General features: G+C 37.1%; 12 protein-coding genes and 4 long non-coding RNA genes across 32 annotated transcripts in view; 7 read left to right on the top strand and 9 right to left on the bottom strand.

The window, feature by feature from the left end:
* Window positions 1-17291: 17291 nt before the first annotated feature.
* Window positions 17292-20919, bottom strand: LOC112292015 (peptidyl-prolyl cis-trans isomerase CYP38, chloroplastic). The gene is made up of 7 exons (XM_024540088.3): window positions 20458-20919; window positions 19327-19632; window positions 18913-19112; window positions 18330-18565; window positions 17985-18127; window positions 17805-17876; window positions 17292-17664 (listed from the first exon to the last, which is right to left on the bottom strand). Exons 1-7 carry the CDS (start codon window positions 20641-20643, stop codon window positions 17434-17436), a joined length of 1374 nt encoding a protein of 457 aa, XP_024395856.1. The 5' UTR covers window positions 20644-20919; the 3' UTR covers window positions 17292-17433.
* Window positions 20920-20986: 67 nt separating this feature from the next.
* Window positions 20987-22253, bottom strand: LOC149987688 (uncharacterized). The gene is made up of 3 exons (XR_016506506.1): window positions 22117-22253; window positions 21785-21847; window positions 20987-21227 (listed from the first exon to the last, which is right to left on the bottom strand). It is a non-coding gene; the product is annotated as an uncharacterized LOC149987688 (long non-coding RNA).
* On the top strand, window positions 21301-30860 carry LOC112292014 (uncharacterized). The gene is made up of 12 exons (XM_024540087.3): window positions 21301-23046; window positions 23864-24077; window positions 24352-24543; window positions 24846-25360; window positions 26001-26267; window positions 26424-26581; window positions 26780-26915; window positions 27461-27970; window positions 28230-29104; window positions 29273-29432; window positions 29613-29798; window positions 29939-30860. Exons 1-12 carry the CDS (start codon window positions 22657-22659, stop codon window positions 30221-30223), a joined length of 3888 nt encoding a protein of 1295 aa, XP_024395855.1. The 5' UTR covers window positions 21301-22656; the 3' UTR covers window positions 30224-30860.
* LOC149987689 (uncharacterized) lies at window positions 30661-31774 on the top strand. The gene is made up of 2 exons (XR_016506505.1): window positions 30661-30802; window positions 31157-31774. It is a non-coding gene; the product is annotated as an uncharacterized LOC149987689 (long non-coding RNA).
* Window positions 31775-39983: 8209 nt separating this feature from the next.
* LOC112292295 (auxin transporter-like protein 4) lies at window positions 39984-45493 on the top strand. The gene is made up of 8 exons (XM_024540624.3): window positions 39984-40926; window positions 41563-41748; window positions 41876-41988; window positions 43009-43192; window positions 43308-43405; window positions 43589-43796; window positions 43936-44193; window positions 44302-45493. The coding sequence occupies exons 1-8, from the start codon at window positions 40750-40752 to the stop codon at window positions 44524-44526; spliced, it is 1449 nt and encodes a 482-aa protein (XP_024396392.1). The 5' UTR covers window positions 39984-40749; the 3' UTR covers window positions 44527-45493.
* Window positions 45494-46934: 1441 nt separating this feature from the next.
* On the bottom strand, window positions 46935-55446 carry LOC112292294 (AP-1 complex subunit gamma-2). Of its 2 annotated transcripts, XM_024540622.3 has the most exons (19): window positions 54747-55354; window positions 54281-54391; window positions 53591-53893; window positions 53204-53345; window positions 52724-52897; window positions 52363-52539; window positions 52097-52251; window positions 51701-51791; window positions 51095-51258; window positions 50860-50914; window positions 50349-50471; window positions 49767-49862; window positions 49348-49475; window positions 49048-49152; window positions 48526-48827; window positions 48072-48299; window positions 47805-47965; window positions 47496-47600; window positions 46935-47377 (listed from the first exon to the last, which is right to left on the bottom strand). In XM_024540622.3, the coding sequence occupies exons 2-19, from the start codon at window positions 54328-54330 to the stop codon at window positions 47282-47284; spliced, it is 2655 nt and encodes an 884-aa protein (XP_024396390.1). In that variant the 5' UTR covers window positions 54331-54391; window positions 54747-55354; the 3' UTR covers window positions 46935-47281. The 2 variants fall into 2 exon arrangements, with proteins under 2 accessions (XP_024396390.1, XP_024396391.1); XM_024540623.3 differs by lacking the exon at window positions 54281-54391 and having other exon boundaries at window positions 54747-55446.
* A 4683-nt stretch (window positions 55447-60129) lies between these two features.
* Window positions 60130-64743, bottom strand: LOC112292831 (protein CNGC15b). Of its 6 annotated transcripts, none has more exons than XM_024541686.2 (6): window positions 64354-64743; window positions 63333-63489; window positions 62646-63219; window positions 62347-62562; window positions 61788-62213; window positions 60130-61681 (listed from the first exon to the last, which is right to left on the bottom strand). In XM_024541686.2, exons 2-6 carry the CDS (start codon window positions 63386-63388, stop codon window positions 60815-60817), a joined length of 2139 nt encoding a protein of 712 aa, XP_024397454.1. In that variant the 5' UTR covers window positions 63389-63489; window positions 64354-64743; the 3' UTR covers window positions 60130-60814. The 6 variants fall into 6 exon arrangements, with proteins under 6 accessions (XP_024397454.1, XP_024397457.1, XP_024397456.1 ...); XM_024541689.2 differs by having other exon boundaries at window positions 63333-63510; window positions 64354-64685; XM_024541688.2 differs by having other exon boundaries at window positions 63333-63562; window positions 64354-64685.
* Window positions 64744-79599: 14856 nt separating this feature from the next.
* LOC112292445 (monodehydroascorbate reductase, seedling isozyme) lies at window positions 79600-84734 on the bottom strand. Of its 3 annotated transcripts, none has more exons than XM_024540945.3 (11): window positions 84645-84734; window positions 83456-83525; window positions 83145-83216; window positions 82766-82817; window positions 82250-82330; window positions 82009-82127; window positions 81601-81820; window positions 81299-81417; window positions 80935-81060; window positions 80340-80480; window positions 79600-80202 (listed from the first exon to the last, which is right to left on the bottom strand). In XM_024540945.3, exons 2-11 carry the CDS (start codon window positions 83504-83506, stop codon window positions 79882-79884), a joined length of 1302 nt encoding a protein of 433 aa, XP_024396713.1. In that variant the 5' UTR covers window positions 83507-83525; window positions 84645-84734; the 3' UTR covers window positions 79600-79881. The 3 variants fall into 3 exon arrangements, with proteins under 3 accessions (XP_024396713.1, XP_024396714.1, XP_024396712.1); XM_024540946.3 differs by having other exon boundaries at window positions 84563-84734; XM_024540944.3 differs by having other exon boundaries at window positions 84559-84734.
* Window positions 84735-85547: 813 nt separating this feature from the next.
* LOC112292444 (uncharacterized) lies at window positions 85548-90584 on the bottom strand. 6 transcript variants are annotated; one of them, XM_090256138.1, is made up of 11 exons: window positions 90282-90584; window positions 89888-89965; window positions 89222-89593; window positions 88895-89024; window positions 88626-88756; window positions 88210-88318; window positions 88017-88086; window positions 87678-87785; window positions 86652-87472; window positions 86232-86355; window positions 85548-86044 (listed from the first exon to the last, which is right to left on the bottom strand). In XM_090256138.1, the coding sequence occupies exons 1-11, from the start codon at window positions 90493-90495 to the stop codon at window positions 85922-85924; spliced, it is 2280 nt and encodes a 759-aa protein (XP_090112264.1). In that variant the 5' UTR covers window positions 90496-90584; the 3' UTR covers window positions 85548-85921. The 6 variants fall into 6 exon arrangements, with proteins under 6 accessions (XP_090112264.1, XP_090112263.1, XP_024396708.1 ...); XM_090256137.1 differs by having other exon boundaries at window positions 86652-87475; XM_024540940.3 differs by having other exon boundaries at window positions 86652-87475; window positions 87669-87785.
* Window positions 90585-91520: 936 nt separating this feature from the next.
* LOC149987690 (uncharacterized) lies at window positions 91521-92739 on the top strand. The gene is made up of 3 exons (XR_016506507.1): window positions 91521-91663; window positions 91911-92129; window positions 92308-92739. It is a non-coding gene; the product is annotated as an uncharacterized LOC149987690 (long non-coding RNA).
* A 3897-nt stretch (window positions 92740-96636) lies between these two features.
* LOC112292448 (uncharacterized) lies at window positions 96637-98095 on the top strand. Its single transcript, XM_073539328.2, has 2 exons — window positions 96637-97584; window positions 97853-98095. The coding sequence occupies exons 1-2, from the start codon at window positions 97311-97313 to the stop codon at window positions 97903-97905; spliced, it is 327 nt and encodes a 108-aa protein (XP_073395429.1). The 5' UTR covers window positions 96637-97310; the 3' UTR covers window positions 97906-98095.
* Window positions 98096-98255: 160 nt separating this feature from the next.
* Window positions 98256-100101, bottom strand: LOC112292446 (uncharacterized). Of its 2 annotated transcripts, none has more exons than XM_024540948.3 (4): window positions 99515-100101; window positions 99052-99279; window positions 98808-98932; window positions 98256-98570 (listed from the first exon to the last, which is right to left on the bottom strand). In XM_024540948.3, the coding sequence occupies exons 1-4, from the start codon at window positions 99878-99880 to the stop codon at window positions 98465-98467; spliced, it is 825 nt and encodes a 274-aa protein (XP_024396716.2). In that variant the 5' UTR covers window positions 99881-100101; the 3' UTR covers window positions 98256-98464. The 2 variants fall into 2 exon arrangements, with proteins under 2 accessions (XP_024396716.2, XP_024396715.1); XM_024540947.3 differs by having other exon boundaries at window positions 99033-99279.
* Window positions 100102-120423: 20322 nt separating this feature from the next.
* LOC112292752 (uncharacterized) lies at window positions 120424-122805 on the bottom strand. Of its 3 annotated transcripts, none has more exons than XM_024541551.3 (3): window positions 122747-122805; window positions 121286-122345; window positions 120424-121135 (listed from the first exon to the last, which is right to left on the bottom strand). In XM_024541551.3, exons 2-3 carry the CDS (start codon window positions 122236-122238, stop codon window positions 120673-120675), a joined length of 1416 nt encoding a protein of 471 aa, XP_024397319.1. In that variant the 5' UTR covers window positions 122239-122345; window positions 122747-122805; the 3' UTR covers window positions 120424-120672. The 3 variants fall into 3 exon arrangements, with proteins under 3 accessions (XP_024397319.1, XP_024397318.1, XP_024397320.1); XM_024541550.3 differs by having other exon boundaries at window positions 122743-122805; XM_024541552.3 differs by having other exon boundaries at window positions 122715-122805.
* Window positions 122806-134038: 11233 nt separating this feature from the next.
* On the top strand, window positions 134039-135406 carry LOC141046292 (uncharacterized). Its single transcript, XR_012219104.2, has 2 exons — window positions 134039-134742; window positions 134890-135406. It is a non-coding gene; the product is annotated as an uncharacterized LOC141046292 (long non-coding RNA).
* On the bottom strand, window positions 135026-137693 carry LOC112292551 (amino acid transporter ANT1). The gene is made up of 3 exons (XM_024541145.3): window positions 137322-137693; window positions 136684-137201; window positions 135026-136522 (listed from the first exon to the last, which is right to left on the bottom strand). The coding sequence occupies exons 2-3, from the start codon at window positions 136906-136908 to the stop codon at window positions 135485-135487; spliced, it is 1263 nt and encodes a 420-aa protein (XP_024396913.1). The 5' UTR covers window positions 136909-137201; window positions 137322-137693; the 3' UTR covers window positions 135026-135484.
* Window positions 137694-141940: 4247 nt separating this feature from the next.
* LOC112292083 (uncharacterized) overlaps window positions 141941-142499 on the top strand; it is a 2798-nt gene continuing 2239 nt past the window's right edge. Inside the window, exon 1 of the mRNA XM_024540225.3 lies at window positions 141941-142033. The gene's annotated coding sequence lies outside the window, so the exon portion shown is untranslated. The remainder of the gene's footprint in view (window positions 142034-142499) is intronic.

Below are 142499 nucleotides of genomic sequence, written 5' to 3' on the forward strand. Positions count from 1 at the left end.
AACAACCAGCGGATTCGACTTAAGAACCTTCATTTGCTAACTAGCCTAACGAGATATTACGATTGTCACAACCTTCAAGACGATGCAATCGAGATGAAGATCTTCAAGAATGATATGTTCTTCCTCGAATAGATGGTAAAATACAACGCATTTGGTATCACGACTTGGGAAGGGACTCCCGATGTTTGGTGATTTTACTAGAGGTAGGAACAACTCCTGATGGTGTTTCAAATGTTCTATTCGAAGGAAGTTATGAAGGCTTCAACAATGATCAAATAATTGGGTGGTCTTCTTGCCCTAATATGAGACACTACCGATGGTTGAGAGGTCCTATCAATCATCTTCGAAGAGAACAAAGATCAGAGTATGTGGCGAATACAGTTTGTGTCATCATAGATTTTTTCAACATATGATGACCGCTCCTTATGGAACTCGTTCCTAAAAGGGGAGGTAATGTCACGAACATACTCATGTAAGCCAATAATTATATTTATAAATAGTTAGAAATAAGTAAAAGTATATAAAAGAAAGTTAATTCTTTAGTGTTTGGTATAAAAGCTTCTTAGAACCTTCATAGATGTTGCTTTGACTTTATATGTGTCTTTAATTGACTTTTTGGATTAAAAACATCGTCAACAAGTTGGCCATGTGCCACACATATTGTTAGCTTAAAAATAAAGCTAATTATATAGCCCACACGTAGAAAAACTTGCCTTGTAAGTCAAGATAAGTGTCCTACAAAGTCAATACATATTGGAGGTCCTATAGAACGTCGCCACATAGCCCTTAAGTGGATAGTATATATAGAGACAAGAGTGAAGCCTTCTTCACTCTTATCAACTTCTTTCTTGCTTCCAATCTAGTTTCAAGGGTCTTTAGTTTTCTTATCTTTTGGCAATAGTCATTCTAGTTTCTCTTTCAATATATATACTTATTTATTTATATTTTATTATATTTCTTTGAATGAAGGCTTACTTGTCTGAATTACTTTTTCATCGAGTTCTTGTCCTTAACACTTAGATGACAGATGTATCTAAGCCTAAGAAGATGGAAATTGTCATGAGTAGCTTGGCAAAAATTTAACCTAAAAAGATTATTCATTGTTGAAAGTATGGTGAATTTATTACATCAAGAGTAATCACAACTATCTCAAAAAAAAAGTCTTACTCATAGAGAAGTCTAAGCCCAAAGTTAAGATGGCTAAAATAGGAGATAAGTCTAAAAAGAAGCAATTGAAGTGTGTTTATTGTGGTAAGCTTCAATACAATGAAGATAATTTCTTTATATTATATCTACACAAATAGCTTACTTTACATAAAGAAAAGGCCTTAGAAGTTAAAATTATTGAGCTAGAAAAGAGATTTAAGATTATAGTCTAATTAAGTTAAGTTATTAGATCTCATGTAGCTTCTAAAAGTAGATCAAGTTCTTCTTCTCTTAAAAATTATATGTTTGGTGAATTAGGACAAGTGGTGGTTGCAATTGCCATATGTGCCTAAAATAATAGCTAAAAATATGGCACCTATAATAACTAAGGTACTAAAACCTCTATCTAGTCATCCAACTAATTATGAAGATCCTAATACTCATGTGTAATTGCTTTTATTTTTTGGCCTTACAGATGTTAATTCTATATCAAAACCTTCTATTTTAACTTCAATATTAGATGAAAATACTAGTGTTAAAAATATGGTATATACTTTAGGTTACAAAGTATTGAATATGCCTATATTTTTTAGTGTTGATTTAGTGGCTTCATAATTTAAATCAGCAAGGATCTTTCAATTGATTGGTAAAATATTAAAAGGCAAAGTATCCATGCTATTGTTATAGAAACTCAAATTATAATAAAGCCTTCAACACAAGAGGATTTTATTAAATTATAAGCCAAAATTATAACTGAAGCTATTGCCATATTTGATGAAGGTCACCTCAATATTACAAACATAAATCTTTTAAAAAAGGTACCATTGACCGCATAGATAGAATTTTTATCTAATGTTGCAACTAGACTTACTCAAAAATATCAAAATTTGCATATAAGAGTTATACAATTAATAAATGACAATAACATGTTGGTTATTAGTTGTACTAGTGGCAATACCATTCATACCATAGCTTTGTAAGTTATATTGGATTTTGAATTCAACTAGTTATGATTAATAAGAGGCTCACTCAAAAATTAGGATTCACTACTATAAACTTGAAACCTTATCTTTTCACCATTATCACTTTAATAGGAGGCAAGGAGCGAGCTACTAGCTATATCATACAAACTTTATAATTAATATTTTACATTGGATTTGATCCACTTTATTCACACTTGTCTCTAAAGTGTGTAATGACTAGTGCAACCAACTATGATATTTTAGCAGATCAACAAGCCTTTTATCCAATTGATTTTGGCCTAAGTAATTGGACTAAAGAAGCATGGATTTAAGTGGAATGGTCTATTAGTAATAGAAGAAAAGAATTCATTCTATTCATATTTGCAATAACTGTTATAATTATATCAATAGAAATCTTATTTGATTATAGTACATTGGCATTTAATTTATCTCATAGAGTAATACTATTAAAAAAATATTAGTATTTTTTTCCTATTTTAAAGTACCAATTAATCCACTATCTTTAGAAGTTCATAAAAAGCATGAGAAGAATCCATCTCTTCTTTCGAAAACATGTGCAAAACTTTTTGGCCAATGTGAAAAGATTGTGTCTTCATTAAATATATTAAAGATATCAAAATCTTCTTTCTTATCTACCTTTGCTTAACATATTCATTAATATCTATTAAATAAAATTATTACTGTCAAAGACATAAATCTCAAAGAAAGAAAACTTTAATATACTCTTGTGTCACTCAAAAGAACTAGAAAGTTGCTTAAAGATGATATGGTATTCAATTAAAATGGCTATTGTTCAAGACAAGAAGACTAAAAAGTATTGAAACCAAACTAAAGACTAAAAAGGCATTGACAAGAGTGAAGAAGGCTTCATTCTTGCTTTCATATATATTCTTAACTAGGAGCTATGTAGCCATGTCCTATAGTACCTCCAAAACATATTGACTTTACAAGACATGTATTTTAACTTGCAAGGCAAGTTTTCTATATGTATGATATATAGTAGGCTTGTTCTACAAGCAACCACTACTTGGATAACTTGTTGACCAAGTTTCTAACCTATTAATTAATTACAAATATATATAAATTCAAAGCAATATCTATATAGCTTTTGAGAAGCTTTTCTAAAAAATATTATAAAATAAATCTACTTATACTTATTTCTATTTGATCATATAAATACATATTAGAGTAAATATGTATGTTCATAACAATTATCCTTCTGGAGCTCTTTGCATGCATAGGTATAAGTTTGATAGTAGTATTGGAAGTTAGTCTTATTGTTTGATAGTAGTATTAGAAGTTAGTCTTATTATTTGATAATACATTTGCATGGATATTAAAACTACACCTAATCAAACAGCCCAACATCATCTCTAAAGATTGTTGATTATGTATCTTAAACAACTATAATTTCTTGTTATTCTTGGTTATTTTAGTCAACTCTCTTAAAATATCATCCTCATTAGTGATGAGGATTTGATGACATTAGGCCACATAGACTTATTGATTTTTGAATAGTTTTATCAAAGTCATTTATGTATTAAAGCATGTCAAGGATTACATAATCCTCGATCCAATCTATTTACAGATTTGATGTAGCTTATACAATGGTGATTTACACATCAAACTACATCACTTGGATATATTTTTGAAAATGTACCATCATTAAATGACATTCCAATACAAGTATTGGTGTTTCATAAATATATTAATTATTTCCTTGAACTTCCAATCTTTGTGGTTGTTGTGATTTTGGACTCTTATGTCTATCAACCTTGTTTGATTTAGACCCATCTATCATTATCTCATATAACAAAATATAGATAAGATAATTGTATAGATAGTTAGAACCATGGAAGTTCCTAGAATTAAACTTAGATTAATAGACCAAGTAAGACCCATTATGGAACATTCTAGAAAGAGTTTATGGTAGTTATTTAGATAGGACCTACCATAGAACCTTTTAGAAAAGGCTTAGGGTGGTTATCTACAAGGAATCTACCACCTAAGAACATTCTAAAAAGTCCAAGGTGCTAAGACAAGGTATAAATAAGACTCAGTAGGGCCTTTTAGGACATCTGGTTAGATATGGCTTTAGACCCTTTTCCTATTAAAGTTTGGTTTTGCATCCTTTTATTCAGTTTTTTTTTATTTTATTTTTGTTTGCTTAGGTTTGTCTTTCATGTCTTATTCTATTTTGTTTCATTCAGCTTTTTTCAGGTTTGTCTTCTTTGATTTTGTGATGAGGCTTTATATTATTATAGATTAAAAGGATCTTAGATTTTTGAGATAGTTTGGTCATATTTCATTGATATCAGAGTGAATATTAGATTATTCTTTAGTAGTGTGTCAATAGTCATCATCTAGTCCAAGATCAATTATTGTGGTCACACTAGATACTATGTTGATGCTACTACAAGCTACTCTTAAAAAGTCAATTGAGAGGTGAAAAGACATTAGAATAGTGGAATCCAGGAGAGGAATTAGAATATAGAAGATATCGCAGAGCAATCCCACATAGAGGCTCAAATACAGCACCTCTTAGACTAGATAGCTACTTTACAAGGGCAAATAGAAGCCTAAAAGACAAGGGAGTCGACATTTGCTAGGTTGAAATTAAGTAAGCTTAGTACATACTCTCGAACTTCAAGACAAGAAGCTTTATATCAATTACTCTTCAACATACAACAATACATCCAACTATTTGGAACAAATACCAATAAAAGAATTATATATGCAGCCAGTTATTTGAGAGATGCAACAACCATTTGGTGGTAGCATCAAGTTCAAAGCTATGGAGCTCACGGTAGATTTTGTGACTGGGAGGAGTTTGAGACCAATTTTAGGAATCAATTTCAGTCCATCAATGCAAAGAAGATAGCATGTAATTAGTTAGCAAATCTTATACAAGTTAGGTCAGTGTAAGATTATGTCTCTTGATTCAAGTTCCTGTATCTCCAAATTGACAATGTTTTGGATACAAAGATGATAGATCAATTTCTACAAGGTTTGAAACTTGAGGTCCAGCGAGAGGTAGAGCTAAAGAATCCACAAATATTTAAAGAAGCAATTTGGAATACAGAGAGGATTAATACTATAGATTTTAGAAATCGTGAAGTACGACCTATAATACAAAGTCTTATACTACTATCTAATACTATGGCATAACAATCAATGCCAATGGAGATTGATGCCTTATAAGGATCATTGATACAACAAAGACGATAAATATTAGTATAAAAGGGATTATATTTTTATTATTGAGAGTCAGGCTATCAGATCGGAGGTTGTTTAAAACGTCAAAATTCAAGCACCATCAAGACAAGGCAGATTCACAACTTCAAAACTCACTAAGTCGATAATGAGTCAAAGCAAGAAAATAGAATTCTCCAGTAAAGGTGCTCAGGGCCAGTACTAGGGATAGCTATTGTCTCTTAAAGATAAATGGCATGGCCTCAGACAGCTATAAAAAAAAATGATTGGTGCATCTAATCGGACTATTCAAAAGACAACCATATCAAGTGCTTGTAGATTACGACATCTCAATTGAAATTATCGACTAAGTTAGAATTAAAACTAAAGAAATCAAAGAAAGAAGTATATAGCTTATAAATGATAAGACAACGTATTGAATGAGACATGTAAAGAAAAAACCTTGAGATTGACATATGCCTATGTCTTAAGAGAGAGATTCAAAGTGACAAGGCTAAGGTATGATATTATCTTTTGTATGCCATGGCTGGAGATGGAAAATAAATAAGTTGATTGGATAGCAAGTACAATCTTCTTTAAAGATGGACAACATAAGGTAACTCTTTGCACCTCTACATCAAAAAAAGATGAAAGACAATGTGCAATCAAAAACTTACTTATAGAGATGACTTTTATAAAGAAGCAATCACAACATCAATAACCGATATATATGGTAGTTCCAAATCTTGCGTCAATTATGGGAAAGATTACCAAAAGAGTAGAATGGCCAGAACAACTCATATAAGAATATCAAGATGTCTTTCCAATCAATCAATCTAATGGTGTACATATTGATCGAGGTGCCCCCTTTCAAATAGAATTATTACTTAGAGCCAAATCAGCAAGTTGATCAATTTATTGCCTAACATCAAAAGAACTTCTAGAGCTATGCAAGATATTGGATGAAGTCTTGGAAAAAGGCCTCATTTCAGAAAGTACATGTACTCTTTGCACCCAAGAAAGATAGTAGACTTTGCCTTTGCATTGACTATTGAGGCCTCAACAAATAGACTGTTAAAAATGCATATCCACTTCCACACATGGATGATCTTCTTGATCAACTTTGAGGTATAACTATTTTTAGTAAATTAGATCTTTAGAGTGGCTATTGGCAAATACCTATTGTAAGAGAAGATGTAAAAAAGATAGTATTTTGTATGTGCTATAGATATGTCAAATAGTTGGTTTTATCCTTTGGCCTCATCAATATTCCAGCCTCTTTCATATGTGACATAAACACATTGATTTGAAATCTTTTGGACAAATATATAATTGTCTTCATTGATGATAATCTTATATATGATAAATCCTTGAAGATTTTGAATAACACCTACCATAAAAGTTGTGTTAGCTACAAGATAATTGCTTCTATTGCAAGCAATCAAAATGTGAACTTTAGAAGTCGAAAGTTGTCTTTTTGGGACATGTCGTGTCTTCCAAAGGCATGTATATGGAACAAGATAAGGTAAAAGCAATAGAGTATTGGCCAACCCTTAAGGATGCTTCTAAAGTTTGCTCATTTTTAGGCCTTGCTGGATACTATTGCCATTTTGTTTGGCGATTTGCTCACATTGCTATCTCATTGACAAACCTATTGGAAAAACGTGTTCTATTTGAATGAAAATTGGAGTAGCAAAATGCCTTTGATAAGTTAATGTAGGCACTCATTACTGCTCCAACATTACAACCATATGATCTTAATCTTCTTTGTATGCTTGACATTGATACTTCTGACTTTGCTATTGGAGTGGTCCTTCAACAAGACTTTAGTATGGACCTTCAACCTATGGTGTATGAATCACACAAGCTCAAAAGGTGGGCAATATATAATATCAAGATTACATTCTTAGTGATGGCTTACTCTATTTTAAGAAATAAATTTATATATCTAATAATGCTAAACTCTAGATATGCATACTTCAAGATGGACATGACATCCCAATATGTGGACATCTGAGACAAGAAAAGACTCTAGAACAAATCTCGAGGACATGGTTTTGCACAGGTATGAATCATGATATTCAAGCTTTTGTATACTCCTACGAGTCATGTCAACATAATAAAGCATGCAATGCAACATTTCTTAGATTATTATAGCCAATTTTGCTACCTATAGCATGTTGGGAGCAAGTGACTATGGATTTCATTACGTGTTTGTAGCAAACATCTGATAATTACATTGCGGTTACCATCTTTGTAGATCGACTCTTGAAGCAATTTTATTTAGCTGCAATGTGCTTGGATATTGATGCTCCAATGCTTATACAAGTCTTTTTTAATATCATCTTTTGTCACTATGGATTACTTTATGTTATTATTTCAAATTGAGATCCATGCTTCACAAAAAGCTTTTGACAAGCTTTGTTCAATTTACTAAGTACATGACTTACCATATCTATAACTTTTTATCTCTAAATAGATAAGCAAAGAGAGTATGTAAATTAGACATTGGAGGATATGCCATGGGTATTTGTGGTGGTTCATCATAATAATTGGGATGAATATTTAATATCCTTGGAGTTTGTTTATAATAATAGTATTCAAGCAAGTACCAATCATTCACTATTTTTTCTTAATATCAATTAACATTTAATTACACTAGTAACTCTCTATCGTTCCATTGACACCAACAATTCAATAATAGAGGAATTTATATAACGACTTATAATGGTCTTACAAGAGGCATAGTATTGCCTCTTTACTGCACAAAATTGACAAAAGAAGTATGTGAATAACCATTGACAATACAAGACCTTCCAAGAGAGTAAATATGTATTACTCTCTAACACCAATTTGCCACTTGCTATATCAACCCAAATCTGTAAACTAACACCTTGGTGGCTTGAACCTTTTTGCATTTTTAGAGTGATTTTTGATGTCGCATACCACTTTGAGCTTCGGCCACATATTCAGGTCAATCCAATGTTCTATATTTTGTAACTGAAGAAATTTCACACCAAGCCAAAGTGCTTTCTAGATTGACATCAATCACCACCACCACCAGTTGTAGTTAATGACCAACAAGAATATGAAATAGACAGTATTTTGGAACATTGCTACCTTTATTGTGGCAAAAGACATCTACAAATTTAATACAAAGTTCTTTGGAAAGGTTATTCCATTCACGATGCAACATAGAAACCTGCACAAAAGCTCATCTATTATCAAGAAATAATTTTGTAATACCATCAGGAGTGAAATAAGGATGTTTTGCATTATTGGAGGAGGATTAACTGTAACAGGGTATAGATAAGATAATTGTATAGATAGTTAGAACCATGGAAGTTTTTAGAATTGGAGTTAGATTAATGGACTAGATAAGATCTATTGTGGAACATTCTAGAAAAAATTTAGGATTGTTATTTACGTAGGACCTACGATAGAATCTTCTAGAAAAGTCTTAAGGTAGTTATCTAGGTAAAGTCCACCACCTAAAAACATTCTAAAAAATCCAAGGTCATAGAATAAGGTATAAATAAGACTGGCCACAGCCTTTTGGAACATCTGGTTAGATATGGCTTTAGATCCTTTCTCCTAATAAAGTTTGGTTTTACATCTTTTTGTTCAGTTTTGATTTAATCTATTTTTGTTTATTCAAGTTTATCTTTCAAGTTTTATTCTGTTTCATTCCATTCAATTCTGTTCTAGTATGTCTTGTCTTATTTTGTGATGAGGCTTTATATTATTGTTGATTAGAAGGATCTTAGGTTTTTGAGATAGTCTAGTCTTGTTTCATCTCATATACTTACAAAAATACTTTTTAGAGTTAAACGACCTATTGGATGTCATGTTAATGCTATCTTGGATGATAATCAAATTTCTTTGGATGTCACTAAGGCTGATGAACCTTCTCTTACCTTGGTTAATAAGATGGAAGCACCTTGTAGTGTATTTTCTACATTTATTATATTTCCAATTTTATTTATATTTTGAGTATGTGGATCTAATATGATTTGGGATGTCAATTCAAAAACCTATGAAGAACCTAATGCCAATGGAAGAAAGCATGCCATAGGCTTTTTTATTAGCTCTACAGTTGCTTATGATCTAATTGAAGAATAATGTCATTTTTTCTTAAGCTAGGCTATAAACCTTAACATTTTAATAAGGATTTTTGACATATGCCTTATTATTCAGAAGCATTTTTATGACCTTAATAGTACTTTGAGATTAGAGAATAATAGTCAGGGAGCAATAGATCCAAAATTTACTAAGGTTGAAGAATCCAAATCATTTCTTTGCTTATAAAGGCATACACTTGATGAACTATAAGCTCAATGTGTCCTTGCGGTTTTAGCTAAAGACTTAAAAAAACAAATACTCAAGAGACTCTCTTGTAGGATTTATTTTTGAAAGACACTCTATGATCTATCAAAATTTATAATTTATACAAATATTGTGGTGATGGAGCTTTTCATTTTTTAAGAAGTGAAGATGTTGATGACATAGGAATTGTCTCTTCAACAAATTAATAATTAAAGGCCATGCAGGCATGTAGCTATATTGTATTGGTGAAGAAAGAGATAATAGAATTTAATGATTGGCCATTGGAATTAGGGCCACATCTTACTAATATCAAAGCATGAAAAGTATGAGCTTTTATTTGCTTTTATTGCAATTATTTTGTCTTTAGATTTAAAGATCTTTAAGTTTATAAAGGTAAACCTATTCACATTCGATTAAAAGATGATCATCCAATCTTTTAACAACCTTACAAGCTTAGTGCCTCATAAAAATTTGGTATCGAAGCTTGATCCTAAAAATTATTAGCTGTAGACTTGATTAAGATTTCTAATGATAAATACACTTATGTTACAATCATGCTTTTGAAAAAGGATGTTTTTGGCCATTCAAGAGAGAAGTGGATATGTCAAAATTACCATCCAAATAATTATAAAACTCAATCTAATCAATATCCAATGCCAATGCCAAAAGAATTATTTGATGCAATAGGATTCTTCTAAGTATTTAGTACTTTGGATTTAAAATCTAGTTATCACCAATTACTATTATTAGTTAAAGATTGAGTTAAGATAACATTTTAGAGAGTTAATAAAGATGACAAAGGTTAGCTCTATCACTGAAAGTTTCTTCTATTTGGTATTAAAAATACACTGGCTGAGTTTTAATAGGTTATAGACCAAGTTTTATCTGAATTGTCATTTGCTTGATGCCACATTGATGATATATTATTTTTAGTAGCATTCCACAAGATCATGTGAAGCATTTTTAAGCAATTATGGCGATAGAAATTACACTTACATCATAGAAAGTATAAATTCTTTAATAAATAATTATCATACTTTGATTACATGATTATCTTAGGAAGTCTTTGTGTACAATAAGCAAAGATAGATACCTTGCAAAAAATCCTAACATCAAGTAATGTTTCATAATTTTGAGCTTTTTTAGAATTAACAAACCTTTAATTATTCTTACAAGTAAAGATCAACCATGGACTTGGGGTCATGAGCAACAACATTCATTTGATATATTGAAGCAAAAGTTGGTTTCAACTTTAGTGCTTTGACATCTAGATACCAATAGACTTTTCTAATTACAAATAGATCGGAATACAATAGAATTGGAAGCAGTCTTGACACAAAAAGATGATATAAAATAAAAATATATCATTGCATTTTTTTCTAGAAATAATAATAATGTGGAGTCAAATTACTCATCTTATAAAGGAGAAGTTTTAGCAGCAGCTTTGGCCACTGCTTACTTTTGACCTTACTTGTATGATCAACATTTTATATTAGTAATTAACCATCAACCTTTAAAGTGGCTTATAGAATCAAATAAGCTTATTGGCAAGCTTGTAAGATGGGCTTTGTTACTTCAAGTATATGACTTTGAAGTTGTACATTGGGCATGTATTACCAATTTGGATGCTAATGGATTTTCTCATAATCTATGTTCTTCAAAAAAAGACTTAATCTAAGCTTGATAGCATGGAAATTGTCATTATGAAGCAATTCTTGGATGGTATGCAACCACATATTTGACTTTCATGTTAGGTTTTGTAACCATTATTCTTGACTAGAATTTAGATAAAGAATTATATAAGAATTAAGTAATTAGCAATGTGTCAAAAGATCTTGTAATCTTATATAAGCTTCAACAAAGAACATTTTCTTCAACTATCTCTAACATGAAAAGAAATAGGATTAATTATCAAATAATAAGATTTTATTAAAAGAAAAATTTGTTATTTTGTTTAAGGCCTAATAGAGCTAAGCCCATAGTTCCAAGGTCAAATCAAAGAGTCTCCTTAATTCAATAAGTAAATGAAGAACTTTAATATTTTCAGATATATAAGACATATTCTGTATTGCGTAATCAATATAGTAGAATGATATATATATCAATAAGTGGCCACATATGTTTTCTAAGATGAAATGTTTGATCAAGCTTAAACCAACTTTAACACTTTATCACTTGAGTTGAAGCAATTATCTATTATGGGCTTATGTTATCATTGGTCTTTGGACTTTTTTGAACTACTTGTTATTACTTCACATGGAACTAAATACGTTGTCGTATTACATGCTTTCCTGCTCGAGAACGCGTCGGGCGTCTGGCTATAGAAGGTAGTATGGAGATTCACCAATATTCAAGCAGTTTATCGGTTATTGACTGCTGGAATACAAACAACTGTAAGAATACACCGTAAATCTATACGGATGCCCTTCGACTGCTCGCCGAAGTCCCTTTTACCCCAGCCGATAGGTCTCTAGACGTTACAGAGAACCCCAAACAACCCAACTTGCTAACCTCCGATACCGCTTTGTACTTACGATCTTGTATCCACTGACTGTCTTGTTAGATTAACCCAATAATTTTCATTCACTCTGCATACTCAATCCTATAGACACCCTTTTAATCCTTCTATCACAGACGTAACTCGATTTCACAAAACAGTCAAGAGTAATCAAACCCACTTCATTAAAAATCCCGATTCATCATTACAACACTGACTTCAACAACGATTGCCTCAGTCTTCCCAAAACTCTATGAAGAAGAAAAACCCAATTCTCTGTCTTTTCTTCCCCGACCCCGAAGCATGAAGCTAGCTCTCTGATCCCTCAAAAAAAACTCCCCCCAAAACTATTCTCTCCCCTAACCTTATCTTCTGAATTTCTTCAATCTTCCGTCTTAGATCCGGAATTGGCTCCCACCGTCAAGCTTAGATCCGAAATTGACTCTCGCCATCAAGGCTTAGATCCAAAATTGGCTCTCGTCATCAGAGCTTTCTCCTCCGTTTTTACCTTTAAGAAATCCATTTACTGAAAACAAAGTTCCCTGAAATGGCACAAAGAACAAGACAGCCTGAAACAGAATCGAAACCCCGTAATCGGGACCACATTGAGTCGCTCGACCAATTCAGGTCTCATATTGGATAAGAGTCCAGTAGTAAGACCCAGATTTTCCCATAATTGGATCAAATTGGTCCTTCGTGTAAGATTGGCTGAGGCCCGTAGTAAGACCTGGATTTTCCCGTAATTATACTGCATTGGGTTGCCCGGCCAATTTAGGTCTCATATTAGATAAGAGGACCCGGATTGGATTCTCGAAATTGGATCCAATTGGCTCTTCGAACCAGGCTCACCCGTCGTGTGAATTGGTCCTTTCTCTTCCTGCTGACTCCCGTTATTGGAATCGAACGGAGCATTTCAGTATGCCCCGGCTGACTGTAACGAGGTGACTGTACATGGCCACTCAGTATTTGTACTGAAGTTGGTCGTTGCTCCCAATATTCGAGGTAACTGAACATTAATAAAAGTCCCCTTTCTTTATATTTTCACTGTATACTCGTGTTACAACACGACAACGTGTTAATGATAGTAGAGTATTTTAGCAAGTAGATTGAAATTTGTGGCTTTACCACAAAACTCTTTACAATTGGTAGCTATGGCTTTTCTTGATCAAATATTAGCATGTTTTGGAGCACCTAATAAATTCTTAATAGATCAAGGAAGAGATTTTTTTGAAACTTTTGAAGCTTTATGTACTAAAGCTTTGATATATCATTATACTCTATCTAGAAAGTTTCTTGAGACAAATGGCATAGCTGAGTAGTGTCATGTTATAACATAAGTATATGATGAAAGAAGATAATATGGATCTTATTATAGAAGAGCCAAGTTAAAATATAAAGTAGAAAAAAATATGGATTAAAGATAGGAAGGTAGTAAAACTTTTAGAAGTAATGTAGCTTTTTAAAAAAAGTAACTTCTACTTATTTTGTTGGACCATAAATGAGGCAAAATAAAGTAGATTAGGAAAATAAAAGATATGAGCATTTATAAGATGAAGTTAGGAATTGATTTTAACAAAAATTAACTTAAAAAGATAAAATTTGATACTCGAAGAGGGCCAGTTAACAATCTAGGTCGAAATCAGACCCTAAGGCACAAAACCAAGCACCTACGGCAACTGGAAGGCTCTTTTGCACATCAAAGAGCGGAATTTCATAGCAGACTAGATCAGATTTTTATGAGTATTGGTTTTGAGCAATTTCAATTCGTAATGACTTTGTAAGAGCTTTACAAAGTCAAGTTTGTTTTTGGATGACTTGGGTTTTGTGAAATAAAATAGAATTGATATTTTGGATAATTTCAAGAGTTTTGTAATAGATCTATAAGTGAAATTTTGTGGATTATTGGTCATAGTTGTGTTTAATATGTTTTGTGAATCTTAGCTTGATCTAACAATTAAATTGAGGATTATTGAGGTTTAAGTGGGTCAAGGTCTTAGAAAGTAGAATTTTAAGTCTAATGAGGATTTTAAGATTTCTTGCAATCTATTAGTTGGATTGGAGTGAAATTTGTATGTAAGGATATTATACTTGTTTTTTTTTGTATATAAAAATTTTAAGATCAATCGAACGGTGAAAAGAAGAGATATTGGCTCTAGGAGATCAACATCAAGGTTGGAGAAGGAGGCCAATCAATACCCAAGCACGTTTTTGAGGCTATTGCCTATTTGGTAATTCCAATCCTTTTCAAATTTTTTGTACTTATTGTCAATTTAATTATTAAGAAGTCTGAAAATTTTGAATAGATCAATAGTTCATTCAGTAGTAATTGAGGTTTAAATCTATTATAGGAATTATTAGGATTTGGTTTAGGATTTAGGATTTGGTGTAGGATTTAGGGTTTGGTTAGGATTTGGTTAGGTTTTGGTTTAGGATTTAAGATTTGATTAGGATTTGATTAGGGTTTGATTTAGGATTCAAGATTTGATTAGGATTTGATTTGGAATTTAGGATTTGATTAAGGTTTGATTTAGGGTTATGATTTACGATTTGTTGAGGGTTTGATTTAGGGTTTAAGATTTTATTATAGTTTGTTTAGGATGTGTTTAGGATTTAAGATTTAGTTAGTTTTTGGCTTAAAGTTTGAATGAAGTCCAATAGGATTTTAACTAGGATTAAATTAAGATTGAATTGAGATGTATTTGAGATATATTTGTGATCATTCTAATATTTCTTTAAGCTTTTTTATTGTTTCTTTGTAATTCCTTTGAGGTTTCTTTGAATTTGATTAAAATTTGTTTAGTATTTTTATGATTTAATTAGACTTTAGTTACTATTCTATTAGAATTAGAATTTTGTTGTTATAATTTCTATTCTACCTTCCAAAGCCAAGTGCCTGGAGCATTCTCAAGCAAGACTTCATGTATTACGATAGTGGGTTGTGTAGACTGTCAAAAGTGGATTACAAAGATATGAATTATTTTATGGCAACCATCTTGATTAGGACTTAATCTTGTTATGGATTGCAATGGATTATTTTTTTAGTAGACAAGCATCTTTAGTATCTTATAGTCCTTACTAATTATTATATAGAAGAGACTCAATTCTATCACGCTTAGTACATGAGAAGCTAGTTCTAATTATAAACCTAAATGAACTTGATGTTTGGATTCAATGTCTATATGACCGAGCAAAGTTCTTTAAATAAGCCATGTCTATGGATATAGAAAACTTAGCTATTACTCAACATTGAGATACTTAGCGATATGCTTGCATTTGTAGTCGAGCTTATCAATCCCAATTGCAAAGATTTTCTAATAGAAATTGTGTATTTGTAACATGAAGTAGCTACAACACTTGATGTTAAGGTAAGGTGCACAATTCTATATATAAAGAATATGTTGCCTAGTAGTATTTTGTTGTTAAAAGGCAAGGATGGATAAGAATGTCAAGAACATTCAAAGAATTGTGCTCTTTATCATCTTCCTATTGATGACTCTATACATCCTAAATTGATAGTTGTGCCAATTGGTCTTCTTTATTTTATATGTGGTTAAAAAAAAAAAAAATGCTACTATGCTTTTATATAATCAATGCCAACATGGGTGGCATATGGCATGTTTGATACCACTTCTTTTGACTCTCCCATCACAAGATTGGATTTGTCTTTATTGTAAGAAGTCTTCTAGTTATGCCTCATCTCTTGATAAGGATTGAAGATTTCTTCTATTGAATGTATCATACCCTTTGGTGGCCTAACTGTTACAATACTAGTTTGGAGGAGTACAGTTTGGCATTCATATCATAGTGGTGTTCATCTTCAATGATGTGTGTTTTATAGTCTTAGTTGATTGGAGGGGCTTCTAATCAACTAGGAGGGAGGGTACTAGAGAGTGTATTGTGTATGCATTTGTATTTGGTTTAAATTACATACTTTATCATTGCTTGGTAGCAATCAATATGTTGTGTGTAACAACCTTTGTTTACACAACAGCTATTACATGATATGGCATTGGGTGCCAAACCCCGTTGGATATATGTAGTTTAATTTGGTTAATATTTTTTCATTCATTGATAGTTTTTCCATTAGTTGACTTATTCATATCAATTAGGATTTGAGTAATCACAAAAATATATTAGGTAGAATCTGTTAGGACAAGTTATGAACATCAAAAAGACAAACATAAACAAAGAAAGGAAAATCCATCAGAATAACAAAGATCCTAATAGAAAACAATGAGCAGACATGCATGTCACAAGGAACATTGTATTATAAATTCTACTCCTGGTATGGCTTTGGCATGAGGTGCTAGACATGCTAGTTCTTTAGCTTCTTTTTTTCAATTAATTGAATGGCTATACTCCTATTCAAGGCCAGTTCTCTATTTTACAACCCTTTCCTGCTGTAGCAAAGCAACAGCTAACCCTGTTGCCACTTTTTGTACCTCATTTTAAAACCATAATCAGTGCATCTCATGGACCGAGGAGCCAAGGATCCCAACCAATGAGTTCAGTTCAAGCTCACGGCAGGGGAATAAACGTTCAGTTCTGCATAGAATTCACAGTAATTACATGGGTTAGTGAATGATGAATGCTCACAGGAGAGGAAAACATTAGAAGGAACTGCAACTCTGTCAAACAACCCATGTGAAGAGAGAGGAAGGGTTCCATAAACTAGTTGTACACGAGGGGTTCAGTTTCGCCCTAAGTGTAGTAGAATGTTCACAAAATATCAACAGGAATCAAACGAGTTGAAACAAAGTTTCCCCACAGATGACACCAATGCAACAAAACTCCAGTATCAGTCCTATTCACAGCATTCTTCTCCACATGCTGAGAAAGGCTCTATTGAATTGAACTAATTCGCTAATGAACACTTATGAGAGAATTAGTACCAGAAGTCAGGGTTTTCACCGAAGGGGCTGCACATGTTTGTTTGTAATGCAGGTGGCCTGTGGATGCAGATACTTGTCGCTGAGTACATTCAGTATTATTACTCGTTTGGTGTAATTGCATTAGTCTTTCACAGGCATGGAATTAAACTCTGGTTGCTTGAAGGATGCAGTTTCGTCCTAAATCTGTAAATCGGACAAAAACAATATTGCCTGGTCACTTTGTAGCGGCACCGGAAGTGTACCATGCAAGAGCACTGACTTCAAACAATCATTCTACATGAAATGTAGAAGATTCGACATCGTTTTATTAAACAAAAGTGTACACCAGTAAACGTGGAAGATAAATAGAAGATTTACTCTTTCATCTTGACAAAAATGGGTTTACAATTACAGGAGTCTAGGCTGCACCCACTTTGTAACTTGGATTTACCAGGTTATCCAAGCCATTGACTACACGTATGCTCTCGATGACGTCACCGACCTTAAGGTCGGCTAGCAACTCTTCGTTCTCAGTCACGTAACCGAAGACTGTGTAACGGCCGTCAAGGATGTTAGCGCTGCTAGGTGTCAATTCACTTTCCTTCAGCAGCCAAAACACTTGACTGGATCCCGAATCATTATCAAATTCCTGCAAAAAATAATCCAAGTCAGAGGATGTCATCGCAAGAACTCCCATATGGTGCCAAGCTCAGCTACTGTTACTCTCTCTTCCCAATAGTTCATAAATCCCTTCACAAGAAATGGTTGGCCATGATCAATGATTTGTACCTCCCGTGCCATTGCCATGGTGCCGAATGCGTTGAATGGCAGTGTCGTAGTTGCCTTGTACTTGCCAAGTTCCTGCAATAAGTTGAGCAAACGACATAAGTAAACCAATTAAGGTTAGCAACTATCTTCTCACCCAGTAAAACATTTTTCAAGGTAAACACGGAGTTGCAAGTCCCATACCTCAAGAGTGGCACCGTAGATGGGCTCCTTCTCACCGTCCACCATAATCTCCAATGGAACCGTGCGGACTTTGCCCGTAGCTGGGTCTACAAAACCTTCAGCGGGTCCCTCAGGGTCTCCAGTTTGTACCACAAATCCATCCGCTGAAACAGAGCAAAACAGCTGATCAATAACACAAGCCACACACCGCGCCAAAGGTGGTCATATGTTCTCTACATAGACGAGACACCTTGATTAAAAAATAATTGGATTACTAATAGAAGAGAGTACTCGAACATACAAGCTGCAATGCTGCCTATTAGAAAGACATGATTCTTGAGCATTAACTTGGTGTGCATCACCCACATCGTTGGATTTCCATGCCATCGTAAAATTTGCGCTCAACAAGGTCAATAAAATTGCCAGCAGTGACAGGGGCGTTGTATCCATCGAGTACGATTTGGAGAATTGCGTCTTTCACGTTCGGGTTATCTTTGACGTTGATTTTCATCTCCAGAGTAGCTCGTCCCTTGAGAAGTGGTTTGTTGGCAAACTCCTCAGGAATTTCATAGGGAAATTTGTCTACCATAGCCTCTTCAACGCTGCGCACATAGCATCGCTGACACCAATGAAAACGCATCACATGTAAAAACTCAATCACGAAGAAGCTAGAATAAACATCATCTATTCATCAATTCCATGATAATCCAACATGATCGTACTCTTTCAAAGGGTTCCTGAAGGGGCTCTCCAAAGGAGACAAGCAAACATAGTTAGTAAAGGGGCGGTTACACGGAGAAACACAGTTGATATGGAGCGAGTAGTTGAAATAAAAAGAGAATTGAAGAAAGCAGTGATAGAAAGAATTTAGACTTTGTTGTTTGGTTCACGAGTGCAATTCTGAATAGCCAAGTTTTCAGAACAGTGAGATGCCAGGAAAGACACTTACTCGCCAACTATGCGAAGAAGTTCCTTCTGCTTTGGGAAAACAATACTCCGATCCTTCGACTCCAACTGTTTTTGGTAGTCTTGAAGCCCGTCACTAAGAAGATTCAGAACCTGCTCACCCTCCTGCTTTTTCGCGGGCGCTAAATCTGCAAGGATTTGCGCCTTATTCTGAGTGAATAACCGTGCCGCCTGTCGCACACTCTGCACAATCCCTCACCGCTGTTTATTTGTCAGAATGTATCCATCACAGTTTCACAGCCACAACGATGTGAGAGTCGATGCATTGTTCATGACAAAATGCAACCATTAGAAATGGAAACCTCCTATAAGCTGACACCCATTTCTTACGGAACCAGAAAGAAGCTTAGAAGATGAAATTATACTTGAAAGATTCAGTAATGACAAGAAACTATACCCTTTCCACTGGACCAAGCGCTTTCTCGCCTGGCACCTTCATCTCGTCAGTAATCTCTTCAAGAGACTTTTGGACCTCTTTAATGGCTTTATTGTTGATAGGGAGGGCGTAGCGTAGCAGTGCATTAGCGTCCTTAATGGGAGGGCCTGAAATCAAAACACTCAATTCAGGGATGACTGGACCCCTTTCGAAGGCGACATCAGCAGCTGTTGCAGACAGGGGCATGAGCAGTGCGGCTGCTACAGCCACGCACGTAGCGCATTTTTGGAGCGCTTTAGTGACAGCGTTTGGCAGGACTTGGTCATCCTGAGAAAGTGGTATCATCATTAAAGCTCTGTGAGTATGAAGTTGCCTGAATCCAACTTGAACCCACACATTGAGGTCCGCAGCGTCAATCCACGCCTCAATCCATCACAGCAGCACAGGAATTCGCATGCTGTTAAAAATAGTTCTAATACATTTATTTTTAAGTTATATATGATAACGACTAAGGGACAGATATTGACAGTATGATTTCCATAGTATGGCATACCAAAGTTAAGTCACTCTACGACGTTAGCAAAACCTTAAAGCAGTGGCTTCAAGCGGACTTTAATCATCAACCTGAAGTGTTGTCCCTTAACTCTGTCACGGATGAGGAACATCGAAAATTTGTTCCCGTGGAGCAATGCTGATTAGGACCGACCAACATACACTGAAATCTTTCCAGTGAGCATACTCGGGAACGGCGATGCCCATACATATCCCGAATAACACGAAGATGGTCACATACAGAATTGCCCAACTTAACATGAATGGACAGAAAAGGACGCTTCATTCAGCTATGTTTCAAAAACCCTCCAATCTTATCTACATTTTCAGCATCCTAACTGCCGCTCGAACGAAGAATTGCATTGACTACGGTGCACGGAGCTTGTCGCTGAAGAGACTTAAACAATAGAGCTCAGAGTTGTAGTGTACATGGCATCCACCTCCTCGAGGGCCCAAGATAGAATTAGACGGTTCACTGGAGGCGCGTGTGCGCACATCGCAGTCTATGGTGAAAGGTGAGCATGGAGCCGTCGCAATTGAAACTGGGGTTTGAGATTGTTTCTCTCGAGAGCATTGCATTAAGAGGAATTGGAACCGTACCTTGGAGCACGTCCCCGCAGCAGCGCGAATGGAGCAAGGTCGATGCCCACCGACCACACCGATGCTTCGGTGCCTGCATTGCGCTCCAAGTGATCCCTCCTTGCGAAACCCAGCTGCCCCAAGCCGGCTCGTCGAAGCGGCCGCCAACGACGCCTGAGCCGATTGCAGAACTGTAGCAACCACCATCTCTGCTCACGACCCAAGTTCTAACAAACTCACTCTACGGGGAATCCTCAATTACACTACCAACACTAATTCCCGCGATGAATCTCCAACCAAACTGCCAGACTTCTCGAATCCCAAAAGACCGTATCCAAACGTAAGATTGCCGAGAACTTGCAAAACTAAAACTGGGTCTACTCTGCGTGATCACGTAACTAACGGGAGCCAGCAGAGAAATTCAAGCTGGTGAGGAAATTCGACAAATTTTGCACAAATTGGGGCGAATACCTGCGATTCCCAATCTGATTACACGAGCGACACGATTGTATGGTGAGGGGCATGGCGACGAGCGAGGAGGGAAGCCTGGTCGCGGGCTTGGCCGGTCTTCCGGTCACCTTTCGAATTCTCCAAGTGAGCAGATAAGGGAGTTGTCATCTAAGCCGCTTGGACAACGCCACGTGGCAGCATGGAGTGATTCCTCCCCCCCCCTAAACCCAGCCCAGCCCAAATTGTTGTTCAATGGCCTTCAAATTCCTGACCCTGTACAAATTTTTGAAGGATGGGACATTGCTAAATAAGAATTGTGTCACATTCTTCATGTGGGGTTCCTGCAAATGCGAAATGAGCACTGAGTAAGAGTTTCGGTGAAGGCATGGCTTTTTCTTCGTTCGTGGCACTCGGTTTGTTAGTTTGTTTGAATCTGGATCACAGTTTCAGTGTATGAACTCATGGCACAGTTCCAGTGTGAGGCGTGTCGCACACTGAGACAATCTGGAGAGGTGAGTCCATTTCTTGTGTAAGCATCTGTAGAGACTAAGAGACATGTCAGTGCCGGCTCCAGAATAAATGTCGAGCCATTTCTTTCTGAATCCTTTCGTTCTCAATCAGGAGCTCCTCCTCAATCCGTATACACACCCTTTGCTTTCCACGGCTGCCCCTGCTAATCCGTTGGACAATCCACCTGCTGCACCTACCTTTCCACGTTTTGTCTTCTTTTGAGATACTGCAACACGTAGCATTATGGTACGCCAGGTACTTTTTAATGAAATAATATGAACCCGTGCTAATTTCTATGACAGAATGGTAAGTTCTACAAAACATTCCTTTGCTACTATGTTCTCAGGACTATCAAGGCATTTCGGGTTGATGAGAGCAGAACTGTTACCTCATCCAATATGACTCTCAATCCCACATTGACCAGCCGGTTACAGGTTAAACCTATATTTTCCTGCATGTCATTTAGGTCAAGCTCAGGGATCCTGGTTACTTTGTCATTCCTCACTTTCTGCACCTCCGCAAACATACATCGAGGTTGAGGTTTCCAAGTGATGGCAATAGAGAACATCATTAGAAGCGGGAGTCTCGACTATGATGCTGCCGACGAAGTGATTACATAAACCTTAAACCACTGACAACCGAGATGATGCAAAGCAATCGAGCCTCGAGAACATGCAAATAGTGAGGTTTTCGAACTTCAACAAGTAACGGCCAACATACCTCCATACGATCACCCATCTTCTCCTGCCAGTGTCCTAGAATATACACACCATTTCAAGCGCCGACAGAGTACAGTGGAGCAAGCTTGAATCCAGTCATAACACCTATGGCAGCCCTAATTTGATGTTCCACAGATTAGCATCTCGATGTCTGGTTAAAAGAGCTGGATTACTTAGCAATGCATCTGTGATGACTTCATTGTCTCGGTGTACACTACTAGGAAATTCTTGAAATTCTCGCCGAACACAATACGAGGGGCTCGGAGGTGACTTGTGTAGATTTCTGGAATCTTAGGGAAGTGTACATTGATTTCGGCGATGTACTAATTGCTGTCAGCTCTAGTTGCCACTTCATCGTCTTCATATGCAAAAGGAACAATGGTTCCCTACAGCTTGATCTTTTTTTAGTTGGCTCGTTTGATCGTGTGATGCTCGCTCATGAATTGATCCGCATGTGAGCAAGCATAGGTCCTTGCGGCGTTGGAACCATGTGGAGATTTTTCGATCGCAGCTTTGCATATAATTTTTTGTTTTTCTAGCCATGGGTGATTGTGGGGCGGAAGACGTCCTCAATTTTCTGCGTTACGGAGCTCCGCTGCCGAAGTGTTTTGGAGAAGACGCTGCCACAACGGCTACGGTAATTGCGCCTTTCCTGCCATCGCTGTCGCTGGCCGCGCATGACTCCGCTGCGGTCGACCCTCGCTTGCTGTCCGCACTCGCCTGCCACCCCGACACGCAGCTCGCCTTTGCCTATGCGGGACTCGATTATGACGAGCCTTTTCTCTCGCGCATTAGGGAAACCCTAGTTCCTGTTGAAGGGGCCTCCGGGAGCCGCGCGGGCGGTAGGGAAGAGGACGATGCGTGGCTGTGGTATGTCGACGGCGATGACGCTGCTATGGACGAGTGCGATGTGTTCCAACAGGGGGATGAGGTAATGTGCATGAAGTCGGAAAGATTTACGAGGAAATGTTGTATTGCGCAGATCGCCAGGAATTAATATCGAAATAACCTTGAAAGTTGGAGTTCAATTTTGCTAGTTACGGTTATTTAGTAGTAACCAGCAGATTCAAATTCGCTCATGGAGTGCGCAATGTACAATGTTCTCCTCCAAACATGTTACGAAGCTGGAGAGTTTCGGTTCTAGGGTAACAGCAGCAAAATTTGAACGCTGGGGACTTTTGTGAATGGATATCTTTTGCGATCATAACAGTGTTGTGAAGTTCGCTGCATAATTATACTACTTATCTTTGCTATTTGCCAATAATTAATTCTGACGTAGTAGGAGCATGGCGACCTGCGGAGCCAAGGAATCTTGATGTGTTAGTGGTTAGAAACAAATTTCTTTCGAGAAGTACGTTAAGCAGGAAAGTACGGGTAATAACTCTCATGGACTGGATGATTTAACCGGTCCTTGTATAGTTGTTAATTGGACGTCAACCAGTGAGCATTTCATTTTAGGGTTGAGGGTTTAAGCATACGCCGGAGGAGTAGGGACTGCAAAAAAGTGGCCACGTTAATTAACACTCCAATCTCAGCTGCTAGCTGTTCTTCCCTTGGGTTGATCTTTGCTTATCCCTTTCTTGATGCATTTGAGCATGTTGTGGAGTCAAGGCACATATGTCAAGTAGTTCGTAAGGGCGAAGTATTGTAAGAGTTAATGGATATCAAGACTGAAAGACTAAGTGGAAGATGTTTTTTCTCCAACGGAGACGCTGTTCTGAAAGAGTTTGCTTGTGGTCCATGTACAGATGGAGCGCGTCATTGTGGCGGTGGCTTCTTTACATCGGCGTGCTGGTTTGTTCGATGCCAGATGGGCACATGAAGGATCAGTGCAGGAGAAAAGACTCGCACACCAAGAAGAGGACACAGAAGGCAGCATGTGGAGCAATGAGGCTTGTTTGTTGGAGTTGTTGTATCTCTTACCCATCGTGGTATCTCGATGCCCCACTCTTTTGACTCCAGGTATCAGAACCTGTCACTACAATTTTTACTCCATTCATTGTATTTGACTCTAGATTACTTTTTGAACTGCTGAGAATCCTATTTGCATGATAATACCCTGATGACATTTGTACGATTAGACTACGCAACAGCAGAGTGAAGATTCTCGAGTTTCTGATTGAGCGTTCTCTCTAAATTGTCCCTTTATACAGTCGGATGAATACAAGATGCACACTTGCGTGGTTCATGTGAAAAGACTTGTAATTTATTTTTTTAAATGATCTTTTCGATGCAGAGCTTCTGGTCAAGGGTCTGGTGACAGCCCGAAATGGTTGCCTTTTGCTTGTCACGACGTTGGCAAACAATCCTAGTCTCGTAGACCGTGGCGCCCACTTTCTTTGCCACATTTTCAAAATGCATGCAGATCTTTCTGAAACTCAACCTAATAGTCCTCAACACCAAGATAGTACCGTCAAAAGTATATCAGGTTTGTGGTGAGAAAAAAATGGCTGGCTCAAATGTTCAAAACTGCTGATGTTTCACCTTGTAAGCTTTGCCAGTTGAAGAGGTAGATCGAATTACACGCTTTGGATGTCAAGTATAGTGCCAATAGTGAACTGACAATTTCTTTATTAGTTATTTGTTTATGACAGTTACTAGCCTGTCCGAGTTATGATTATTTGATTTCACGGTTGTGTATTGTTGGAGGGTTGTCACTTGACTTCAGGGTTCTGTTCCACCGTGTTCCGTCAAGCACTTAATTGAGCTCTCTTATGTTGATGCTTACAGGTCTTCCCCGGCAACATAGTGGATCGATACCTTTTCAGACAGCACTTCCACACACTCAGCATGCTGATGCTGATGCAGCAGCTTTCATTCTTATTAAGTTGTGTCAAATCGCACCATCTCTAGCATCAGTTTGTCGTGAGGCATTAGTTGACACTAGATCTCTGGTTGAATTGGCTGTACAGATTACAGTAGAGATCCTTCACGACGAATTAGAATTTTTTTCTAGGTTAATATTTTCTAGAGAGACAATTTCCCAATGGATCTTGCATCACATTGGAGCCAAACAGAAATTTGGGGAGCCCCAGACCAGTGAGCCCAAGACAGCTCGCTGGGGTGTCAGTGATTCTAGTCGGCATAAAGAGAAGGAAGGATCTATAGCTCGAGTTCGGGATGCTTTGCTTGCTGATGCGCGACGCGTTTGGCAAGAAGATGGATGGGGAGGTCGTCTCCACTCCCATATAAGGCTATATTGTGTCCTTGTTCGTGCAGGGGAATTATCGCCTACACACGAAGAGGTGAGTTTATACTGGCTATCGTCTGTTCGCGTGCAATATTAAATACTGAGGTAGACAGTTAAGCTTTCACCTGCAGCATTTTTGTATCGAGTAAGTAATGCACTTGGCAATCCTCTGCAACATGTGTGTATCAAAGTGTTGATAATAGTAATACGAAAGTATCTTTTCATGTTGTTGTTTCGAACTTGTACTTTGTCTCATCGCAACAATGCTTAGCAGTTGCTTGCGCTGTACGTAGTGCTACACACTTTGGTGACTTTATAGATATGGGAGTTTATAAAAGTTTCTTCTCCTTTAGTTGATATAGCATACACAGTTGCTTCACAGCATGCAAGGAATGATCTTGTACCATCGAGCTTTAGAGATACAGATCCTCCTGAGGAGTAGTTCCTTGTAAGCTCTTTTACTGTTATATCAACAGGCTTTGGGAACTTGTAGCTTCGAAGATCAAGACTAGGTACAAGCTTGTTGATTAGTTTGAATATTTGTGGAACTGTAGAAGGTCTGATACGTTCTAGTGCAAGCTCTAAAAGCTTAATCTCACAATCATCATCTAGCAGTTCAAGTTCGATTTCTTAAGATTTGGGGTGGAATGTCATGTCTTGGTCTTTGTATTGATTGTTTCGCTTGCCCAATGCAGGTTGACTTTTGGCTCAAGGCCTTGGGAAATAGCTCTAAAGACACGGGATTCGTAAGTATTCGTACGCTTCAACTTGGAATGGCTTTTGTTTGCTTAGTATCTGGATTGGCAGGACCATCAACCAAAAATCTCTTTCATTTAGCGATGGGTTGCTTGTTGAAAGCGGCTACTGTTCCAAGTACATCTGCCTGCACTCCTGCCAATGTTGAGCTCGCTGCTTGGCTGGCTGTCCAACTTCTGCTCCGAAGATTTGTAGATATTGCAACGGTACTACAAGCCGCCTCTTGTAACTTCCTACTCTTAGAAAATCTCTAAATAAATTTCTGCAAAAATTGATCTCAATTTCGGCTTTTGCCTAGTTGCGATATTGGAATAATCGTAAATACAGTTCTGTACAGCTACTGATTGTAATCTCACCTGCAGCTTGTCCGAGAAGCAGTGGGAATGCATGTAACCGTCCAATATTCTCTTATGCGTGATGTAGCTGAGGCAGCCTCAGGTGCTGGAATCATTACTGATGCCTCTCTCGTTGCAACTGTTGTTGCTAGTCTCCGGCCATGCTCACCAATAGCAGCCAACAAGTAAGTGGTCATATTCTCCTACCGTCAGCATGTTTTTCCACTTTTTAACCATGGTCAATGGTAAGCAAGTAGGCATAATGTTTTCCTGAAAATAGTAAACGATATCCGAGTATACTGTTCACGATGACAAATTTTCATTATGATACTAGTGTTGAGTTCATCTTCCATTTTCTTACTTGTAAGGGATGATTGGAACAGGAAGCAACCAGACTTGGCTCTGAAATGCATTGACCAGCTTATGAATACAAATACCTTCAACTTCTCACGTTATGGTGTGGACGTTTCAAATGCTCTTATGCACTGCCTTAGCTTGGCACAGACACCCATTCATCCTGTACGCTCTATGGCCTATGTGTTGACTGCTCATTCTGTGTTTCCTGTCTGATGTTCGTTTTGTGACCACTTACGATCAGTTTGGGACGAAGTTAGGAGCACATTGTGTGGACATGTTCCTTGCATTGACCTCGTTTTGCTCTTTAGTTGTATTAATATTCTAGCGTCCCTTCTTCGCCTCTTCGCAACCTCCCTTTGAGTGTACTTGAAGAACTTGAGGGTACTATGATGGCAATCAGATCCGAAAATCTGGTGATCTTGTCTAGTAGCCCCGCCCATGCTTTCTTTTTTCCCTTATTGTCTCTCTTGTGATTGCCTCCTTCATCAACATGCTTAGCAGGAATTTCGCCAACTTATTGTCCCTTACACAATGAGTTGTTTGATAGATTTCATTTAGGAGATTTAGGGGTTGACATTGCCCGCTGGCTTCCGTTTCGGTGCTAGAAGATTACGCAATTTTCTATGTTACTTATCACCCGGGCCTCTATAAATCATACTACCTACTCTCATATTGATGTCGTGCTTTTCCAATTCGATTTCATGCAGGTGCTACCTCAGCTGGTCCAATCTTTTGCAGATATATCTGCAACAGCTCCCCGAACAAGAGGAGTAGTACAAGCGTTCAAAATGCGACCTTTTCCAAGAGATTGGTTGGTTGCAGCCATTGCTCCTACTGGCCTTCTGTTGAGTGGCATGAATAAGTCAGCCAAGGTTAAATCACCTCGAGGTCGTCTCTCCAGACACTCAGCAAAGGTGGCCAGAATTCTTGGAAATCGGTCATCAGAAGAATCAGATATTTCTTCCAGGGATGGGGTGACTGTGGAAGCAGATGGAGGCCCATTAGCTACCGCAGCATTGGCAGTGTACTACATACTTTGTCGGGAGCAGATGTTTAGAAATGCAGGGATCGATGGTAGTGTGCATGGTTGGGATGCCGCACAAGGCGATACTGGAGAGGAAGGCAATTGGACAGAATTACTTGCTTGCCTGCCGTTGAGGCCTCTCATAAGGCATATGGAAGAGCAATGGCTATCCTTTGAGAACCTTCTACCTCAGGTATAACAGCTGTGTTGGAACTCTGCAAGCTAGCATGCCTTAATATCAAATGTTTTACCAGTTGATGTCTAATTAAAACTCTCGTGCATATTTTAAAGCACAGCTGATATGACTTCTCTCTTTCCTGACATGGACGTGAGAGAATATGCTGCTGTATGACTGATAATTCCAATTTCAGCGATTTGTGACAGTTCCAGCTTTGCTTTTCTAGGATCCTCGTGCAGATTTCAATTAACTTTGATGAGCATTGACTTTGCAGATGCTTGCTCTTGTCTCTGTTATTCTCCCTGAGAGGTTTTTGATACCGGCGCTTCTTGAAGATGATGAGGCTCCAGGAGCTGCCTTGACTCCAATTGTTGAGGGCGCAGCACCTACTTCTGATCTGACATGGGTTGGACCTTCAACTGCTAGCATAAATCTCTTGAAAACTTCTGTAGATGAACTGTTATCTGGAGATATCAACTTGGAAGACCAACGGGTGCCACTTGCGGATACAATGGACAGCGTGAAAGAAGAGAGCAGCATGAGTATTGAGTCGGTCGATGTTGTTGTCAAAGCCATGAAAAATGCTTTGAGCGCGCCATTGCCTGCCCTTGGAGTGTTACACGCTCTGAGGAGAACCTTAATGAGATGGGGAGGAATCAGCTCTAGCGAGAATGGTGTAATACAACTGGAACTAGGGTCAAAAGTGTGGGACAAAGAAGCAGCTGTGGTCAAAGAGCTTGTTCCCCAACTTATGGATGCTAACTGTTGGCGCCTCTTACAAGAGACTTTCTGTTCATGGTGGCGATTGCTACCATCAGCAGCTAAGGAGTACCTCACACCGCTGTTTGTAATTAGTCTTCGGGAACCTGCGGACATGTCTAACCATGGAAGTAAAAAGAGTGTATCACAGAAAGCCAAAGATCCTCAACTTGTGTCTCTCTCTTCTAGTGGCCTGCAACTAGAGCCTCTAAGCCTATTGGCTTGTAGTCCTAAGGTCTTCCGAACTCCACCTTTGCTTGGAGTTGTGTTGGACTTGTTGATGGAGCTCCTGACAACAAGCAGAAGGATTTGTTGGGCAGCTATCGAGGGAGGAAGGGATGGCGGAACCAAAAAAGAGGAAGTTGCTTTAGCACTCGCAGCACAGGACAGGTAATGTAGCTCTACGGCTTTGGCGTAGAAACCAGAAATTGTAATTGTTGTCATATTTCGATCATCCGTACACCTGTTTTGTATTGAAAGCATTTATGTTATCTTGATTTCCTAGGTTGATTGTCCTCTACTATTGTTCTGACACTGGTGCGCACGCCATCTTTGCAGTGCTGCATGCCAGATCTTATTGGAGGCTTGTCTACCAGTTACCGAATTGGAGGATGATATTGAACCAAGGCCTCTTGCCGAAGCACGAAGCCTAATATGTGCAACAATTTCCTCTCTTATACACACCACCCCTTTGCTTCTGAAGCTCTTACACTTCCAGGTATGTGTCCTTTTGCAGTCCACTGAATCCTACTGGATGTTGATGGGTGTTACATGAGCCTGGACGCGGATCTCATTCGTGTCCTTAATTGGCAAAATGAATTGCCTCTTTTGAATTGAGACGGCGCTGCTGAATTCCGTTTCTAAAATTCTAGGGGCATCTGTTGGAATGAACTGACAGGGTTATGACCCCTCTTTAGTCCCAATGATGGTGGAAGGATTGCCCAGTATGGTTCAGTGTCTAGAATTCGTGGGAGAGCTTATGCAGCAGTCATCACAGCAGTGCCAGGTGTTTGCAGTAATTCTGACTGCACACATTGTCTGTTTGCACTCTTCACTTCCTCAGAGTCTTAGCGCAGCCCAGCAGGTAAGCAACGTACCTAATTTGTGGTCAAAGTTATTATGGTCATTTATCCCGCTACAACCCACATTCCTTGCTTATTTATTATTCCAGTGACGATAATTACGAGTTGTTCATTGTTTTTGTTTTCAATGTCTCCCGTGCAGGCTGTGGCGCATGTATCTCATGTACTTAACAAAGTAGCAGGGTGCGCCAGGTATTTGCAAGAGGTTTTGACTCCATTGGCTCTCTGTGCGGTAGCTTTTCCACAACTGATCCCTCAAGTTGTGACTATTCTCCAAAACTGTGCCCAGGCTGGAGGTCCTTTAATCAAATCAGGACCAGCTAGGGACCCCGATCTTCAAGCATCAGCAATTGCTGCTTTCAAGCAACTTATTCGCCGCAAGCTTCTGCATGGACGACTACCTCCCCTGTCAACTTCTTGCTCGTGAACCAGCATGTTTACGATCCAACAGGTTGAATGTACCACTGGGTATTTCATCCAGTATTGGTCTTTGTTAGGTTCATGTCGTGGTCAGGATTCGGCTTTACGGACTGAAATTAGTCTGGTTTTGCATGATCCAACTACGAAATAGTTGAAAGGAACCTCAACTTCAGATAGTCTTAGGTCTAGCTTTGGGTTACAGATCTTTCTTTCTGAAGTCAAACCAGGAGCTTGCGACGCTGCTGGAAGCATCTCCAAGGAGACGAACTCGAAGGTGGTGAGCCATTGCATCTTTGCTGACGTGTCACTTTCCTGGGCGATATTCAACGTTGGAAGGCTCATGTTACAATGCAGCTTAGGATGTAGCAGCAGTGCTTCTTATGGAGCTACAGTTCGGTAAGATTAGCAAGTTATTGAAGGTGTCTAAACCTGTGTACAGCATAGTAGGGGAGTTTTTTAAAGGGAGTAATATATGTGCTTCTCCGATCCTAGACAGATGTATTCATTGATTCTTACGCTCACGCCATTTGAAAGGGCTGCCGACTGGTTATTTGCAATGGCCTTATACAATGCGTCTAATTTCAAGGTATCCTTCGATACTCATTGAAGTAAAATTTGAGAACAACATTGAGCTGATAAAAGAATACAGCAACAGTTTCCGCTACAGCAAATGTTCATGTAGCGTCATTTGAGTGTGGATTGTTTTGGACACATTACTGTTGCGAAGCTTATACTTTGTAGGGCACAGATGTGTCCACTCACTTCAGATGAGGTGCCCAATTTCTTCACTAGACAAGATTTAATTGCAATTATAAGCTTCAAACTCTCTTGTAAATTCTTTGGCGCGATGGTCTGCAAGCATTGTCAGAGTTCTTTCGAGTCTTTCGAGTCTTTGGCACTTCCTTTTTGAGAACATTTCTTTCCTTTGGCTCCTCTTTAGGGACCTCACAGATGATCCAGCATTCTCGAAAGTTGACGCTGCGAGGAATTGTACGAAGCGTTACCTTCGACGTGCTGTGGAAATCCCTTCGATCCTTTGTCAGGTTGTTGCTACTTTACATGGCTCAAGCTCTCCAGTTTCCAGACGAGGTGGAGTCGTAGCTGCACCAGTTGACCTTCAAGTGCCGTGAGTTACAGTGGCTTCCAAGAGGATAAGGACAGCCACCCCTGGTTCTCGAGGCTCATCTTCACGGAGCATCTAGGTACCCAACTCCTGTTTTGCTTGCTTTGAATCTCCTTGGAAGGCCAAGCCAAGTGCAAGCAACCATGGTCATCATACTACTCCAGGCATAATGCACAAGAGAGACTCGATGATGGTGCTGGACATGGAGACAAAACATACACCATTCAGCTCCAATGGTGTGTGGATCCTCTTGCATCCTCTACAATCTCATCTTTTTGTCTCAATGCTTCAAATGATATTTATAGAACAGTCTATACATATATATATATATATATATATATATCAACAAAATATATTGCATCAAATATGAAGTTATGAGTACTACTCCACCCGTTCAAAAATCAATAAATACATTAATATTGGTTCAGTATTTTACAAAAAATGAGTCACAACATATACATATATATATATTTATTTATTTATTTATATCTATATATATTTATTTATTTATATCTATATATATATATATCTATATATATATATATATATATATATATCTATATTGTATGGAACAAATGTCCAAAATAAGTGTATGCTTACTTCTCACATGAAGAAAGTAAATTTCCGAATATTTAATGCAATGCTGAATGTCGGGCATTAAATATTGTTGACTTTTGAGTTATATATATATATATGTTTATGATCTTATATGCCATTATTCATTCATTCAATACTGTTTTATCTTGTAATGCTTTTTCTGCATCTTTTTTCCTCCCATTGCTGTCTGATGTAAGAAAGCATTTTGTAATCATCTTGTTCAAAATCACACCCAAATCTTGGAACAGAGAATATGAACATTGGCAACATTCTGATTTCATGACCCTTTTCAGTGCCCTTCATCAGAGAAAATTGTGCGAGGTGGGCGGCACACCCTCCATCCACACATCCATCCATCTGTTCATTTATGCATCCATCCATCGAAGTTTGTGCCAATGAATGACGTCCAAGCTGTGCATGAGCTGGAGATTGCACAGAGCGAAGGCCCACCTCCGCCACTACCAACCCTAATTGTAGGTGTAGGTGAGGAAAGTATTGCCCACACAAGGGGAGCTCATCCATGTATTCATCCTCCGCATTCATCGTCCATTTTAGAGCATTCATTCACCCATTTATTTATTATTAAGAATAACGGAAATATTTTTCTGGTGATTCATAATGATCATTTCCCCAAAGAAAAAAAAAAATGAACAATTTAATGTTGATATAGTATGAAGGGGAGGGGGGGGGAGAATGAGGGTGGGTGATGATCTCTATTAACCTAATTGTTTCTTCAAGGTCAACTTTGTTTTTTTCAGTTTGTTGCTGACAAACATGACTAGAGTATGTATGCTTCTACTTCCTCTTCTTCGTTTATTTATTTTATCCAAGGCTTGAAATCTGTCCAGCATATTGGTGACTGACACCATGAAACCATCTCATCACCCACGCTTTGACCATTCCACAAGCAGAGGAAGGGGTAGGGAAAGGAAAATATTAATGGGAATGGGGAATGCTGGTGAACAGAACACTGAAAGAGATGGATCCAAGCAATCAGCAAGGACGAGGGCTCTTCCCCTCCACATTCATTCATCCTTTCCCGTCCTTGCCAGGTAGGCAGTAGCTCTGCCAACCCCGCCCCGTACTGTCCACCTCAGTCAGTTTCCAGCCTACGTCCACAGCGCTGACTTGGCAAACCCCAGACAAGAGGGAGGAACTACCAAAGGGTGGACTTGGTGGGGCCGGAAGACCCCCTTTTGGAAGTCCCACCAATAACACCCCTTTGCAATATCTCTCTATCCCGCCCTTGCCATTCTCATTCCTCTGTTCCTATTCTCGAGGCAAATGGGGAATGAGACGACGCTCCTTAAACGGAAAGTAAGAGGATCCACATGAGTCCAAACAGTTCCCTCCATATAATTATTCATCATCCACATTCATCCTCATCACCCCCCACCTTTGCCTTCTCCCTTGTCCCCACCTAACTTTGAACCTGTCATTTGTCTTGTGAGGAATTGATTTTTTCGGTGCCTCCAAAAGAGCCCCTCCATAGCCCACCCCGGCCTGCAAACACACACCTCTTTTTTTGTTTTTTTATTTATTTATTTTTTGCATTGTTTGCTTCCTGGAGGGCATCTTTTTTCGAAGGGGTGTGCTTGCACACAAAAAAGCATGATTTCACTTCATGTGATAGGGATGGCAATTTTTCATGGCAAGCCCTAATGGACTTTCCCACACATACATGACTTTAATGTGGGACCAAAGCTCTTTGATAGAGAGTTTGTTTAGGGTTTAGTACTACCATGGTTGTAGATATGCACAACTTTTATAATATATATATATATATATATATTTATGGAGCTTGTGTTTTGGATCTCCTATTCAATGGCTGTGCTCAACTCCACACATTAAGTTACTTTGCAGATACGCTACAAATTGATGATAATAATAATTCTTTAGACTGATGAAGAGCACTGTTAGGTCCTTTTATCCTCATCACCTTTTGGGTTGAAGAAGAAGTGTGGGTATGAGATTATCTAAACTACTACTTCCAAGTGGGCATTGAATAATTTTCAAACTTGCAAAGTAGCCCAAAATTGACATTCATTTTTTTATTCTGTTGGTTTTTTATTTTATTTTTAACAGAAGCAATTCATTTAATCATGTGCTTGGATATTCATTTGCATATTATGGAATCAAATGATTGGTGCAACATCTTGCTGAATGATAAGTTTCATACAAGTTCTATAAGTGAGGTATCTCTCCACTTATCAAATCAAAGACAACACGCATATCGTGTGGTCTATTCCTCAATCCTTCACTCTGGTACTCCTCTGCTACCACAACAACAAAGCTGGTCTCAGAGGAAGAAGAAGAAAAAGAAGCTGCTACCAGTGCAACACATTGATGTTGGGTGAGATATGGTTCCTCTTCTCTTCCTTTGCTTTACTGGGACTCCTACAGTGAATGAATGGAATTGAACCCTCAAGATGCATGGATGGATGGATCATCCTCAAGCCCTAATCCCACAATCAGGGGTGCAGCCCATAGTCAAATTCTGCTGCATGTGTGTGGGTACTGGAACTCTCTCTCTCTCTCTCTCACTCTCACTCCTCCTGGGTGGAGTCCATCCCATGTGTCACATTGATTAACCCCCTCAAAGTTGATGAAAAAAAAGAAAGAAAGAATGGGGGGGAACTCAGATCCAAGCCAACTTTCTTCCAATTCCATATCTCTCACAGGCTGGCAGGGGGGGGGAAGGAGGTGGTGGGCAAATGCAGGAGGGAGGATGAGGCGGTTGGTGACATTGTTGTTGGTTTGTTGGAGTCTCACTCCTCCCATGGCTAAACATCTTTGGCAGCAATCAATTATTCATTCCCTTCAGCCAGCCAGTCCAGCATATCTTTCAGTTTCAAGAGGAGGTCCCCACCTTCCTCCTCCTCCTCCTCCTCAAGGAATGGAAGGGATGGGGTGTGCTGGTGGTGGTGGGAATGCTCAGGGCATCAGTTAGTTGTTGGGATGTGGCTTGAACAGAAAGCAATGAGGGAGGGACCCCATTCCTTCTCTTCTGCTTGGAAGTGAGAGTGTCTTCTCCCACCACACCATGGATTCTCTCTCTCTCTCTCTCTCTCTCTCTGTGTGTGTGTCCTTGCAAGGAAAGCCCAGCCCACTTCTAAATTGTATGTGCTGGTTGTGCCTCCTTTCTGCCCTGCCTTGCCTGCCTGCCTGTCTGCCTGTCTGTCTGCTGCCACCATCACTCAGTGACACGGATGAAAGTATATAAATGATTGTATGGATGACAAAGTCACAGAAAATAACATGCATCCAGCCATCCATTCTCTGAACCCAGAGTGAAGTGAAGTGAACCTGCTTCTATGTGGATGCACAATCCAAAATGCAGGCTCATTCACATTATCTATATATATATATATAAGAGTTGAATTTTGTGTCAAATATAGAGATATTTTACTGTCTGTGAGGATGAATTAAATATTACAAAAAGATGGAGGATGAGGAGAGTATGATGGTGAGGGCATGAGAAAGGTGTGTGTGTGTGTATATAGAGGGGATGTAGAAATCTCTAAAGAAGATGGTTTTGAAGAGATGTTAATTTTACCTCAAACACCAAGCATTAGGTGGAGTTATATTTTAAAATATTTAATATGCTCAATATGTTTCAGAATAACTAAGTAGAACAAATGTTTAGTGCAACTGCTGCAATTTGGACCACTTAGATCTGAATAGTGGACTTTTCTTAAGAATAAAGAAACAATGAAATGACAAAATGTTAATGAAGGACATGTCTAGTGTTTATAAATCCATCTTCTTTTACTTTTATATTTAAAAACACCTACTGTAGCTTTAAAGTCAAACTTTTTTGCTCCCATTTCCAATTTATATTCCTAAACCTAAAATCCCCAACTTAAAAAATCCTAACCTTGCAAATATAGCGTGTGAAAATAAATATACCTTAGTTCGACCTTGGGCCACGCAGGCACATGGATGGGCGTCGTCCTGGATGGATGCGAGGAGAGGGGTTCCATCTTGACCTGGTCTCTTCTCTCTCTCTATCTTGGCCCACCGGGACATTCGTTCGTACGTGCTCTCCAGCAGCAGGATTATTCATCCGACTTGCTTAATGGGATGGAAATCATCCGTCTCGAAGGCTCTCACGTGCGGTGGACGATAGGCTGGTGCACTCCCATAATGAGTGGTGAGGGTAGAGAGAGGGAGAAGCAAGGCATTCGTGGGTCCACGTCACGGTCACCTATTCATCACTCTTTCATCCATCCATAAAACTTTCCAAACACTGCTCCTTCGGGTGGGATATATATATATCAATTAATAGGATATATGGAGCAGGGAACGGGGAACCAGTGTTGGCTGGATGGCAGGCTGGCACTTGCCTCAAGTGTGGGAGAAGCCCATCATTACCTCCTCAGCCTTGCCGGGCCAGCCCGGATTCGGCCCTTCTAGGCTCGGCTTGGCTAGGCTCGGCGGCCCTATGCTGTGGCCCCGCCTTCTCGAGCCAATTGGTTCATCCAGGACGATACATCCCTGTTCATCTATTGTTTCAATGGCAACCTGGACAGTCCGGCTGCGAAAGGGGGACCCCCCGCGCTGTCGTAGTCGGCCCCAGTGTGAAACGGAGAATTTTCGTTCCAAGTGCTGGTTTCTAATAACGTATCTTTGGATTCTAAATCAGAAACTGCGAACTGTACGTGTGAAACAAATGTCTGATTAACTTGCAGTTAACAAAACTCTCAGTGTGGCGTGAGAAGTAGGGTGGAATCAACTTGGTTTGCATGATCAATGCTCTCACACATGAATCCTAAACATCCAGGTAACTGTCTTAATTTAAATCTCACAAGGAGACTTTTTCTTTTCTTTTCTTTTCTTTTCCCCATGTGCACCTATTGTTCATTAACAAAATGGTCATAATTCAATTCCTTCAAGTTAGAAACATACTACATCATATAAAAAATAAACTTAAAATTCTTGAGTACATTATTACAAGAGTTTCATGAATGTATATACCTTGTTTCATTAACTTTAGACCCATGTGAGTACAAATTATATGTACATATTCTTGCAGTTTTACATAATTTAAAATTGAAAAGACTCTATGGATTTCAAGGACATACAAAATTGTAGGGAATATATAGCTCTTTCACAATGTGTGTGAAGAAAGAAAAAATAAAACTAATTTTCTGATGATTAACTAAAACAAAAATCCAACATGCATCTTAAGGTAGTTACTCACCAAGGACCAAAGCTATATTCAACTACATGACTCTATTGGATGCTTTTTTGCCTTTTTGGTTCACAATTGACATTCTTGCATGCATTGAGAATAACACATGCTTCATAAATTAAGTAAATTTGATCGGTAGCTTGAGGAAGTGTTTTGTATTTATAAATTATATTCTTATTTTCAAGCTTTATTCCAATATTCCCCCTCCTCTTAACAAATGGAAGCACAAGAAGAAAAAAAACATGGAAAATCAAAGACAAAAAGGTAGACAGAAATAAAGAGACACAATAAATAAAGAGGGACGGGAATTATTTCAAGGAAACATTCACATACTAAAGACTCAAAGACATGATCTGAAAATTCAATATAGTAACTCATGTAGATATTTGTTGCACTTGGATATATGTATATAAATATACACACATACTTACTATAGTGGAGACTGATTTTGCCAGCAAATTAATTATTGAATAATATTCATTGAAAATCTTAATTTAAATACACTATAATATCACACTATTGTTGTATATATTGTGAAAATTTGATATTTGATTGGTTAATTCAATATATATATATATATATATATATATACGATTTTTGCCAAATATCTGAAAAGATTCTAGAAATGAGTTGGCAAACCTTTCAAATAATCAGGATTAAAAATATTTTGAAAAATCCAATCAATCAAATATGAGTTAAGAAGGGTTAGATATTTTATTGGTTTTCAGAATAAATAGATTATATCCAGAGCCTATTTCAAAGTTTTGAGATAGATTTAGAGACCATAGTTGGTGGGGATTTATTTCAGGTATGTATGTATGTATGTATGTATGTATGTATGAATATATGTGTATATAAATATATAGTTGATTTTTAACTTTTTATTCTAAATATTCTAAATTTTGATTTATCGTTTACACATGAGTTATTTCCTTTAGATATAACTTGGTATAGTTGTAGAGCAAGCTAAGGCTTTAAGATATGGCCAGTCATTATTTGATTAGTATTATAGACTAGTATCCTATTCCCATGCTTTCTGAAGGGGTCTTTAAGCTTAACAAGGAAGACGACAAGAGGACACCATTTTTAAAGTTTGTGATTGGTTAAAATCAAGAAGCATTTGTTTGTTAGCTTTATAGCTTTACACTTAGAAAAATCGACCAAAAGGCTAAGAGAGAAAAAGAATGAGGAAGAATGCATTTTTTCCCAACTAGGTACAATAGTGTTGTCTCCCAATTTTTTTTCTCAAGTCTACATCAAAAATTGGTTTTTTACAAAAATCCAAAAAGTCGTGTGGGAAATTGTTAGAAGTTTCCACATTAATTATTTATACATAAGTTTTTGAATTAAAAAACTAAAAGAAAAAAAATGAACGTTTCTTTACAAATTTAGAGTAAATAAAAATAAAGATAGTTGGTCTATTTCATACCCTCTTTTTCCTTTGTAATATCCCAAAGGTCAAAGCTTCCAAAGGACAAATTTCTTCACTAAGCAAAGGACATTCGTAAGAATTTTGGACACTTGTCTTTTCAAATTGGGCTCATATGTATAAAGACCTTCAGTATTTCCAAAAGTAGTGAATAACTATTTATACGAAGCATACTTATTATGGACCCATTTCCCCATTTCATGTCCCTATACAACATGAACAATTATCCTCCAAGTCCAAATTGAGCCAAATTAGAGCAAACTCAATTTTGACTCTCACATTTTGTTCCAAAGTGTTTTTTTTTTTTTTTTTTTTTTTTTTTTTTCTATTCCATCTAGAATGGGAAGAGATACTTCTTTTGGCATTAGATTCACCCTAAACTACCAAATTTACAATGTGCAATTGTTTGAAAGCACACAAAAAAGGAGAGAATGTAGTAGTAGTAGTAGATCCTTCATGTTGGGAATAGTGTCCGGAAAGCTCCACAATATTGCAGCGAGTGCCACCTCAGATAAAACCAGGTCCACCTAATCATTTTTCCAATAGGTGCTGCAGGGTGCCAGGTGGACGTAGAAGATCCGAGGTGGACAGGCAAGAATTTACCGGACCGAAGAGGAAAACCGTTTCCCGCCAATGTAAATCCCACGAGTGGGGAAAAGGTTGTTGTTAGGCAAAACGTAAAGGAAGAACGAGAAAAGTTACGGGGGAGGGGAATGACGGGCGGACGGTAAACACCCGTCGGGAAAGGGGGCCACCCCGGCTTCACAACTGTAGTGAAGCACGAGGCCGCCGCCGCCAGAGAGAAGGGAAGGCAGTGAGTGAGTGAGAGTAAGTGCACTGGAGAAAGAGGAGCTGGAGCTGGAGCTGCACCACCACGACAACAATTACAACTACCATTCACGAACAGTATTATGAAACCAATTATACTCACAGCTGAATCATAAATGGGGTACTCTTAACGATGCCAATCCCTCAGGTACCACCGCCCTGTCGCATCATAAATCAAAGCCATATTAACTAAAGCACTAAAAGAGAGTAAGCTCCCCTCCATCCGTAGCTGCTGGTACCACCTATAAGCTCATGCTGCAGATACTGCAGGCCATCGACGACGTGACGAAGTGGATCGCTCAACCCGTCCTACGGATGGCTCACTGTTCATGTCAGAGCAGCTGGATCCGTGATCGATATTGGTACTGTACAGGAATTCGTGTAGCTACTGCTGCCTGGGTTTTCGTGTATAGGTCGAGGTTGCTGGAGGAGTATGGTTACCGCAGATTGTGTATAGTCTACGCCTGGATGTGGGTGGGTCGCTTCTAGGCGCGCTTTGTAAACGAGAGAACGAAAGGAGGGTGGAGTATATGAAGTTAGATTCTGGCAATAGGTGGCAAGGACAACAGCCGCTTGAGCTCATATCGTATATGAGCAGCAGCAATGCTCATCATCGAGCAAGCCAAGAGTTATGTGACGGGCATAATCGAGCCGGACTATCATGATGATCATCCTCATCATCATGTCAGTGATGGTTGAAGCAAAGCGCCGCGTGAGCAGCATTTGTGGGCCAATGCGCTAGAGGCTGGACTCCGTGGTGGCCCTGGAGAGTGTCTAACTTGGTGACAATGACAGCTAGAGTTGGGCAGCCGGGAAGGGATTTGTATCAGCCTGCAGACCCTTAATGTGCCACTCATGCGCATCATTGGGAGCCGCGACTCGGCTGTGGAGTGTAGTGGGAGAGGCACAGGCACAGGCTCTCGGTCTGTAGAGGTTGACAAGACTGAAGGTGGAGGGACTTGGTGGTTTCTTCACACAGCTCGGAATCGGTTCCCGATGTTTTGAGACTGGCCTGTGAGGTTCGTATTGCTGATCGTCACATTGAGAGTGGAACAGTACTCTAGACTCTAACCTTTAAAACGTGAGTTGGGTCGAAGTCCTGCTTTTGCTGCTAGCGTAACTGAGTCGCGAAATCGGAATTGCAACAAGCATGTTGTGGCTCTAGTGACCAGGGAATCGTGCTTTAGACATGGTCTTGTTTTCAAGTGCGTAGCGCCAATCTGATTGGCAGTAAACGAGAGTTTTCCTGTGTTGTTAGAGCAGCGGATTGCAGTGGACAGCTTCGCTGCAGCCTTGTGGCTTTCGCTAGTTGAAACGCATTCTGAGTGGCACGAGTGAGAGACCTACAGCGGTATTTTCGGGATGGGGACGACGGAGGGAGGATTGGTGGGGATGTATGGGGAAATGGAGGAGCAGAACCAGCGGTTGGAATCGCTGCAAGAGGGCCCTCACGATGTCTCGATGAGTGGAAAGATGAAGCGGCTCCTGTGGCATGGCGGCTCCGTCTGGGATGCCTGGTTCAGCGCCGCGTCCAACCAGGTGATCATTCTTCCGGCCAGCAGCAGATCGAAAAATGGATTATAGCTCTACTCTCACCTTTAAACCAATGCCTTATGATGGGCGGCTGATGGGAATTCTCGTCGGGATGCACGTGTCCAATTTTGAGTACACCTGAAGATCACGGAATTTGCTATTCTCTGGAATTTGTGTATTTTCTAGAAAACATTTGAGGCTTCATAGAGGTTTGCGCGAGAGAATCACTAGACAGGTGTTCTTTTTTCTTTATTCCAGCAATGAGAATACAGTCACAGCTGGAATGATTTTGTGTCCATTAATGTTGGGTCTTGTTTCTGCATTCTTATTGACACCGAAGCTCCACTAGTTAAGACACGGCTTTTAGACTAATCCTCATCGCCACGTCCTGCGCTGTGTGATTCCTGATCTAGAGCTATGGTTGCAATCGTGACTCCATTTAATCGTATCGGAATCTTGGGATCAAGTTTTAATCTCGGTGGTTGGCAAGGGGCTGGCCCTGTTACGTCCAGCCGTGGGTGTCTTTCTCCCTGATTCCTGCAACGTTGTGATGAGGTGGGAAACAGTTCTAGCGGTGTTGTGTAGTATTTACTATGATTGTTTCTAATTTCTATTGTCTACTTGCCAATTCGACTGACGCAGGTCGCGCAAGTACTTCTGACGCTACCATATTCTTTCGCCCAGCTCGGATACGCCTCTGGGGTAGCGTTCCAACTTTTCTACGGCGTCGTCGGCTGCTGGTCGTGTTACATGATCACTTGGCTCTATGTTGAGTATCGGACTCGGAAGGAGAGGGAGGGGGTCATCTTCAAGAATCATGTCATTCAGGTGAGTTGAAGCTAATCCCAATGAAACTTGAAGTTGTCTGATCACGACAATCGTGTTTTTAGGTGTAAAGGCTCCCTCCTGTTGCTTAGTAACCCTGCTGCGATGTGCTGGCGACGGTTGTGAACAGTGGTTCGAGGTTTTGGACGGCTTGTTGGGTCGTAACTGGAAGATTCTTGGGCTTGTCTTCAATTGCACCTTCCTTCTCTTCGGGGCGGTGATCCAGCTCATTGCTTGCGCAAGGTAAGCTTCACCTCTTAGATATAAACCCCAGATAAAACGAATGAATGGTATATCACGATAAGACGTTCTGCCCAGTTGATTCCTCTAGAAGATGGGTTTGAATCGATAACATACACGTGCGTCCACGTCTAGCGAAGTTAGATGCAGTCATTGATGTTATGAATAAACACGCTCTCACAGCCATGGAATCTACTTCAAGGTCTGCGTACAGCACACCCATGAGTACTTAGACGTTAGACATTCCATCTCTGTGTATATCACCATTTTAACTTAACTTCTCCGTCAAAACAGCATTTTCTTAGCCACCTGTGAATGGATGTTAGCAGAGTTATTTTGATGTATTACGCCGTTTCAAGAATACTTTTGCAAAACTCAGATTAATTTAAAATGTTATAATTAAATGGCAATGTGCATTAGATTTGAAATATTCCAGTTCGAATTATTTATCCTATATAAGTCGTGTGCCCACAGCTATCTAGATAAATGTAGAAAGAATTGGTTGAGGTTTCCCATTTATTGATTTCAGTAAATCACAAAGTAAATTTCTATCATAGGTATGGATCTGATATATAAAAAGATACAAATCAAACGAAGAATTTAGAAAACAATTTCGTGAACAGTTTAGATTTCAATAATTTTTTTGGACATTCCATGTAGTGGATTTGGTGACTAGACTAGGGTTAGTCCTTGATGGTAAAGACTGTCACTGTAGTTGTTTCAAGGTTGGTACCTCTCAGTTGTAATATATTCACTTCAGTTATGATCTAGGTCTGAACTTGGGTACCTTTCAGGATGCAACTTTCTACAACTACTTTCTCTCCTCGCTATTTAAGTGACTGCAAGCTTATTCATTCTGCGGAAAAATTGTGCTCAGTGCAGAGTTGCACCCTCGTTTTTTATCCATGCTGCCGTCTTCTGTGTTTAGGTTTATTCGTGGGGGATTTATCGATGGCTAATCTGTGCAGTTTGAAAGCTTATCCTGTGGTTGGCAGTAACATTTGTAATTCCTGGACATTGCAGCAACATCTTTCTGATCAACGATCATTTGAACAAGAGGGAGTGGACTTACATCTTTGGGGCCTGTTGCATGCTCACTGTGCTGGTGCCATCGTTCCGAAACTACCGGCTCTGGTCGTTCTTCGGCCTCATTATGATCTCCTACACAGCTTGGTACATGACAATTGCTGCACTTGCCCATGGCCAGGTGACGAACTGTTCCTCTTCAATGGTATAAATTGCAACTGGTTTTCAGTCACAGAATCCTTCCATCAATTTTGCTCTCATACTCCTAACAAGGTTCTGAACTGTGATGGAGCTAGGTTGCCAATGTCGTCCATACGGCGCCGACAACGAAGGTCTTGTACTTCACAGGAGCAACCAACATTCTGTATACTTTCGGTGGCCACGCTGTTACTGTGTAAGTAATTGACCCAGGGACTAGGATTCTCCTATTGATGTTCAAGTTTTCAGTTCTCTTGTTTAATCATGATAGGACCAGTTTTTATCGGTGCACTTTTCGAATATTTTTTTTGTGTACCTGCATATTTAGACCATCTAATTCTGTGAAAGGAACTTTCTTGGATGTGTATGTCATTCGCAGAGAGATCATGCACGCAATGTATAAACCGGTGAAGTTCAAGTACGTATATGTGTTAGCGACACTCTACGTGTTCACCTTGACCATCCCTTCTGCCGTGGCCGTGTACTGGGCTTTCGGTGACGACCTTCTTAGGCACTCCAACGCACTGTCCTTGCTTCCGAGGACCATGGCTCGTGACGTAGCTGTTGTTCTGATGCTCATTCACCAGGTACTCAAGGCACCCATCATTCTAAAAAACTATTCGTCGATGTGCCATATTAATCCTCTGAACGTCAGGACTGAAGCTACTTACTGTGGACGAAGCATCTTCTCTGAAGGGTCTAACGACATTGAAAATCTTGCTGCAGTTCATCACTGTTGGCTTTGCCGTCACTCCATTGTACTTCGTGTGGGAGAAGGTGATCGGGATTCACAACACGAAGAGTCTTCCCTTGAGAGCGGTATGCCGAATGCCGGTGATACTACCAGTGTGGTTCTTCGCCATTGCATTCCCATTCTTCGGACCCATTAACTCCACCGTTGGAGCCCTTCTGGTTACTTTCACCGTCTACATCATCCCCTGTGTCGCTCACATGGTCGTGTACCGCGGTGCAACAGCCCGCCAGGTAATCAACGAACTCTACCTCTCTTCGCGAGTCAAGTTGTGTTTACTCGGTTATTCATTAAACAAATGACAGAAATCTGACAAACTTTGGGCCATTGTAAATCTCCAGAATGCGGTTGAGAAGCCGCCCTTCTTTCTGCCCAGTTGGACTGGAGTCTACCTCATCAACATATTCATTGTGGTATGGATTATTGTGATCGGCATTGGCTGGGGTGGATGGGCTAGCGTCACCAACTTCATTCAGCAGATTGACACCTTCGGTATCTTCGCACCTTGTTATCAGTGCCCACCTCGAGCACCGGTTGCTGCAACTCCTCCCAAACTGCATGATTAAAGAAGCCCCTACTTGCGAGAATCTAGATCATAACGTTTTCATTGCCAACGGCTTCTGATTCGATGAAAGGCGAGAAATATAGAGAGAGCGAAGGAGCCTGCACTGTGGTAATTGACCAACCAAGTTAAGCGACGGGCATTAACTGTGGCAATAAATGCCGACTGTACAGGGCGCCAGGAAGACAACCGGGTTGTATCCAATTGCGCCACACTGCCAGGTCATGTTATGCGTGATTGGAAGCAGAAGGGACGGGTTTTCTCCTTTCTCTCTCATAAGAGACCGATTCTACTAGTTTGTATCTTGCAGCAACCAGGCAGCAGCAGCAGCTGATAAGAGGGGCGAGGCACCCATCAATGCCATTTTTTGTTCATACGTGTGTTGGTTTGAATTTGATTACCCGACGAGGATGGCAAACTACGCCGAGACCTCGTTCAAAGACAGATTTCAACTGTAGCAGGTTTCGACACTGCACATGTCTGGAAGCGGCAACGCCGATGCCCTTGCTTGCAGACTCATGACGTCGAAGTAATGTGACGATGCGGATTCTCCGATCGTAGCTAAACGAAACTGGATTCGGCATGAATCTCAGGTCACCGAGGCCCCATTGTTCATGTATACACATCGTCTGCTTCGATTGTGGATACACCAAACGCAAGCCGAGGTTGTATGTAGCACCCAATGGTTTCATGTCGACCTGTTTCAATATTCTCTATGAGTATATATGAATACATGACCGAGAGAGAAATAAGATGCTGGACTCATTTTGTGGGTTCACAACTTCGTATTTATTTAGCGACTTGCACAAGGGCCTTTTTCTCAGTTATACAAGATTCGAGACCTTTTAGAGTTTATATGATGATGCGTTTGTGTACATTTTAAAAGAAGCATTTTAGATATAGCTTTTTCTTCAAACTGTGATAAAATTATTTTCTTGGTATAACTCATTTCACATTGTTTCGAAACCCAATTACTTCCTCACAATATTTCTTAAAATAAAATATACATCGATAGATATCAGTGCAAATAATAAGATACTCAAAGCAATAAATAGACAATTCTTTTCTGGATGGTTTGTACACAATTTTCCTTGGGGATGTACTCTTTTATAATGCATTGTAGAGCCCATTATACATTTGTTATTACAATATCATTTTTGAAATATCACATGCATTAATAAAATAAAACTGAAAAGCTAAAATAGTTAGAAGTGTCATGCGTTTCACAGCATAGTAACTTCTAAGCTACTAGTCGTTTAAACCACAACATGACAGTATATGTTTTTTTTAATGGATTTTCTGTTGAAATTATGGAAATGAAAACAAATAAAAAGCTTAATCTAACTTGAAATTTTATGTTCAGTATCTTGATGTATTGGATGCAACGTATATGCATATGTTCTACACAACACGCAAAAAATTTACTTCAAGGGCAAAACAATGCATTTCTTTGATACATGTTGAGGGTAATAAAAGCTGTTATTTATTTGATGTTGAATATGACCTGAGTACCAATTCACCTTCATTTTTACATTCATCCATGTTTATGAATTCATCAACACATTATGCAAAACAAATAAACAAATTAATATCTCTTACAGAGTTTTATTCCAAAAACATTATTTCAGCATCTTATTAGTTAATATCAAGGTCTAATACTTCTTATCAATCAAAAATTAAATTTGATATTCGACATTTCACTTCCATTCATATTTTGGCACGATTGATACATGGCGGAAGATTTGGCACCAAAGAAGTTACACATGAAAACATCCTGTTACTATTTTGTATGCCTGCTGTCTTTTTTGGCACAACAAATTCAGATGAATTTAGCTCATGGTAACTTGTGAATTGAGAAGTGCTAAAAGTTATTGCGTCTCGTCAAAAGCGATACCGGCCCTCGAAGTAAAATATAGAGTACTCCCTTTCCTGCGCATTTTTTGAGGCAGGTGGAGCATAGCTTGAATTGGGGATAGTAGTAATCTACATTTTTCTCACATTTCAAGGGGCTTCGCCAATTGAGCCAATCCTTAAATCCTTCATAACTCCCTGTGACAAAAGTCCTCCATACCAAATCATACGATGCGGGACCATTAATGTTATAAAAACAAGGATTCGCTGAACATAAAGACAACTACCAGAATCAGAAGCAGGATCATCAGTTGAAGCAGCTTTCAACAATGGACCTGACCTTTGAGTGAACAAAGAGCTTTACATGATAAAAACAGAAATAATGCTCAGTTCTCAGCTCCAACAGTAAAAACTAGCATCTTCGATAAACAGACAATTCTACAAGCCCACATTGGATTGGAGACCAAACCCAGCATGATAAGTTAGACCTAACAATCGCTCCTACGATTGTGCATATTGGTACTGTCTCAATTACGTCTCTGGCACTGTGCTTGGTTGGTGTTAGCATGTGAATAAATTAAAGTTCTTCCTAATGATTTAACCAAAACTGCTGACTGATAGCAGTCTACAGAATCCCTAGTGTTTGTAAACAATACAAGAAACTGCTTCTACCTTATCATGGGTCTAGGAAGGACATCTACAAACTTCCAATGATACTCTGAAACACCTATCTACACTGCCCCCAACTACCCTTCTCTAGAGATAAAATAAATTGGTGATTGCTCAGCCTTCACTACTGTAGATCACAATATATCCAGCTGAGAACAGAAGAAAAAATAAAAAGAGAAAGAAAACCCTGCCAGCAGACATATGACCTACCACGGACTGGTAACAGTAGTAAGAACCTCCTACAAACCTGCTGGGAAATTATTAACTTGCCCTTGGTCCAACACATTTTGTCCATTTACCTTGTAGCTTACTCTCAACTTCATCACCAAAGCTTTCTGCAAAACCAGTAAGTATCAGAATGCAGAAGCAAACTTCAGAGATAAGTGAGACTGCATCTCGTACGATTCTCAAGTGGTGAAACATTTGTAAATGAGCACAGAAAACGACTGGCACCTGTCCATGCATGTTATTGGTGAGTCTGATCACTTGTGTGACCGAGTTGTTCGAGTAAGCAGGAAGACTACCACCAGTAGCGGGATCCAATTGCAGTTGAATGAACTGCGCAAAGAACAGAGTGTAATAATATAAGAAAAATAAGCTTTGCAAAAATTCACACAAGAATAGCTACAATCCTGTGCACATACTGCAGAGGTAAGCAAATTATAATAATCAGATTTAGAAAATTGACGTTGTAAACAAAAGTAAAGAAGTGAAAACAATAAAAACAAGAATCAACTTATAGCAAAAGATTCAAATTAAGACCTTTGGAACTGCTGCTTGAAAGACAAAATCTGTGAGAAGATTTGATGACAAGTTACTGTAGCAGGCTTTAATCACAGTCATTTGAGGAGACCCAGGTGGTTTAGTGAAGTCGAATGTAATCTTTAACCTACTTGTTTGCAAAGCAACAATCGATGGAATCCCTGCAAAAGGAGCGAATAGAGAATAAACACAAGGTAAGCATCAAGGTCTCTTATGCAGTGCGCTGAAGACGTGATGTGATTCCAGTTTAATATATGTTGAGCTTACCAGGAGCAGGAGAGGGAGCAGCCATTGCTGAAGCTGCGAGATCTGAAAAGGGATCTACTGCTGCAGAGGGACCTTTGGTAGCACCTCCATTACGAGGGAGATCACCTGATGAATTAATCACAACTGGATCAACATCTAGTAGGCCTGCCAGTGAGGTGGTGGCAGTAGATGCAGGGGGCGATGGGCCGTCATCCAAGGACAGAAGGTCCAATAACATATCTGTCCCTCCTGTGTAACAAGATTTACAAAATGGGCATTTGGTTTAGAAAAAAGGTTACTTGAGAAGACTCCCAAAAGACAAGTTAGACGGGTATGCCAAACGAGACAAGCTCAACTTTCCTCGAGGTGCTAATTTCTGTTACTGATGTACCTGAAGTCGGAATGAGAGAAACTTAAACTATATTAGGAGAGCATGCAATCTAAGACCGAGCGACCACTGGGTAACAGACAGTACCCGAAGAAGGAAGAGAACTGGGAGCATCCATAGGCCCACCACCACCAAGGAGATCCAACAAAGCATCTCCTGAAGATTTTAACGGAGAGGGTGGCTGTGTATCAGTAAAGCTGAGCAGATCCATTAGGTTACTAGTAGCATCAGGTTGTTTTCCGATTCCATTAGTTTGTTTGACATGCCCATTAGCATGGGGCTCCGAAGTCACAGTAGTAGTCGTAGTATGTTGACTATCAACGCCCATTTCATACTTGGCGGTATATGTCGCTTCATCTAAGACCGGCATTCTCTCCACAAGTGCTGACCTGAGACATGACATAGACAGAAGCTGTGAACAGGAGTGCTGAGGGCAAATCATTCGGTAAAGGAAAAAATCCGTAAAAAGACATGACTACTTATCATAACAATTAGGAGTCATCTTTTTTATGCCAACACAATCTAATACCATATGTGGAAAAGTAAATGATTTTCCTAAAAACGCAGCGTATGAAAGCACTTGAGGGCACAACAGAAAAATTGACTAACTTGATGTCATTGTGCTTGGTAAGAATCGATCCAAACTCAATGGCACGCTGTTGCAGCTCCAGTACCAGACTCCTTTTGTGCTCCAAGATCAAGACCTTGATGCGCCTGATAGGAGACATACAAAGAAACATGAAAAACAATGAAACCTACAAAAGATGGCAAGATATGTGCTTGAACAGTAAAGTCATGATGTATCCAAAACGGTCACATCAAGTAAGGGCGTAAACGTCATGAATACACAATAACCATATCCTAGTAGTTCAGAAGCGTGTAACTAGCACGAACTTGTTTCAAACTTACTCTGAACATTCAGGAAAACGAGATGAGAGTTTAAGGAGCGCCGTAAGTGCAAATGCAACTGTAGTAGATGTAACCCTTGGATCTTTCAAAACAATCTCAACAACATCCACCGCATCTGATTCTGTGACCTGTCAAAACATGAAAACATTACTAAACCCAACAATCATTTGAACAATAGATTCCATCATTCAAGATCTGGCAGAAAAGCATGACATGTATTAAACCAGAACTATGAATTTCTTTGGATAGAAAGATAGGCTACATTAGTCCCTGACAGATACAAACTTAATCCTCTTTCATGGCTTCGGCCAATAAAAGCAAGAAAGAACACTAATACACGGACTCCGACTAAACGAAGCCGAGATACATGCAGGTGCGCTGCAATAGTCACTCAGAATGATATCAGCAACCAAACTTACAGTGATAGGGTCTTCGCCTTCCACCTCATTTGTATTGTTGACCAGCATCTCTCCATACTCACCAATACACCAAACAGTGACTTGTCCAAGACTTTCCTGAGCTCATACAACAAAGAGCTAAGTAGCCATGCTTCTACACAACTGTGGTCAGCAAATTAGCATTCCCAGCGTGTTTAATGGATACTAACACTTTGTTTTCTGAGTCCATTACTATTCAGTCTCTGAGAGCACATTTTGATAGGCAGTTAAGTCATCGTATTCCTCCATGCCCACGAACTGTCAATTTGAAGTCCCTTTTGTCTACCATAGAATGTCCCTAGATATTCTTCCTCCTCATTTGATAGCCATATTTCAGCCAATTGTTAACAATAGAACACAACCTCAAACAAGAGTAATGCGACTGGATCAAGAGAAATTCTGTTGGATAACAGCTCAAAGGGCAGAATTTCGTTTCCCTCCACAATGCACCAACCCTAGCACTATGGATGTCGCATACAGTCCAGAGCTCCCTAACTTGTAAACACACGATACTAAACCATCACAGGGTACTCATTCTCAAGACATAAAAAGCTCAGAAAGTACCTGTCCTCCCCACGCTTGAAAAACTCGATAAAGAGTTCGCACCGTATAACCGTGGAGATCGTTTGCATTACTTATAACAACCACTAAAGATCTTGTCACGTCACTTGTAACATATTTCCCAGCCTGTGCACCACATCCGAGGCCATTGTTGGCACATTCAGAAAGAAAATCAGCTTTAATTCATGTGAAATAAGTGAAACTCGAAATACCACAAGAATTGTAATCACTTTTGAACAGTTCATAATCAAGCTGTCAGATCCCGACCCAAACCCAAGAACTGGAAGGACACGTAAACAGCTCAGAAACTTGAACTCAACTCAGTCTGACACATGAATTCCTCAATAAAACCGAGAACAAGGCAAACATGTTTTAACCATGAAATGATCGCAATGCACGATACATAAACAAAAGGTAACTCGATAGACAGCAGTGAGCATTGGCTGGATGGATATAGCAAATACTGACACTGATGTTAAGGATGAAAATTGAATGCAAAAATGAATAACTCTACCTCAACCATAAGTAAAATCATCTGGTCGATATACCACTGCTTGTTCGGTGAAAATCTGCAAGGAATTAATAAGTTAGTGTTCGCCAATGAATTACAGAGACTGTCCAAGCGCGACCACTTCGAAAATCTAAATAAAATGCAAAAACAAACTTCACAAGCCTAACCCATTACAATGCTGAAATAAAAAAGCAACGCATGACGTAAGAGTATTGAAAGGGATAAAGAACTTAATTACCTTTGAACAAGTCCGGAAATCTTTGCAGTAAGATCTCCCTTAAACTCAGGATCGCTGACTTTGAGATACTCAACTAATTCCTTCGTCAAGACCTTGACGTTGGTCTCGTTAACCAATGCACAGACAAGCTCCAGAGCTCGCCTCCGAATAGAGACATCCGAGTCCTGTGCAAGATATGGGGTGGCTTCTTAGCATTATGAGCAAAAGAAGATGCTACAAAGGTTTGAAGCAATGTCATGCGAGAACCAGGCATATTGTTACATATTTATAGACATGAATAACCATGACCCAAGGTAAGGCTTGGCACTTGCTTACAAAATACGTATTACTCTTCGAAAAAAACATATTTTAAGATATTACAATACAACTCAACATTACTAGCATTCGATTTTCGAAAATCAATTCAAGATATCGACAAACGAGGAATTATTATCTGGTAAACCTGGTCTAGAGACATGCCCCACTTTTAACAATAAAGGATGTCTTTAAAAAAAATTAGATCATCAAATATTTGATGAGGCGAAAAAGTAGGCACTTGTTGGCTAAAAAACGGTCAGGAATGTTGAAATAACCAGTTCATACAGCTAGGAAGAGTACACTTAATACCTTAACACATTCAACAATCGTAGCACGATGCCGCTGAACTGCTAGCGTATCGACTGATACCACTTTGACAAGTGTATTAAGTGCAACGTATCTGCAGTAGACGGTCACACACAAGCTACTCTATTAATTGCATAGTCAAGTTACAAGAGAAAAGAAAAAGAAAAAGATAACAGTAATGCAACACGGCGTTGCCTAGAGACATGAAGGAGAATCTGCAATAGAAATAAGACGTCTTTACGGGACGGTCTTCTAACCTAAAGGAGTGGGCATTGACTTCCAAAACAAGATGTTTAATGCCAATTCTTGGATCACAGTACACCAAAAATAGGTAATAACATAGCAAAGCATAAATCCTTCAAAGCTTAAACAAACAAAAATGATGCATTGTTAGAGTACCTTATATTATTATCACGGTTTGCCAAGAAGCGTCCCAAAATATTAACAGCAAGCACACGAAGGCCCCCAATAGACTCTATAGCCATGATTGTCTGCACACACTCGTACAAAATTGCGTTCCCTGCATTTTTGTTGCCCTCTGTATTTGTTGCAACCTACACACAAAATTTCCAAGCCATTCTTGGGCTCAATCACAAGGATATTTTTAAACGATATGCTACAGGAGTGAGGCACATTGAAGATGCAAGGCTATGGCGATTGCTTACCTGAGCAAGTATATCACTCATAACATCACTGGAATCAGCATCACCTTTCCCGAGCAAACGCAGCAATCTAAGAAGCCTGATTTGTAGAAAGGGGTCCGTAATCCCGTGAACATCATACTCGGGAGCGTAACTACTGACCACCACGGTTTTTAACACCCGAACCATTGAGCTTACGTGCTGTACGGACAGTATCACACACATGTAAATGAACAATAATCAAAATCACTGGTGAAATTAATGAAGCAGGCACATAGGATATTAAACAGATTTTTCTTTCAAAAAACAATGCCCTCGTCAGCAAATAATCAAGATACACATACTTAAGAAGTTTGCAAGCTTATCGAGTTTTGTTCGCACATACTTTCCTAAAATGTTGAAGAGCTAGCTCGTTGGCTTGACAAAGCTCTGTGCAAAGCTTCACTCCTGCTACCAGAACACCATGATGTTTGTCTGTTAGAAGTCCTGTAGCTGGAACCGTCATGTACTCAACAAGGTCCGGTACCTTGCGAATAATCCTCACAGAGCACAAGGCTGCCTACAAGACCAGAAAATGCACAACTTTTCAGATGAGGAGATTCAAGCTCCCGGATACCACACGTGTTGAGAGAATATGAGTTCGAATGCACGTTCTGATAAGTAGATGTCGTAAAATGATATCTGCAGAAAACTTTCGAGCGTTGCAGAACAGAGTAAGGCCAATTAAATAAAGGTAATAGAATTTTCCTGATCTATGTGGGATAAGCAACATTGATTCAATATGTGAATTAAGCACATTCTTCAGGAGTACAACACAAATCAAACTCGTGCCATAGCTATAAAGAAAGAAGTTAGCCTGCCTAACCTTCTTACGAATGTAAGAATTGCTGCTGTGTAGAAGTTTTTCCACTTCAGGAGCAAGATCCCTTGCCATTTCAGCAGTACAAATGTTGCCAAGTGCACAAAGAGCCAATCCCACAATGAACTGGTTTGTGTGACTCAAGTCACTGCAGAAAAAACAACAAATACACGTGTACTGGTAAAGACGCGTCTGATATGCCAATCTAATGAACAATGAATTGAATTGAGATGTAACCCCAGAGCACTGTACCCTCAGAATAGAATTTTTTTAAAAAAACGTGGAGAACCCCAGTGCTTCTTCGTACGAGAACACATCGTCACGCCACACGCTAGTAAAGAAAGATGGCCGTCACATTAACTCAACTACAGATGGAAAGAAAAGGTGACATACTTTTTCAAAGAATTCGTCACTAACATCAGCACCTCCTGACGCTCGTCAAGAAGCAACATAAGACCTAAGTAACCAATTCTTTTCTCCGGGAAGCTTCCTGCAGCAATCAACTTGATGCATTCCATCTGACCAAAGTGAGTGGGATAGCCCAACATGTGAATGAACATTAACTTCGCAACATTGCGATGCCGATAATCCTGATCATTATCTTTAAAAGCATTTCGGAGTACTGCACACTCTTTTGCCACAACACTTCTCTCCTCAGCTGCTGTTTTACAAGCCCGAATGGACCGAATCATGTCCCTGCACAAAAACATGCCAGCTTCCACAAAGCTTACGAATCAAACTGAAATGTACTGCCATTCTTATCAGCTTTCGAATTACCAATGCTAAAGAATTGACACATCGCGAAAAGCCCAATCAAGCTAAAAGTCCGCACAGATATACCGCCACTGTGGTAAAACTATTACTTCATCTGTATAAACTTAGTTTTTACGTCTATACAATAACAAGAAATCAATACAAACTTAGGTCCAACATTAAAGATCTGATGTCGATGTGAGTGCCGAATCACTTCACTGTTGTCAGGTTTTAGGGTTATCACTCTCAAATTGCACCCAAAGTCATGCAATCAATCCCATTCCAAGTCAATATTCCAGAAGGAAACACAAGGTAACGAGCTGATGCTACCACTTCTCGCATGAATCTGTACGCCCAAAATAATTCAAAGATGAAAGCATCGCGCGTCCCGAAACATGCTGATTGCTACAACAGCCTAGCTATGTAGGCGTCCCTTGATTGCTTTCATGTAAAAAAAAAAAAAAAAAAAAAAAAAAATAAGACTAAATTCAAGTAGTAGAGCACGTGAGCTCGGAGGTGATTGTGAGAACACTACCATCTCGTTGATTTTCCAGCCCAGAAAGTGGAGCACAGAATCCAGGCCAGGAATGGCATTCTCCACTACAAAAAGAAAAATATGCCAAGAAAGTTCCATCTCAAGATAGAAAGTACTTGGAAGTCATCTACTGCCGAAGAATCTAAACTGCTAGCGAGATGAAGCGATCAAGGTGCACACTACAAAATTTGCAGGGAACAACTAGACAAGTGATTTGATCCAATCCTTTGTCAGGACCACAAATGTGCGCAAGGAACATACCTCAATCTGGTCCCCATTGTGAAACTGATCGCTCCTTCCGAAGATCGAACAGATGAAGATCCCAACCTCTTTTTTTTTTTTTTTTTTTTTTTTTTTTTTTTTTTTTTTTTTTTTCTAGAGTACAACTTTTTGCTTGCGGCAAAAACAAGACACCGTAGACCAACTGGTTTCGATCTTCCACTGCATGTCCTCTAGCCTAAGCCTCCGTCCATCATCATCGCTCATCCATCACGTCCCTTTGCAAACTGATTAACCTCCTCCGTCCTCGCACAGCTCCGATCCTTCCAGCTCCAAATTCTAGAATGAAATAAGAAGAAGAACGAACGAGCGAACTCTACCCCCTCATTTCACCTCAACACGCTCCCTGGGCGGACTGTGTGCAGCAAAATCACAGTGGCATTCAAGACTCAAACCCTAATGGACATATTATCAATATACCTACAGCGATTCGAAAGGTCAAAACAAGCGCCCGCGACACATCCAGCTCATTTGAAAATGGTAAGAATCGGGGAGCAGGAAGAGGCGATGAAGCTACTGGGAGAGAGAGGGGGAAAACTACAAAAAATATATATAAAAAAACACAAAACAACAAAAGGCAAGCAGCAAGAGTGAGCGCAACGGAGCGCCGGGTAGGGCGACAGATGGCTATGGCTATGGCGACAGATGGCTATGGCTATGGCGATGGCTATAGCCGAGCTTATTCGAAACCAGCGGCTATGGCGCACCTGGGCCTCCGAATTTCCCACACTAACTGGTAGACCAGTCTGTGCCCCCCCGTAGACTTCACAGCTAGGTTCGTAGATTGAGATGTGAAATCTTCACTTATGGACATCTTGTGGGACCATTATTGGTGGGGACCGGGTTGATAGGTCGGGCCGGGCGCATTCACCCGTTCCTTCCATTGTTCACATCACTCTCCATGAAGTTTTGCGTTGTGTACCCCCTTTCAAAAGTTTTTCAGTGCTTTGATAAAAAGTGCATTATTAATGCATTACACTTCACCTTTAGTGAACTGACAATGTATTGAGATGTAGTGTACCTAAGAGGGGGTTTACCTGGAGGAATTGATATGTAGACATTCTCTTTTATTTTTTTACTTTGTACATTTTTGGAATCACTAATGTTCATGTGTTGTGATTTGTTATTTTTATTTTTATATTTTTATATATATTTTAACCTCATTAGTATCTAGCTTGTTAAAAAACTTAAAGTAGTGTATTGTTGGTGTAGCAAGGAGTGTGTCTATGTAGTAAAAGGGAGGTATTTACACAGCAGTTCTCTTATTGTGCTGTAATTTAATTTATACTAGAAAGATGGTTAAAAATTTATAATCAATGCAAGTATCACACTTGTGAATAAAAGAAAAAATATTATTAAAAAAAATAAAAAAAATCAAATACTTATTTTTATTATTGTGTTTATACAATTGATTTGGAATCAATTTTTTATAACATTTTAATTAAAAATACATTGATACAAAAAAAAATGATAATAAATCATGCAAATTTTAACTAGAAAAATAAGAGATTTTAGAAAAATAAAATTTATGAATAAGTTTTTTAAAGATTTTAAAATGATTAAGGAATTTAAATTCTTAAATAAATAAATCAATATATGTATATATATATATATATATATATATATATATATATGTGTGTGTGTGTGTGTGTGTGTTTATTTTTTATTATAATTTATAAAATACTCAATCTTTTTTTTGATTTGAAAAATTTAGTTTGATTTTTACAATTATAATTTTATCAAAGTTAGTCTTTTATTGATGCATTGACTAAATAAAAAATCTAATTAAATCCGAATACAAAGAAACACCGGCCCATTTTAATTAATGATATTGAAAATTTACTTCATTAAATTTCAAATAGTGTAGTTTTTCTTAATACATCTCAAATTATTTTGAATTACTGGTAATTTGTATTATAATTTTCTATCTATATAAAAATTAAAATTAGTAGATTTTGAAAAATCATTCATTGTAAAAGTTTTTTACAACAGTGTAAATCTCATATATTTTTCATTCTGTGACAAATTAATAATATTTAGTATATAGAAAAAAAGGGCAGCTGTGCAAATGCACAATTATCTATCATAATTTAATCAACCATTATAAACTCAAACTTTAAATGTTGTATTTCAGATTACCCTAGCCAATGCAATTTCAAAATAAAAAAATTTCCAAAATTTGATGCAAACTTTAAAAAAAATCGAATCTCAAGTCAATTGAAAACAATGTGATATAAAAACACAATTAACAAGTGCTCATGCCAATGATACATTTTATGCCCAATAAACAGACAAAAATTAAAGTGAAACTAAAATCAAATAGAAATGATAGAATTTTAAAAGATAAGATTTTGTGTTGATAAATATCAGTTAAAGTATAATAAGCCACAAAATAAAATATAATACAAACAAACAATCCTAAGATAAATGAAAAGATTAAATGCTTGATCATCGTCTTGACAATTAAGGTTGTCATTGTTTGCACCATCATCAATGTTTTCTCTGTTCTTGTACTCAAACTACCATCTTTAAATCAAATCAATATATTCTTCTACAATTTACAACTTTATTTATTTAATTAATAATTATATGTACATACATACATATAAAAAAAATAATCAATAATTAATTTTACAACAAAAGATTTTTAACAATAATCAATTTTACTCAATTTTTATTAACTAAAAACTTTGGTTTGCAATTCATGGTAAATAAGAATTCAGAACCAGTTTTGAAAAATTGCAAATCTGTAATGTACATTTTAGTTTAATTTTTGAATTTAAAATAGGTTCCTTCAAAGAATTTAATAAATAATTTTTGTTAACTTCTTTAAAGATCTTCTTTTTTTAATTATTAATCAAGAATTAATTAATTTTATAAAAAATCCATCCAATCAATGAATTACTAGAACAAACAAAAAACCAATTATGGAATTTTAAGGACATACACCAATTTTTTTTAATATAAAGTATGGTGTGTGTATAAATATATATATATATATATATATATATATCCTTTACTTCTTTAAAAACTATTCCAATGTTTGCTAATTACTAACTTGTCTTATTGCTAATTACTAACTGTCTTATAAAGCCTTCTACCAAGGTCCCACGAAAATAGAATGGCTACTTTGGAGGGCACCATGACCTATATCAACTTACAAAAAAACACATAGCTTGCCACTACAACCACTACTACCACTATTACTTCATCAAGCAATCTAGCTACACCAATATCCATAATTAGTGCATAAATTTGAATAGTGAGTATTACTAATTAGTGTGATACACAATATTCATAGGATACAGGCTCTTTGGCTATGATACACACTATTTACTTTTGTTACTTTTACTATTTTGATTTATTTGGTTTCAACTCTCTAAAAAGAGAAATTTAAACATTCACACACAAGATGGAATGGAAAGAAGAAAAAGAGGCATTGACAAAGGATCCATGCCAGCAAGCTGCCTCCACCACCACTATCTTGTCTCACCCCATCCTATTCCATCTACTTTGCACTAATACCTTTGCTTAAGACATTGATTTTGCCTTGTTTTGCTTTGTTTTACCATAATGACTCTGTTCCTACTCTACTTTGATTGTGCTCTTTCTTTATTTCTATTTTCTCTCTTTCCTACTTTTAGTGCCCAATACTCTACTAGTCCATTTGTATTTGATATGAAATAAGCATCTACTTTACCAAAGCTACTTTACCAAAGCTGATACTCACCAAACACCACATTAGGGAGACTTGTCATGAGTTTTGATCTAAAGTACAAGACCACTTCTGCACAATTTCCACTCTCACAACAAAATCTATATACTATTTAAATGTGAATTTGAATAGTGTGAATTTGAACGGTGTGTATCACACTATTTAAAATATCCTATTATTAATCTGTACTCTTAATTAATGTGATACACACCATTAACTGAGCACTCATGTTTCAAAGATACTTCCCAAATAGTATGATACACACTAATTACAAATATGGGCGTAGCTTCCATAAAGGGAGGCTATCAGGGAATTCACCCTGGCCTGGTAAGAGATCTGACAAGAGCTTCTGATAGAGAGTGAGGGTGCGTAGCGCTAGTGGAAGCGCCGGGTATGGCGGCGTTGAGCAGAAATGGTGAGCAAATCAGTCTGGGAGCTTTGGCGATGCCGCGAGGGTCACTAATGAAGTGGATCTCCGCCGCATGCAGCTTCCTTCGTGTCTCAACTGAGATTGTAGGATCTTCTAACATGCGCCACCTCGCCACAAACTTGGACTGTTGATCTGTGTGGGGTGACCTTCTTCTAAGGCATCTTTTGGCCAAAGCAGTAAGATTCCGTTTGCCATGTATCTAGCCCCTGAGCTAATAGTTCTCTAGATTCCATCGGTGAATACTTCTCTAGATTCTATCGGTGACAGGATGACTGCGACCCTGAAATGATTCTTCAACCATTTCATGTTGATGACGTGTTCATGGCACAATGCGCAGTTTGTTTGTTGGTTTGTGTGTGGTGACAATCCTGATGTGAGATTTGATTTTGTGCAGGACTATCATGGCTGACATCGTGATGGCTTCCAAGCCCACACACAGGGAGCTGGGCTACACCATGCCAGGCGAGCTTGAACGTTTTAGCCTTAAGGGACTATGAGATGCTGGTCGTGGAAAGAAACGTACCATAGGTTGCTGGAATCGTTACATGACCTTCGTGAAGGAAATGTGGGGGTGCAGGAGAATTTGAGAAGCACGCGGGGTGTTGGATGGGATGGCCATACGACGGCAACCTGTGGAGTGATAGTGCCAAGCCGGGGCAAGCACAGTACGCCGCCATCGCCAAGGCCATCTCCGAAATTATTTACAATCTCTTTGTGTATTCGTAGAGAAGCCGAGGATGCGGTACTTGGTTCGAGGTAGACTCTTTCCGTTGACTTGACTTTGATAAGTCAAATTGTTATGAATTTTGTAAAAGAAGCTCTCATTCACAACTTGGTGACTGTGTCAGTGACGTCTGCGGTCGCGCCACCATTCCAAACTGAAATGCGTCATTGGTATTCTCGTTGTTTGAGCAATTACAGCACGTACAAATTTCGGTTCTAGTGGAATATTTGACACCTGCTGACTGGCATTGAAAGGGCACGTTTGCCTCTTTATTGGCGTCTAGTTCTTATCATGTAAAATATGGATACTCTCACCGCCTTCTCCCACCACCCTGGCTCACCAACATGTAGACCATCGGAGAGGGCAATCGGAAGGTGATGCCCAGGTTCAATACATGTATTAGAACTGATGTAAATGTTAGCTACGGGTGACCGCCGCAACCAGTCGTCTAAAACCTCGCTCAAGCAAGCTCATGAAAACGGGAAAGGCGAGCTGCTGAAAACAAAACGAAAGGAGCAGCACCCCAAACGTGCAATCAAATTCTATCTTCATTATTTTATACATGCATACGTATAATTTATCAAAGATTCTGTAAAGGATCAATCAATCTAACATCGTTCTTCCCACCAGTATACAATCCTCAGATTCTATCCAATATTGAGGGTTTACCCCTCCAGCTACATTGCAACTCGCGAATCAAACCCTCTTCACCAACATCAGCATTGTACGCCGTCTTCTCCTGGTTAATCTGATGTTGAAGATAGGCTGGGAAAATCTAATTCATCCTTGTACACAAAACAAATATGTTCTCCGTCAACTGACCCTCCTTCCTAACTATGCTGCTCAAAGGCCACCCAGTCCTTCCTTTCCTATCTTTACTACTTTACATGAACAGCATTCTACAAGTCTTCTAAGGGCCGTGAAATCCAATGGCACACTCAAAGTCCAGCTTCGAGTCTACTTCAGGGCGATGGTGTACTTCCTCACATGCTGACCGCCCCGGCAGTCTGTCCTCGAAATTCGATGCTCAAAAGTTGAAGAATGTCCAGCGAATATTAATTCACCAGGGGTCTTTCAAGAACCAATCCACTTCAACGACAATCTGCTGCCAAAATCGATGCAATGCGAGGAAGTATACTTCTGCTAAGGGAATGGTGCCGACACCGCGAGAAATCGGTTGTTTACTCGCGGGAGAAGTCTGGCTCAGTTGGCTTGGGAATGTTAGAGTTTCTCAAGAGCTCGTCGCCCTGCATGATGCGCGACCGCTGTGTTCGGGCTCCTCTGCTCTGTATCTCGTCCTGAAGATTCTGCTCCTCCTGACTGCGCCGCAGCTCCTCCAACTGACGTTGCTGGTACCTACGCCACGTCGCTTGGATGAACGACGCCGCCCAAGCCCTCCAATGGTGCGAGTAGTAGCGGAACGTGTGTTGCAATTGCTTGCTGTGTAGCCGGCGGAACTGGCTTGCCACGAACTTGAGGTCATCCGCTGAAAGGGAAAACGCTTCCACCTCAATCACAGCTTTCACGGTGTGGGTGGAAATTGGCAAGTGGTTCTGCGGCTTGGGATCCAGCGCCCACGTGAGCAGCTCCTCTCCACAGAAATCCCCAGATTGCAGTACGCCGTAGTTGTAGAACCCAGACTTGCCGCCGTTCGTTGTCACGCTTTCAAATTTTCCGCGAATGATGAAGAGCATTTCGTTGACAGGGTCTCCTTCGCGGAGGCTGATGGTGCCCTCGGTGCAGAGGATGGTCTTGAGGCGCTCGCACATTGCATCCAGCAAGCTTTCGTCCATGACGTCGAAAAACGGTACATTTCGAACAAGATTCAGACAGAGATGGCGCTTGATTTCCCTGCGAAGGTCCGTCGGCAGGCTCGAAATGAGCACGTCCTCGTCAACTCCTCGGGTTGCTACCCACTTGTATTGATCGTGGCGTCGGACTCGCTGCGTAATCTCTTGCGGTAAGCTGCGGTGTCGCATCCACTGCTCCGAGTCTCGCCGCTTCACTCTCATTTCCTCTAACCGCTTGGTCAGAGATTGCAGGTATGTCTAACCAAAAGCACAGCCCCAAATAATCAGTCATTCAGATTCAGACAGTCTCAAGCTGTTACAGGCTCGACAGAGTGGCACGGAATGGTTGAAAAGCTAAACTTACTTGCATATTACCAATGAGGAAGGCAAACATCAGTAAGCCTACAACGATGATGAGGATGTCGAAGACGATCTCCCATATGTAGCCGCTCACTGACAATGTCTGTGCCAACGTGCTCAAAGCAACCAAGCCAACCCACAAGCTATAGAGACACCGTGTCACAAACGGCGCAGAGGGAATTTTATTCTTGATCGCGTTGGTGTATATCCCATAAGCGAAACTGTCCACACTGCATGTGCTCGCCTCGCCTGTACCTGCCAACCAGATTCTTCGAGTGCTTTCCAAAGGACCTCGGAGTGATGCGCAATCCATAAAATCTCGTGTGCAGAATACGTTTAAAGTTTTGTTCAGATTTTCCCTGTCACAAGTCATAGTCCAACACTTTTGCTGCCGCTGCACCGCTAGTATGTACCAACAAGCTCCCACAACCTGCGAGTGATTGGAGTTCCAAACTGAGCATATATATATATATATATATATATTGTTGATACGGGGCATCGAAATCAATCTTGGAAGAAATGGATCAACGCTGGATTCTAAAAGAGGGCGTTGGAAACTTTACATGGCTGCCGAGCAAGTATAGGAGGAGGTTGAAAGCAGCGCCAGCCCATGCTGTTTCCATCAGCACTCCAGTCGTACTAATGATCTTCTTCGTCAATGGGAAGAGACGATGCAGGCGAGGAAGATATTGGAAGAAAACCACATACCGAAGAGCTTTCTCTGTGTCCAGCGATGGTGTGGAGCTGTCCAGCTTTGGAATCACCACCCAGATGACAAACTGCTATGGCCATGGAACATTTCAGAACCGGGCGAGAAAAGGACAAACAAGAGTTTGCTATTGAGAAATCAGCGGAGCGTTACCTGGGGGATTGGTAACACGGCCACCAGGTCGAGCCAAAAATCCTTTCTGAGGTAGTGAGCAGCGATCATCTTGGGGTCTGTGACGAGATCGCCGCGTCCAAACACACGAGACGAGGGGGCAATGTACGCCGTTCGGAACTGGAGAAACATGTGGATCAAGTAGAAGAAGTCCGTCATGGTGCGGAACACGGTGACGGCCTTCTTGAGCCCCCCATCAATTTGAACGCAGTTGTTTGCGTCGTCCACTGTGGGGAGGTAGTAGAAGAGGGGGTCCATGGACACGGCCACCAAACCCGACGCCACGAAGAAGATGTTCCATCGGTGCAGTAAGGGACTTGTGGGATCCAAGTAATTTCTTTTCCCGGGGTTAGAATTGCTCTCACAGAATCCTTGAGAGGAAGAGCCTTTAAACTTGAAGGACTCACCCAGCCGCGACCAGCGAACGGATCCTTTCTCCCATTGCTGACTTCTCTCGGAACCACTTGAACCGCCACCGAATGACTGTTGGTTGCGAAGCAAGACATTGGTATAGTCGTCGAATGAGTCTTGCGAATCGAGAGCTTCGGACCGGAATCTGCCATCGCCATGGGTATCATAACTAGAGAAGAAGAAAAGGGAATGAAATAATGTGCAGTTCCTTGTAGGCGACAAGAGCTTTTCAGAATTCGATTAAATCCAGAAAATTACCTCACAAATCGCTTCGACTTGCCATCCATGCTCAGCACCTTCGTCTTGTCAAGCATTTAGTCCGCTGGAATCACATCTGTAAATGTCACTCAAAATCTGGTGCGGAATTGTTTGAGTTGGGTCCCCACCTTTCCACCTTCGCCTTTGCACAGTCCAGCTTCAAGACCCATCAAGATGCCTAGGAATGAGTCATTAATCGCATTCACAAAGCGGGAAGGATATTTCTAGCTCTGCTTACAGCGTTGCAGACGGTCTAAACATTAGATTTCACATATTTTAGAGAACGACGAATTTGTATGACAGACCAATCGATAGCGGAGCACACCATAATGAAGCTTTTACGTGAGGAGGAAAATCACACAAGGCTCGTGTTAAACGAAGAATATTTCGCTCCAGCAAACGTGAGCACTGAGAAATTCTTTTATAGAAAAAAGAATAAAGAAAAAAAGAAAACAAGAACAACACATACAAAAACACAAACGAGACTGTCTGATGAACCCTTGTGTATGAAAGACGAAGAAAAAAAATTAATCGGTAAGGAATCTATTTTGCTCTGCGAACTTACGACGCAGTGATATAGCTAAGAATATGTGTTTTTTTTTTGAGGCTATCATTCCTACGAGTAGAATTTTTATAACGGGGCTACCAGTCAGCACATGATTAGCCCCATTCCAAGGCTTGGAGTATGAGTAGAAGCGTGTTTTTTCAAGCGCTTTCGTCTTGTGCTCCTCACCACAGCACAGGCCGATAAGGAGAATGCGAGTGCCTGAAACCCTTGCCACTACAATTCTACCTGCATAAAAATTCGGTGCTTCCCCGTCCACTCTAAACCATCCGCTACACTCACACACACAAATAGAAGCGCTGTAAATGACGCAGCCTTCGTGGTTTGTCCACAAATTCGCAGAGTCCTCACTACAACGAGGAAAAGCGGAGAGGAGAATTCATCAACGCAGTATATCAGTCCGCAGGCGTCAGTTCCAGCCGAATTGTGAACATGAACTTGCAGGTCCAGCCTTACCTGCAGAAAAAAAATTAGGCGAATCCAAACCCCACCACGACCTCCCTACAATCGACCTCCTCGAAGCTCGACAATTACAGTTCCAACAAATACGCCGAATAGTCTCCAAAAGGAAGCATCGACGAGAGGCTGGACCATCACCATCACAACCTTCGCCACAAACCCCGGGTTGATCAGAAAGGAAAATCACCACAAACGAGCGCGAACGCAGCACCTCCTCAAACGCAAACGTTGCTTCTTCCGAGACGACTTGGTAGCAGAGGTTGCTATCAACAGGGCGAACCGGCGTCCGGGAAACGCTGCAGGGAAGTGGGCAACTACTCCCCCGCCAAGCAGCTTTTCCCACTGTGTGCAGCGCGCACGTCTCGTGGTCCCGCAGGTCGAGCTTCCCCACTCCCTCCTCCCCCCCCGCTCCCCCTTTGCCTCGCAGATTCTGGTCAACGATCGATCCATGCACCCCACCAACCCCGACCTCCCTCCCTCTCTCCCTGCCCAGATTCACTGCCTTCTCGATCCTCGCTGCCTCGCGCGCAGGCTCTTCTCCGCTGCTCCACTCCACTTACTTTTCTTTGTGCGGGAAAGGCAATTTTCGTTTATTTGCTTCAGTTTCTTTGTGCGGGAAAGGCAATTTTCGTTTATTTGCTTCAGTTTGTAAGTAAAATTTTGGGTATGTTGTCTTGTGTTGCAGAATGTTCTGTGCGCCGAAGACGAGGAGGACGAGGATCGTGAGTGTCTAGACACTCACTCACTGCATAGCGCAAGTGAGGTGATGCCGTGATTCAGTCGGTTGTGTACCGTCTTAGCTGGGGTGTGTTTGTTTGTTTGTTTCTATTTTTCATATTATTTTAGTTTTTTTTAATATTTGTGTTTCTGTTTTCGTTTCTATGCTTGTTGTTGTTGAAGGTGTTGTTGTTGTTGTGGCAGTGGCGCATCTTGTTCTGTGAGTCGGAGTCGTTATCCGCCGCCAGGGGGAGAGGGAGGGGGCACATGCGCAATTTGACTACAAGGGGGGGCGGATTACCCGAGGATGATGAGCCCCCCTCCCAACTTCCAATGCTCTTTCATTCATCTGCTCGTCTTTTCGTTCGTTGGTATTATTTCATCCATTGTCGGCGTGGATGTGATTGGCTCCTTGCTCTCTTCAATTTGGACTTTGAGATTTCCATGACGTCATGACACACTTTGAGATACCACTTTGATAATACTTCATAAGACCATGGTTATCATTCTCAACAGATTTTATCATTAATCTTATTTTGGATAATTTTTTATGAATTTTTAATACCTAAAATTCATAAACATCTTTGAATTGTAATTTTTGGCAAGAAGTGACCATTTGTGCAACTCTTTTACAAATTGAATTAATAATATAATATACTATTATTTAAATGATATGTTAATCTCTACAATGCATTCTTTTTTCTCTTTTTTTTTTTTTTTTTAAATGTCTTTCATCAAACGTACTTGAAATTAATGAACAATAGTGATATTAAAATGAATCAAAATTAAATACAAAAATATTTTACAATATATACAAAACTAACTCATGCTTAGGAGATCTTCGTATGTAAAACAGACGACGAGAAACCACAACTTCTAAATCATTTGATTGGCTGAAGATTCTCACTTTTAAGTTCGTCATCAGTTTTGTCAACACAGACCTAATTATGCTCATCCTCACCCTTGACATTATCTCCTGGTGCGATTCTTGGTTAGAGCTACGGTTGTGACTCTTGATTATTTGAACAGATGCAAGCTGACTTGATGCTGGCTGATAATCTAACTGGATAAACTAATGTTGTCTTAATCCTCTCCAGCTGCAGTTGAGACTAAAACTTGATTTGATTTTCACGTTAACTTGATTGACCTTCGATGTATATATTTGATGAATCATATTCAGCTCCCCTTTCATCAAGATAGAGAGGCTGATTGTGAAAGGATGTGTGGTTCAGCACAAGCATTCTGCTTTGGGAGAGATAAAATTTTGTAAGTATATCCGCCCACATTTCAGATGGGGGAGTGAACTCCAGCTGAATAGCTTGAGAATCAACTTGTCCCCGTAAAAAATGATGTTTGATGGCATGAAATAAAATATATGAAACATATGGACATGAAATCCAAGTTCAGAAAGGAGAGATTTCAGCCAAAGTAATTCTTTGGCGACTGTAGCTACTTACCTATTTCTTACCTAATTTTGGATATTTTAGATATAAGGAACTGAGGCCAATAAAAGTAATCTTTTAGAACTTAGATTCTTAGCTTTAGTTTAAGAAAATTAAATACTTGCTTCAAGTGGTGTAGAGAGTGGTTTAGAGCTAGTCATATTAAACTCAATGAAGATATTATTAATATATTTGTCTTAATACAAGCATTTTTATCTTGTAATCTCATCAAATTTGGATATCCAATAAGAATTTATTTTTATGATCATCATAAAAAGAATTGAAAAAAGATAGCATTATAAGCAGATAGATATTAAAAAATTATTAAAGATTGGAATAAGATTATTAATGTAAAAGAAAATAATAAAGAATATTGAGTGGAAATAATAGATATAAATATTTGTATTAGATTTAAAAATATTAGACCTTTGATTGATTAGAAACTTGTTAAATAATTTAAATCTAACTATAAAGATTTATTTAAGATCATGTAAAGCTTTGAGCAATCAATAGACTTTGTCTTTGTTACTACAAAGGATAAAAAAAGAAACATAATAATGTCATTTTTGTAAGATAAAAAAAATCTTTATAATTAAGGCCTATTTTTGAAAAAAACTAGAAGCAATAAAATATGCTTTATATTGAATTAAAGTACCATCAAAGTTTTACTTGTGACAAATTAACCTTTGAGTGTTAACAATGAAGCAATTAAAAGGAAAATCTATTAATATCTATGTTTCATTTGCAATAAGAGATACATATTATTTTTCCAAAGCTTTGCACAAACAAATAGAATTAGAATTAGTGAACAAAGCATGAATTGGAGTGTTTTTAAAAACTTTAATCCTAAAGACATGCAAAGGTTGTATCATTATAAAACTTAATAGATTTTTATTGATTTTTAGTCGATTAATGTCATGGATATACGTATTTAATCTAATAATTACCTATATGATTAAGTAAAAATAAGTAAATATAGATTAATTTCATAATATCTTATAGAAAAGTTTTTTAGAAGCTTCATAGATGTAATATTGACTTTATATGTATTTGTAGTTGATTGATAGGTTAGAAACTTGGTCAACAAATTAACCACATGCTACACATGTTGGTAGTTTGTAGTACAAGTTAATTATGTGGCACACATTTAACAAACTTACCTTGGAAGTTAAGACATGTGTCTAGCAAAATCAACATGCATTAAAGATCATGTAAGATATTGCCACTTAGCTCATAGTTAGATAGTATATATGGAGGCAAGAGTGAGTCCTTCTTCACTCTTATCAACACCTTTGTAGTCTTTAGTCTTGTTTCAAGACTTTCTATTTTTCTTGTCTTTTACAATAGCCATTCTAGTTCAATATATTACCATCTTTGAGTAATTTCTTAGTCTTTTCAAGTGACAGAAGAGTGTATTGGAGATTTCTTTCTTCACAATTCATATCCTTGATAATTAAGATAATTAAGATTTGCATTAAAGAAATTTACATTAAAGAATTTTTAATAATTTTAATTACCAAAACTATGAAAAAAATATTTTGAAAAAAAGTACATGAGATCATTTTTTTTTTTTTGTAAATAGAAGATAGTAAAAAAAATAAAATTAAAAAATTAATTTATTTAACTATTTAGATGTATCAAAAAGGTTTCTTTAAAGTGAATTAAAAATTGAATTTAGAAGTTGAGTGAAAGTTGAATGTAAATTGTTGGATTAAACAAGAAGATTATTAAAAAATAAATGTCCATTATTAAAACTAAGGATAAAAAAGAATTCAAAGTAACTCTTTTAGTAATTAAGAGTCTTTTGAAAAAATAACATTGTTGCTTAAATTATTTTGGTTAACACAATTAGTAGCTTTTAATGCCAAGATGATTTCCATAATTCACAAACACATACATCATAGCTCAAGTTTTAAACTTCTTTCACTTTTCATTAAGAATATATTTGTATGTAGGACATTCAAAAATATGTAAATGACTTATATGAGGCTGGTGATGTATCTATAATTCAAAAAATATGATTAAATTTAAGCATAGAAGAAATTTTATAAGTAATATGTTGTATTAATTTTTTTGGCATAAAATATATTATTTAAATAATCAAGTTAGAGCATATTGCATATTGATTCAATAATACTTCTAGTTTTGCATTAAAAATACTATTTTAAGCTAGATTATAAGAATTAGTGAAATGACACTAAATGCCATAATTACTAAAAAAAATTATGGATATGTTTGAAGAAAATTCTTTCCTATTGATAAAACATAAGATTAAGTTCTTTTTAACTAATTTGATTTTTAATAAAAAAATTATATTTGATAAAGTATTAGAAAGTAGTTGATTTATTTTTAAAAGAAATAGACAATAGTATGTATAGAACAAACATCAACAAAGAAAAAATAAATAAAGAAAGAAAATTTTCAAATGAAGAAATATGCACAAGACCACATCAATTGGTTTATATAAGACTAAAAATTGACATGGCTCTAATAATAAGATTATTAAATGATGATATTTAATAATTTTTATCAAGAGTATAGCTAAAAAAATTAGAATTGTAAATTTAAGATGTAGAATTTTAATAACTATTCTATAAATTTGCATATTATTTAAAGATTAAATATTAAAATGACTAAGTCAGTGGTGTCAATATAAAAAGAAATATTTAAACTTGATAGATAGTATAGTAATATTAATTTTAATATTAGGAACAATATCAATACTCAAAGAAAAGTAATGTTTGGATTTTGAGATATAAAAACTTATATATTGATTATTATTTTTAAATTTTATTTTTATGATATATATATATATATATATATATATAGAGAGAGAGAGAGAGAGAGAGAGAGAGAGATATATATATATATATATATATATAATTTATTTATTTTAGGATTATAAAATTTATTTTAGTATTTATGATTTATATTACAAAGAAGATGCTCTTAATTAAATCAAAACATATAAAATATCTTAAAAAAACTAGGATTATCTATTTGCAAGTTTGAGAAATATAGAATTAAAGTTTAAAGCATTACAAGAGCTATTTCTATCCAATAAGATTTCCTTGGATGTAACAAGCTATTGATGGTCACCACAAATAAATAAATAAATCAATAAATAAATCAATCAATCAAAGTCAACATATATTAGCTTGCTCCTTAATCCAAATACCAAGCTTTATATAGTAATAAAGAATAAGTTATAGCTAAGAATAAATGTAATATATTATCTTTGGTAAATGTATTAACATGTGATTTATTAAAGTTGCATTAATATTATTTTTTCTTATAATTTTCTACTAATTTATGACTAAAAATATTAAATAAATAGAAATTAATTAATAAAAGATAAGATATATTAAATTTGATATATTTTTTAAAAAAAACACAAGTTAAAAGAATTATTCTAATATAAAAAAATCATGAAAAGTAATTTTTATCTCAATAATTTAGTTTAATAATGTTTGTTTTTACTATTGGCTTTAAAGGCATCAAACTTTAAGAGATTGGTTGAATTTAATTATAATATATTTAAAAATAAATAAATAAAAATAAAATCTAAAATTTAAATTTAAATTAAAATAAAAGTACTTCAAGAATTTGACAAGAAAATAAAAAAAAACCAAATATAGTAGCTTTTTTTGAATGTGGATTCCAAGATTTTAAAAGAATTTATAGTATTATCATATAGCATAGTTGTATATATAGGTACATTTGACTTGTTTTGTTAGATTTTTTTTTATAAAAATCGTTTAATTTATTCTATACCACTTTTGATATACCAAGTATCATAAATATAATATACAAGAAACTAAATAAGAATTTGAACAAAAGATTTTTAATAAGAATTTAATTAAACTAAATTAGTATAAGACCAATACTAAAAAAAGTGAGCTAAAGCTCAAAAAGATGTGTTTTCAAGATTGAAGATCTCTTCAACCTATCAAGGACATAAAATGGAAGAAGATACATAAATTCATGGAATCTATATTAAAAAGAAAGTGAAAAAATAGAAGAAAGTATGTATATTCAAAGAGGAACTAGAATGGCTATTGCCAAAGACTAGGAAATATAAGACTCTTGAAACTAGATTAAAAACAAGAAAGGAATTGACAAGAGTGAGGAAGGCCTCACTCTTGCTTCTATATATACTATTTAATTAAGAACTATATGACACCATGCTATAGAACCTCTAATATGCATCTAACTTGTAGAACACAAGTCTAATTTGCAAAGCAAGTTTCCTAGGTGTGTGCCATATGTCCAACTTGTACTACAAGTGATCAGCATGTTGATATGTGGCTTCCTTGTTGGCTAAGTTTTCAACCTACTAATGACCTATAGACATGTATAAAGGCAAAGCAATGTCTATGAAGCTTCTAAGAAGCTTTCTATAAGATATTATCATATTTATCTAATTTGACTTACTTCTACCTATTCTTATTATCTAGATAATTATCACGGTAAATATGTATGTCCAAGATATTCTTCTTCTTTTTAGAGACAAGTTCCACGAAGAGCAATGAATATATGTTGATGAAGTCCAAGATGCCCTGAATTGTATTTGTCATGTACTTCAATCTTTGTTCCCTTCAAAGGTAGTTGATAGGTCCTTGCAACCATCAATAATGTCTCATACCAAGATGAGAAGACCACCTTGATATTTGATCATTATTGAGGCCTTTATAACTTCCTTCAAATAAAACATTAGTAATACCATCAAAAGTGGTTTCTACCTCTAAAAGTATCACTAAATACGGGGAGTCTCTTCCAAGGTCATGATAACAAACGTGTTGTATCTTGCCATTTATTTGATGAAGAACATGTCATTCTTAAGAATCTTCATCTTGATTTAGCCATCTTAAAGGTTGTGATAGTCGCAATGTCTTATCTGGTAGCTCAGCAAATGTTAGTTTTTGAGTTGAATCTGCTGGTTATTGGTTCTCCATCTCCTAAGTACTAAAAAATCTAAAGAAACAACAATACAAGATAGAATGAAATTTCCATTGGGCTTGCTTTGCTTTATAGTAAAGAATTTCTTGACTCTTCATCTTGATTTTGATGGATGTCATTGATGAAAAGCTTTAATTTTGGCTGATGCATTTGCTAGATTCTTAGATGGCTCCCATATGTATTCATTAATATCATATCCATACTAATATACTAGATATTCTAATCTATTTAGGTGCTACCTTGAATCTAAGACTTCTTCTACCTCAAATTCTTTATTATTGTCTATTTCTATAGGAGGTGGTGCCATTTGTCTCCTTCTTTGTATATCCATTAACTTGTATGGCTCAAATAAAGACATATAAAATACATGATGGATTTTCATAGACTCTGATAGGTTTAATCAATAAGCAACTGGATTGATCTATTGACAAATAGGAAATGGTCCAAGTCTATAATAATTTAGCTTCTCACAAGAATGAATAGTTTTAATATTATGACAAAATAACAATACTTTATCTCCCACATGGAATTGAGGTTATTCCTTGTAATAGACATCTGCATTGGCTTTTTGTTGTTCTTGAGCTTCTTTTAATTGTGCCTTCATTGTTGCATGTAGCTCTGACAATCAATTTGCAACATCTTCTACTATAAAATTATCAACTTTTGAAAAGTCAAAAGTGTCAAATCGTAGATGATAACCATAATTGGCAAAGAAAGGTATTTATTGAATAGAAGAATATACCAAATTATTGAAAGCAAACTCTACCAATGGCAAAAGAGTTGTCCAATCAACTTATTAATACTTGATGGTACACGTCAAATATTGCTCCTTAACTTGATTTACCCATTTTATTTGTCTATCAATTTGAAGATGGAAAGCTGAAGATAGTTTTATATCCACCTTCAATATCTTGAAAAGAGTTCTCTAAAATCTTGATAAAAATTGTGTTCCTCTCTTTGATATAATATTTTTTGGTAATCCATGATAGCAATAGATATTTTCAAAGAAGAGTTTAGCTATTCTTTCACATGTGATAGATTTTGTATATGGTACAAAATATACAATCTTGGTGAAACGATCTATAATCATGAATATGGAATCATATGAACTTGAAATTGAAAGATCCATGATAAAATCCATAGAGACAGAAGACTATAGTTGTTTTAATATAAATAATGGTTGGAAGAGTCCATAAGATCAATGACGAGGAGTTTTTGATCTTGAACAAATATCACATGTCTACACAAATTCTTTAACAACCTTCCACATTTGAGGCCACCAAAAATCTCTAGATATAAGCTCTAAAGTCTTATTATATCCAAAATGTCATGTAGAAAAATTATGACGAGCTTCTAGAGCACGTAATCATGCTTCTCCTATTGAAACATATAATCGTTCTTAAAAATAGAATAGGTTCTCTTTAAATTCAAATACAAAAGTATCTTGAGACTTAGAAGAATTATTTTTAATATCATGAATAAAAAGGTCTAAAGACATACTTGCTTAGATCTACTTGAAAAAAGTCAAATCAACAGTCAATGTTGATTTCATTGCTCAGAGATGAAATTATTTTGGCTTCAGTAAAATTATCTTTTGTTGGTCAAAAGCTGCTTCTCCTTCTTATGATGTAAGATAAGAATGTCTAGAAAGAGCATCAAATAAACCTTATTGTTTTCTTGGCCTATAAGTCATATGAACTTGAATCTTAACAAAGACATGCTCCAATAAGCCTAGCAATAATTCAAATCACGTGTTGACATGAAATACTTGAGATTCTTGTAATCTATATATACGATGACTAGAGTTAAAGTGCTTTCTAAATAATGACTATATTCTTCAAAAGAACCCACAATTGAAAAAAAATCTTTATTGTGGATCTCATAATTAATCTTGGGTGTTGAAAATTTTCTTGAATAAAAAGCTACTAAATGAAGTTTGTCATTTGCTCCTATTTATGACAAGATTACATCCAAGGCAAAATCAAATGCATCTATTTTTATAAAAAATACTTTGGAAAAGTTGACGCGATGCAAGATTGGTACAAAAATAAAAGCTTTCTTCAAAGCTTCAAATGATGCTTCTACTTCTTTACTCTATTCGAGCTTGTCTTTATAAGTTAAATGTGTAAGTGGCAATGTAAGTTGAGAAAAGTTCTTGATGAAGATCTGATAGTAATTGAAAAATCTTAAAAAGTATTGTACATCTTTTATTATTTTTGGAATTTTTCAATCTATAATTGTGTGAATTTTTTCAAGATCCATCACTAGACCATTGTTTGAAATGATATATCCTAAAAAGTCAACTTGAGTAGTATAGAATACATACTTTTCCATCTTGGTGTATAATGCCGCATTTCTAAATGTTTGTAACACACGAAAAATATGAACTTTATATTTTTCTACATTCTTAGATTAGATTAAAATGTCATCCAAGTAACAGACAATAAAATCATCTACAAACTCATAAAAAACATCATTCATAAGATGTTGAAAAGCAGTTGGTGTATTCGTGAGTCCAAAAGGCATGACATTATATTCAAAGTATCCATACTTTATTCAAAATGCGGTCTTCTATTCATCTCCTTCTTTAATGCAGACCAGATTGTATGCTCCTCATAGATCTATTTTTATATAGATCTTACCTTGATTTAATTGATCAAGAAGTCCAAATATCAAAGATAGAGGATATCTATTCTTGATGGTAATCTTGTTGAGTCCTCAATAATCCACACTCATTTGCAATGATTCATTTTATTTCTTCACAAATAAGATAGGAACTCCTATAAGAGATTTTGAATGGTGTATAAAATTCTTGACGAAGTTCTCATCAATGTACTTCTTGAGTTCAACCAATTCATTTTGTGATAAACTATAGATTAGACCAAATTGCGGCTAAGTTCCTTTTTTAAGATCGATTGAGTAATCATATGGATGATGCTCCAAGAAAATATCTACATTCTTCTTCTCAAAAATATCTTTAAAATCTTAATATTGAATTTCACTTGAAATCTTTCCATCATTTAAAATGGATGTGGCATAAATAACAAAAGATGATCCTTCTTTTGCAGCATGCAAAAAAGCTTTTGCACCTACAAATACAAGTTTGGCTACACTAGACTCATGGCTTTCTACTAGATTAGAAAAACTCTTAATGATATTTGAAGAAAAGTCAAGTTTACGAGAAATCTAATCTATTACAGGATTATACTTTTTTAGCTACAATAAATCTAAAATTATTGGATTAGACGAAGATCTAATTATATTAAAAATAATACGACTATTATGACCATTTATTATTATATCTATAGAAAGTATTTTATGAGTAATATCTCCAAAAGATAATGGATGACCGTCTATGATTTCTACATATACGGGTTTAGTTTTTTGTACTAATTATATATTATGAATTATAACAAATTCTTTATCTAAAAAATAAATTGAGGCTCCTAAATCTATTAAAGCAAAGGCTTTGTGATTATTAGATCCTAAACACACATCTATTATAAAACAAGGAGAGGGTTCCGAGGAGAGAATAGGACCTTTATTAGGAATTGTATAAGATTCTAGCCGCACGGTCCCTATTGTAGTTGGACAAATTTATTTTTTGACATATTTTCATCTTTGACAATAGTACTCTTCATTTTATAGTTGTGTCATTTCTTTAGATAATACTGAGAATTGTGTTTGGCTTTTCTATAATATAAATATAGTCCTTCTTCATGACAACAAGTCTTTTCTTATTCGATAAGAAGTTTAAAACATACTACATCAATTTGCATGTCTTCTACTTCCAAATGTTTAGATTGAAAAGTTGGTGTTGTCATTGAATTGTAATAATGTTGAGGTTTCTTTGTGCAATTCTCAAATCAAAATTCAAAAAGTCGATTATCAAATTTCATATTAAAGTCAATTGTTTGATTCAATGTCTAAGGATCAAGTAAATTGAGCATCAATTTCTTTACTTCATATTGTAATCCGTAAAGAAATTGGCTGATGAAAGCTGCATCATCTCACTTGATATCTGTCGCTAATTCTCAAAATTGTGAAATATATAATGTTACTAATCAATTGCTTTGTCGCAAGATATAAATCTTGTTGGTTGTAACATGGATTGCATCATGTTCTCCATATATAGATCGAAACTCCACTAAGAATGCTTCCAAATTATCCAATATTGGCTCACGTCATTCAAAAAATGATGAAAACCATAATAAAACAGAACTTAAAAATAGTATTCCAATAAACCTAACTTGTGATCCTTGAGTTGGATAACTCTGAGGTTGTTCAATCACCAATTATACCTGATTGATGAAACCTTGAAACTTAGATCTTGAGCCATCAAACTTCTCAAGCAATTTAATTTTTGGTTCTTTGAAACTTGAACGATGTTCCATTGTATGAAGTATGGCTTGGTATAGATATTGAAGTAAGTCCAATCATATCTATATCTTCATTGCCTGATAATCTTCTTGCTCCTTGTGGTAGTAGACTGAGTTGATGCATTACAAGTATTGACTCTCTTATTTGCTCTTACATTTGAGCTATTCCACTCTTCATTTCAGAAAGCTTTGCCATGCTAGCACAATAAAAAGAAAGGTGTCTATTCTTATATAATACAATACTTAAGAATCAAGAAAAAAAAAATTAGAAACAATATCAGTTTAGAAGAGAGTAATCCACAACTTCTAATATGCTTATGTCTTATTAAGAGAAAGGGATAATCCACTCTTAATCAAGAAAGGACAAAGCTCTGATATTGTATGTGTACTCTTGTCAATTTGTCAAAGATACAGAGTGGAAGAAAATACATAAACTTGTAGAATCTGTATGAAAAGAAAAGTGACAAAATAGAAGAAAGTATATATATTTAAGGAAGAAATGGAATGGCTATTGCCAAAGATTAGAAAACATAAGACTCTTGAAACTAGACTAAAAGTAAGAAAGGAATTGATAAGAGTGAGGAAGGCCTCACTCTTGCTTCTATATATACTACTTAACTAAGAATTATGTGGCAACATGCTATATGACCTCTAATACACATCTAACTTACACGACACATGTCTAATTTACAAAGAAAGTTTCTTAGGTGTGTGCCATATGTCCAACTTGTACTACAAGTGGTCAACATGTCGACATGTGGCTTCCTTGTTGGCTAAGTTTTCAACCTATTAATCACCTATAGACATCTATAAAGGCAAAGCAACATCTATGAAGCTTCTAGGAAGCTTTTTATAAGATATTATCATATTTATCTAATTTGACTTACTTCTACCTATTCTTATTATATAGATAATTATCAAGGTAAATATGTATGTCTGTGACACAACCTTGATTCCAAGTATTAGAAAGCTTCTTGGATAAGTTCTTTAATTCTCCTGAAACTTTCTAAAAGCTATTAGAATATTCTAAGAACCATCTAGAATCTTTTAAAATATTCTAAAAATCTTTCTAAAATCTTATGAAATCTTCCAAAATCTAATAGAATATTTTTAGAATATTTTTATAATCTTTTTATTGAATGTTTATAATAGCAAGTAGGAAAAAAAAAACAAACAAATATATAATTAGTTCATTCTATTACAATAAAAGAATATATTAAATCAAGCTTTTGAATTGTTAATTTGTTAAGAAAAAAGATCATAAAAATTAGAGGTAGTAGGAAAAAAAGATAAGTCATTTAAAGTCATTTGTAAATCATTCAAGGCATGAGTTGATAAGATTGAAGAGAGCCTTAGTCTTTTTTCTATTAATACTACTTACAAGTCCAAAGGCTCAGAGTTTAAGTCTATCATATTATATCATATCATACAAGCTAATAGATGATTTGTTGGCCAAGTCTTAAGAAGCACCTCAAGAAGCTTTTAAAAAAGTTTCACGTTCCAAAGTATACTGGATAGCTTCATTTCTAAGCTATTCTAAATGACTTTAGAAAGCAACCTAATGTAGCTTAGCTTCTAAGCTACTTGCTACATATTTCTATTAAATTCTTAGCATGTTTTAGAAAAATCCATCATAATCTGAAAGATTTTTAAAAGGTTCCAAAATCTTCTTTATATATCCATAACATATATATTAGATAAAATTATAAATGAAGCTAAATTTATACTAAGTTACAATAATAATTGGAATAAGAATATACAATATGTTTTTATAGATTGAAGATTTTCATTCTAAGAGGAGAGAAATAAATTTTATTATAATTTAAAAGTTAAAAAATTTCTTAATCAAAATAATTAGTTAGTAAGATTTAAATTGTTAAAGTTCTAGATTGTGTTAGCTTAGTTAAAATAGATTATAAAATAAAATAAAATTAAATTAAAAACTTATATTTAAAAGTAAGGTTCTAATTATTTTTAAATATAATGCCAAAAATAAATTTTACTTTCTAATCTAATTAATAGTATAATTAGATAGAACTTAATTCAATATTATGATAATTTTCTATTGTTTGAAAATATTCTAATACTTTAAAAATAGTAATTATAACTAAATATATTTTATATTTGGATTATTGGTTTATTTATTTGATATTTATTTATTTATGATAATATGGAACTTTTTTTCTTAAAACCATAGTTGCTTATGCCTCTAAAACATAGATAAAATAAGGTACCATAAACTTAATATTTCTAAAATATTTCTAAAATATTGACAATAAAATAAAAAGAAACTATTAGATAGACATCCCTTATTTACTTTGTGGACAATTCCTCGTACTATGCATCCTTGCATACACATAATAATCTCTTATATACATTAAAAAGTTTTAAAGTAAATTTACTACAAAAGATTTCTTAAATAAAATTAATGATTTTTTAAGGTGAATAAAAGAATTACATGAAATTTATTTTGAAACTTTGGTAAATTTAATCAACACAAAAAAAATAAAAAAAATAAAAAATAAAAAATGCCATTAACCATTGCATACAAATCTTTTGTAAAATTACCTTAAAAAAAGTAGTATAAAAAAAAGTTATTATATTTTTGAAGGTATGTTGCATAGATGGTGTCTATGAAGTAAAAAAGGAGGTATCCACGTGGCAGTTTTCTAAAATAAAGTATCAATTGAAGTTAAAATAATCCATATTGCATTCATAAATTAATTATTTATATTTGATTTATAACAAAATCTTTAGCCTTGTTGCTCTTCTACAATCTATTTTATATTGTTTTACAAATGTATTGTGTATAGACATTTTCATAATCATAAGAATTATATATATATATACTCTATTCTTTTATATTTTAATTTTAATTAATATCAAGTTATTACAAAAATTCGTTATCTGCATGTAATATAATTTATTAGATAATTCTACTGCTATCCATCTGTGTAGTATTCAACAAATTACTTTTAGATTTTTCCCCAACATTATCCTTTTACTAGCTCTAGTACTCTTTGTCATTGTAATTTCTAAATAAAGATTTAATAAACACATTTATTTTTGTATATTTGTATCGTTAGATTGAGTTCAATACAAAGAAACTTTTGCTTAAATCTTACTATTACAGAAATTTTCTAGTAACTATTGTTGTTTGCAGCCTTGCATAGTAGAAATACAAGCAAATTTGCTAGAACATTAGACTATGCACATTTTCTAGACTTAGCTCTATTGTATTTGTTTATCCTAAAAGTCTACAATTTTTAAAATGCCAAATATCACTAAATATGTATATTCACAAGTGTTACTTCAATGTAATCTTTTAAGATTTGGCTATAACACACATACCCTATCTAAACTCAACATTTTTCTATACCTGGCTCAAAGAATGCTCGGGTATGTAAAACGCTCCAATATGAGCCTGATTACAAAACGCAGTATGATTTTAAAGTGTTACGGAACTTCGTTTCGCTAGGTGTTTTGGACAGATATTCAAGTCATGGTTTGTGTTTTATAGTTGTATTTGGAGATTTTTGATAGAGTAAGTTTTACAGAATAAAAATGGTTGTACAAGATTTATTGCATTGATGCAACGAAATAACATTTAGACTTCGCAATAGCATCTCTTATTGTCAGTGACAGAGAGGGCGACAACGATCCTTGCCCGACACTACCGCACCAAAATAGTGTAGTGCTATCTTCATCAATGATAACATACATCTTTGATTAAAAAAGATACAGTCTAGCCTAAAATAAATTGGTTTTGAAGTTGCCATTAAATGCCATAAATGCAATTAAGTATTCAGTTGCACAACTACTCGAATCACAAGGTAATCCAAACTTGCTTAGCTAAAATGTAGATGAGAGCATGTGTTGAAATACAAACCTCAAATAGCTTCAGGCTAATACAGTATGAGACGAGAAACGCACCACCAAAACAAATCAGTGGTTTGGCTATGATCGCCCTGCACGTATCTTCAACCACCGCCGGTGACTAATTGGATTTAGAGAGAACTACAAACCGGTTATACCTTGGATGCGAAGCCTAATCCAGCAGATACTAAATCCTGTGTAGAATTCACAGACGGTTGTTCTCGGGCAACTTTGGCAATTAACTTGTTTTCATCAGGTGAACCACCCTCCAAAAAGGCGCCCATTACCCTGTTGTCCTTAACCCAGTAAGCACCAAACTTTGAGTCAGGTGTTCCAGCCTCTCGGCCCCAATGCACAGTTTCACCCACATTGTCGCCATAAAACTGCCACGACAGATCGAAGGAGCGAGAGTAGAAGAAAGGCAGGTAATCGTACTCGTCCACGACTTCGCCCTTCTCTGCAGCTTTGATAGCCTGTTCACAATCAGTTTGCAGAACAATGTATTAGGACTTTCCAGTAAATTAAGTGCAAAGCATACCCAAGGTGTCATAAAGAAGGCACGTAGTGATTTACTGATTCAATTCAGATATAAGCATAGAGCACTACATACCTGCACAGCCTGCATGGCCGACTTCCTTGCATGATCCACATGCTCCACTCGCCGAGTGTCGCCGTACATCTTCATTGGGAACGTCGCAATATCACCTACAGCGTACACGTTGGGGTCACTTGTCTTGAATGAGGCATCAACCTGAAAAACAATCATTCAAAAGTAAGTAGGCTTTCAAAAAAATTCACAAACAAAGAATCGTTGGAAAGAGTGCCTTCTATTCCCACTTTCTGTGCCATAGAGACAGGGTTTTACACTCAGAACTAAGGCTATTTACTTGTTTGCCGAAGTTTATCTTTGAATAAGAATTCGAATAGTTTCGATATTATCAAACCATCTACGACGATCTTATTTTCACCATGCATAATTTTCAGATGAAATTGTGATTTATTTCTAAGAATGATTTTCTCTATATAGATTCACAAATCCTCTTCATGCTAACAAGACAGTTACCATTCTCACTTTCTTGGCATCCCACCTGATTCATCTACTGGCTAGGTAACAAGATAAACCAGCACAACAGAAATTGCGCCAATGAATAAACATTAGCGTGTATATCAACCACTTATTACGTTATAGAGCAGAAAACACAAACCTTAATACCACCCTTCTCCTCCTCCAACAAACCCTTAAAAGGACCCAAAAGTGGTTTTGCACCAACTCCCACAACCACGAGAGTGCTGTCCAACGTTCTTCCATCTTTCAGAATTACTTTCGATACCTGCATCAGCCGTTCTAATATATCAAAACATATAGAATCAAGGGAAAACCAGAGAATGAAGCTGCACTATCCAAACCACTATGTTAGTGCATCTACGTAAGATCTGCCAATGCAATGTGTTGTGGCCCATGGTGTACTGAGGTTACAGATCCTAACAGAAATATTACGTCACTCCTACTTTCTAAGCTTTCCTAACACCGATAACTATCATTTGCAGCTTCAAGGATCAGGATCTTACATGGCCATTATCATCTTTCTCAAAAGCAGTCACAGACGTTCCCTTGATGATGTTCACACCCTTATTCTCGTAATAACCCTCATAGAAGGAGGCAAGCTCGGGTGTAAACAAACGAGGCACTGCAATCAAATTACAAGGCCGGAAAAATTTAGCAGATATTGTGCGTAAACCTTCTTATTACGGATTTCATCATCATTCCCACGCATTCCAGTCTGCGGGAGAACTGGTTTCTTCGAAACGTTCACTTCATACATAGAGCCCATCGCATACGACCTATTGACCAGGTATGGTAAAACTCTTACTGAAGCATGGGTCTGGGAACACCATTGTGACTTTAATCTTATTGATTGTCAGGCATGCAGCTAATTCCAGCCCAATGTAACCTCCACCGACAACCACTGCTTCACCTCCCTTGTTGGCTTTAATGGCGTCAACAAGCTTATCAGCTTCATGCACCTCTCTCAGGTAGTAAATACCTTTAGCGTCGGCTCCAGCAGTTTTGAAGTCAGCAAGGTTAAGGAACTGCAAGAAAAGTTATTACTTAGAGCTTTGATTATTCAAATTAGACACTAGTTTCGTCGTCAAACTCTTTACTCTACAAAAGTAGGCAATGCTATTAAATAACAGAAACTTAAGGCGATAAAAAAGCTTTAATACAAAATCTACTTCAGCGTAAAGCTTTTTACGATAAGAAACAGCAGCACACCCACCGTAGAGCCTGTGGCAATAACCAGAGTTCCATAACTGTAGACATCTCCCTTATCTGTCGTCAGAGTCTTGTTCTCTAGGTCGGCCTTCACAATCTCAGACTCCAGTTTCAGTTCAATACCTGACAGTCGAAATGCATGTTACTTCGTGTTAAAAACTACCAGTAGGGTTCAAGCTTTCCTGCATCGTGGCAAACAATAATGATGAACTTCACAATCACAGTGTACGGTTGGAAAAGTATACCTTTTTCGGCATACCAGTCCGGTAACTGTCTCTCTCCACCGCTTCCTACACAGACATGGAAGCCTGGAAGCCTAGCAGCAGCTGTCACAGAAGAACAAATAAATAAATCAACCAATCCATCACCTCATTAAAAAAATAAAGTAAGATCGTGTTTAAAAACATAATTGCTACTTCAACTCCGTATATTGAGGTGCTGTTCACACAGCAGCTCATCACTTGCCGCTGAAACAAATACCCCCACAGATGGTATGAGGAGACATGGACACATTGTACTGACCAACCAAATTCCTGCGAACACTAGTTAGAGACAGTAGTGGAAAGCAGTACTGCAGTAGCTCATATATTATCCAACAGTCAACCTAAAATACTACAGTGTGGTTTAAGATGCTTTTCTAGAGCGAGGCAAAGTCTATAGAACAGTGAGTAAGACTTGAAAGATGCGAAACTGCTCAGATCCAGATGCGTCCGCATATCTGGAGAATATGCGAGAACAGAATTGATGTTCTGAAAACTTACCCTCAGGGAACATGTAAGCTTTGCTCAAGGCGGGTCGCTCATAAGGTGCCGCCTGACATTCCGATTTTAATCAAGTCAGTCACTCGACAATTTTCTGTGCTCTACACTGCAAAGCAACACCTCATCTGACTCAAAGACGCGACATTCTTGCGGAGAAATCAGAAAGCCTTGTCTGAAATATGGAGAATCGAACATTCCGCACTTATACTACTTGAATCGATCGTCCTAGCATGAGGCTAACAAGAAAAAAATATTCATAGATATATACCAAACAACAACTAGAGAAATAATATTTGTCTTAACCAAGTAAGTCTTTGACATAATAAACCAAAACAACCACCGTTAATAAGTTACGATCATTAAGGCAGAAGCAATTTACCGCTTCTTTGGAGAAAATGGTCAATTCTCCAGGTTGCAAGCCCAATTTGACAAACTCTCGTGCAGCGTAGCCCTGCACACATTGCAAACACCGTCTCAGTTTCTGCACTTCACACACTGTAAGTTAAAAATCCTACCGGTTTTTAATCATGAATTTGATGCAGTGTTCATATATCCTCTGTGGCAGTGAACCTCTTGTGCAATCATCTAGAACTTGCTCAACACTGCACCACAGTACCAGCCTCGATGCAATCCAAATAGATCATTTCAATGCCACACTAGCAACCCTATGAAAAACATCTCAAACCTTACCCCGGCTACACCTCCTCCCACCACAATGTATTTGCGATCAATTGTAGCCATAACGTCACCTTCTACAGCGCTGCACAAAAAATACCAAGACAGTAAATTAGAGACAAATAGAGTATGACAATTCAGTATCAGCCTCGTACAGACTAAAATGTGTTCAGTTGTGAAAAATTCAGAATTCAAATCCCCAGATGTAAATTGTGTTCCCAAAGAGAGAGATTCTTCCGCTTAGCACAATTTGATCTGATTTTCAGGCCGTGCACCGTACATGATAAGTACTTTAAAGTGCCACGCAAGCATACGCTTAAACGAACATAAAATAAATGAAACCCAGCTTCATGATCCACAATCTAAACTGTTTAGATTACAAACAAGCACTGCACATTGTAAACCCTAGAACTCTAGGACACATATCCCCGCGAATTAGCATAGTAACATTCGCATACCCATCAAACACAGAGCACACAGTTCGAACAATCACTGCAGATTGAATCGCGATTCAATTTTAATCGTTACCAGAAAACTTGCAATCCTGAGGAATACTTTGCTGAAGAATTCATTAATTTCTAAAAAAAAAAATATATAGTGGTGTAGAAGCATATCTAATTTTCAGCGTAAGCGAGAAATCTCAAAAAAGAGAATTCAAACGTTAGAAATGCTGCTCAGCTGGAAATTTGATGATCAATAGACAACATGGCAAGTCGAAGGCGAAGGGGATCTCAAATCTATCCAGTACAACCCGCAAATTCCAACATTCCATTCCACTCAAAAGATCAGATCACACTCCACGTAGTCCACAAAGACGAAACTCAAATAAAAAAACCTAACGTCGGAAATCAAGAGATCTTCAAAGAATGTAGGATTCCAACTTCAGGATGACCTCATCTGAAACCGAGACCCCAAAAACAAGAACTACACTTAGCCTCTCCAACCATCATCGCCATTCGCAACGAATAGAATCGAGATCCAAACCAGAAAACTTAGAACTACAGATCTCACAATACCATCTCCTGCAACCTCGCTCAATGGCCAAACCACAGCTCGAACAATCTATCTCCCACACGGAAGGACGTCGCATTCAGAAAATTCAACAAAGAGTGACAAACCTACTGATCAGCGTACTTCGGGACCCCACAAAAAATCGCACAGCGGAGCTGCAACAAAAACCAACGATTCAGGCTCACAAATTCACCTTCGCAGAGCTGGATCGAGTGTTTAAATCGGCACAAAATGTCGCAGCGGCGCAAACGATCCACAGAATTGCAGTGGCGTTGAAGCTGCGTTGGAGTTTTGCGTTCAGGGAAACGTGGTTGACTGATGTCGCTTGCTTTGGGCACATGGGAACTCGACCTTTATCCTGATGGGAACGAAGTGGAACGCGAGATTCTCTGCGGGGATTACAACTGTGCCAAGTCGTCTTCAAAGATTGGGAAGGAGCTCGGGAAAGAGCCAAACAACAATCAGATTGTTACATTCCAAACACAAGATATGACAATCTGGACTGGATCTATGGGGAAGCACACATTGGTTGTTGCGGGCCCAGACGAATTAGTGCTTGTAAAGTCCTCAGAACACTCTAGAGAAATGTACAGTGGTACAGAAACTGTCAAAAGTTACATCCACAAAGGGGCCATCTTTGAATGTCCTGCAGTTCTGACACTGCCAACCTATCATTTGAGTCCGAGTGTAAGAACCCAGTTGTTGTTGCATCGTCGGGGTGCCCATAGTGGGGCAGTAGCAGGGGCTAGAAGGCATTAAATATTCACGATATTTGGAAACAGGATAGGTCTCTCGCAGCAAAATGAAGTTTGACGTAACTCAAAGGTTGTGGTATTTTACACAGTGCAAGTACATGTCGTGCCCAGCGAAGAAGGCTGCAACCACGAGAACGTGGCAAGATTGTGAATCTGTCCGGTGACAGTGGTCAGATTCTTGCCTTCCTCATGACGATCCATTCCCAAAGCAGCGATGGAGGTCGACAACTTTGTTTGAAAAATGATTATTTCTTGGAATAAGTTGACATGCAGAAGTGTTTTGGTGGCATTCTTACTCACCCCTTGTGTTAACTAAAACCATTCAGGACTTGCCATTGTGATTTGCAAAACTGAGGACCTTTGCATTTTTTAGTTTCAGGGGACTACGCCTACTATATTACAGATTGGCAGAGAAATATCTTTCAAAACTTTAACTCCCATGAGTGACTCTCTTTTCCGAATTAACTCATTCGCTATAGTAGCTGGATTATGCATCTTCTGTCGTGGAAGAGAACCATGGGAGGTTAGTACCAGTTGCATCAAAACCTTGACTACGCTTCCCTGGCGTACTCCTCACTGGCACATTTAAATCCCCAAGCTGCTCCAAGATGCTATGTGATCTTGAGACCACTACCCAAAGACTTGAATCACGACCTGGTATTTTACAATTTTCTAGAATTCAAAAACAAATCAACCTCAAACCAGAGACATCTATCTACTCGTGGTTCTCCAGCTTTGGCCTTTTTAGAGCAGGTGCAGGCTCTGCGGCTACTGGTGCCGGTCGTGTCCTTCCTTGAGATTGATGGCTCTGAGCAGAAGACTCAGGTGTTGTAGCAACCTAGTATCAATATGAATAGCCAATCGTTAGAAAATCATTCCCCACCATAATATTACCCAAAAGCCTCTCAAAATCACTGTGTCAACATTGTATACTCAAGTAAAGAAAACTACATCAAACTGCAAGTAACCACCAAGACCTTACGGTTAAAAAGTGCGCTCTGCAAAAGACAGTTAAGATTGTTCACCTTGGCTGAAGTATCAGCAGCCGCTGTTGCGACATTCGTCCCCAAATCAATTTGAACCGATATGTTAGCTCGACTTAGATCAACTCCTGAGCTCTGCAATGCTCGCGTCAAGGTGTCCAACAAACTGCAAGATACAGAATGTTATAGTCTAAGCACAGATGTTTCCCGATCCGTTCAGCAAAACAATGACGATCCCAACCAGTGATAAGATAGTCATTAACAAGCATCCTTACCAAAACTTAAAATTTGTCTTTAACAAAGAGAGCAAAAGAAAGTTGATCAACAAATTCTAGAGCATTGAGAGCGTTGCGACAAGGCCGCGGATAATGAGTGGGCTATTTTAGTGGCTCTGTTTGAACCACCACTACACTACAAGCAAAAACGAAATAGTTTAGTTGAACGGAATTATAAATTGCTCACCTTTGTGAATAAACAGAAGACACGTTGATAACACCTCCTTGAATGCGCGGAGGAGGCTGAGTGGGACAAGGAGAGGCAGCAGAGCCATCTCCAGGTGCGATCTGACCATTTTGACGCGCCGGTGAGTGCCTTGAAGGTTTGCTCACATTTTCTTGATAATAAGTTGCCCCATAAGATTGTCTGGAAGCACTACCATTAGATGGTTGTCCTGTTTGGGCTCCATCAATTCTATCTACAGCTGTCGCAGCTGGTGTCTGAAGTTCTGCCTTTGATTGCTGGCCAGAGATTTGCTCAGCTTGGCGAGCGGGAGAAATGCGAGGCCTCAATTCAAACAGCTGATCTGGAGAGTTTGCTCGGGCAGACCCATTCTCACGCGAACTAACCGGGTCTGGGTCACACAATTTCTCCTTTGCAGGCGAATTTGAGCCAGGCGTGCCACGACCACCATCCTGGTCACTCTGCAGTCTTGAGGGGACAATGGATAAGGCATATGGTAAAGGAATGGCCTGCTGAAGAGGCACACCCACTGCCAACGGCTGTGCAGTAGGTGCAGTAGCATGCTCTTTCTCACCGTCTAACGATGACACACAGCTATGAATACTGCAAGCTGGTCGACTGGAACGCTGTTGACCATTAATGCCAGCAGTCGAATGAACTTCAGATGTGAGCGCAGCTTGCTCAGACGCACGTAGAGCACGAACATCACCATTGGCCTCTGTCACCGGTTTAACATCCACAGGACCAACTCCAGAGTTAAAGTCCTTAGCGAAGATAAGTGCATTTAATTGTGATGCTTCGTCTGCTGATCCTGCCGCCCCTCGCTGCTAGAATGAAAACGCCACAGAAAAGTCAACATATTATTCATACTGAGAAAAAAAGTTCACCGTATGTGGTAAAAGACATTGAGAGTGACCAAATAGGAGCCCATAGCTGTTCTGAGCTTTTATGGTTTAAGTATCGAAAGGAAAGTGGGACACTGATTGAACAAATCGCACGGAGGTACGGTGATAGTTACACCTTCTTTACCTTGCAGATATCCCAAACCATAGATTTGAGCCTTTCCTGATGCCTTCCTTGCTCTGTAGTTTCGTATTTTCGCACCTTTTCTTGAAGGACTTGGATATACTCAATAACCTGCATGCAAAAACAAAAAACAAAGACTTTAAAACTTGGGTGATACAAACATGCTCATGAAAGGTTGATATTCCGTGAAACTTGGTGTTAGCGTTCAATTAGGGCAGGATTGTGCACATAAACTGAAAAAATCATGGCATTAGCCAAAAGTGACACACAGCTATCATACTTATATGAATTGAAAAGAACATCTGGTACAGTATTTTCATCAGCTGTATTCAAGTCCATTACCTCAAGCAAAAAGGATGCTTTATCTCGCTTTTGATCACTATGTGGAACCAGGTCCCTCAGCATTTGAAACCTGAAGACAATCAACTCGACATTGTCATCCATTCATTTGGCGATACTTTTGAGATATTCGGCAAAAAGGTTCATATAAGAAGGGACTTTATTGGGTAAGATTTGACTGCAACTTCTACATTACCTGTCATTAATCTTACTACGCCTCCGCTGTTCAGTAGCTGAATGCTTCGACCTTGGTGTACTACCCCTCATATCTCCATTCTTCACATCCATTCTCTGTGCTGTGTCTCCTGAGCATGACAAGTCGTTTCCTCGAAAGTCAAGATATTGATAAACCTCCTCAACGTACAAAAACAAGCACAAAGCAATACATAGAACTTCATACTATATCCATGTGATGTAAAACAATCAAGTGCTGAGAAGTGAACAGCGTTATATGAGACTACACCTAATAGCAAGGAAGGATAGTTGAGCAATCGTATAACTAGGAAGAGGTTGCACGAGCAATACGAGTGCCTCCCCAATACTTATCATCGCTGTCCCATCATCCCTAAGTATCGGTATGACTTGTGAATGCCTAATGCATGAGGGTCCAACCTTTACATGAGATTGACTCTTTCCGATTTCCTTTAGGCCGCTCGGATGAATCTTCATCCTCATCTTCATAATCCTCAGACGGAGGTCGGATTGACCGTTTTGGTACATCAACAATACCATACGTCCACTGCCTGAAAAAAATCACTCCAAGACAGGATTTAGGTCCTGGCTCACCAAGAAACAATGCACCATAACATCAATTCTCCAGCTTTTGCTATCGTGTCCAAAGTCTCAACAAATGCAGCAAGTGGGAAGCTTTGATAGCTTACTTAGCAATAGCAGGTATCGACTGATGACCGTTATCAACTGCACCTTTTACGGCTTGGCTGCCTGTGGGAAATGTTAAATCTGCCGGCATATCGAATTTGAAACTGACCCCTGGCCAGTGTGCGAGGTTGTCTGTATCAAAAGAGAAACACGGTTAAGTCAGCGCGTGACGACCATATACAGACCCTATGAGGACCAAGCGGCTATATGTCTGTGGGTACAAGACAAACATGCTGACGATTTCATTCAATACACTCGTCTCCATTTGCTGCGAAAATCACACTATGGAAAGTCATCAAAATGGGAAGAGCATCGTAACCTACGCTGACCTCGTGCATTGGCAACTTCCGGGTCCATGGCCACTTCGACGCCTCTCGAGGACTCCGGACCACCATTGTGATCATCAGGAGAGGAGAGAGTCACCATTGAGTATCCTCTACCTTGACGCAAGGCATCGGCCTCATTCACCATGCGATTCATAGAATTTGGATTCACCGCGTAAGGGACCTGATTATTCGAGTAAGTAGGCGCGACAGTAGGAAGGTTCCGTTCAGCGGAGGCGGGAGTAGAATTCCGAGATTGTACAGTATCTACCCTTGCCTGCTTCTCACGTGATGCAGGAGCATCTCTGTATGTTGATCGAGTTCCACTCCTCTCGAGTGGTTGCAGAAAATCATGAGTGGTAAGTGACGAAGGCAATCCTGGGCAAGTAACAAGGACTGGGTCAGATTTGACGAGACATCTTGTGCCTTAAAACGTGGGATCGAAAGATTAAGAGAAAATGGCAGCTACCTAGGTGGGGGGGGGGGGTATAGATAAGCACTCAGAACCGAGTTCGTCGACTATAGACCAAGGCAGAAAGATCATTCTTGTTACAAAACTCAGGGCAGGACTGTAGATCTTTTTTTCTTTTTTCTTTTTTCTTTTTTCTTTTCACTCCTAACTTTTGTACTGCCGCCTTTGTGCACAACTGTGGACAGGCAAATGAATCGTACCGGAACTTGAACCGATTTCAAGTTGATGTGCACCTTTGTCGTAGAGAGAAAGAAAGTCGTGGGTGGAAGGTTTAGTATCTGCAAGCATTGAAGCCACACGGTCAACTACCCGATGCCATTTAGTGAAATTCAATACTGCTTTTCAGTTCAGTCCTCATGGGCATGTCCAGGGGAATAAAAGCCCAGCACAAAGCATACGCTTTTCGTATCCTGCTTAGCAACAATGGAAGAATCAAGGAGCTTCAAGTGAGTTGGCTGTGCTCGATCATTAAGTCCCCAAGAGGAAACAAAACGCAAGCTATATTGAACAAAAGTCCTTGCGAGGTCTTCCGGAACCCAATCAGATGTAATAAAAAAATCTTCCTTTCTTTGCGGTCTATGGATGAGATCCTACCTTCCCTGCGAGCGAAATGGTGAGGTTGAGACCTCTCAGCCTGTTGCTGCGTCATAGCATGTCTTTTCTGCACAACGTAAAACTCTCGTTGCTGCTGAGCGGCGGATTCTTCCGGCACCACCTCGCCGTATCTGTTGTGCCCCAAAGATGAAGGCGATCCTATGGCCCAATCAGGCCCCAGCTGTTTGTGTCCCACAGCAGCTATAAACGCCATCGACCTCAGTAGAACACCCTTCTTCGTATGGCGGCTGCATGTAGATAGAACCCAACGGCTACACAACCCCCTCTGTCACAAAACACTCGATTTTCTTGAACAATCTCCAAGCACACCACATCTTCCCCTTATCAAGTGCTTCTTTCTGCACCCCTCGACCTCACCTCATTTCAGAACGCTTTCCGAAAATTAACACTCGATGGTTCTGTAAAACTTGCACCTCATCTTCCCAACAAGCCCGCGTGCGTGTCGTTACAGGGAACCCAGATTGGACAGGTAATCGATCTGAGTCCGGTTGAGGATATTGTCAGCACCCCTAGTGTTTCGTCATCATGGGAGCAGAGCAGCCGCACCAAATGAGCTGCGAGGCCCTACCAGGGTGTGGTGACCCACTGGTGGGGGCCCTGGAAAATTCACGTGTCCGTCGTGCCCACAACATGCGCATGCACGGACAACCAGGCGCAATCCCAGCAAATCACGCGGAGGGTCACAATCCCTTCTTCCTACCTTCTTCCGTCGCTCAAATGCCCGTCACCCCTCCAACCACCAAACACGTTCGCATAATAACATTGACACCACACCTTTTTCCCTCAAATCCGAACAACACCATCCAACTTCTCGCTCACACACTCTCTCTCTCTCTCTCTCTCTCTCTCGCTCTCACACACACACACATACACACACACTCACTCACTCGCTCGCTCACGCACTCGTACACTAAGGAATACAGACCCAGCCAGCCAAGTGAAAATACATGAAGCGGCTTGCACCGGTAAGAGAAGATCCAAGACCACCAGACAGAAGACAGAGATACACACGAGGCTTGATTTTGACAACGTGGGCGAGGGGGAAGTAGAAGCAGCAGTAGTAGCCGGTAAGTGATCTCAAAGTCCTCCCTCCCTGAAGCGAAATTTGCAATTCGGGGGGGTCGTTCACGGAGCGACGGCTTCGCTTTCACAGGACACTCCCCCTTTGTCGTCGCACCAGAGCCGGGCGGCCCGGGGTCGATGAACAATGATCAACGAATGTAACTTGGATGTACATCTGGATGAGGGACCTGTTGCCGCCCATGTCCTAGGGGGGCAGCCGGCGGGCGGCATGGCAAGTGCAAAAAGTAACACTGGAATGTTGCTGGCATCAATTGGACTACAGTTTAGATGGTTAACGTGTAAGCCATTTTGTTGTTCATTTTTCATTTGTATCTTGACATGAAATGCAGAATTAAATTTCTGTTTTATGGGATTGCTCTACGTGCATGGATGTTCTCACAACTCTCCTGCTACTATCATTCAAAATGAATTTCCTTGGGAGGGGAAAATGTGTGGGTCCAAAATGATATTAACTAGTGTTTTTGGTCCTTGAGCATGACTTGGGCAAGCTCAGGTGACAAATGGGAGTTGGTGCATCAATGACAGAGAAAGCCCCAAATCATCCAAATGGATGGATGTTGATGGCGGGATGTTCATCCGAAATTACATCCTCCCCGGTATTGGGGCATGGGGTGTCCTGTCACAGCTCGTTGGCAGCAACACCAGAAGAGCTCACAAAGCACGGAGACAGGTCGTCAGCTGCCTCCCAGAATTGCGGCGATAGGCGCTAGACCTACGGCGCCAAGTACACTGGACTTCCTCTAGGTGGGCATCATCATCATCATTATTATTATTATTTTGTGTTACTCCTTCTTGCCCGAGCTGTCCCCGCCCGCCAAAATGATTCTGTGCCCGGGTGCTGACTGGGCTGAAAGGCCATCCCCTCATCCCTTTCTCACCGCCGCATGTGTTGTTGTTGTTGCCGATGGCCATGTCAAACTAGGTGCACCGCCTCAACACGTGGGCCGGAGTAGGGCTCGCATCTTTTTGCATTGGGAACATCGGACACAAGCTCACAGACACATCAAATTTCTCTTCACCAACTAAACTTCTCTCCACAGATCAAATCACATCTCACTGCAAGCCCTAAATCCAAAAAGTTGCATTATGTTCTTAGTTTACACTATTAAGTAGCCATTCCACTTTAACCTCCACACCCTCTGTTTTTTCTAACGAGTTCACTGATAACCAAATCATACGACCAGCCATTTTTTTCCAAATTTAACAATAGTACTGAGGTAAATATTGTCTTTTTAGTAGAGTAATAACAAAGGAAGCCCATTCTCTCTCAATGTTGTTTGCCATGGCACACATGTCCCAACCCAATCGAATATTGACTAAGCAATAACAATGAAATTCCTTTGATCAAAATAAATATCCAAACCCTGCATGAAAGAATCATATCTTTTAAACACTAGTTCATGAATTTTAACCCGTAAAATAAATACAAACCAAAACGTTGCTAGAAAATGCATGTCAATACTTGCCTCCTCTTTCTGGGATGCCAGCAGGGCATATTTGGGAGAATGTAGTTGGGGGAGAGGATGCTGACTGTACTGCCAGCTGACAGAGTTAGGGTGCCACCTGTCATCAAACTCCATACAATGGTGGTGCCCTTCGATGAGACACTCGAGGTGGAGCAGTGAAGGAGACTTCCAATGTGGATGAATGACGACTTATGGATGTTGCATGTGTGGATGGATGTCTTTTTCCCCCGCTCCAAGGCCAAGTTTGCACATGGGGTAGGCATCCATCATACACAGACAGGCATCCTTATACTGTGTATGCTTTTTCTTTTTCTTTTTCTTTTCTTTTTTTTAATGTGGTGGGAGTGTGACAGGCCTACCTTTATCACAGGTAAGTGGTGGGGGAGCTTGCTTATCTGATTGAAGAGTGTCCCAATCAAGGCAATTTGAAAATGGGACGACATTAAGGTGTCCTCTACATCTTCAGCCCATCATTCCAGCACCATCTATATCATCCTTCAGACACCTTCTAATGACAAAGTGTGGTGCATTGTGCAGCATTTGGTTTGGGGTTGGAATCTACAATTTTTTATTTTTGTGTAGCTTTCTTGACATAAAAAGAAACAGAAAAAGAAAAAGAAAGCAACTTTATATACATTTTTGGAGAAACAACTTTAAGCTTTATTGTGAGTAAATTCTTCATAGGATGAAGTAACCCAAAGACAATCAAGGTTATTTTTACTTGTCTCACATGCATTTCTATTTTAGAATTTTCACTTCAAATCTAATATATGAATGTGGATTTCTATTTTAGTTATGTGTTTATCATTTTGGAATAATAAAAAGAGCATCAGGTTGTGTTATTTATTTTAGGCGTGTACAAGCAACAACATAAACAATTTACAAATACATAATTATTGCAATAACCTAATTTTTTATAAATCATAGGTAAAAAAAACCAATTAGAACACAGAGGATATTATATTTATGTATCTATCAATTGGCACGCCATCAAATTATGCAATGAATTGGAAAAATTTGTAGAAATTTATAAATTAAAAACCTATTCAAACACATGTATCACGTTTCAGAATATCAAAGAAGATAAAAAAAAACTGAATATATAATGATAACACACATTGAAAAAACCTAAATCGAAATAGCAATTAAAAAATAAAAAACAAAACCAAAACTCAAAATGGTAAACAAACTCATGTATATTGTAGAAGAAAGCGTTGAGGTGACAATAGCCTCGACACCTCGGAGAACAAAAGAAGCAGAAGCACTGAAAAGGATATCCACGCGGCATATCGGGAGTGGAGAGGTCCAGGTGGCGTGGGAGAAAGGAAGTTGCCAGTGTGAATGAGTCCAGGAGTAACAACATTGCGCGCTGCGTCGCGTGGGGAGGAGGGAGCCCACAATAGCGAGGAGGAGGCAGCAGCAGGAGCAGCAGGGCACACGCTAGCGAGGGCGAGGCGCAGGCGCCTCCTCGAGGCGAGCACGCACCTTCGCCACGTTCCGAGTCGCAGACCAGGATCACATGGAAGCGGCGGCTACGGCTCAGGTTGTCGCTGATAGGGCCTCCCCTGCCCCTCCCTCCCAACTTCAGTCTCTGCAGTTATGGCAAGCACGCGCTGCCGCATGCAGCAGTGCCTTCGACGAAACATGATAGAAGAAGCAGAAGAAGAGCAAGACATGGCGGATCCGATGCCTCCCCATCCCGACCCCCACCCCCTCAAATCTGACTGATTGGAAGCAGCGGGAGGAGGAGGACTGATCATTATCCAATGAGGCACGTGGGGTGACTACCCAGCCCCGTTGTGCCAAACTTGACTTGATCGCAGCATTTGGAACCAACCGTAGTATCTAGTATAGAACGCCAAGTGTCAGGCGCATCAATCACCGTGACCAGAGAGTCGGTTCTATCCGTTCAGTAGATTGGGACCATCAGGTTGGAAGGGGAATTTTGTAGTAGTCATGTAACCTTGCGAGCACATGCCGCGATTGAGGAGGGATGCGCTTTAAGGCCTCGAACCTCGACGCGTGGGATCGTAATATGATCTGAGTCGTACAGGTCACCTCGGTGGATCGGAATTTGTGGATGGCGCGGGATCAGATGCCGGCTGTGGTGTCAGTCACACATTGGCAGGGAAGCAACAGGAGGCGAGTGCATGTAGGGACCGTGTTGTAGGGCCATCCTCCGTCGGGTCCCACCTTTCTGTCACGTGTGGGACTGCTCAGGATGAGATTTGCGCGAGTGCTTCGGCCGTACTGTGAGTGCGCAATTGTGCTCTTGTCTCCAGCGTTTTGTTCTGATTTCTTTTCTTTTATTCGTACACTACATTCTAATCGGTCTCTTCCAAGCTTGGAAAGTCTTGGTTTCTGGGAAATGAGCTGGGAGGGGCTGCCAGTGGGATTGGAGGAGAAAGGTAGGCATGGGTTGTGTGTGTGGGTATGTTGCTGGGGACCAGGGCAGCAACATTATATGCCTTCAAGAGGAGATGACCACCTGACGTGTTGTCCATCGTGAACGTCTCTGGGTATGTCCACCGTGACATATTTGCCTCCGAATAATAATAGATGGCTATGGCTCGAAATGGGTTCACTCAATTGCATGTTCTTTCTTTCTTTCTTTCTTCAACTTTCGGAACTAATTTTGGACTCTCCCTCGCGAACAAAACTCGCCTCTTTTGTGGGTATGGAACTGCTATTGACGAATCTTTATACGCTGTGGTGTCACCGCCTCGGTTAGTAGGCAGGGCTAGAATTTCTGGCGACCTTTTAAGCAGGAATTGGCGAGATACTCTAGTTCAGTCCAATTTGAACTCGAGTTGATCACGAGGCACTTCTTTTCTGGAGGAGCAGAGGCTCAGCGAGATTCAAATATGGAATCAAGATCCCGCTCTGCTGTTCACCAATTGGGGACCAAAGGAGCTGATGAACCCCGGTTGTCATGAACTTAGTCTTCAAAGATCAGTATAAATTAATGAAAGCATGACATCATTCATTCATATGTTATTATTATTCCTAAATTTATTTGCTCTTTCAAGTCATCTTGCAGAGAAAATCTCTCACCAAGTTGGGCTTGTCAGCAAGCCATTAACCTCGCTGCACAATAAAGAGATTAAGCAAGCTCAAGGCAAAGAAAACCCGATTACTAAGCCTTGAAAAACGAGGGTTTTCTTCAGAAGAGCTCATGATTCATTTCTTCTTAACCTTTGTGTTGTATTGGAGCTCATACTTCGTGGATGTAAAATTTGTAGATCGTGCATAGAAGAATGATTTTTTTCAGAATTTTGTTTGACCTCTCAATCTTAAAGAGCATTGAGCGTGATCCCAACTTCTTCACAAATGAACACAATTCATCATCAATGTAGAATTGACATCAGCTCTTAGCATAAAGTGGCCCGGTTTCTTTATAGCTGTTCTGCCTAATTGGGGTCTGATTCTATCCTACCAAAACCTAGAATTTTTTTTCATCGTAAAATGTCAAGTAGAAGGAAGGTAAATGATTTTCCATTTAATGAATTTCATTTGCACCATAATCATAACTCCATAGCAAATCCCTTCTAAATATTCTACAAATTGGAATGTTATGACAAAGCCATAATAAAAAGTGACACAGAAAAACACCACGACATATTGCCCAGCAACCATATTTCACAGCTGAAAAGTGGAGGGTGGATTCTTTGCTGTGATGGAGTTTTTTCAACAAACACCAGAAGCACCGATGATCCGTAATGCTAGGCATGGATTTATTCTGTTTCGGTTTGTTTTTTTGTTTTTGTGATGGGATGCGGTGGGTCAAGATAAGCGATGAGTCACGGGCGTGTAGCGATGGAGCCCATCAGTGCTGTGTGCTGCTTTAAAGGGTCTGCAAGGGAGGAAATTGGGCAGGCAGGCGGGTGGGGTAGGAGAGACGAATTTCCTCGAACGAAGGACATACGCCTGGGAGGGAGCCGCACGATTCATGGACATTGCACGTGATATGGCACACCTGCTCCGCTTTATAAAGCCAACTAGCTCACACTTGACCCTCTATCTTGGGCCACATGTTCCCTCAACCTGCCGCATCTGACCGCATTTGGTGCACTAGTTGTGGGCGCTATGACTAGACCACACCCACCTTCACTGTCCTGTTTTTGTGCTTTCTTTTTGAACTGCGAATGCAGTCTCAAGGCACCTTTTTCCAGTGTTGGAGTTACAATTCCAATTTGTGTGTGAAGTGTTAACGTAAGATTTTGAAGCAGGACTTGTGCTTACCTCCAGAACTTAATTCTTTTACTATTTTATGAACTCTCCTCTGCCTTCAAGTTAGCCGAGTCCACCTTCACGACGTTGTTCATGTGACTCCAATTCATCGTGTGCGTTCAGCATGCATGCAATGGTTGTTTATTAGACTTTCTGCGACAAATTTCCCACTTCCTTGAGAACGGTCTTCGAACACTGCAAACTGTGCCCAATGTGACAACTACACGACATGACTCTGGATGACTCCCACGAGAAGCACTTACTGAGTCGTCACGCGCAAGAGAAGTGGAACAGAATCTGCTCAGAATGTAGAAGGAGATCAATTGCAGTCTCCATGTGCACACCATTCACTGCTGACGACCATCTTCAAGGAATAATGCTGCAAGAGAATGCATATAATACATCCGAAGTCGTCAGTGGAGATGCGAGAACGATGTGGAGATGTTCGGATCTTACCCCGTTGGCCCACCCACGTGCTGCAGGAGAACTGCCACGAGCACGGAGTACGTTGCTTCATTGAATTATTTTGATGACTGCTCTTTTTTTTTTTACCTTTTTTTTCCCCCCTTGAGAGTCATCACACAATTCGCAGTTCCTAGATCGTTTCAGTGCTTAGGGAGAAACAACCAGTTTAACCACTCGCTACAACCATGTTTTGAGGATATCATTTCGGCAAATAGCATGCAAAAATAATCTCATTTTAGCTCTGACACTGTGCAGCTAAACCAATCTTCACTAAAGATTTTAACGCAACTTTAAAATTGAATGCAGGACCTGCACAATTGTCGCGATTGACCTTACAGAATCACGACGCCTCTAACTGAAATTTCTTTCTTGGCCCATCGATCATAAAACCAGCAAGGGGTGCAAGCTTTCTTTGTCATCGGAGCTCCAGCTCATTAGATAAGGCCTAGTCTCTACAGTGCTGACACCTGATGTGTGTGCGAGCGCAGACATGGGCGGATATATGTATTTATATATATATTTATAAATATATACACATATATATAAATACATATATTGCTTTCCTGACTGTACTGATTGCTTCTGCAAAACAAGGCATTAACACTTGTTGCGACAGGAGTCAAACTTAAATCTGGACTGTGCGTGGGGTCAGTCATCCCGAAGCAATCACTCACCCACGTCATTAACCGCGTGATGCAGAACATATGGCAACGTTGTAATTGACGAGGGAAGATTGTACAGGACAACCTCCCCCATACACATAGATAATTATTTTCGAGGGTCACCATCTCAATAGATTGAGGTCGTTTACCGGTGCACATGTGACAAGACCTTTCGTTCGATTGGCCAATATCCGTTACCAGCAGTTGTGCATGCTCTTTTCTGAAGCTATCATCTATAGTCAAGTTTTAGAATGGGCTAAATTAGGATTAGGATTCGCAGCGGAGAAAGCCTCTGCTTTCTTTCCAGCCATAGAAGTGAGGTAGATTGTCCAGACGAAGGAGCAGCAGTTGTTGAATAACACCTGCGCCAGTCAGCAGCAAGTGTCGGCAAAGATGCTGAATAGTTTATTTCTTATATTGCAAAGCTCTGCTTGAATCATGTGATTCACTTTATTTTTTTTCACAGAAAATGCTGATACTTTTGCAGACACTCTAGGGGTGGTAAAATTTCTTCAGTTTCAGTTCCAAAGATTCACATCCGTTTTGAAGACCATCTCTGCAGACTAAACTGGAGTAAAGAAATGAAGGCATGGGGTGACCTGAAGATGAATTGGGATGTATCGGAACGTGACGAAGTCAAGGATTGGCCAATACATGGCACCGCTTTTCCAAGTCGGCCAAAGATCACGCTTGATCTTCTCGATAGCTTGCTCTCCACTCTCCCCTGCACCCACCGTTGCATATATCTTTGATATCAATGAACATCAAATAAATCACTATATCATGACATGAGTTAGTCGATTTATGAAGTCATGATCGAAAACCTTGAAGAAAAGAATTAACTGCGAAGAAAGAGCTGTTGACAACAGGTGATGCAATAAGTTGTCCAGCCAGCACTTTCTTCATGGAACTGGCGACATCTGTCTTGGGGAACCGCCATAGCATTAGGTTGAACCATATGTGCAGAATGGGTGCAGTGAAAAATGCACCAATTCCTAGCATCCGCAGTGTCCGTATTTTGTCCCAATCCTGCTTTGTCTCGCCTTCTTTCAACGTTTCGTTTGCAAGATACTGTCCACCCACAGGGATCATCAAATCTGTGCCATTATCTATTGTACATTAAAAACCAATTCAAAGCCCCTCATGGTCACAACCCCTGCCTGGCTTTGCTCATAGCGTGGCAATAGGTGAGATCTATTTTTCATAAACTGCAGTATCCATACACATACTTGGCTTAAAATTTTCACCGAGACGCTGCAGAATGAAAACGACGACGAGGATTGTTTCTCTGAAGCAAGAAACTTACTTGAGCGGTAATGTCTGCAAAAGCGAGGATGTTAGCGGCAGTGATGCTCTTGGTAGGAAAAGTGTATTTGTCCAGCATCCGCAGGTACCACGCAATGAATCCCGATTGCGTTGCGGATGCATCGGAAGTGAATCCTCTGGGGCAAACGCTCCTGGATGAGGAAGGTTTCCATGGAAGATGGACCCTAGTGAAATCGTTGGTCATAAGGACCCGAGATTTGGACGTCTCGGCCAAGTTTTGAAGAGGAATGCGTTGGTGCCAGAATGTGGTTGCTGCAGGAGTGGGCACATTGGTGGAGTAGTGGCACAGTCGAAGGTGACGACCACCACCACCTGGTCTGCTTAGGCTGGCCACCAATTTGAGCATATTGCTAGGCTAACGGGGCTCAGTGTCGGTAACAAACGCATACCCCCGTGATCATGCATGCCGTGTAAGTGCGAGGCAATGGCAGTGGACAAGAAAACCGTCATTAACGCCACATGGCACATGCAATATACTTCATGGGCTGATTCTCAACCACCCGGGCTGTGAGAATACCCTAACCACCACCCTCATCAACGACAGCTCAGCTTCAACCCCACTCACTTGAAATACTGTGCTTGGTTGACATATTCAACTTAGCTTCAGGAGGACAAACTTCGCCCCTGTTGGGAGGTCGTGATTCACGTACATCCTAGTTGCTAGACTTGCATCGCACGGAACGAGCGAGCGATCGGTCGATCGAAATCTTTCTCTAAAACGTGTCTGCAAATTGGATTTATGTTTTTTCTAAACAATTCTTTTGCAGAGGAACGATCTCCGACCATGAGGAAAGTCATCCACCACTTCACCGACACTGTCATGGCGAGAGAGGTTCTATTTATTTATTTATTTATTTATTAGTTTATTTATTTTTGACACAACTTGGGTGTACATGAGAGAGTGATTCAGAAACTAGCAGCAACAAACTTCAGAAGCCTGGTCTCGAATGCACCCAGCATCGTTTTGTGTAGTGATCATGAGCATGGAATGAGCCATCTTCTGCATATTATTGATGGCTTCTCATCAAGTCATGTGAAGGAGAAGAGTCATGCACAACTTTGTGAGCATCCAAGGCTGCATACATGTTGGAAATACCCAACCTGCATTCATATTTGCAAAGCAATCTCACTTCCAGGCTCAAACTGCTACCATCATGTCATAACACCTTGCTTCCCACTAGAGCATCCTGTGTATTGAGAAGAATTGGACTATGTGCTCTCCATGTCTACAAGTGCTGTGACCTTGCCACATTAACATTAGAATTAGGTAAAAAGGTTTTTATTAGTTACCACAATTAAGGTAAAATATTTGTATAAAGTATCACCTCATCAAACATACTTGCATAAGTTTTGCAACATGATATTAGAGTAATATTAAGATATTTTGTAATATTAGGTCAAGTGGGCCTTGCTTCCTACATAAGAAGAAAAAAAAGAGAGATAGTGATAGACACTAGATATATCCTAAATGGATAAAACCACTTGAGTGAAGAGATGACATAAGCCAAAGAAAAATCCTCAAACCGTGAATTAGAAGAATCAAATAAGATGATAAAAGTCTAGAACTACTTTGATTGGAAGTTAAAAATGTCTTTGATTTTGAAGAGAGAAAACTTATGGAAAATAGTAGAGACAAAGAGATCAATTTCATCTTTTCTAGTTAGCATACAAGGGAGATCTTACATTCAAACTCAATTAGTAAAGGCTAAAGAAAGAGTTCTTTCAAGTCTTACCAAGTCAATTGCAAGTAGCATAATAGGTACAATTTCTTAACATATTAACCTAAGAAATTCGTAGAACATGCTCAAAAGGATGTTCAATGCAAGAGATGAGCAAAAAATTATGCTTCTAATTAACACATTATATGGAATGACAATGAAAGAAGAGAGTGATATCACCACTTATATGATAGAAACAATAGATATGAAAAATTAGCTAAAAATATTTGACAAAGTCATTGCAAATCATACAATCATAAATATTATCCTTAATGTACTCAAGAAAGCTATAAAATGATGATCCAAGGCATCACCTACATGATAAAAGTGACATTTGAAGATGTGATGGATAAGCTTCTTATTGAAATCCATTGTATGGCAATTAGAGGACATAAATTGAGATAAGAATAAGCATTATTTTTTCTTACACAAAACCAATTTATGCATGGAGGTAGACAATGAAGAAACTTAGGTTAAATTCCTTAACATCAAGGAGGATCAAGTCCTTACTTATTTAATCAACTTCAAAGTAAATAAGAAGAATCCTTGATCTTTGCTAGAGTAGCCTTATAACCGACTACATGTGGATTTAGACAATACAAAAATATACATTAATTTTAGTGCTACACATGTAGAGGAACAAACCACATTGTCCAAAATTACACATATAATTAATATCATGATTCCAATATCAAATACATATAAGAAAATACTTACGATGGAAACATTGATAATTTGTGCTAAACAAATCTTATTGACTATCAAAGTAGAAACTAATATGTTGACTCAAGAGTGAATAACAATTTTACTAGAGAAATACCAATTATTCAACCGATAGATACACAAACTCCAAATAGTGCATTAAAAACTACAAACAATAAATCCCATAGAGTTAAAGCCATTAAGTCCCTGTCAAGGACAAGAATATAATAAGGCAAATAAACAAGTGAGGCTTCTTTCAAAGAAAGATGATAAAATAGAAATAACTTGATATGTATATTAAAAATTAAATTGAAATGGCTATTGCCAAAAGACAAGAAAACTAGAGACCCTTGAAACTAAACTGGAAGCAAGAAAGGAGTTGACAAGAGTGAAGAGGGCTTCACTCTTGTCTCTATATATACTATCTAACTAGGTTCTACGTGGTGACGTTCTATAAGACCTCCAATATGTGTTGACTTTGTAGGGCATATGCCTTGACTTACAAGGCAAGTTTTTATATGTGTGGGCCACATAGTTAGCTTGGTCTTCAAGCTAACAACATATATGGCACATGGCCAACTTGTTGACCACGTTTCTAATCCAAAAAGTCAATTAAAGACACCTATAAAGTCAAAGCAGCGTCTATGAAGCTTCTAAGAAGCTTTCATATCAAATATTATAGAATTAACTTACTTTTACCTACTTTTACTTACTTTTATCTATTTATACATGTAATTATTGGCTTACATGTGTATGTCCGTGACAGTACCCTCTCTTCTAGGGACGAGTTCTACGAGAAGCGATAATCATATGTTGAGAAAATCTATGATGCGACGAATTATATTCGCCACTTACTCTGATCTTTGTTCTCTTCGAAGATGATTGATAGGGCCTCTCAACCATCGGTAGTGTTCTATACCAAGGCAGGAAGACCACCCAGTTATTTGATCATTATTGAGGCCTTCATAACTTCCTTCAAATAAAATATTTAGAACACCATTAGGAGTTGTTCCTACCTCTAATAAAATCACCAAACATCGGAAGTCCCTTCCAAGGTTGTGATACCAAACGCATTATATTTTGCCATCTATTCAAGGAAAAATATATCGTTCTTAAAGATCTTCATCTCGATTGCGTCGTCTTGAAAGTTGAGACAATTGTAATGTCTCATCTGGTAGGTCAGCAAATAAAGGCTCTTGAGTCGAATCTGCTGGTTGTTGGTTCTCCATCTCCTAAATATCACAACTACAAAGAAGCTATAAACAAGGATTGTAAGTATAATGATATCTTGTCTAGATCTTGTTTTTTTTATAAAGAAGGTTTTCATTTTGATTTTGATGGATGTCGTCGATGAAAAGTCTCTACTATCTTTCCTGCATTTGTAAGATTCTTTACAGGCTCCCATGTGCATTCACTAATATCATATCCGTGCCAATGGACAGATATTCCAATTTATTTCAGCGCTGCCTTGAATCTAAAACTTCTTCCACTTCAAATTCTTCATTATTGTCTACTTCTATAAGAGGAGGTGGAGCTTGTCTTTTTCTTGGTATGTCCACTGTCTTGTATGGTTCAAGAAGAGACACGTGGAATACTAGATGGATTTTTATTGACTCTGGTAGATGTAAACAATATGCAACTAGATTGATTTTTGCAGAAATAGAAAATGGTCCAAGCCTTCTATAGTCCAATTTGTCACAAAGACGAGTGGTCTTGATATTGCGACGAAGTAACCATACCTTATCACCTATGTAGAATGGTGGTTGTTCCTTTCGATAGACATCCACATTGATCTTTTGTTGTTCTTGAGCTTCTTTTAACTGTGCCTTCATCATTGCATGTAGCTCTGACAAATGAATTGCCAAATCTTTCGCAGCAGGATTATCAACTTTTGAAAAGTCAAAAGTATCAAATCATAGATGATAACCATAATTAGCAAAGAAAGGTGTTTATTTTATAGAAGAATGTACCGTGTTATTGTAAGCAAACTCTGCCAATGGTAAAAGAGTTGTCCAATCATCTTGTTGGAAGTTAATAGTATATCTTAAATACTGCTCCAAAACTTGATTAACACGCTCCGTTTGTCCATTAGTTTGAAGATGGAATGCCAAAGATAGTTTTATATCCACTTTTAGAATCTTGAAAAGAGTCCGCCAAAATCTTGATACAAATTGAATTCCCCTATGTGATATAATATCCTTGGATAATCCATGATAGCGATAGATATTGTCAAGAAAGAGCTTAGCTGTTTCTTCACCTGTGATAGATTTTGTACATGGTACAAAATGTGCCATCTTGGTAAAATGATCTACTACCATGAATATAGAGTCATAAGAACCTGAGATTCGAAGGTCCATGATGAAATCCATAGAAACAAAAGACCATGGTTGTTTTGGAATGGATAATGGCTGAAGAAGTCCGTAAGGTCGATGATGAGGAGTTTTTGATCTCGAGTAAACATCACAAGATTATACAAAATCTTTAACTGCTTTTCACATTTGAGGCCACCAAAAGTCCTTGGATATTAGTTCCAAAGTTTTATTGCATTTAAAATGTCCTACTGCTGGAAAGTCATGATGAGCTTGAAGAACACGTAATTGAGCTTCACCTTCTAGAACATATAGGCGTCCCTCAAAATATAATAGATTCTTCTTGAATTCAAACTTGAAAGTATCATGAGACTTTGAAGGATTTTCCTTCATATCATGAATAAGAGGATCAAAAGACATACTTAACTAAATTTGCTTAATGAAAGTTGAATTAACAGTTAGTGTTGATTTCATTGCTCGAAGATGAAGATGCTCTGACTTCAAGAGAATTATCCATTGTTGATCAAAAGCAGCATCTCTTTCATTTGGTACAAGATAAGATCATCTAGAGAGTGCATCTAACAAACCTTGTTGTTTTCCTGGTCGATAAGTGAACTTGAATTCGAATCTTAATAAAGACATACTCCAACGAGCTTGGTGATGATTCAAAACACGTGCTCACATAAAATATTCAAGGTTCTTGTGATCCGTATACACAGTGATTGGGCTAGAAGCACCTTCTAGATAATGGCACCATTCTTGAAACAAATCCATGATTGCAAGAAGTTCTTTGTTGTAGATCTCGTAGTTGATCTCGACTACTGAAATTTTTTTGGAATGAAAAGCTATTGAGTGAAGTTTATCATCTGTTTCCATTTATGACAATATGGCACCCAAAGCAAAGTCTGATGTGTTTGTTTCTATAAAAAATGGCTTAGAAAAATCGACGCGATATAAGATTGGAGCAAAAACAAAGGCTGTCTTCAAAGCTTCAAATGCTACTACTGCTTCTTGATTCCATTGAAGTTTTTCTTTGCAAGTCAAACATGTAAGTGGAGCTACAACTTGAGAGAAGTCTTTGATGAAGATCCGATAGTAGTTCGCAAATCCCAAAAAGCATTGGACATCTCTTACCGTTTTTGGGATCTTCTAATCCATAATAGTTTGAACTTTCTTAGGATCGATCATAAGTCCATCATTTGAAATGATGTATCCTAAGAAGTCGACTTGAGTAGTGTGAAATACACACTTTTCTATCTTGGCAAAGAGTCCTGCATCTCTTAATTTTTGTAATACTTAGTGAACATGAAGTTTATATTCTTCTAGATTCTTAAAATAGATTAAGATGTCATCTAAGTAACAGACAACAAAATCATCTAAAAACTCTTGAAAGACATCATTCATTAGATGTTTGAATGCTGCTGGTGCATTTGTAAGTCCAAAAGGCATGACGTTGTATTCAAAATGTCCATACCTTGTTAGAAATGCAATCTTCCATTCATCTCCTTCTTTGATGCGTACCAAATTGTATGCTTCCTATAGATCTATTTTTGTATAGATCTTAGCTTGATTCAACTGATTAAGAAGTCTAGATATCAAAGGTAGTGGGTACTTGTTTTTCATAGTGATTTTGTTGAGTCTTCGATAATCAATATACATCTCCAATGATCCATCTTTTTTCTTGACAAATAAAATTGGAGTTCTTGTTGGAGATTTGGAATGGCATATGAAGTTCTTGGCCAAATTCTCTTCAATGTACTCTTTGAGTTCAACCAACTCATTTTGAGATAAATTGTAGATTGGTCCAAATAGCGGTTGTGCTCCTTCTTGAAGGTCAATTGAGCAGTCATAGGAACGATGTTTTGGAAGAGTATCCGCATTCTTTTTCTCAAATACATCTTAAAAGTTTTGATATTGGCGTGGAATGCCACTTGAAGTCTTTCCACCAGTAGAAACATGTGTGGCATAAATGAAAAAAGGTGATCCTTCTTTTGCAGCATACAAGAAATCACTTGCACCTACAAATATAGGTTTAATTATACTAGACTTATGACTTTTTACTTGATTAACTACACTCTTAGTTATACTTTTAGAAAAATCAAGACTACGAGAAGTCCAATCTATTTTAGGATTATATTTTTTTAGCCATGATAAACCTAAAATGATTGGATTAGAAGGAGATCTAATGATATTAAATATTATAAAGCTACTATGACCATTAGTTGTTATTTCTATAGGAAGAATTTCATGAGTAACATCTCCTGAAGACAATGGACAACCATCTATGACTTCTACATGAATAGATTTAGTTTTCTTTATTAAAAATATGCTATGTCTTTTAGCAAATTTTTCATCTAAGAATCATGCTCAGGCTCTTGAATCTAGTAAAGCAAAGGCTTTGAGATATTTAAGTCCTAGAATAACATTTAACGTAAAACATGGAGAGGGTTGTGAAGAGAAGATAGGACCTTTACTAGGCGTTGTACAAGGTTCCAGCAGCACCGTCCCTATTGTAGCTGGACAAATTTATTTTCCGACATGCTAACTTCTTTGATCACCGTATTCGTCATTTTATGGTTGTGTCATTTCTTTGGGCAATGTTGAGCAGTTTATTTAGGTTCTCCACAATATAAGCACAATCCTTTTTGACGATGATGGATTTTTTCTTGCTCAATAAGAGGTTTGAAACGTACTGCATCAATTTGCATATCCTCTACTTTTGAATGTATGTGTTGAAGAGATGTTGGTGTTGCCATTGAATCATAGTAATGTTGGGGTCTACTTGTACAGTTCTTAGATCGAAATTTAAAAAGGCGATTGTCGTACTTCACAACAAAGTCAATTGCTTGACTCAATGTTTGAGGATCACGTAAGTTGAGCATTAATTTTTTTACCTCATATTGTAATCCATAGAAAAATTGATTAATAAGTGCAGCATCATCCCACTTGATATCAATTACAAGTTGTCAAAATTGTGAAGCATATATCGTTACTGATCAATTGTCTTGTCGTAAAATATGGATCTTATTGGTTGCAACACAAATTGCATCATGTTCTCCATACATGGATCAAAACTCCGCTAGAAAAGTCTTTAGATTATCTAATATTGGATCTTATCGTTCAAGAAAAGATAAAAACCACAATAGTGTTGAATCTGAAAGAAGCGTACTAATGAATCTAACTTGCGATCCTAGAGTTGAATAGCTTTGGGATTGAAGTTCAATCACAAGTTGTACTTGATTGATAAATCTTCTAAACTTTGATCTGGTGCCATCAAACTTCTTGGGTAGGGCAATTCTTGGTTTTCTAACATTGGAAGGGTGTTCCACCATAGGATGAGGGATATGATTTGGTACAGATGTTGAAGCAGCTCCAATTATTTCTATATCTTCACTTCCTATCAATCTTGTTGCTCCTTGTGGTAGTAAATTCAGTTGATGCATCACAAGCATTAACTCCCTCAATTGCTCTTGCATTTGTGCCATTGCACTCTTCATTTTAGTAAGTTTTGTCATGATAACAGTTAGAAAAGAAAAGATGTCTAATATCGCTCAAGACAAATAGAAGAGAGGACTTGAGAACAAAGAAAATGCTAAGGATAATATCAGTTTAGAAGAGAGTAATCTATAACTTCTAATATGCTTATGTCTTATCAAGAAAAAGGGTAATCCACTCTTAATCAAGATTAGACAAAGCTGTGATATTGTAGGTGTATTCTTGTCAATCTGTCAAGGACAAGAACATAATAAAGATAAATAAAGAAGTGAGACTTTTTTTAAAGAAAGATGAAAAAATAGAAATAACTTGATATGTATATTAAAAAAAAAATTGGAATGACTATTGCCAAAAGACAAGAAAACTAGAGACCCTTGAAACTAGACTGGAAGCAAGAAAGGAGTTGACAAGAGTGAAGAGGGCTTCAGTCTTGTCTCTATATATATTATCTAAATAGGGGTTGCGTAGTAATGTTCTATAGGACCTCCAATATGTGTTGACTTTGTAAGATACATGCCTTGACTTACAAGGCAAGTTTTTCTATGTGTGGGCCACATAGTTAGCTTGGTCTTCAAGCTAACAACATGTGTGGCACATGGCCAACTTGTTGATCACGTTTCTAATCCAAAAAGTCAATTAAAGACACCTATAAAGTCAAAGCAATATCTATAAAGCTTCTATGAAGCTTTCATATCAAATACTATAGAATTAACTTACTTTTACCTACTTTTACTTAATTCTAACTATTTATACATGTAATTATTGGCTTACATGTGTATGTCTGTGACAGTCTCACAATGTATTTTCAGGCTCTAGTATAATAAAACTTCACAATATTTTGTATGTTCTTATCTTAAATTGTAACTTTTTTTCATTAGACTCATTGATAGACATTGGCAAGTTAATTATATTCACAAAAAAAAAATTAATATTGAATAAAGAACACAATAAGAAATTAATAGCCATAGAAATAAGAAACAAAAAGAATAGAATTTTTTAATTTTATAACAAAAGAATAGAATCAAAATTAATTGAAGCAAATATAATAAGTATAGAAGACATTGTACAACTATTGCATGAAAGTTTTAGGTACTTCTACTATGTTGGGCTGTAATATATATCAAGAGCACATTAAGTACAAGGATTATCAATGTCCAATACTTCTTAATAAACATATGAAGACTGTATGGTAGAACATCATTATTGAGAGTATTTTCTAAAAAATTCAATTCATTATGCTAAAAAGGTACTACAACTTGTATACTTTGTTTTAGTTAGTTCTATAAAAATTCTATCCTTAGGAAGTTCAAAATACTTTGTAGTATTTTCAAATGGCCATTCTTGTAAGTTTTGGATCTATTTCCTACATAATAAAAATAAAACCTTCAAAAAGTTTGAAGACTTTAAAATGTAGATTGAAAAAAAAACATAGAAACAAATTAGATGCTTAAAGATAGACAAAGGTAGCAAATGCTCAACTAAAGAATTTAACAACTTCTTGATTCTCCATAGATTAAGTTGAAAACTTACAATGGTGCAAATCCTACAATAAAATAGACTTTGAAAAAAACATAATCAAACTATAGTAAAAAAGATACACTCATTGCCTAGTACATGCCAATTATTTGTCTATTTATGATCTGAAGCTATACAATGTACTAACTACTTGGTTAACATTAGTCCTATTAGAACTAATTAAAAGATTATGTCAAAATAACTATACAACAAGACTAAATCATAGGTAGATGACTTGAGGATATTTGGATTTGTAGCATACTTGCATATATCAAATGAAAATAGATTAAAATTAGAAAGAAAAATCATTAAATATCTATTCTTAAAGTATGATAATCAAATAAAAGCCTATAAGGTGTTTGATTCCATGTATCATAAGATTTTTATCAATAAGGATATAGTATTTAATAAGACCTTTATAGATTAATGATGTCAAAATTAATATTATCTTAGAGGATAAAACAAATTTATTTCCAAAAAGTGTCTTAAAACTTGAAGACACAAGTATTATTACAAATTAACAAAGAGAAGAAAAAAAATTATATTATTAAATAAAATTTATTAAATAAAGAAGAAAGCATAAATATCTCTTTACTACTAATAAGAAACCCAATTGAGTCAACCTTAGATGATGCACATGCATATATTCTTTACTAGACAACTACAAAACATAGAAATCATAAAAAATATTCCATTCAAAATAAAAAATCAAACTTTAAATTTAAGAATGACTATATACTTATATGAAATCATAAAAATATTCCATTCAAAATAAAAAAAATCAAACTTTAAATTTAAGAATGACTATATATTTATATTAAAAATCAATATTAAATTTAAAAACTATAAAAAAAAACTATACAACATATTAGATGGCAAAAAAAAATCAAAAAAGAAGTTGAATCAATACAAAAAATAATACTTGGACTTTGATTGTTGAAGAAAAGAACTTGGCAAAGAAAAATAAACAAGTGAGACTTTTTTAAAGAAAGATGGAAAAATAAAAATAAATAAATATGTATATTAAAAAAAAACTAGAATAGCTATTGCTAAAAGATGAGAAATCTAGAGACCATTGAAATTAGATTAAAATTTAGAAAAGAGTTGGACAAAAATAAAGAAGGCTTTACTCTTGCCTCTAAATATACTATCTAATTAGAAGCTATATGGTGATATTCAATAAGACCTCTAATATATGTCCAATTTATAAGACTCATGTCTTAACTTACAAGATAAGTTTCTTATATGTATACCACATGATTAACTTATATCACAAGTTACCAACATGTACAATACATGGCTAATTTGTTGGCTAAGTGTTCAACCTACCAATTACCTCTAGACAAGTATGAAGGTGAAATCGCATCTATGAAGCTTATACAAAGCTTCTCTATAAGATATTATTAAATTAATTTATTTTTACTTCTTTCTAATTATTCATATTATATAGGTAACTAATATATATATATATATATATATATATATATATATATATGTTTGAGACATTATCTCCTTTTTTGAAGATGAATTCCATAAGGAGCAATGATTACATCTTGAGGAAGTTTAAGATGTGACTAATTATATTTGAGACATATTTTAATTTTAATTTTAATTTTTTTTAAGGTAATTTATAGGACCTCTTAGCCATCAATAATATCTTATTTAAAAACAAAAATATTATCTTAATTTTTGATTATTGTTAAGGGCTTCATAACTTCTTTTAAACAAAATATTTATAATCCTATCAAGAATCGTTCCTACCTCTTATAAAATCATTAAAAATTAGAAGTCTCTTCCAAAGTTATGATACTAAATGCATTGTAACTTGCCATTTATTTGAAGAAGAATTTGTCATTGTTGAAGGACTTTATATTTATTACATCAACTTGAAAGATATGAAAATCACATTATCTTATTTAAAAAGCCAAAAAATAATAGCTTTTGAATTGAATCTATTGACTATTGGTTTTTTATCTTGTTAATTCTTCTAATACAAAGATATTATAATGAAAGATAGAAGATAGAATGTAATCTTCATTATACATCTTTTTTAATAGCAAAGATTTATTTAACTCTTTATTTTGATTTTAATGGATGTCATTGATAAAAACTTAGACCTTCTTTGCTACATTTGCAAGATTCTTTACTAGCTTCTATATGCACTTATTAATATTATATTTCTATCAATGAATAAGATATTCTAATCTAAATCAACATTATTTTGAGTTTAAGACTTCTTCTTCTTCAAACTCTCAATTATTATCCATTTCTATAGGATGTGATGGCATTTGTCTTTTTTTCAAGATATTCATTGTCTTATATGGCTTAAATAAAAATATGTGAAATATGGGATAGATCTTCATAGACTCTAGTAGATATAATCAATAAGCAACTGGATTGATTTATTTATATATAGAAATTAGTTTAAGTCTACAATAATTCAACTTATTATAAAGATAAATATGCTTAATATTATAATGAAGTAACTACATCTTATTGCCAATATAGAATTGAAATTTTTCTTTACACTAAACATCTACGTTGATCTTTTGTCATTCTTGTTTTTCTTTTAGTTGAGCCTTTATTGTTGTATATAATTCAAATAAATAATTTTCTAAATTTTTTGCTACATAATTATCAACTTTTAAAAAATCAAAAACACCAGATAATAGATGATAATCATAATTGATAAAACTTGATTTATATGCTTTGTTTATCTATTAATTTAAAGATGAAAGTTGAAGATAATTTTAGATCTATATTTAGAATCTTGAAAAGAATTTTTCAAAATCTTCATACAAATTAAGTTCTTCTATTCAATATAATATCTTTTGGTAATTCATAATAGTAATAGTTGTTGTCAAAAAAAAAACTTAGATATTTTTTTTTATTTATAATAGATTTCATATATTATATAAAATATGACATTTTGGTAAAATGATCTACTATCAAAAATATAGAATTATAAGAACTTGAAACTGAAAGATTTGTAATAAAATCTATAGATACAAAAAACTATAGCAATTTTAGAATAGGTAATGGCCAATAAAGTCCATAGGATCAATGACAAAGAATCTTTTGATCTTAAATCAATGTTATATGATTGTAAAAAGTCTTTAATTTCTTGTTATATTTAAGGCTATAAAAAATCTTTGTATATTAGTTCAAAAGTCTTTTTATATCTAAAATATCATGTTATTAGGAAGTTATGATAAGCTTGAAAAACATGTAATTATCCTTTGCCTTTTGGAATATATAAGCAATCCTCAAAATATAGTAGATTTTTCTTAAATTCAAATTTAGAAATATCATGAGACTTAAAAGAATTATTCTTATTATTATAAACAAGAGGATCAAAGGACATACTTAATTGAATTTTCTTAAAAAATGTTGAATCAATAATCAATGTTGATTTCATTGCTTGAAGATAAAAATAATTTCGCTTTAAAAAATTATTTTTTATTAATAAAAAGTTGCATCTCATTTTTTTAGTGTAAGATAAGATTGTCTAAAAATGACATTTGAAAAACCTTATTATTTTTTTAATCGATAAGTGATCATGAATTTGAATCTTGACAAAGACATGCTTTAGTAGATTTGGCAAAAATTTAAAATACATGTTGATATGAAATACTTGAAGTTTTTATGATCCATATATATAGTGATTAAACTAAAAGTATCTTGTAAATAATGATGTCATTTTTAAAAGGAATCCACAATTACAAGAAGTTTTTTATTATATATTTTATAGTTAATTTTGGCTATTGAAAATATTTTTGAATAAAAAGCTATAGGATGAAATTTATCATTTATTCCCAATAATAACAATATGTCAATTAAAAAAAATTCTAATATGTCTATTTCCATAAAAAATAGCTTAAAAAAATTCATGTAATATAAGATTGGTACAAAAATAAAAGTTATCTTTAAAGCTTTAAATATTACTTTTGCTTTTTGATTTCATTCAAGTTTGTCTTTATAAGTCAAACGTGTAAGTAGAGCTATAACTTAAGAAAAGTTTTTGATGAAGATTTAATAATAATTGATAAATCTTAAAAAACATTGAATATCTTTTACTATTTTTGAGATCTTTTAATCCATAATAGTTTGAATTTTCTTAGAATCCATTATAAGTTCATCATTTGAAACCAACTTTCTTAAAAAGTGGACTTAAGTAGTATGAAATACAAATTTTTCTATCTTATTGTATAATAATATATCTCTTAATTTTTATAATACATAATAAATATGAAGTTCATATTTTTTTGTGTTCTTAGAATAGATTAAGATGTTGTTTAAGTAGTAAATAAAAAAATCATCTAAAAACTCTCAGAAGACATCATTCATTAAATTTTGAAAAGCTATAGGTGCATTTGTGAATCTAAAATGTATAATATTGTATTCAAAATATCTATATCTAATTCAAAATATAATCTTCTACTCATTTCTTTTTTTGATGCATACTAAATTATATGTTGTTTGTAGATCTATTTTGATATAGATCTTGGCTTGATTTAATTGATCAAGAATTTTGGATATCAAAAATAAAAAATATCTATTCTTAACACTGATCTTGTTAAGTCCTTGATAATCTATATTTATCTGTAGTCATCCATCTCTTTTCTTTACAAACAAGATAGAAACTCATGTTGAGAATTTTGAATGGCATATAAAATTCTTGGCCATATTTTCTTCAATATACTCCTTGAGTTCAATCAACTTATTTTGTGATAAACTATAGATTGGTCATAATAGTGATTGATCTCCTTTTTGAAGGTCAATTGAGTAATTTTAGGAAAAATTTTCCAAAAAAGTATCCACATTTTTTTTCTCAAAGATATTTTAATAATCTTGATATTGGCTTGAAATATCACTTAAAATTTTTCTATCTTTAGAAATATGTATAGTATAAATAATACAAAATAATCCTTCTTTTATAATATACGAGAAAGTTCTTGCACCTACAAATTTGGATTTAGTTATACTAAATTGATGAATTTTTACTTGGTTAATAATACTCTTAATTATATTTTCAAAAAAATCAAGCTTACAAGAAATTTAATCTATTTGAGAGTTATATTTTTTTAATCATAATAAATCTAAAATGATTGAATTAGAGGAAGATCTAATGATATTAAATATTACAAAGCTACTATGATTATTAGTTACTACTTGTATAAAAAGGATTTCATGATTAACATCTCCAAAAGATAATAGACAGCCATCTATAACTTCTACATGAATTTTTTTAGTTTTTTTTTTTAAAAATATGTTATATTTTTCAACAAACTCTTTATCTAAGAAACAAGATGAGGCTCTTGAATCTAACAAGATAAAGACTTTGTGATATTTAAGTCCTAAACTAACATCTATTATAAAACAAAGAGTAGATTTCAAAGAAAAAATTGGATCTTTAGTAGGTATTGTGTAAGGTTTTTTGTGACTTAGTTTCTACTATAGCTAGCTAAACTTGCTTTCTAACATATTGTCTTTTTTGATAGTCATATTTCTCATTTTGTAGTTGCATCATTTCTTTAGATAATCTTGAATAGTGTGCTTAGGTTCTCCATAATATAAGTACAATCTTTCTTGTTGACAATAAGTCTTTTCTTGCTCAATAAGATGTTTAAAACATACTGCATTAATTTACATATCTTTTATTTTTGAATGTATATGTTGAAAAAATGTTGGTATTGTCATTAAGATCTACTTGTGCAACTTTTAGATCGAAATTTGAAAAGCTGATTATGACACTTCATAACAAAGTTGATTGCTTAACTTAATGTTTAAAAATTAGATAAATTTAGCATCAATTTTTTTACTTCATATTGTATTTTATAGAAAAATTGTCTAATGAGTGTAGAATTATCTTATTTGATATCACTCACAAGTTATCAAAATTGTGAAGCATATAATATTATTGATCAATTGCCATGTTGCCAAATATGGATCTTGTTGGTTGCAACATGAATTATATTATGTATTTTATATATAGATCAAAATTTTACTAAAAATACTTCAAAATTATCTAATGTTGGATCTTGTTATTCAAGAAAAGATAAAAAAATTAAGATAATGCTGAATCTAAAAGAAAAGTATGAATAAACTCGACTTGTGATCTTCGAATGGGATAGCTTTAGAATTGAAGTTTAATGACAAGTTGTACTTGATTGATGAAGCCTTAAAAACTTAATCTTGTGCCATTAAACTTTTGGGGCATATTAATTCTTGGTTCTATATTACTCAAAAAGTGTTCCACAATAGAAAAAATAATATAATTAGTGTAGAAGTTGAAACAGCTCTAATCTTTTCTATATCTTTATTTTTTGCCAATCTTGTTGCTCTATGTTATGGTAAATTGAATTGATGCATTGCAAGCATTAATTCTAACAATTTCTCTTATATTTGTGTCATTGCACTCTTCATTTTAATAATCTCTACCATGATAATACTTAAAGAAAACAAGATGTCTAATATCGCTTAAGATTAATAGAAGAGAGGACTTGAAAACAAAGAAAATGCTAAGAATAATATTAATTTTAAAAGAGGATAATCTTCAACTTCTAATATGCTTATGTCTTATCAAATAAAAGAGATGATCTATTCTTAATCAAGAAAAAATAAATCTCTAATATTGTAAGTGTACTCTTGTGAATTTGTCAAGGACAAGAATTTGATAAAAAAAATAACTAAGTGAGATTTTTTTCAAAGAAGTATGATAAAGTAGAATTAAGGAAATATATATATATATATATATATATATATATATATATATATATATATATATATATATAAAAACTACAATGGCTATTGCCAAAAGACAAAAAAATTAGCACTCTTGAATCTAAACTAGAGTAAGAAAAGAATTTATTAGAATGAAGAAGACTTCATTCTTCCTTCTATATATACTATCTACCTAGGAGATATATGGCAATGTTTTATAGGACATCCAACATGTATTGATTTTGCAAGCCACACATCTTAACTTGCAAAGCAAGTTTTCTATGTGTGCACTAGATAGTAAGCTTGTTCCACAAGCTATCCACACGTGTGATACATAGCTAACTTGTTGATCAAGTTTCTATTCTAAAAGTCAATTATAAACATATGTAAAGTCAAAATTGTGTTTATGAAGCTTCTAAGAAGCTTTTTTATAAGATATTATGAAATTAATCTACTTTTATTTACTTCTACGTAATTATATAGGTAATTATTAAAATAAATAAATAAATAAATTTGTGATAGAAATTAAAGAAGATAAGTAAATATGTGAGGTAAGTGCCAAAGAAAGATGACAAAATAATAATAAGAACGTATGTTCAAGAAGAAAATAGAATGGCTATTGCCAAAGACTAAAAATCTAGAGACTCTTCAAACTAGACTAGAAGCAAGAAAATAGTTGACAAGAGTAAAGAAAGCTTCATTCTTGCCTCCATATATACTATTTAACTAGGAGCTATATGACAACATTCTATAAGACCTCCAATATGTGTCCAATTTGTAAAACATATGTCTTAACTTACAAGATAAGTTTCCTATATGTGTGCTACATGATTAGATTGTTTCATAAGTTAGTAACATGTGTGACATGTGGTTAACTTGTTGGCCATGTGTTCAACCTATCAATTATCTATAGATATATATAAAGGTGAAACTATGTCTTTGAAGCTTCTACAAAAACCATCTATAAGATATTATCAAATTAATCTACTTTTATCTACTACTTATTTATATTATCTAAATAATTATTAGAACAAATATATATATATATATATATATATATATGACAAATAAAAAGAGAACTGCATACACAACAAAGGACTATGATGACAAGTCATAAAATAAATAGAAGAATTTGAAACTGAATACAACCAAAATTAATATATTGTGCAACAATGAAACAAAATGAAGAAACTAAAACCAAGCAACACAATTGCCTACTATAGATAAATCATTGAATATATATAATAAATGTTCCACTGCCTTGCTTGAAGTAAAACACAAAAGTAACATTGCAAAATTGTTCATGAATACACGTTGAAGGGAGATGTTGGAAATATCCAACCCGCATTCATATTTGTGCAGCAACCTCACTTTTACTCTCAAATTGATGCCATCATGTTGTAACACCTTACTTCCTACTCGCAAATACTACATACATTGAGAAGAATTGGATTATGTGCTCTGTACATCCCATTTCTCCACACCAACAGCAATAGTAACCTTGCCACATTGACATTAGGGTTATATAAAGGTTTTTACTAGTTACCACAGCAAGGAGAAAACATTTGTATAAAGTATCACCTCATCAAACATACTTGTAAGTTAAGTGCATGAGTTTTGCAACAATACATACATATACACAAACATGCACACAAACATATTATATATATATATATATATACATATATAGCTAGAAACATGTGTGTTCTTTTTGAATCTCAAGCTAAGGGAGCTGTGCACAAAGAGCAGCATGTAGGTAACTCATGTGGTGAGAAGTCTGAGATGGATGGTTGGGTGTGTTAAGGACTGACTGATGCTCATTTCTTCTGCTTTACAGGAGGCTTTTTGTGAGGAATTAGGTGGGTCCCTTGCACAGAAGCTCCCCTGCAAAGCCTGTGGGTGAGCTCATGCACTGGTGCCAGATGTGTGTCAGCCTTGTCACCCACAGGCTTTGCATGGAGCTGCACACACATGAAATGGGTGTTTTGCTGGTGTCTCAACTGGATTGAATTGTTAAATAAGCAAGCAAACAAACAACCAATAAATGAATGAATGAGTCTAATGAGGGAGGGCATTTCGGCATGTGAAGAAATAACCGTTACAAACTAAACCAATCAACAGGGTGAAGCAACTCTAATTTGGAATACCTTCAATGCCACAGCTTTTCACTTGTGTGATGTGTAAAGGTTTCAATAGAGTTGTGCATAGTATATACATACAAACAAAATTTGTACTAAATGTTTTTCTTTTTCTTTTTCTGTTTTTAATTTGAGTTTGTTTACTTTGTGACTGTGTTTATTTTGCTTTATTTAATTCTGGAAAATTTTATTTGATTTGAATTGCAATGTTATTATAATTATAGTTATAATTATTATTTTGCTTTGTTGATTGAAATGCAATGCTGTGATTATACTTAATGTTGATCGTTGCATTGTTAATTATTTGACAAGCAATGAAATCCAAAACTTGGATGTATCATATTTTGATTAACAGTGGGGATTTGATGTGGAATTGAAGTTAACGAATAAATAAATGAATAATACTGTTATGTGTAAATAATACTGTTAATTCTTCAATTATTAAGTTGGATAAGTTTTGAATTCTATCATTAATAAAATATTTGAGTTAAGAAATTCATACAAAAACTTTTATCTATTAAAAATCTTTAAAATACAAATATGATATAAATGGTGTCTTTTACATTTGTTTATTGTCTACAATTTTAGTTTTAGGATTAATTTTCCTTGTAATTGGTACACCTAATTTTTTTAAAAATCGAGGTAGTTCATAGAATAAATCCAAATTCATTGATTAAAGAAAAGAAAAATGTGAGACAAATGCCTTGGGCTTTGAGAGGAAGTACTTGATGATGATTTTTATTTATTTATTATAATAGTCATTACAGAAAAGGTCCCAAAACCTTGCAACACACCCAAAGGCCAAAAACTCAAAAGTTTCTATCACATTAGGATCGAAAATTGCAAAAAAAAAATAAAAATAAAAATAAAAAATGAAAAACTAATGATATTTAATGAAATTTAGAAAAATCTTTATACTACTATCTCTAATTGAAATTGAACATGCAGTATGATATAAAGTTGCCACATACAATAAATGAGTTAAATTTTTGCATGAAAATATATTTCTAAACAATAGCTTAAAATAAACTTTACCATATAGCATATCAAAATTGAGAATAGTGACTAGAATTTAGATGCAATCCACAAGACATTTCTCCACACTCAGAAGACAAATATGTCTTGAAAATGTGAAATTAACTAGACCATTGTTGTGAAATCACAAAGACCATTCTTGTGTGCAAGCACACAAGTTACCTCTAGTACAGAAAAAGTTGGGACTTGTACAGAAAAAGTTGGGACTTGTACAGAAGACAACTTCAAAGTCACAAAACAAAGGACCTTGAAATGTCATTTCATTAGCCACAAGGTTTTGTGGGGTTCACACAAAGTTTGCTTGTGACCAAATTGGGAGAGAACTTCACAAAAGATGCTATGTCTTCAAAGTGAGAGTTTTCTCTAAGTTTAGATGAAATTCACACAAAATTAAAGTAATTCAAAAAAGCAAAAAAAATCCTATTGAAGATGTTGTAATGTTGCTAATTTTTTATATAACAAAAACATATGTATTAGTAGACCATATTTTATTACATAGTGTGAGTAGATAGAAATAATGGTTCTTGTTAATTCTTTTGATGACAAAAATGCGTAAAAAATCTATCTTAGATTGTAGTATAAAAATGTTTTTTCTTTTTTTTTTCTTTTTTTTTTTTTTCATAACTACATATACGTGATACAAAATTATCAATATATGAATATTTTTTATTTCAAAAATAATCTATAATTTATATTATATAAAATATTTATGGATGGATTTTATTTATTATTATTTTTTTTCTAATGCTTTTTAATTTTTAATTTCTTTTCTTAAATAAATCAATCCTACAACAAAAATGAGCTATTGCATTGTAATACTTTTATTGAAGAATATGGTGTAGAATTTAAGTTGTATATATATATATATATATATATATATACACATACATACATGCACACACAAAAGAACAAGTTTCATCCAGGAACAAATTCAATAAATATATAAACAAAGAGCATTTTCGATAAAGCTTACAATTTTAAGAGAAAAACATTAAGAAGAATTGATTTGAACTATCTCTTTGCGTAGTGGCACAAGCTTTTACTACTACATGTTACTTTGTGTGCATATATTTATACACGCCGCAAATGTACACATACACATTCAAAGAATTACACTCGAACTATGTTTCCTTGCAACTTTTAATACTTGAGCACAAATCCCTTGCACACTCCATCTTAAAAACATTGTCCCATTACATCCATTTATATTTGAATCACCACTCACTCACCGAACAGAAGGAACGACAACAAATGTCACAGAAATCAGACTTTTTATTTCCCGAGTAAAATTTTCCAGCAGTACTACTGCATTGATCATCGTTTCGAAGGGTAAGTCACATATTATTGAAAAGAAAGAGGGGATGGTGAGGCAATCCTCGCGATTCGGCGCCCCCTTTCGATTCTCCATGTTATTGATGCATTCAGTGGTTGCGTGTGATCCTTATCACTCTGCAAACAGATCTCGCGTTGGGGGAAACGTGGACTGATCGAGTAGCGCTGGTTCTAGTGGGTACTCAGATGGATTTTGCCTGCGAGCTGAGCGCTCGCGCTCTGCTCGCTGACACTAACCGTGAACGTCATGACATCGGCAGGGGTGCTGATGTCGGTGATGGACACGTCGGTCGCGGCGCCGTTGTTGGCCTTGGTGGACGGATTGCTAGTGGGGGTGATGCGCCTGTTGTTCTTCTGCCCCGGGAATGGGTCCCCGCTGTCGCCACGGTTCTCGTTCCGCTCCAGATCCCTCTCGCCGTCGCTCTGAAGCAGCGCCACCTTGTAGCCTCTCGCTTCGTTCGTGTTGTCCTCTACCGAATCGTCGATGTGCCACACCAGTAAGCCTCCCGCGGGCAGATCCTTGTCGCGCCCTTTCAACTGGCGGTTCTCCACTAGGAAGTACTCGCTCTGCGGGGCGCCGTTTTTCCATAACTTCAGCACCTTGTGCTCGTCCTTCACATCGGGGAGAGATATTCTGAAACAGCGCAATCCAACACCTCAACCCCATCAACGTACACAGACATAATGTTACAGGTCTCTTTCCCTGTCAGTTGCTGGCTAAGCACAATTCTTTAAATGTATTCTGGTACCGGATGGAAGGAAGGTCATGAGGGAGCAATCTTACTTCTGCGTTTCTGTGGGCGTGATAACCTCCACCCACCCTTGGTCCACTTTGCACCACGCGCACGGCACCGAAGGATTGTTCTCGTTGCCGTTGTAGCTCCCGGCGGCCATGAGGCACCAGTCGCCGATTCCCGACGAGGTATAATCAGCGTCATACAGATCTGGCCACCCGAATGCGAGGTGGCCCAGCTCGTGTGCACACACTCCGAGCTTGCAATCCCCTGGGACGGTAAGATAGGAGTAGATCTGCGTGCCGTCGGCTTGGTAAGCCCCTTGGTTGATTACCCACTTGTGAGACCAGATGTCGTTCGGCTGGCTCGTCCTCTCCGCGCCGCTTCCCGCGTGAATGATCACGAATGCATCGACGTAGCCATCTTTGTCGTTGTCGTATTTCGAGAAGTCTATATTTTTATTTGCGAGGACTGCAGCATCTCGTGCCATGACCTGCGCATTTGGAGTTCGATCGCTCAGCCCATTCTGCCCGTTGGCATAGTAGGAAATGGGCCGGGGCATGCGCAGTGGCCCCACAACCTCACCCTGGATGCTCACAGCGCCGTTGGAAACGTCGCGGTAGTAATCTTTCACACTGTTGGTGTTTTCCTCGAACCACAGCTTCTCGAAGTGATCCTTCGTCTGACTTGAAGAGAACTTTTTGTCCGAAAAGTCTACCATGATCACCGCAACGTTCACAGCGCCCCGCAGGGGTGCTCGTTCCGCGAGCTGAGCTCGTAGGGGGGTGCCGGGACTGAAGGTGCTCGGGGGTCGCACCACGCCATCGTTGAATCCCGCGGGGCGCCTCTCGACGGGGCGCAGAACCTGGCGCAGGATGGAAGCCTCCGGTGCAAGACTGTTCTTGATCTGCTCGTACCGCTCCAGAAGCTGCTGCCGCACCTCCGGAGAAGGAGCCACTAGGCAGCGCTCCTCGTACGATGCAATAACAGTTGGCTTTGTCATGGTTATAGAAATCTAGCTATCGCAAGTTCCAACTCTACAGCATCAAACTCGCATGCCAGGCAGTTCTCTTTCGTGTGTGATCCTCCGTTCCAGGTGTTCTCCCTTCTCTGCATTTCAATTTCAATTCACTACAAAACCTTAGCAACAGTTTGTTCGGACTCACTTTCATTTTTGCATTAATTCATATCACACATGCAGCAACCCTCTTCACCGACTTCCACTAGATTCTGTAATTACACCCTCATACCGACGTCTAGGCTATGGTTCTACGTATCCCGGAAGTCGACTGGGACCATCAAATCCGCTAAAAATTGACTGATTTCGAGGTTAGCTGAGTAAACATGATGATGGATTCCTTCCAGATGCATCCAGTCCGCATTCCAGTCTCAATTCTCATGGCTTCCCTCCTCCCAACTTTCGTTAAAAGCCGCTAAGTAGAGATTTCAAGTGCGTGACAATCTTATCAAAATTGTTACCCTGCACAAAAAGGATTGCAATCGAAACCTGCCAGTGATGAAGTGAGCGCTTGATCGCGGGGAAGGATAGTCGCGCTCCTGAAATGCTGCTAGAGAATGTGGTGAGCACTGGTCTGGAGATAGTAAATTTTATAGTGGGCTCAGTTGTAATTCATATCGAGCTCGTGAGGGTGCTTTCCAGCTTTTCCGACAACCCCGGCGCTTTGCTCTGGCTTCACTCCTCTCTCTCTGCTTACCAAGCTTCCGAAGGCTGCAAGTGTACGTCTGTCGTCGCTGACCTAGCAGAGGGTTCACTATTATCAAGTCCAAGCTATGAAGTATAATATTCAATGTTTCGTAGCCTTAAGTAAGAAATAGTTTTTGTGACCTGACCAGCACAGTTGGGCTGGATGGATACCCGTTACGTAAGATAGGCGTTTAGTATTCTAAAGTCTTGCACTGAAGATCAGGGGCCACCCTCCCACCGCCTCACAGCGCGACGCATCATCCCTCTGGATACCGCATTATTACGCGTGCTGACTACACTCAAAGTTGCGTCGCTGGCTAACCTGGGAGACCTCGCTTTCTTCATGAGCAGAAAAATATTTAAAAAATAAGCACCATCCTGGTTCCTTCTGTCGCGAGAGTCCCATGGAACGGCCACGAATCGCACATGGATTCGCTTGCACGGAGGTCTAAGTTATAATACTCAAGCTTCGACTAGATTCTCTGTCAACCGCCTTCTTAGAAGATTTAAGACGCACCGCAGACACTAATTTTTTTTTGTAGATGAGTCGACATCCCACAAAGAACAGGCCAGTCTCTGTAACAGACAGTGCTGTAACTGATAAGTTGGAAACGTTAGCTCGTGAGCAGCCTGGTAAGCAAAAAACCTCTGTTGATGATGAGATGCTACCACAGCGGCCATGGCAAGCATTGCATGCACAAAGTGAGCATGTGCAGAGAATCATCGCTCGTCATGAGCGGTGGAATAAGACCAAAGAGGCGCATCTGAGAGAGTCCGTGTGCACGGTCCACATATCTTCTATCGTCCTGGGCAGCAACACCTTTTCCCCTGACGCGGAAGCAACAATCGATTGCAGTAGTTGAAAAATCATGCCACGGTGATGAACCTTTCCGAATTTCAAAAGCGTATTCGGGCATCGTGCGTGTTGATGAGAAGCAGACCGTGGGATGCTTCCTTGCATACCCCGGGAAACCATTTCGTTGGCGTCTGGGAGGCATAGACACGATGTATTACTCCTCGGTGCCGAGATCTCGAACATCATTCAGTGATGGATCGGAACGTTGCGGTGGATTGCTGTGCTGCATGTGTTTCCTACCCGGTCAGCAAATATTTTGCTCGTGTGGTTCTGAGAAGAATTCTGCGGAAAGTGAAATGCAAAAAAAAAATGATTCACCGGTGCTCTACTCCTCAGAGATCTCAAGGTCCTCATGCTTGCAAACTCATCAACAAGTTGGAAATTATTGTGCTCCAATGCAGAAGCAAAATAATTGACGTTTGTATGGTCTTTCTGGGAGTCAAATCCAAAAGACCTGCAACTTCCACATACTCACTTTTGATATATATCTACATCTCTCTCTCTATGCACATATATGTAGATACAAAAACCAACAGAAATTTATAAAATTTTGATTTTGGTATGTTATGTAAGTTTAGATGCATTATTTATATTTCTATAAAGGATCATCTGCATCACATCTTTTGTAATTTACTTCCTCTTCAATACATTTGCAAGATTCATTGCTTGTATTACTTGAAGCAATGCTAATTCAAGCTTTATCCAATGGAAGCTCTTGATTTGGAAGAACATGGTAAAGAACAAAGATTAAGAATATGGATTGTAAACAAGTGTCATGACAATGTTCAAATAAAATAATAACACCATGGACAAAGAATTAATAACTTGTATTATAATATTCAAAGTATTAAGCTACATTCATATATATATATATATATATATATGGTTGAAGTTACAAACACACCCTAAGTTGCCATACACACACCCATTATGTCTATACACACACCCAAGATTTCTGATTGGCTCATCCAAATACATTTTCTCTTGTCCCAGCATGGATACTGGTCCTCTCTTTTTCTCCCTTGCCTTGGCATAGGTCCCAGCCCCCTCCCCCTCTCTCTTTCTTTCCTTTGTGCGGGTCCCAGCCTCCCTCCTTCTCTTCCTTTCCCTGACATAGATCCTACTGCCTCTCTTTCTTTTCACAATGCGAGTCTTGGTCCTATCTACTGCTTTGGAGTCACTGCTTCCTTCACACTCTAGTACGCATTGCTCACTGCATTCACTGCTTGTTACAACAAAGCGCTTGTGCTGGAAGGGAGACAATGACTTGAATAAGCTGGCATTTAAATTTTAACTAACTTGTATTAGATGAGTCAGAAATGGTACATGGTTGATCTTGTTAAGTGATACTTGTAGTTAAGGATTGGACACATTCATTGAAAATGTAAGTTTATCGTCTAAGGCCAAAACCGTTTTTGATTTACTTTCATTCTCTGATTAAATCTATGTGTAAAGAGTGTATATACCTACACTCATTAATGGTAAACCATGTGCATTTAAATGGTGAAAAAAATATTCAATACATGATCACTTCTTTCATTGTGTCTGCAAGCATATAAGCCTTTCAATACATTAACAATAACTCACATTCATTTGTATGCAATATTCTGCAATCCATGCCATGCAATAGAAGGTGATCCCTAAAACAACCTGTTTTTAATGTTTTCAACTCTTAAAAGCTTGTTATCTTGAGGATACACAAGCAAAAATGGATTTTTTACTCTATATTGTGTGGTGGCATTGTCATAAAACACACATGAAATAATCAAGTTGTCTACCACATTTTCATAAAACACACATGGAGTAATCAAGCTGTCTACCACATTTTCATAAAACACACATGAAGTAATCACGCTATCCAACGCTATCCTTCGCCTTTGGCACTGTGTCGGATGCAGTTTGTTTGGCTTCTAATGATTGCTTTATTTGATTCCACTTATTGCCATCCACGTCACCGGCTTGCGAAGCCTTGTCGCTAGCTGCTCTTGTTACTTCTTTTGCCTTGTCTTGCGTAGAACTGGCAGTATTGGCGGCACCTTGCTTCGCCTATTCCCATTTCTCGCCAGCAGCGCCTCCAACTTCATTTACATTGCGCTAATAAAATTAGCCCCTGCGCTATAATTATCCTGGTAGAGTTTGCGCACTTGAACTTCACGCTACCACACTTTACCTTTCTTGCTGTCCTCTTGGAATAAGTCCAACTTGGTGATCACTGTTCAACAGTACTTAAACCAACTTTGTTTTCCATGTTATTCAGTTCAGGAAAGATTAGTTTCTGTATTCTTTTGTACTTCTTTATGGTATCAAAGCCGAGCAATATTCTTAAAGTAGATGGAACGACGGGAAGCACATTGAGTAGTCAGTAGTACACGTATGGAGAGCTCGGTGATCACCACCCTGTGAACATCATTGTGTGAGAGAGAGATAGCTAGATGGTGAATCTTCATGTTGTGATTTCTAAAAACAAGATGCTGGCATTTCCAACAAATTAGAAGCTGTAGAAAACCACAATGGAGCATGTCTTTAAAAAAGAAGATTTATGGCACTTCATCAAGACCATCGACAGCGAAGACGAAAAAACCTTGAGTGGCGATACATCAGCAACTAACAACTTAGAAGAATCTGAAGCAAATAGAGAAGACGAATAAACAACCATCGAAAGAATCCACACTCTAGCAACGCGTCAAGAATAGGAGATTCTGCGTAAGAGGAAGACGAGAGCTTTGGGCATCCTTAAGTTAATGTTAACAGAGGGACCGCAGGACTTCATCTCTGATCTGAAGGATCGTGGAGCAGTGTGGAAGAAACTCCAAGACTTATACCAAACAAATACACTAGCTGATATCGTGGTGCTTCGCAACAAGTGGTCCGCGGCTCGGATAGAGGATAGCATGGATGTACTTGCCTTCATACAGCTCATCTACGGGTTGATGAAAGAACTACATGCAGCAGGACAATAAATTGATGACACCATAGCAATACATAAGATCCTTATCCACCTTCCTTTTAGATTTGATCAGTTTATTTGATTAATTTAGAATGAGAAAACAGTACCATCCATCTATGAATTATTCAGGTGACTACATGTCGAAGAGACTAACCTTAAACTTTGGCAAGGTTCTTTACATGAAGAAGCCTTGGTCATGCAAATTTGGAATGTTATTCGAGGGCATTTCTTGAATCAGAGAGGAGAAGCTTACAACCACCATCAGAGACGACCTGATGGATATTGATCCAACCCCAGCATATGCCTTGACCAAGTAGTGTGTCACTGATGTGAAGAAGCATGACACATTGCGGCAGTTTGCATTGCCCTAACACCACTGCCTTCAAATTTCTAGAGAGCACAAAGAGGATACTTCAAAAGAGGAGCTGCAGAGGCACACTTCAAAAATGAAGTCGCAAATGATAGCCTACCATCCCTCATAAACATAACCAACAAGGGAATTGAAGCAGCTTTTGTTGCTCTATCAATGGACACATCTCAAGTCCAAGATTGGGTATTCAACTCAAGAGCATCTCAACACTTCGCAAGTGACCCAAAATTATTCTTAAAACTAGAACAGAGTAGCACTCAAGGTATCATAACATTGGCCTCAAGCCAAGATCATGTAATTCAAGGGATGGGAAGTATTTAACTCCTTATGTCCAACGGTGAAATAAAAACCATTACAAATATTTGCTATGTTCCAGGACTCAATAGAAATCTGCTGTCCATTGGTCAAATCACTGATTTTGGGAACCTTATACTATTCACGAATTCCATATGTTTAGTTCTTACATCATAGAAACCATACAAGACCATAGCAGTAGGAAGTAGAGACCTAAGATTTCGGCTCTACAAGCTATCATCTCTTACTGAAAGCTTTAAGGGACACAACATAAAAGCACTGTTTTTTCTCAAGGGCAATTCACTAATGGACTGCCTCATCAAATTCAAAGCTCATCCAACAATTTCAAGTCAATTAGTAGCCTTAATATCCAAGAGAGAACCATCATATGAAAAAAATAGCTCGTCCGACTTTGGCATTCAAGATTGGAGCATATTAACTATTGCAGCTTGCAACAATTAAGTTGACAAGCACTTGGGGTACCAAATCTATCACTTATTGACAATGTATGTGAGGCATGCCAAGCTAGAAAACATACTCAAACAACAATTCGAAAACATATACAACATCAAGCCTCAAGGCCTCAAGAGATTATACACTCCAATCTGTATGGACCGATGCCAAAGCCATCCATCAAAGGAGCAAATTACTTTCTTACATTCACAAATGACTACACTCAAAAAACGTGGATCCCCTTCCTCCAGGTAAAAAATCAAATTTTTAAGAAGCATATAGAAAATTAAATCGGTCTCAGAATTCTCACTCGAAGATCAAATAATGGAGGTGAATATACCACTCTAGAGTTTACTAGATTCTGCAAAGATAATGGTATCCATAGGCAGCTCTCTACTCCCCGAATTCCACAACAAAATGGAATTTTGGAAAAGAGGAATATGATGATTCTTGATTAAGTGTGCAGCATGCTACATGCAGGAAATGTACCGACACAGTGGCAGCACCATCGTCATTGAATCTCAATACTTATATATTGAAAACACCATCACAACGCACCGCATCGCCACACTGTGAAGACCACTTTATCAAAACCACCACGAGCATAGAAGACAGTGGCTCTCCAACAAATTCACAACATACTCTGACTGGGATAGAAGGCAAAAACAGTCTCCCCGTGGCAACATCAACATCAAACACCCCACAATCACCAAACAATATAAACACTAGACCATCCAACACCTTCGCATTTAACCATCCACCTTAGCTAGATCTGATTCCACCTACAAGTTCACTAGACAATGATTTGCCGAACAATGAGTGCGACGATGATCTCTCATCATTTCACTATGAATCTCAACCATCATCACTTGATCAAGAACTAAAGCGGCCAGAACCATCCTTCTTGCACACCATCAAACCACCTCTCCATGCACGATGTCAGACCACACCTCCGACATGGTGGCGAGACTACTTCGTCAAAAGCGTCTCCATGGCTCTGGAATGTAAAACCTTTGGAGAGGCATCGTTTGATTCTTGCTAGATTACAGCCATGCGGGAAGAAATTTCATCTATCCACAAGAACAAAACTTGGGAATTAGTTCCCCTTCCAATAGGAAAAACTCTAATATCCACAAGATAGATATTTAAATCAAAACTCAAATGGGATGGATCGTTAAACAAATGCAAAGCACGTCTTGTTGCAAGGGGATTTGAACAGTAGCATGGAGTAGATTTTGATGAGATTTTTGCTCCAGTGGTGAAATAGGGAACAAACAAAATTGTCGTAGTTCTAGTTGCTCAAAGACGATGGAACTTAATACACATAGATATGAAGACCACCTTCCTCTATGGCAAGCTGAAAGAGGAAGTGTACACAACACATCTAGAAGGGTTTCTCTAGCTAGGAAAAAAATACTTAGTATAATGACAAAGAAAGGCTCTGTACGGACTTTGTCAAGCGCCTCGCGCCTCGTACAAGAAAATCGACTCTTGCTAAGATGCCAAAATTTAATCAAAAGTACCATTGACCACAATTTTTACATCATACAAGACAACAATAGAAATGGCCTATTCTTTCTATTTTATGTTGATGACCTCCTCTTCACCAGCAACAACACAACATAGATCAGGTGGTTTAGGCAACAGTTGGAAATTAAATTTGAGATGTCTACTCTTGGAGAAGAATTCGGAGTAATATACTTGGCATCCAAATTTTGACTTAATTCAGGAGGGATTGACACAATCACAATACATTGAATAGTGCCTAAATCTGTTTGGCCTTGTTGACAGTTAGCTTGTAACAACCCCAATGATTGAACATCCCAAGTTGATAATAGACTCGGGCAAAGAAGAAGTCGACCCCATACTCTATAGAAGGTATGTAGGCAAATTAATCCAGCTTATCCACATCTGCTATGATATCTGCTTAGCCGTTGGAGTGTGCAGCAGATACATATAGTAACCACAGTTGTTACACCAGCGAGGGGTCAAGCAAATTCGGAGGTATCTAAATAGAATAAGAAATCATGGAATACTATTTGTAAAGGGAGAACAATTGGCCATGGTAGGGCATGTAGATTTTGACTACGCAGGGGATAGAGCAAACGGGAGTTCAACCACTGGATTTGTGTTTCAACAGGGAACTAGTTCTACATTATGGCATTCAAAATGTCAGCTAGCAGTGGCGCTATCGAGCACCAAGGTAGAATATTGAGCCTTGTCTGATGCCACTAGAGAATTGGTATGAATTAACAGGTTATCGATAGATCTTGGAGTCAAACAAACAAACACAATTACTATCTTTTGCGACAACAAGAGTGCGATTAAATTGGCCTACAATCTAATTCTTCATCAGCATACTAAACATATCTCAAAGCACTATCATTATTCAAGGGAGAAAATAGAGAGCAAATAAATTCAAGTTCTGTTCAAACCATCCCTCAAACAACTTGCCGACTTGTTCACCAAATCATTGGGTAGATCTTTATTTAAAAAGTTTTAAACAAAGCTACATTTGACAGACAAGGAGATTACAACTCTACATTTGACAAACAAAGCTATATTTGACAGACAATCTAGATTACAACAATGGATTACACATTAAGAGTAGAAAAGTTGGGCCTCCTGCATTGATTGAAAAGATCAAAATTTGGATGAGCTAATCAAAAGCCTTGGGTGTGTATATAGACATAATAGGCATGTATACAACAACTTGGAGTGTGCTTGTAGCCTCATCTTGTATGTATATTTCTATTTATTTATAAATAGAATTAAAATATTATACAATATATATTGTCTTATACATAATGATATTTTTTACATAAAATTTTTATTCATATATTATTAAGGAATTTTTAATTTTTCATTTTTGAATACTCTAAACATTTAATTTACAAAAACTTTAGCAATGTTGACAATGATGAATGCTTTATGTTAATTTAAACATAGTGTCTAATTTTTATTCCATCTTTGTTAAAGTTTAAGCCAAAAATTGGAGATTTATTATAAAATGTGATTTGATGAAAGTTGTTATTGTTATTTTGTAGATAACATGCTAGCAATACTATTTAATTTTTTATTTAATAGTACAGCTTTTAAAGAGGTTTTTATAAATTAGTCATTCATTTATTGTCAAAAACGTCTTTATTAGCATTGATTGTAACTAATATAATTTTATGATTATTGAAATTTTGTAAAAAATATATTTTTATAATTATTTTACAACTAGAGATTACAAATTAGATAAAATATAAAACCACTATTAAAGAATTTAGAAGTAGTATAGATAGTATTAATAATAACTATATTTTAATTTATTTATAAAAAAAATATGATTATGTTATTATCTATTTCAATATTTTGTAATAAGATTATATTTTGATGTTTATGATTTGTTTAGATTGCTAAGAAAAATTTACCAAGTTTTAAAGAAGTATCATAGTTATTTAATAAAGTTTATTTTCTTAATTTTTTTTATCTAAGATGCCTATTAAGTTTTTTTTGTAAGAATGCATCTTATTTATTTTAGTGTCTAAACTAAATAAAATTTTATAAATTCAATATTTATTTAAAAATGAAATTTACTTAAATTATTACTTTTTTATAATTTAATCTAATTTTTTATTGATCTTATGGTTTTTTATTTTATTTTTATATTCACAATAAATATAGTCTTTAATTTTTTGATTAAATGATTTTTATATTTAATATAATTTAAGCTTTTTATATACAGATGTAACACCTATAAACTAAATATATTTGTTTTTATATAGTTTAATAAAAATGATATGTCCTGATAAGTGTTAAATACATGAATAAATATTTTAATAAATTTTAATATAATAAAATGTTTCGAAAGTCAAGACATCTTCTATGTTTGTTAAATTTGAGCGTTTGATGAAAAAATATGGTTTTACATACTTATGTTCAATATAAATTTATTTATTTCCGAATGTGATCAAAATAATTTTAAAATAATATTTATGAAGTTAAAATCACTTTTGCTTTGATGTATATTATGATGAGATATAAATTGGTTGTCATTTATTAAGTTTTTGAGGAAAATAAATATTATAATTTGACATATTAAATTTAAATTATGTATATATAAATATTAGTAGTTTAAAAAAATAATTTTAATTTTAAAAAATTATTTCTTATTTAAATTTAATTAATAAATCTAAAAAAAATTAAAATGATTATCATATAATTATTTATAAGTAGTGATAGTTATATACATATATATGTATATATATATATAATGGTTAGATTATAATGGCATCAAGAAATATCTAATTATATCAAATATTTTAGTAAGGAAATTAATTTTTAACTTATTAGAATATTTTAGTAACAAAGTATGCTTTAATTTTGGTAAGATGTTTTGTTAGTCTTCTTTTATTAATCTATACTTATTTTATAAAGAAAAGTTTTATTATTAGTATTAAGTTGTATATATTTTATACAAAGCTATTGAGACTATCTATTATAATTATATATTTATTCATCTATCTATACTTAAAATTTTATACTCTTTTCTCAAATCATAGAAATTTTTGGCTTCTTGTATACAAAAAAATTGTATAAATTCATACTTGAAATAAGTGTATTATATATACAACAATATGTTAGGTATTTTCTTAGGTGCATAAAAAAAATAAAAAATTAATGATAATTTTATATTAGATAACAATTGATTGATTTCTTAATTTAATCAAGTTTTAGATGTTAGATTTTATTTGTAATATGGTAGAAGAAATAATATAATAAGAATTGGTATAGGAATTGTATACATATAGTTATATTTAAATTAAGAATAGTATATAAGTTAACACTATTTGAAGTATTGTTAATATTAGATTTATTTTTTGATCAAAATAATTAAAATCTTAATGAATTATTTTTAATCTTTTACATTTAGTTATTTAGTTGTATTTATATTATTAATAATTATGTAGTTAAGAATAAAAATTTATAACCAAAATATGGTTTTAATATATTTATTGGATATTTCTAAAAATATTATATAATTAAAATATTAAATTCAATAATTTTAACATAAATGAGTATAAAATTACCATACATCTAAATTTATAAACTTTATATTTTATTTTTGTATCCAATAAAGATGTTTAGTAAAAGTATTAGGTCAAGTTTGTCTAGATAGATAAACATTTATAAACACTAATATCTTTTATATATATATATATATATACATATTTAGATATATATTTGTATTATAGTCTCTTGAAATTAGTTTTGTTAGAATTCTTAGAAAATATCTAAATATTTTTAGTGATAATAACAGAATTAGTCTATAATAAAAAAATAGTTTGTATTTTTTATTTTTATTTTTTATTTTTTAGTATAATTATCTAAAAATATATACATATAAATATAATATATTATATTTTTTTAGATTATTTTTAAAATAATGTTTTTAAAGCATCATAGATATCCATTGATTTTCTACTTGAAATTATATAGATGTATATATATATTCTAAATTATAAATTACTATAAATCACTATAAATTACTATTAGTTGATTTTAGTTGTTAACAAATCTCATGTTTTGTTTGAATTGGAATATAATACAAAAAGAACTAAAGTTATCATGTATATGTTGTATTGCTTCTAAGATTTGTTATCAATCAAAGTTTAAAGTATTAGTATATAAATGTAAAGATGTAGCATGAAAATATCTTATTTTTTTTTTTATCTTTTTTATAAATTTAATTATTAATTTTATTTAGTTTGAGTCCTATATTTCTTTTAATCATATTTATTAAATATAATATAGAAATTTATTTATATATTTATATTTTAATGATGTTTTTCAATATTTTAGGACATATACACTAGAAATGTTACAATTTGTCACATTCAAAGTATTTAATAAAAAGAGATATATTTTTTAATACAATTAAAGTCATCAATAATTTTGTTGATTTTAAAATAATTATACTTCATAGTAATTTTTCTATTTCATGTTTTAGATTAATTTGCCTATTCTTAGGATGTAATCTATTTTAGATCTGATCTAATATTAATAAAATGACCACTACTTGTATATCTTCTAAAAATTTCATTTTAATTATAAAAAATAATATTAAGATAATTTGAATTGAATTACCAACATTAATATTTTTTTAGTTTTTTAAATTAGACCAAATTTGCAAAAATTGAAAGAAGTAATTTTTGAATACTACTATTTTACAAAATCAAAATAAGTAATAATATTTAATAAACATCAATGAATAAAGAATTAATTAATTTTTAATCATCTTTTTTTTAGGTGTTGTAAAGATAATCTATACAAGATTTATCTAATCTTTTTGTAATTCTTTTCCTTTTGGTTTATAATTGTTGAAAAATGAATTTTGTTGTTTGTTGTTGTACTATTCCAACTAATAACACATCCAATATTTTACTTTTTGCAATCTTGATTAAGACATATCTTTAAATACAAAAAATAATTTTGAGATTTTACTTCTTTTGAAACAACACAAAAAGAAAGAAAACAAAAAATACTTAAGGAAATAGCACACACACACACATTTACATGCACAACGGGATGCATTTTGTTAGCATGTGTTGCGGTTTTCTTTCACAGGAACGGCTCCACCATTCGAACAATGTGTTTACAAACATCAAGGAAGTGACCATTTTCATCGACACTCAGCAGCATCAGCCTAGGATTCTCGTCTTTGTGGCATTTAATGTGGCCTGGTTGAGCTTGAAATTTAATGTGGCCTGGTTGAGATTGAAATTTAATGTGGCCTGGTTGAGATTGAAATGATGCAGTTTCCTGAAGTGCTAGATCTGCAAAGCATGCCAATGGTTCAATAACGAAATGCTGAGTAACAATTCCTTTGGCCAAGTTAGTAGGCCCTCCCTCTCAATGCTTCAATCTGAAACTGATGAACGATCACCTTTAATCGGTTCTTCGGATTCGGAACTGACGGAGTGTGTTTGTGTGTGTGTATGTGCAATCACCACATGCTGCATCCACGGCGGTGTTGTTAAGGACCTATTCCAGGAGGAGGACAACTGCATTTATGAAGGGCATCATAACATATGCACATGTGACAGTCATGTATGACCGAGACAACCAGCAGATCGGTTTACTCCGAAACAAGTGTACCCAACTGAGCAAGGCGTCGTGATCTCGAAGAAAATCTCAATTAATATGTAATTGTAATTCAACGTCAATATATGCTCGGAAAGGAGGAGAATCAATCATAGTGTACACTTAAATAGGCCAAATTCTCCTACACTATACAACATACAGAAGCGGGCCTAGATTAAGTATTACTCGTTTCAATATCCTTTGGTTCCCTTGCCTTGGGCTATGGCCGCTCTTGCAGCTCTTGCAAAGTGGAACTGTACATTAAACTATTATTTCCTGCGATTCCAAGCTATACACTAATTATGGCTGATAAAAAGAATACAGAAGCATGATGTTTCACACTGAAGGTGGAAACACAATCTGCTGAGAATTCAACAAATTACGACTTAATCAACTCCTACAGCTTCCGTTTGAGTCGTTTTTTGAAAAATTAATCTGTCTTTTGAATTTTTTTGCGACGGGATATAGAGAGCATCACAGAGTGGGCAGTCAATCAAGACGGGGTGAGGAATACCGATGCAACTGCAGCGTAAGTGCTGTAGACAGCGAAGGAAACACCAAGCAAGATGAGCACCGCGTCAATGATGAGAGATTGGCAAGAGGCAGTTGTGCCGCAGAGCTGCATGTGGAACATGGATGGGAGGACAAATGCAAGGAGAGCACAAACAGTACCCCCTACGAGAGAGATGAAGATGCCGAATCCCGGCACTGATACTGCCAGAATCGCAGTCCCGAGCACTGAGAGTCCACGAAGAGCGATGGGGAGAAGAGAGTGAAGCTGGGAGGATGGTTGCACCTTGGTCTGAAACCACGAGCTCTGTAGCAGCTTCATTTCAAAGATTTCATGCACTGGGTACATCATGACGGGGTATGTGAAGAAGAGACCAATGCACAGCCCCACTTTCACCAGGATAGTTGACAAGTCATGCGGCAGATTGAGTGTGATGATGTCCTGGGTGTAGTCTCCGAATGCCCAATATCCGATAAAGCCGAACATTAAGTAGAGGGAGGTGATCGCTACGAAATCAAGCGCCAGAATGCGGGGGAACTTCTCGGGTCTCTTCATTGAGGCTTCTAGGGTTAGGGTCATGCCGAAGCCCTCAAAGCAATATATGGCAACGCCCATGGCAAACGGAATGGCAGTTAGGGTTGTGTAGGGGTTCAAGTCCTGGAAGCTCTTGGCGCTCTGGAGGTCGTCCTTGATCACTAACGCCATAGCTGCGACGTTGCACACATCGGCGAAAATACTGAACGGGGCCAAGGAATGCAGGGACCGAAAAGTAGAGAGGATGATCTGGAAGACTATCATGATGAAAATGAAATCGGAGGAGCGGGTGGTGAAGCCCGTAACGACAGACGACACATTCTGGCCGAGAAAGATGAGGTAGGAAACACAACAACCAATTTGCGATACGCAGATGAGAATGTCGACAGTGAGTCGACCTGCGGAACCGTAAGCCATCTGTCCGAGGTCTCCATATGTTCGAACTCGCATGCCACCGCCTTTGGCAATAGAATCTTTGCACCCTATCTGCCAAACACGCAAACCCTAATCCAGACAATCCCTCTTTTCCAAAACCAAGATGGTGACAATAAAGATGCAACTAAGACAAGCTGGCTGCGCAAAGAACTTTAGACGCAAATTTGGAATCAGTGCAAAGCAAGTAGCAATTACGTTACGAGGATACTGACCAGAAGCAGCATGCAGTAATAAGTAAGGGAGGCCGCTCCCACGACGGAGCTTGCAGCAACAGCCCAACCACTCATTCGAAACGTGTAAGGCAATCCCAAGACCCCTGCTCCCACGATCGAGATGAAGATGTTGCCCGCAGTGCGCGCCACCGATGCTTGACCGCTCCCAGCATGCATTAGCAAGGGGGTCGCCTCATCTGGTTCCATCCCTGCGAATGGCGCCATCTTCACCTCCTCTTCGGCCTTCGGTCACCTGTATTGCTCCCTCAGACTCTAGATGCTCTGATTGCAGCGGAGAAATCAGGATTCCCACAGTGTTGTAGTAACTGTGAGACAATTTAGATGCTTCAGAACTCCTCCAACCAGTAGTAACTCCTGAGCGATGGAATCGAGCTACGACGCTGGTGATGTCGGATGGCTCAAGCGGCTCTCTTCAGCCAATGAATTCTCTATATAGGACTCTGAGTCCGCCACTGATACAACAAAAACTGCAGATCCTCAGACTCCCCAAATCGCATCTGCCATTTCAAATGCACTCAAATTAAATACTTCAACAATTATCTTGCGAAGATTCAGTAATATAAGGAGTCGTGCAAATGGATAACTGTTGTCCCCGATGGAACCAATGGGAGACGCACCACAGAAAGTCCAAACTCTAATGCCGAAGTTGCAAGTTTCCGCATATTTCCGCATGTGCAGGTCTCGAAAGCTGTGCTAGCCTATGAAAAGTCACTCCTGGTAGTGAGATAGAGGTGGCGACGTGAGCCCCTGCGGTTTAGCAATGTGTCGCCGTGTCACATGCGTAGGCAATAAACACCCAGGCCCGTCGCGAATCACGTTACTGGGAGTGAGTCTCGGCTGCACAAGTGGAAGTCCAAATTTCGAGCACTCTTCGCGTGATGGAATGACGCAACTGCAGGCTCGGATCACGCTCAATTAGCCTCCAGTGGCCCCTACTCTAGCTCAGCTTCGAACACGACCAGAGCTTATCTAATGGCATTCCTGTGAGATGCCTCGACTGTCAGAAATATTCTCATGCAACACCCTAGTTTTATACTCCTCCAAGGATCGCTTTTTGCTTATGGGCTCCTCTACAGTGACTATGGCACACTGGGGTTTATGGGGGTAATTGTCTTTACATATAAACATTTTTGTTTATATTTTTCTTAATGTCGGTTCGGTGCACCTGGTCGAAGCCCTGGTGCGCTGCACGTGGTCAAGAATCCTCGCTCTTTCATATGTGAAGTTGTCCTTCCTGCATCGCGAGAAAAATCCAGTCGCCACATCATCTCTGATCTCAAAAAGCAGTCAAGAAACCACTGCTATGTTAATGTCGCTAATGTCATCGTGGCCCCAAATAATTTTATTTTTGTCGATGTCCGAACATATGCTTCAGCACAAATGATCCGTTGAAGGTGTAGAAAAGTACACCAGTTTCTGAGGATACGTGTATTCTTCCCATCGGCACAGCATCCTGGGTCACGCCCTTTTGGTTAGTTTCCTTGCAGAAATTTACTATAAGATGGACTTGCCACTTGTGGAAACTGTCGTAAATCGTACAGAACTGTAACTAGGGTGTGAGAAGTAATATCATGGTGCTAGATTGCGAATCATTCACAGGAATGGATACTCTTCTCACTGTCGAATGCATGACATCCTTAGCGATCTCTGACGCTTGTTGGGACATACCAGTGACACCCACATAGCCACCACGCTGAGTAACTGAAATGGAATGATATTTTCAATTCCAGGAAGCACTTTCAAGAACCAATGGAAGTACAAGGTGCCTCTTGTCGCTAGAAACACAGGACCAATTCCTCCGATCGAAATCTGGACGAGATCAACGCTGGCCCGGATCAACCACGGCGGTTTTTCTACACAGCCCAAGTGGCATCTCAACTGTAGCAAAAATCAACTAGGTCCACCACATCTGGGTTTTAAGAAGGGACACTACAACTTCTGATTTCAACTCCATCGCAATGCTAAGCAAGTGACACGAAACGGAGCAGAAGACTCAGCGACCGAGTCGGTGGCTGGTGGACTTGTCAAACTGGGACTCAACAAGAGGCGCGGAGCAATGCATCCAGAGACATCAGCGCATGTGAGGGAGGGAGAGTCGACCATGTTCCAGTTCGCACACGAACCTGTGCCTGTGCAGCTATGCAGTAAAAACACATACAAAGAGTTAAAAACATACAAGTGTGCAGACAATGCTCTGTGGATTGCGGTGCAGGGGCACAATCCCATTCATGCGTGGTTGGCGTGTGTCCAGAATCCATCGCAGGATCGTTCACCAACTGCGTCGAAGCTCCCGCTTGACCTCAGTGTCTCAAGACTCCTACCTTGTACATGTTGCCAACATTTTACATTTATACATGTACAAAATTAGAAATCAATTAAAATCTCAAATATATTGATAATTATCTATTATATTAAGACATTGTTTAACATTAGAAACACTAATAGATTAATCTTAAAGATAATTCTTAATTTTTTTTACAAGTATATGTTATGGATGGTTTTATGTATAAACACTATATTGAAGAAACAATTAAAATTTTAGAAAAAAAAAAAAAAACTTGTTATGTAAAGATTTTTATATGACATTATAAGATTTATATAAAGTTGGTGATATGATTCTTAAATTTTAAAATTTTAAGATTGTGATTTTTTTACTTTGTAAAATAATCATAAATGTCATCAAATTAACTATTAGCATATAAATATTATATATACATACATACACACACATATACTATACCAAATTATTATAAATTTAAAATTTGTAAATTTTGACATTTGTGAGATGTTCATACAAATTTATTATTCTAAATCATCACTAGGTCTTTTTATACATAAAATTTAAATTTAATGTTAATAGAATTTATTTTTTTTTTGATGAAATATATGTATCTATACAATGTCTTTCATTGTCACAATATATAAATATCAGTCATATTTTCTAAATAATAATTTTAATTTTTGCATACCAATTATAATAAAATATGGATGCATAAAAAGTATCAAAAGATACAATAAACAATTATCAAATTGTTACTAAGAATAAATTATTCATAAACATTATATATTTACTATTTTTTCATAGAAATTATTTACTAAAAAATCATACATATGTTAATGCAACTAAGAAATATTAAAGACACAATGACAAGAAACTAAAAGATGAAGAGATATTTGAGAAATTCAATATCATGCTTAAAAATAAATAAATAAATAAACTAGACAAGGGATATAAAATAAGTCAACACTTGGATTCTGTATAATTTATGTTGCTCAGTTTGGAAATTTCTTTATCTTGCCTATTTTTTAAAACTAAAGCAACAAAGGTTTATTAAATACTTACAATAAAGGTTCTAAGAATTATGAAATATTTCTAAAATTTAAAAATTTACATAATTTTAAGAAAACTCTGGAGCAATTGGAGACAATCATGAAAACTTTTTGAAGACTTTGGTAAACTATGAAAGATTTTAAATGTTTATGAAAATGGATAAAAATATCTAAAATATACCAAAAGCTTCTAAAATGTTCTAAAACTGTTTGAGGCTCTAGTGTGTTTTATATTTGTGATAATTGTTGATACAAATTTTACTGATATTCGTTCTTATTATAAAAAATCCTATTGGCATTTAACTATAGTCATCTAGAGAACCTATATAAATTTACATAATTTTTTCCCTAAATCTAATTTACATTTAGTAAGATAATATAATATTCCAATAAAAGAAATTACCTATCTTTAACCTTTCAAAAAAATTAATTATTCAATTTAAAATATCTTGTTAATCAAAAATATTATACTTGAAATAAATATAATTATATTTAATTTTCTTAAATATAAATTTTTTCTTCAAAACAAAAAACACACACACACATATATATATAAAATTAAAATTTACTTAAAGAAAATATAAGAATTTTGGTCAACTTCAAAGGAAAGAAGATGTATTAAAAAAATTAGATAATGTTTATTAAATAATATAGTATAGATTAGAATTATTGATCTTATTATTTACAACTATGATCTCTTAAATCTTTTTAAAAAAAACATTATTAAACTTAACTCTTTTATTCTTTTCTTTTTTTTATAAAAGTAAAAACACCTAAATAGAATATTAAATAAATTTATTATTCATATACAGGATATATGATGTTAAACATAAATTGTGAAAAAAGTATTAAAATTTATGAGAGGAAAAAAATACTGAATTAGAAACAACATAGTGCTTGAGTTCTTCTATAACTTGTGGTGCAAAAGTTAACTCATTTCTTATCTTGTATCTTTTTTTATGTATGTTATTGAGACTAGATCTTATAAAAGATTCTAATAAATTTCTAAATACAATACTAAATTTAAGAAGTTTAAAAAATATTTTATGAAACTTTCGAAAGACAATAGACGGTTCTAGCAAATTTTAGAGGCTTCTAAAGACTTTAAAAAAATGTTTTAGATAAATACTATATATATATATATATATATATATAGATAATTTTGAAAAATTCTAAAAAGTGAAGGAGGAAAAATAAATAAAAAAATAGACTGACTGACACCATAAATATAAAAAACAGTCAATTTCCTAAAGATTAGAATATTAGATCACCAGATTAAAAAAGCATAGATATTTTTGATGTTATAAATCTTTTGTACTCCACAATCGATCTTGCTGGTACATATAATAATAAACTTCAATTTTTCTCTTCTTTCCCAGCAAATTGCATTCACCAACAACATTAAAATGGTAACCCAATTCCAAAAGTCTTGGAAAGGTATTCTCAAAACCCATCTTCGCCAATTGCCACCCAATTGTCATACAACCCTAATTTCATGTACGAAAAAGGATTGTTGAGGCTCTGAAAAGAAGACTCATTGGGTTCCTCATCTATCCCATTTTTATTAGGTAAATTCGTCACCACAGGAGGTCCTATAGCCGCGGAACTAGGTGGGTCACCGTGTCACAGTAACCCAGGTTGGTAAGGCCGCGGACACTTGTCCCCGCCATGTGGCCCCGCCGAGGGGTGACACGTGGAATGTGCATCACTTGGGGGGCTTGGCAGCCATGGACTGGCTGCGGCGACCACTCTTGTGCGTGTCGCAGCGACGCTGCCTGTGCCACCTCTCCTCCATAGCCCACTTACTGGTGCCGTGCTTATCCTTGCCCCAATATCCCCCTCAAATGCTGCCCCCATTGCCTTATAAAAACCCAGCTACACTAACACTGCCTTCATCACTATCACTTGGACCTGATATCTTTTCTCACAATCGTTGCAGAGGACTTGTATGCACTTTAGACGTGGAAGAAGAATCGCGAGACTTTTCGGTGTGTCGGAGGTGAGTGTCCATCGATCGTGCCTTTTGGCGTTAGGCGCGATTATGTCGCATGCTGTGTGAGTGTGTCTCTCTCGGCCACTGTAGGATGTTCGTGTCGATGCGAGTTTGTGAAATGCTAGGTCAATGTTGCTTGGTTCACAGTTTCGTACCTAGTTTGCGATCTGTCTGATTCGTTGTGTGGATGTAGAGAGCCTCTGGTGCGTAATGTAGGCTGGTTGGGACACATTTGACTTGTTCTGTAGGGTCGATCTGTCGATGGGGCTCTGGGTTTCCGATGTTTCTCCGTAGAGGGAGTTCTTCTGTATGTTTGTTTGTGGTTAGATCTGCTTTTGGAATCAATGAGCATTGCGAAGACTATTTCTCCTGCTAAAGAACTTTTCGATCGTCAAATAATTGTGATGATCTTTCTACCATTAAAGATTCCATTAGAGTCTTTGTTTGCCATGCATGTTTGGGATCGAGGATA

Source organism: Physcomitrium patens, chromosome 15 (genome assembly GCF_059467195.1).
Source record: "Physcomitrium patens ecotype Gransden chromosome 15, ASM5946719v1, whole genome shotgun sequence".
Taxonomy (NCBI): Eukaryota; Viridiplantae; Streptophyta; class Bryopsida; order Funariales; family Funariaceae; genus Physcomitrium; species Physcomitrium patens.

Coding starts and splice junctions, on each gene's coding strand:
- LOC112292015 (XM_024540088.3), bottom strand. CDS start 20,643: ATGGTGGTTGCTACAGTTCTGCAATCGGCTCAGGCGTCGTTGGCGGCC. Junction 19,633..20,457: donor CTGCGGGGACGTGCTCCAAG/GTACGGTTCCAA, acceptor CCACTTTCTCAG/GATGACCAAGTCCTGCCAAA. Junction 18,128..18,329: donor TGGCATGGAAATCCAACGAT/GTGGGTGATGCA, acceptor GCTCTGTTTCAG/CGGATGGATTTGTGGTACAA.
- LOC112292014 (XM_024540087.3), top strand. CDS start 22,657: ATGGGTGATTGTGGGGCGGAAGACGTCCTCAATTTTCTGCGTTACGGA. Junction 24,078..24,351: donor CCCCACTCTTTTGACTCCAG/GTATCAGAACCT, acceptor TTTTCGATGCAG/AGCTTCTGGTCAAGGGTCTG. Junction 29,433..29,612: donor TGAAGCTCTTACACTTCCAG/GTATGTGTCCTT, acceptor ATGAACTGACAG/GGTTATGACCCCTCTTTAGT.
- LOC112292295 (XM_024540624.3), top strand. CDS start 40,750: ATGGGGACGACGGAGGGAGGATTGGTGGGGATGTATGGGGAAATGGAG. Junction 43,193..43,307: donor CTGCACTTGCCCATGGCCAG/GTGACGAACTGT, acceptor TGATGGAGCTAG/GTTGCCAATGTCGTCCATAC. Junction 43,797..43,935: donor TTCTGATGCTCATTCACCAG/GTACTCAAGGCA, acceptor ATCTTGCTGCAG/TTCATCACTGTTGGCTTTGC.
- LOC112292294 (XM_024540622.3), bottom strand. CDS start 54,330: ATGCTTTCATCTTTGAATTATTTTGGGCGTACAGATTCATGCGAGAAG. Junction 53,346..53,590: donor GTGACGAATTCTTTGAAAAA/GTATGTCACCTT, acceptor TTTTTTCTGCAG/TGACTTGAGTCACACAAACC. Junction 50,915..51,094: donor ATTTCCGGACTTGTTCAAAG/GTAATTAAGTTC, acceptor AATTCCTTGCAG/ATTTTCACCGAACAAGCAGT.
- LOC112292831 (XM_024541686.2), bottom strand. CDS start 63,388: ATGCTTGACAAGACGAAGGTGCTGAGCATGGATGGCAAGTCGAAGCGA. Junction 62,563..62,645: donor CCGTGTTACCAATCCCCCAG/GTAACGCTCCGC, acceptor TGGCCATAGCAG/TTTGTCATCTGGGTGGTGAT. Junction 62,214..62,346: donor TATACTTGCTCGGCAGCCAT/GTAAAGTTTCCA, acceptor AATCACTCGCAG/GTTGTGGGAGCTTGTTGGTA.
- LOC112292445 (XM_024540945.3), bottom strand. CDS start 83,506: ATGGCTACAATTGATCGCAAATACATTGTGGTGGGAGGAGGTGTAGCC. Junction 83,217..83,455: donor TGGGAGGAGGTGTAGCCGGG/GTAAGGTTTGAG, acceptor CAATGTGTGCAG/GGCTACGCTGCACGAGAGTT. Junction 80,481..80,934: donor AGGAGAAGGGTGGTATTAAG/GTTTGTGTTTTC, acceptor ATTGTTTTTCAG/GTTGATGCCTCATTCAAGAC.
- LOC112292444 (XM_024540938.3), bottom strand. CDS start 90,495: ATGGCGTTTATAGCTGCTGTGGGACACAAACAGCTGGGGCCTGATTGG. Junction 88,087..88,209: donor CGTAGTAAGATTAATGACAG/GTAATGTAGAAG, acceptor GATTGTCTTCAG/GTTTCAAATGCTGAGGGACC. Junction 86,045..86,231: donor CTGCTGATACTTCAGCCAAG/GTGAACAATCTT, acceptor TATTGATACTAG/GTTGCTACAACACCTGAGTC.
- LOC112292448 (XM_073539328.2), top strand. CDS start 97,311: ATGACTCTGGATGACTCCCACGAGAAGCACTTACTGAGTCGTCACGCG. Junction 97,585..97,852: donor AGAACTGCCACGAGCACGGA/GTACGTTGCTTC, acceptor AATTGAATGCAG/GACCTGCACAATTGTCGCGA.
- LOC112292446 (XM_024540947.3), bottom strand. CDS start 99,880: ATGCTCAAATTGGTGGCCAGCCTAAGCAGACCAGGTGGTGGTGGTCGT. Junction 98,933..99,032: donor AGTTAATTCTTTTCTTCAAG/GTTTTCGATCAT, acceptor CGGTGGGTGCAG/GGGAGAGTGGAGAGCAAGCT. Junction 98,571..98,807: donor ACATCCCAATTCATCTTCAG/GTCACCCCATGC, acceptor TGACTGGCGCAG/GTGTTATTCAACAACTGCTG.
- LOC112292752 (XM_024541551.3), bottom strand. CDS start 122,238: ATGACAAAGCCAACTGTTATTGCATCGTACGAGGAGCGCTGCCTAGTG. Junction 121,136..121,285: donor ACGCCCACAGAAACGCAGAA/GTAAGATTGCTC, acceptor GCGCTGTTTCAG/AATATCTCTCCCCGATGTGA.
- LOC112292551 (XM_024541145.3), bottom strand. CDS start 136,908: ATGGCGCCATTCGCAGGGATGGAACCAGATGAGGCGACCCCCTTGCTA. Junction 136,523..136,683: donor ATTACTGCATGCTGCTTCTG/GTCAGTATCCTC, acceptor CGTGTTTGGCAG/ATAGGGTGCAAAGATTCTAT.